This window comes from Pseudonaja textilis, chromosome 13 (genome assembly GCF_049901715.1).
Source record: "Pseudonaja textilis isolate UNSWEBS1 chromosome 13, rPseTex1.2, whole genome shotgun sequence".
In the NCBI taxonomy this organism is placed as follows: Eukaryota; Metazoa; Chordata; class Lepidosauria; order Squamata; family Elapidae; genus Pseudonaja; species Pseudonaja textilis.
Window position 1 is genome coordinate 6,168,929 of NC_142002.1, and position 127,251 is coordinate 6,296,179.

The 127,251-nt window shown below is 41.2% G+C and overlaps 1 protein-coding gene and 1 long non-coding RNA gene across 7 annotated transcripts; both read left to right on the forward strand.

Annotated features, from left to right (window-relative positions):
• The first annotated feature begins 20,252 nt into the window (after nucleotides 1-20,252).
• LOC113441974 (uncharacterized) lies at nucleotides 20,253-33,344 on the forward strand. Its single transcript, XR_003374924.2, has 5 exons — nucleotides 20,253-21,086; nucleotides 23,634-23,700; nucleotides 24,043-24,110; nucleotides 27,491-27,538; nucleotides 32,973-33,344. It is a non-coding gene; the product is annotated as an uncharacterized LOC113441974 (long non-coding RNA).
• A 1,846-nt stretch (nucleotides 33,345-35,190) lies between these two features.
• Nucleotides 35,191-110,456, forward strand: CHD2 (chromodomain helicase DNA binding protein 2). Of its 6 annotated transcripts, none has more exons than XM_026709402.2 (38): nucleotides 35,191-35,755; nucleotides 36,107-36,245; nucleotides 48,635-48,854; nucleotides 49,781-49,867; nucleotides 55,158-55,219; nucleotides 58,636-58,764; nucleotides 60,270-60,419; nucleotides 61,120-61,253; nucleotides 62,501-62,726; nucleotides 64,605-64,705; nucleotides 67,968-68,012; nucleotides 68,217-68,392; nucleotides 69,676-69,800; nucleotides 71,202-71,418; nucleotides 72,520-72,609; nucleotides 73,728-73,918; nucleotides 74,748-74,936; nucleotides 77,504-77,666; nucleotides 78,429-78,581; nucleotides 80,384-80,455; nucleotides 81,514-81,663; nucleotides 82,912-83,060; nucleotides 83,604-83,700; nucleotides 83,880-83,972; nucleotides 84,058-84,231; nucleotides 85,393-85,568; nucleotides 85,952-85,993; nucleotides 86,657-86,796; nucleotides 87,700-87,838; nucleotides 88,378-88,528; nucleotides 88,842-88,964; nucleotides 89,712-89,840; nucleotides 90,931-91,071; nucleotides 92,361-92,539; nucleotides 93,799-93,910; nucleotides 97,221-97,425; nucleotides 106,328-106,571; nucleotides 107,231-110,456. In XM_026709402.2, the coding sequence occupies exons 2-38, from the start codon at nucleotides 36,184-36,186 to the stop codon at nucleotides 107,559-107,561; spliced, it is 5,367 nt and encodes a 1,788-aa protein (XP_026565187.2). In that variant the 5' UTR covers nucleotides 35,191-35,755; nucleotides 36,107-36,183; the 3' UTR covers nucleotides 107,562-110,456. The 6 variants fall into 6 exon arrangements, with proteins under 6 accessions (XP_026565187.2, XP_026565188.2, XP_026565189.2 ...); XM_026709403.2 differs by having other exon boundaries at nucleotides 93,799-93,898; nucleotides 97,218-97,425; XM_026709404.2 differs by having other exon boundaries at nucleotides 93,799-93,898.
• Nucleotides 110,457-127,251: the final 16,795 nt, after the last annotated feature.

Consider the following 127,251-nt stretch of genomic DNA (forward strand, 5'->3'; position numbering starts at 1 on the left):
GAATGTGTTCATTGTAATAAAGACCACACAGTGTTGAAGTTTGGGGAAGTCTCCCCCCTTCCATACACACAGAGATACACAAAGACATTTCTTCACTTACTTAGCGGGTCCAGGGTTTGTGATCTTTTACACAGACTTTGCTCTGCATTCTCAAGGAGCTTTACATTTAAAAATAGGAACAAAGACATAAACAGGAAGAATGTGATTATGACCGCAACTTGTGACTTGGCTGAGAAACGGTTTCAGAAGAGTTTTCTGATTAACTCTGATCTCATTAAAAAGTTCCCCCATTGAAGCCAGTCTGCATCATGGGTTGGGGCCTTTGAAGGTGGGAAAACAGTGAGAACAATGAACGGCGGCTTGCCTTCAGAAGTTGGGGGGTGCTCCATCACTGGAAGCTTTTAAGAAGAGACTAGACCAGGGGTCCCCAACCTTGGCAACTTTAAGACTTGTGAACTTCAACTCCCAGAATTCTCTATGCTAGCTGGAGTTGAAGTCCACAAGTCTTAAAGTTGCCAAGGTTGGAGACCTCTGGACTCGATAGCCACTTGTTTGGAATGGTAGAAGGTCTCTTGCTGGAGGCCCTATATACCATTCCAGACAAAACTAGAAGACCTCCAGCTCTGTTATTCTGCCAAGGTGAACCCCACCCATCTTTGCAATTTCTAACCAGAAGCCAACAACATTCATCCCGCACAGGATGGGCCTGTCATGCATGTCACCAAGATGGTTTTGACATCTTGGCAGGGGAAGGAAATTGCACTCGCTGTCAAGTCCTGCCGTAGAACTCCCAGTTGCATGCCTAAGAAACCTCTTCCCTTATGGTAGCACGTACATCCTCAGGCTCTTCCCTAAATGGAGCAGTATATGCCCCATTTACCAGATGACAGTGTCATCAGGACTTCAGGATTGCAAGATTTCCAGGAATTTGCTCATGCTAGACCTTCGTTGCTGATGCAACGAATTTCTTATTGCCAGCACTGAGTGTCTCTACAAGACGCAGGGATCTGTTGTGAGCTATGTCTCTTGCCTCTCTTTCTCTCCACATAGAGACGGATTCTTGTTGTTTCAAACAAATGTTGTTGTTTTCACTGTCTTTCCTGGTGAGCTCTTCATTCTTCTCACAGCTGGCCTCACTTGGGACACTGTCATGGATTCTCCATTCCAGGCAAGCAGTGGTGGGATTCAAAAAATTTTTTACTACCGGTTTTGTGGGCGTGGCTTGGTGGGCGTGGCAGGGGAAGGATACTGTAAAATCTCCAGTCAGAGGTGGTATTTGCCGGTTCTCAGAACTACTCAAAATTTCCTCTACCGGTTCCCCAGAACTGGTCAGAACCTGCTGAATACGACTGCTGCAAGCAACATAGAGTAGAATAAAACATCTCCATGAATTGGCCAATCTCCTGGGCATGGTCAAATATCTCCCACTGAGCTGCATAATTGGAAAATTGGGTATGTCTAGTTTAATAAAAGGGATGCGGTGGCTCAGTGGCTAAGACGCTGAGCTTGTTGATCGACAGATCAGCAGTTCGGTGGTTCGAATCCTTAGTGTTGTGTAATGGAGTTCTCGTTACTTGTCCCAGCTTCTGCCAACCTAGCAGTTCAAAAGCACGTAAAAAATGCAAGTAGAAAAATAGGGACCACTTTGGTGGGAAGGTAACAGCATTTGTGCGCCTTCGGCATTTAGTCATGCTGGCCACATGACCACGGAGGCATCTTCGGACAGCGCTTGCTCTTTGGCTTTGAAACGGAGATGAGCACTGCCCCCTAGAGCCAGAAATGAGTAGCACGTACATGCAAGGGGAACCTTTACCATTAGTTTAATGAAAAGAAAGACTAGGGTTGACATGATAGCAGACTTCCAATATCTCAGGGGCTGCCCCAAAGAAGAGGGAGTCAAGCTATTCTCCAAAGCACCTGAAGGCAGGAGGAAAAGCAACGGGTGGAAACTAATCAAGGAGAGAAGCAACCTAGAACTAAGGAAAAATTTCCTGATAGTGAGAACAGTTAACCAGTGTCAACAACTTGCCTCCAGAAGTTGTGAATGCTCCAACACTGGAAGTTTTTAAGATGAGATTGTACAACTATTTGTCTGAAATGACATAGGGTTTCCTGCCTGCGCACGGGGTTGGACCAGAAGACCTCCAAAGTCCCTTCCAATTCTGTCATTCTGTTTTATTAGCCCTATCTACGACACTGCAGATTGCAGGTTGGGGGTCCTAAGGGCATAATCCTCTCATTTTTCTCCATATATTCTCTACACAAAGAAAGCTAGCTGTCAAAATAGTTTTCACCAGATATCTACTGCATAGTTTGTTATTGTGAAAGAAGATGTACATGTGAATTTTACCCACACCCCCAAATCGTTTGTCCCATATCAAACCTAAATCTCTGGGCAAAATAAAACACAACTGATGTTTGAGTTAGTATTCCAAAAAACAACAGATTACTTTTTTTCCACTTGAAAACTGGATTAGAAAATCTGGACTTTGTTTGTGCCTGGCAAAACTAGCAAGTTCATTGCTGTAGCTTTGAAAAGAGAATTCGTGCACCACCGTTAGCCATGCAAGTTTTATGAAGGTGCCCTGAATAGCCCATCGAGGCAAGGCAGAATCGGATATCTCTGCTTAGAAAATGTTTCCAACTCTTCCTTAGCTTGATATTAATAGCTCTGGTTGCATTCAGGCCTTATTAGTTTTAAAGAAGAACTCCTTTGCTGTATACCAGTCAAACTTGTCAAGCTGGATTAGGAGCCAAATAAAGATACTGGGAAGATACTCAACCCACAAACTAAATCGGCTGACCTGACTCTGCCTAGGGTGAGTTCTTCCTCAAGGTTACTCTGTAAAATAGAGTACACTTTGGAAGTTGGGTGTAAGAGCTGGGTTTAAACTGTACAGCAGATTGTAAATAGCCCTGGTATCAGTTTATTTTTTAGTTTATACCCATACATACATCAATGCACAGCATGGAAATAAAATACAAGCACAATCAATCCTCAAATTATAACTATTTGTTCAGTGACCATTCAAAAGTTACAATGGCTCTGAAAAAAGTGACATATGACCGTTTTTCACATATAGAACCATGCATCCCCATGGTCACGTGATCAAAATTCAGATGCTTGGCAACTGATTGGTACTTATGATAGTTGCAGTGTCCCGGTATCAAGTGATCCACCTTTTGTGACCTTCTGATGAGCAAAGTCAGATTCAAAACTCACTTAATAGCTGTTTTTGTTTAGCAATGGAAATTTGGGGCTGAATTGTTGAGAACCAGCTGTAGTTTTATCTGGTGCTAAATAAGGATGGGACCACTTGTGCCACACTCCACTATTTTCTATTCTATTTGTGTATTATTTCTATTTCTATTCTATTAACTTCCATTCAGAGGTGGTATTCAGCCGGTTCTGACCGGTTCTGGAGAACCGGTAGGAGAAATTTTGAGTAGTTCAAAGAACCAGCAAATCCCACCTCTGACTGGCCCCGCCCCCACCTATTCTCCACCTCCCAAGTCCCAGCTGATTGGCTGGGCCTTCTTTGGTTGCCCTGCACAGGAGGATGGAGCTGGAAAGCAGGTTAGTGGGGTAGGGAGGGGATTTGGGGGATATTTTGCAGTATATCCTTCCCCTGCCAGGCCCACCAAGCCACGCCACAGAACCGGTAGTAAAAAAAAATTGAATCACACCACTGCTCCAGAAGTTGTGGGTGCTCCATCACTGGAGGTTTTTAAGAAGACATTGGACAACCTTTGCTTGACAACCTTCCAACTCTATTATTATTCTGTACCACCCGGATTTGTGTGAACTGATGCAAATCAAACGATCACCAAGCTTTCTCCTCTGTCTCATGCTCAATCTGCCAAGGTCTTTCCACTTCCTATGAAAGGCTGTGCTTGTCAGTGTGTAGCTGGGTTGTGGGTCCTGCCCATCCATCCTTTGAAGGTATGGTTGAGAAATTGTGCTGTTTTCGAAGCTTTTATTGGCTGGGCCTCCTGAGGGAAGGGCGCAGACTATATTTAGCACTCACAGATGTGGGAGGAAGCTGAAACAACAAGCCTCTTGTCCTTCTGGTTTTCTTTGCTGCTAAATTCCCCCACCCAGAACCTGTGAGGTTTTCTGTCCGCAGAAAAGCAACAAACACGAGGAAGAGAGTTTGATTTCACAGTTCGAGACAAATTTAATTTTTTTTTTTTCTGGCTCTCAAAAATGGATGAGTGCGTGTCCCCACTTCTACCAACAGTGATAAAAGGACAGTACAAACTGGCTTAGTTGCTTTGTAAGAAAATAAACGTTAGAGTCATCCTATTTTGTGGGCACAAATTCAGCCCTTATGCCTAGTTCAGACTATCAAAAAAAGAGATGAATATTTTTTAACAAAGTTTAGAGCTTGAATATAGGCAGAGGCTCAATATAGGAACTGTTGCTATATGCACAATGGACTTCGATATGCAAAATTTATGTCTGGCATGCCAGCTCCTTTCAGAAGGAAGGAAAGACAGTAGCTTAATTATCAATCAGGATACAGAAGACATGAACATCAGGAAATGCCTGATACCACAATTATGTGTAAGCTAACAAGGCTGGGCTGTTCTTCCACTGATCTCATCCTGATCTGATCCATGTGTCCTTAATACATCATAAGTCTGGGTGGTGTTTGCTGCTGTTGTGGTTGCTGCTGTGTCCGGCCATTTTGTGGGCATAAAGTACATGAAATGGCTCCCAGAAGGTTACACACTTAGTGGAGAGTGGAAGGATGGGCAATGCATCAGCGGTAGGATTCGAAAGTTTCCACCACCGGTCTGTGGGTGTGGCTTGGTGGGCATGGCTGCACCAAACGCATGCTTTGTGCACTCATTAAAACAGTAAAAACTAAGCTATTGTACCTCTCAGCTGTTTAGCACAGCAATCTGGTCTACCGTGCCAAGAGCTGAGAGGTTAAATAAGACCTAGAAGCAGAGGCCCAACTGCAGAGCATTGGAGAGGCTTGGAGCAAATGTTCTCTGCCGGCTGATCTTTGGCACTACCAGTACACCAGCGTTGGGCTGAACCGGTAGAATACCACTAATGCAATGCATGTATAATAAAAGAATAAGGTAGTTTGGTCGGGCTAGAAAGCCGGAGGTGGTGAGTTCTAGTTTTGCCTTAGCCATGAAAGCCAACTACATGACCTTGGGCCAGTCACTGCGTGTCGGCCCAACTCACCACACAGGGTTGTTGCTTTGGGGAAAACTGAAGGAGGAAGGTATACTAGATATGTTTGCTACCTTGAGTTATTTGTAAAATAATAATAATAAAGGTGTCAGCCATGGAAGCCATATTTTACTTGGGTGGACTTTGTTTCCAAGCGTTGAATGAAGATGAGGGGTTTCTTTGGAATGCTGACATTAAGTGGGAAAGAAACAAACAAACAAGAAAGCCTTGGAAGCATCTCCAAAGGCCATTTCTGCAGTTGTCTATTCATACAAATCAATATAGTGGTAGACAATCCGTGTTTGAGGCATGAGGGAAGACCTGACTTACTTCAGCAGATTCTTAACAGTGTTTGGGGTTTTTTGAAAGATTCCCGTGTCGAAAGATTCCCGAGATAGAGAAAAAGTGAACATGTTATCCACCATGTGCAGTTGCCTACGGATCATTGTTATATAGAGAGTTGGCAAGCTACATCCCCGTTTTTTTTTTTAACATAGGTGAAAGCTACAGGAAAAAGCTTTGGGATTGTCCTTCTCCTCTCAGTTGGGAAAGTAAGCTATTTTCTGAAGACGTTTGCGGTCTATTCTTGTAAGATTAAGGTAGACTGTTTGTAACGGGGCAAGCTGGCTGCTGGCCGTGGTTATACGTAGTGTGTATTCAAGATATACATTTCAAGGCCACCAGATCACACCAGAAGCCATCAGTTTGTAGTGCAGCAGGTGGTCTACGCCACAGAAACTAGGTCGGGTTTCAACCATCTAGGGCTTTGGCCAACAATGAACAGATGGTGCTGAGTCAGACAGAGGTTAGCAGTTAATACTCTCAAAACAATCCCCGGGTGCCTTTTGTGTAAAACTCAATAGATAAAACATAGGTTGGAAAAGACCTTGGAGGTCTTCTAGTCCAAGCCCCTGCTCAAGCAGGAGACCCTATACCTGTGATGGTGAACCTATGGCACACGTGCCCGAAGTGGCGTGCAGAGGCATGTCTCCTGGCATGTGCGGCATCACCCATTCCACTTCCGGTTTTCTGGCGTGCACGTGCACACCATGATCAGCTGGCCTTCGCGTGTGTGGCAGTGCCGGAAACTGGAAGAGCTGGTCTTTCAGTTTCCAGCGTGTGCATGCGCACTGGCCAGCTGATCGTCCTGGGTGCATGCACGGCAGAAACTGGAAGCTCATTTCCTGGCACGCGCATGTCCCCTGTGCAGCTCCTCTTCCGGGTTGCGGCCCCGATGAGTGTGCATGCTCCCTCTTCGGCACTTGGTGCCAAAAAGTTTCGCCATCATTGCCCTATACCATCCTGGACAAATGGCTGTCCAGTCTCTTCTTGAAAGCCTCAGTGATGGGACACCCACAACTTCTTGAGGCAAGCTGGTCCACTGATTAATTGTTCTGCTAGGAAATTTCTCCTGATATCTAGGTTGGATCTCTCTCTAATGATCTTTCAGTTGTTACTTCTTTATTATTATTATCATCATCATCGTTATTTATTGATTAGCCTATAGGCCATATCAGTGTACAAGGTTCAAACATGTATTGTCGTGCTTCTGTCAGAATCTGACTCAGAGGAGGAAGCTGAACAGCTGACGGGGAGTGGGAGTGTGGCTCCATTGGCTGTGGAAGAAACTGGGGAAGAGCAAATTCCAGCTGGGCAGAGCAGGGGAGAGGTAGAGCAAGGGAGAGGGAATTCAGATGAAGACCCAGGCCCACCCCCTCTTTATCCTAGGGCATGCAGGGAGGAATGAAGAAGGGAGCAATGTGAGTTGAGCAGCCTATGGGGGAGGAAAGGGCCCTGATTCCATTCATTAGCTGCAGCCGGGAACACAGTGTATAAAAAATAAAAACATGAATTTATCTGGTATCATCGTGGCTTATCTGTGTTCCTGGCATTTGTCCAACTGTGTGAGTTTTGCTGTGCTTTCAAGTCTGAAATTCCTTCTCCTGACCTGTCAAGTTAATTACTTCAGCTTGGTTTGTTTGGATTTTTAGTTGTAGTTTGTATGTACCTTGTTTTGGACTGAATTTTCTACAGTTAAAGGCTGTTCCTGGGAGAGTTTTTCTCCAGCTGAAGGTAACCTGGACACTGGGGGCAAAGTTAGAGATGATAAAGGGAATCTTATTGCTTATTTGATTGTGTTGCCTTTGTGCCACGCCCCGGGTCATCACACATATTACCAATAAAATCCTATACACCTGTTACTTCTTATCCTGCCCTTTGGAGAATAGATGAACCCTCTCTTCTCTGTGACAGCCCCTCAAGTACTGGAAGACAGCTATTAGGTTCTTTTGACTTGATGAGGATGGCTCTATTTCTATTTTTATTTAGACACCGAGATACTCTGAGCATAGTTAGGTTATGTGTTCGTGCATCTACAGATCATGCAGAGGACAGTCAGCCAATAAGAAATTTCTGGCCAACAGCTGAGCTGAGAAAATTCTCAGCTGTTCAGTTTCCTGCTCGCCTCACCCTCATCTTTTAGAGAAGTCCAACAGCATCTATCTGTTCTTCCTCTTTACAAAAATAAAGGCGAATATATTTCTGGGCTCATTTTGTCTTTGTCCCTTTTAGAATTCCATATGCTGGAATGCCACCAGTTCTTTCCCTGACCCTGTCAGCACAGTTTATTATGAGATCCTAGGAGCTCATGTTTTTTGAAGTAGCATTCACAATTTGGGGGTGATATTCCTCATTCATGGCACAATGCCACATGCATTGCTAACCACTGCAAGATCCTAATTACATCATATGATTATCAGGGGATTTATCTCACAGGGGGGCCAGGTTTGCATCTTTGCCTGGAAGATTCCTTAGTTAGCATTAACTGAAATTTGAAACTGACACAAATGAACAAACAAACAATGGTTTTGCACACTGGTTACTAGTTCTGAAGCAGCTTGAGGTCTGTGCAAGCCTAAAAGAACTGGTCTGAAGCACTGCCACTTCTTCTTAATTGTGCTGTGAATATTTGAATGAGGAACAAGGTTGGTGTTTCTTCTATAATACTATTGCTCTACTTTATTTATGATGGTCCATTTTCCAATTGGTGAGAATCCTGGCCAACCTTGTCACCTGGACTGCCTGTTGGCTGGTACCCTTTTACCTTTGGCTGTGTTTAAATGCCCCCAAAGTATGCTGGCAACAACAACAACAACAACAATAATAATAATAGGGATGAGAAGAAGAAGAAGAAGGAGAAGGAGAAGGAGAAGGAGAAGGAGAAGAAGAAGAAGAAGAAGAAGAAGAAGAAGAAGAAGAAGAAGAAGAAGAAGAAGAAGAAGAAGAAGAAGAAGAAGAAGAAGAAGAAGAAGAAGAGGAAGAGGAAGAGGAAGAAGCAGCAGCAGCTTTGGTGGAGGTCAACAGTAGGAAGATGATCAAAGTGCAGCAAACCAAGGATCAATATAGGAAAACAGCAATGCAAACTGAGGCTGACAGCTGGTGTAGCAAAGCACTGCCTGGACAGTTCCTTGAAAAGATCCAAGGAAAAGTAGACAAGGAAAAGACCTGGTTATGGCTGACCAACGGAACACTGAAGAAAGAGACAGAAGGCCTGATTCTTGCAGCCCAAGAACAAGACATCAGAACAAATGCAATCAACGCCAGAATAGAACAATCTGCTGATGACCCCAAATTCAGACTCTACAAAGAAGCGGATGAAACCATCACTCACATACTGAGCTGTTGTAAGACAATCGCTCAGATTAACTACAAACAACAGCACAACACAGTCGCTCAGATGGAATTTGTGTCACAGCTACCATCTCCTGTAGCAAAGAACTGGTGGGACCATAAGCCTGAAAAAGTGGTCGAAAATGAGCATACAAAACTACTGTGGGACTTCTGAATATAGATTGACAAAGTTTTGGAACACAACACCCCAGATATCACAATTGTGGAGAAGAAAAAAGTGTGGATTGTCGACATTGCCATACCTGGTGACAACCGGAATCGACGAGAAACAACTTGAAAAAATCACCAGATATCAGAACTTGAGAATCGAACTGCAGAGACTCTGGCATAAACCAGTGCAGGTGGTTCCAGTGGTATTTGGCATACTGGGTGCTGTACCTAAAGATCTAGGCAAGCACTTAAAAACCATTGGCACTGACAAAATCACCATTGGTCAGCTGCAGAAGGCCACTTTACTGGGATCTGCTTGCATAATCCGCCAATATATCATACAGTCCTAAATGCTTGGGAAGTGTTTGACTGGTGATTTGTGATACGAAATCCAGCATAGTTATCTTGTTGGCTGTGTACACTGTTGTTTTTTGTGTAATAATAATAATAATAATAATAATAATAATAATAATAATAATAATAATAACAATAGCCCCTCTCATTGCAAGATCTGTGGGGAAGATGAGTAGTAATTGATTTTACTTCCATTTTGTATGTTGTGAGGATGATGGGATTGACTGAATGAACACCGATTAACTAAAGTGTGTGCTCAGTATTTCAAGGTGGATCAAAATAGGGTTGGCTGTAGGTTGATTTAAAAGGATGTTGGGAGAAACCAGGGGTTGCAAACACCATTATGTAAATATGCTTTAATCAGTAGTTGATGTATGATGAAGAATAAGAAAAAACAATGCATGTTTATTAAAAGGCAATGTGTTTTGGCAGTCTGTATGAACGGCACTGTCTTTCTGTTAATGGTGAAATTGACAGAATCTGTCAATTCTCATCCTCCAGACTTTCTCTCAAAAGTCTCATTATTGTAGCATGCATCTAAGTTTAAGTCAAAGACTAGAAGAATCAAGGAAACAAACCAAAATTCCAGGTGAATTAACTAACAAAGATTTTTACTGCATATAAAAAGGGTTGTTGGAATTCAGTATGTCAAGTTTAATGGAAGAAGGACTAGGGTGTTCCAATATCTCAGGAGTTGCCACAAAGAAGAGGGAGTCAAGCTATTCTCCAAAGCACCTGAAGGCAGGAAAAGAAACAATGGAGGGAAACTAATCAAGGAGAGAAGTAATCTAGAACTAAGGAGAAATTTCCTGATAGTGAGAACAATTAACCAGTGGAACAACTTGCCTCCAGAAGTTGTAAATGCTCCAACACTGAGAGTTTTAAAGAAGAGATTTGTCTGAAATGGTATAGGGCTTCCTGCCTGAGCAGGGGGTTGGACTAGAAGACCTCCAAGGTCCCTTCCAACTCTGTTAGTCTATTCTAATTTCCTTTGCAAAAGAAAGAAAAAATCTGGAGATTCCTTAGAGAACCACATTTCAACTATAGTGCTCTAAAACCAACAGAATCTGTTTATTCTTGGAATTTTTAAGGCTAACTAGGAAGCTCATTTTATCATCAAAAAACCCAATGCCTAGACCTTTAGGCGTTCTCCTTTAATCATATCAAGACATTAAGCATTGCCCTCTCCTAGAGAGCACAGTTAGCAGAACAAGGAATGGTCAAGCAGACAAGCTCGCCTATAAGAGATTAAAGTCTGAATTTTGTATATATAAGGTACTACTAATGAGTAGAACATTCTGAGGAGAACCACTGATATTAACAAGGATTGGGTGAAGCTCCATGAAACTAGTTTTTAAAACCTTCACTTTCAAGGTGGTAGTTGCTAGAACTATCTACCTGGCATCCTTTACAGAATATAATTTATATCTAATCTATGTCAATTTAAAACTAAAGAGAAATTTCCTGACAGAACAATGAATCAATAGAACAGGCTGCCTCCAGAAGTTGTGAAAGCTCCGAAACTGGAGGTTTTTAATAAGAGATTGAATAACCATTTGTCTGAAGTGGTGTAGGGTTTCCTGCCTAAGCAAGGGGTTGGACTAGAAGACCTCCAAGGTCCCTTCCAACTCTGTTATTCTATTCTATGTCCTGAAATCTCTTTTACATATAATGTACTCCACAACTGGTGATATTTAATATGCAACTCAGTTCAGTGTGATGTCCTCTCTGTTCCAAATGAAGGTTAATACCTTAGAACTGGTGTATGATGTGCTAGAAAGGCCATTTATTTTGCCCATCCTGCATTTCCAGGCTCCAGCTCCTCCTCCTCCTCCTCCTCCTCCTCCTCCTCCTCCTCCTCCTCCTCCTCCTCCTCCTCCTCCTCCTCTCTTCTCTTCTCTTCTCTTCTTCTTCTTCTTCTTCTTCTTCTTCTTCTTCTTCTTCTTCTTCTTCTTCTTCTTCTTCTTCTTCTTCTTCTCTATCTTTGAAAGTAAGAGTTCTTCTCTCTGTTGGTGATTTCAATGTTTAACCACGTCTAACTTCCATCTGTCTAACTTAGTGCAATTAGAAAAATCCCTTAGATTGCTTTCTTATCTTATGCAACCATGCACATTTCCCAAGCAGTGTTTTATAAACTGATAATGCCATCACTGTGTTTGAAAGTGTGTAATGGCTACTATTGCTGTAGATCTATTATAAAAGTGGTAATCGAGATGTGGGAGGGGAAGAGATTTTTGGAAAAAAGGGAAGAGAAGATATTTGATCACTGTTTCCATGATATTTACTGTTTTCATATAATATATTCTGTGAATATACCATAACATCCTATTAATGTAATGAAGTCCATTCATTGCATTAATAGAACGTTATAATAGTGTATAGAAACACTATTCCTCTATCTTGCTGCTGGATTACGGGTGTATTTATATTTTATTTGGGCATGTTGCAGTCTGAAGTGAACTTTTGCAAAGCTCTTGCTTCTCTCTGGCTTCATCTGATCCCAAATAACAACTGAGATTAAAAATTATAAAGCTCTGTTCAAAGCAGGTCTGGAGATAAGGTCGCTATTTCAACAGATGGTAACCAAGACTATACAGTGCCAGGATTTTAGGATTTTTCTAGAAGCCTCATCCAGAAATCCATTTCATGGGATTAGACCATGTGATGGGGAGAATAAGGCTGATCTAATTGTCCTCTTTCTCTCTTTTATATCCTGACTGCCCAGCTCCAAATCTTTGTTGTCTCTCAAGTAAAGGCTGCATGGGAAAGCTCTCTCAAGTTGGGTAAACAGCTTGCATTAGCTAGAACCATGATTTTTCACCACGGAATAAGATCATATAAATACACTCTCTGCTGCATTAAGCTTCCTGTGTACAATGGGCAATGTAGATACAATGCAAGCTACAGAGGCAGTGAGCTAAGAAGCTAAGAAGGCAAGGCAAGAAACAATGGATGGAAACTAATCAAGGAGAGAATGAACCTAGAAATAAGGAGAAATTTCCTGACAGTTAATATAATTAACCAGAGGCAGAGTTTGCCTTCAGAAATTGTGGATGTTTTTAATTGTGGAGGCTTTTAAGAATGGACAATCACTTGTCTGAAATGGTATATGGTCTCCTGCATCTTTCCATGCAATTACTATCTAGGCTGTTGCCATTCCTGTATTCCTCCCCACTTTCTTTGGATGTAATTTCTTTTGTTTTCGATTTGGCTGTGATTCAGGTGTGATACAGATCCAAGGGCAGGTTAAAGTCTTGCTGAATGGAAAGCCTAGGAGATGAGATTGCAAAGGAAGATTTGGTTTCCTAGCAGTTCGGGACCTTGTATTTGAATGAAGCATCCTAGCCAGCCTCGCTCCTTGATCAAGGCGCACAGGTGGTGCCAGGGGGAGGAGAAAGATCCTAGAGGGACATAAGAAGGCCTTGGTAGTTGGAAGTACCTCTTCATCAAATGTATTCTCCTGAGAGAAGCAGTTGATGTCAACAAACCTAGTCTTCTTTCAGAGAATGGAAAATCTGGCTTTTTCAGGAGATAATAATAGCTTTGTCACTGGTGGTTTTGATAGTTTGGGTTATTTGTTCCTGGCGATTTGTTTTTATTTTTATTTATCAAGCAATTATAAGATAACAGGTATAAGTATAAACATAGTTATGAATACATGGATACATATAAGAGAAATAAAAAATAAAATAAAAGAAACAATAGGACAGGGACAGTAGGCACATTGGTGTGCTTATGCACGCCCCCTACAGACCTCTTAGGAAAGGGGTGAGGTCAATAGTAGACAGTCTAAGGTTAAAATTTTTGGGGTTTGGGGAAGAAACCACAGAATCAGGTAGAGTATTCCAGACATTGACCACTGTATTGCTGAAGTCATATTTATTGCAATCAAGTTTGGTGCGGTTAACTTTGAGTTTGTATCTATTGTGTACTCTTGTATTGTTGTGGTTGAAGCTGAAGTATTCATTGACAGATAGGACATTGCAATATATAATTTTATGTACTATACTTAGATCGGACCAAAGGCGTCGTAGTTCTAGGTTGTCTAGGTGTAGAATTTCAAGTCTGGTAGCATAAGGTATTCTGCAACAAATAGAGGAGTGGTTTTGCTTGTTTTTTTTTTTCCTTACTGTTGTACCTATTTTTCATTTGTTTCATCCTGTTGCTAGCTATTGTAGGTTTCATATTGACACTTTGATTAAGCTCAAGCTGAGGATATAGATGGCTTGATGGAAAGTCAGGTTTCATCATGCTGGAAAGGGCTTATCTGGCTGTTAAGCTTAGCCAAAACAAAAACAAAACACCAGCCTGTTAGGACTTGCTTTGAAGCTTTTTAGGCCATACACGTCCCTTGTTTCTCTTGGTAAAAGACAATTAGAGGAGGGTGTGGACTTACGTTGAGAAACAGGTCTATAATTGAGAAAAAATGGTCATAATTGCACAGAAATGCTTAATTCGGTAACATATATGGGTGCAGCAAACATTTATAATAATCATTATCTTATTTATAAAATTGGATGGATTGCATATGATTGTTTTCAGTTTGAATTTGCCCAGGATGTAAACATTACTTTGTGATTTCTTAAAAGTTAGTGAAGAAGAAATATAGAATAAAACCACATCTTCTGCTGAACTGCCAATCTGATCTTTCGAGTAGGCTATAGATTAACCATGCTACAATTTCATTTTGTAAAGGATGGAGAAATTCAGTGGTGAAGTCACCATAGGCAATTATCATCTTTGCTTTAGATATTGTGTGCAGAAGTGTATCACTTAATTTAGATGACTGTCTTGGTGTATTTTATTATCATTGTTGTTATTCTGGTGAGTGCCATTTTATCAGAGTAAGATTTTAAGTCAATTATTAGGATTATATTAATTTGAGTTTAAAAAAATTGAGTACAATTTTGAGTACTAATTCCAGTAATATTTTTCTCTTTCTCTCTCTGCCTCCCATTTACACATATACACGTATTAAAAGGATGTGAAAATTTTGCAAAACAGTGTAAAGATTAGATTGGCATTAATGCTGCTGGCTTTTTTAAGGCCTTAGAAATCAGGCTTAGAAGTCCAGAAATGTTGTATTGAGTTATTGCTAATCTTTTTACCTCAATATAGACAACATGTCTGTTGGTATTTATTTAATTTTAATGGTTTTTGTTACCCACAGTCATGAATTTGAGATGGATAGCCATATAAATTGAAATAAGTACATAAATAGGCTAAAATTATTGCATGTTGATGGATTTTTTTTTAATATGATGAGGTTACCTCATCAGGATATGCCCTCTAAAAATAGTGGTGCATCTCTAATTCACAGTTGGTGAATTGTAAAGAAGAGCCTTATAACTCTGTAGCCACCTGATCCCTTTATGGTAAAAATGATTCATTTTCTGAGCTCCAGTGAAGAATATTGAAGTTCATCATCTAAACCTCAACTTTCCATTTATTATGATGGGGAATATTATGCAATCCATAGAAACAGAAGGCAAAAAAATACTCTTACATGTACTGTAGCTGTAGAGTCTGATTGATAACATACAGTAGGCATGAATAATACTGGAAATATTCTGATTAGAGCAAGAATAGATGGTGGTTTCTTAAGGCTGTCAATCCACTGGTACAACTCAGCATCTTCAGAATCAAATCTGAATCCTGAGAAAGGTTAGACTTAAGTCTTTCCAGTATTTCAATCTCTTTCTTATTGTGATTTGCAGCAATCAAATAGTTAAAATATGTAGTCATTTTCCCCCTCAAAGATTCGGTTTCCTGTCAGAGATTATTAACATGAGAATAGCTTCTATTCCACACACACACACACACAGACACACATGCTCCACACTTTTACGAATATATCCTCTGTTGGGAAACTAAATACCACCTAGCGTACTGCAGCTAGAATATTTCCTCTCCAGGGGAAATTCACAAGGCGTTCTCTTGTAGAGGGTAAGGCTAATGTTTCTATATCTGAGAATCCAAGGATAAGAGCATCCCTGTTAGCTACACAACAACTCCACGCACTCTTCTTGACTAGGTTGTTTAAAAAAATTACTGTGTGTTGACAGCTGACACCCAAACCTAGTGCTATATGTAAAAAGAATAATCCATTTTTCAAAATGGAGAAGCCCTGACACACTTTTGTTTCTCACTTCTGCATTCAGCAAGCTGCAGTGTTGAGTTTCCTCTTTGGATTTCAACATACTGTACAGTGAAAAAAAAACATCTTCAGACTGTGGCTAGAATTTATCCAGAAGACTTTGGGGGACTTTGTAAATTAAGAAATCAAATTAAATCAGCAACATATTTGTTGTGCCATAAAACAAACATCTGAAAATGTGTTTTATCATTGTGTAGAGCAAGGGTCATCAACCTTTCGGACCTCAGGGACCACTAAATTCATAACTTTAAATCCTGGGGACCACTGATATGATCTGTCTGAGTGGGCGTGGCTAGATGGTCCTGTGACTGGGTGGGCGTCAAGGGGAGCCTTGCTGGCCCCTACTCACCCCTCCCCAGCCATTCCTGGCATCACTTTGGAAGAACCGGTTGTTAACTTTTTGAGCGGTTTGGTGAACTGGTTGTTGGAAGAAATCATTAGGGCATAGAACCGGTTGTTAAATTATTTGAATCCCACCACTGAATGAGGCCTTCCAGCTCTTCACCACCAGTGGCACTTCCCTCCAGCCTTCACCCAAAACCCCACACCAGGAGGCTGAAGCAGACCTCCCCCCTCCAACCTGCACAAAAAGACCCCGAAGGGGGAGACTCTCTGCAGCAACACAAACGTTCATTGGATGTATCCAGCCCAGGGGCCATAATTTCAGACAAGTGACTTTCCAGTCTCTTCTTAAAATCCTCCGGTGATGGAGCATCCGCAATGTCTGAAGGCAAGCTCTTCAACTTGTTAATTGTCCTTACTGTTAAGAAGTTTCTCCTTCATTCCAGGTTGCTTGAGAATGCAAGGAAGAAAAATGCTTCCCTCTTCCATTACCAAGAAACTATGAATGGGAAACCAGAACAGCCAAATTAAATTCTGTTTTCTAAACTACTGGTCTCTTGTCACAGTTACTAAAATTGTACTGGCGTTTTAAGGCATTTAAATAAATAGCACAATATTGGAAATATATTTTACAGGGATGTAAAACAAGCTGAAACTGCTTCTTTCTCCTAAAGATGAATGTTGAACTTGATCAAAGTCCAAGACCTCTCAGACTCTGGACTGTGGTGTGGAAAATAGCGTGGGTTAATTTTGAACTAATTTTTATTCAGTTGTTGTACTGTTAAATTCTGTGTTATCGTAGAGCTTGCTGTAATAATGTCTGATGCCAGCCGCTGCAGCTTGCTAACTTAGATTTAGAAATAAATTCAGATCCTTGTGAGTTATATCATACTCTGTGAATAAAAGAAAGTATGGTCAATCACAATGGGCTAAATCTATAGCCAAAGATTAGTGGCAACTACAGTAGGAGAAGCTTCCATGGTTAGTTTCCTCCTAGTCTTCTTTCCTACTGTCCTCCTTGGTCCATAAACTATTACTATCAGGTTAAGATGCTCACATATTTGAATTAACCCAAATTTTTTTTGGCTCCTGCATAGAACCCTGACTAACTACACTGCTATTCTGTAAAAGAACTGTGAAAGAACATGGCACACTACTTTGGGTTTCAAATTTATCATGTGAATGTAGCTTTCGTTTTGGAGAATAGCATGGAAAATATTTACTTGGATATTGATATCTTCACAAATCATTAACTTGTCTTTTGCAAATGATGATGATGATGATGATGGTGGGATAGAGATGTGAATCAAGTGTAGCTGAGCCACAGTGGTTTTTCCAAGAACTTTGTGACCATGGGTTCAGGGTTTAACAGTTTTCTTTAATAGGAAATCTCAGCTTGGAAGTTGACCTTGAACTTCTAATGAACGTATTCAGTCTTTTGTAACCCATGATATTGTTGGCAACGTGTTCTTTTTCTTGCTTCCCACTTTTAAATGGGTTAGTTGATTCCATACAAGAATTCTTGGTGCTCCTGCAGAGAGTAGAAGTGCAGCTTCCTTTCTTACTAGAAAGGAAAATGAGGCCTTCTAGAACCTCCTGCTAACATCCAAAGATGGTAAACAAAATAGTTTGTAATAACCATCTTCATTAATTAACAGAGGTCTATTTTGCTGGGACATATAACCTTCTCCGTTGATGGATTCAGACCAAATGTTTGTCCCCTTAGGGACAAATTCCCTTTGCTCTCTCTCTGTCCCCTCATAATTTTTAGGCAACCTTCTAAGGTATTTTTTTTTAATTATTGGCCTTTTAACTTGATTTGAAATTGTAGTCTAGTTCTGCCCAGTCATTGTGCACATTGTAAATAGCTTTAAGTATGCTTTCATGGGATTGAAAAGTATCCTATTGTGTATTTAAATTGTTCTTTTTCACTTTGTAGACCTTATAATATACCTGAAAGCAAAGACATAAGAAAAGATGGCATTGAAGTTAATGGATTACAGTACAATTTTTGTATTGTATGAACACAGTTTGTGTGATGAAGTGTTTTATGAGTTCTGTCACAGGACGGTAAAGAATTGCTAGTTTTCAGTAGATGCTAAATGCTGCACACTTCCACATTGATCTACATTTGTTTAAATGTGGTAAAGAATCTCAACCATTTGTGAAGTGAGGGTCAGGTGTGAATCATCAGTGAGAGTCTTCTGACAGGTCTTATGATAGGGAGGTTACTGATACTGACATCCCCTAAATTCCTAGATGTTATCTAGTCTGGTAACCAACCCACAAGCTCAGAGAATGAACATTCACCTTCATCCTACACCCCAGCTACAGATGTCTGACAATATGTTTTTTCCCCAAGTTGAAGATGAGATCTTCTAAGCAACTTTGCAGTCAAAGCACCATAGCAGAATTTGGGCTGTCTTAACTCTTCAGGATTTCTCACTTCCCTTTAGGCCAAGGTGCAAGAGAGCAAATGAAATGCTTTTGGTAACACTTAGCTTCTGACAAGCAAGGTGGCTGGCTGGGTTTCTCTTTTCTCACCTTCTGTCTCTGTGGCTATGGTCCAAGTAGGTCTGTTTTGCACAGCAGAGAAAAAGAAGTCACCCTGAAGCATGACGAGTGCGGAAGAATTACTTTGATTGTGGAACTGGTGTTCTCTCAAGCCTAGTTGTCCTTTTCAAACACACACAGAACACACATTTATTTATACGATATCAGATGAAGTGATGAATAGCTTCTGCTTTTTAGAATCATCAAGGAAAAACGGAACCAGAAGTCAAGAAATACAATATAGACAGATCTTCTTCTTCCCAGCATATTCCTGCAGGTGCAGGGTCTGCTTTTTAGATCATTGTGTGCCACTTTGCACAGTCAGTTGCATCTCCAGGGTGCAGGCTCATGGCCTGCATATCTTCGTTGATGGTGTTTTGCCATCTGTTTTGAACATCCATGAGGTTGCCGGCCATTGACTTCTAGTTGATAGGGAGTCTTGGCCATGGTGGAAGATGCTGCTCTCTGGATATGTCCATACCAGCGGAGTTGAACTCCTCTCATCTTTTCTATAATTAGTGCCACATACAATACAATACAATACATACAATGCCAAATACAATATAGATAGAAATAAAGGCCTTAGAAAAGATATTTTGATGCTGTGATGAATCAATAAATATCTGAGAAGTTCAAATACTGGTTTTCCTTGTGACACTCTAAGGAAGCAAATTTTGGAATCTGAAGCAGCATAGAAAGGATACTTTTGAATCTCCAGAGTTGATAAAGATTCCTGAGAACACCATGGACAGTCAAGGAAAGAAATAAATGGCTCATTGAATGAATCAAGAGTTCTTATTTAAGACACAAATCATGTTTTGGACAATTTATGCAAAGATCCAACTTTCTTGAGAATTCTATAATGCTGAAAATATAGAAAGTGGATGACCACAAGCAAGATGTGCAGACTCAATTATGATGGTGATGATTGCATTACTGAAAGTTATGAAGGAGCAGGTTGGGGATGGATTTCTTGGAGAAGTCAATTTCTAGTTCATAAGAATCAACACAAAGTTGGTGGCATATAAGTAATCAATGGGAAAAAGAGAATGACCAGCATCAAGGTACATGGACTCAATTACAGTGGCTTTGGAGACATGATTGGAAGATATGAAGGACCAGGTTGGGCACAGATCTTCCTGGAGTTGTATCTCCACAATTGCTCAGTCAGGGATGACTTGATGGTATATAACCATTCAGCCAACCAACGCAAAGACCTAGCTCCCTTGAGAAGTCGATAATATTTGGAAAATTAGAAGAGGATAACCAAAAAAATCAAGGTGGATGGACTCAAGTGATGGAGGCAACATTGAGAGATCTGAAGGACCAGGTTGGGCACAGATCTTCCTAGAGTTCTATTTCTCCAGTTGCTCAGTCAGGAATGACTTGATGGTAAGTAAACAACTATTCAGCCAACCAATGCAAAGACCTAGCTCCCTCGAGAAGTCCATTATACTTGGAAAATTGGAAGAGGAGAGAAGGATGACCAGAGAAACAAGATGGACTCAAGTGATGGAGACAACATTGGAAGACCTCTGAAGGAGGACCAGGTTGGGGACAGGTGTTGCTGGAGAAGGTCGATCTCAAGTCAACGGAGACTTGGTGACCCACAATCCATCAAATATTTGGTTTAAATGCGTAAATACACAACCACCATAGAGAGGAGCATCCACAAACGAGTTTATAGGACGCCCCTAGGCGGAATCTTCGTGGGAGGGCTTTAAGCTCCTCCACCAATCAGTGACACCAGATTGTCCTCCCCCCCCCACTATTCTGAGGGAGGGCTCCACTTCGAAGAGGCATGTCGTCATCTGAGGGGCGGGGCAACAGCTGCGGGGAAGAGAGCGCGAGAACAGTTGCCCGCGGACCAATGGGAGCCCGCTACGCCTTCACGGCAGCCAGCTCAATGCAGTTGGTTTAAAAAAAAAGGGGGGGGAGGGGGGAGTGGAAACGCCGCTGGTGCACAAAATGCATGGGCGGAGGGAGGCAGGCAGGGAGTGGAGTGGGGGAACGCAGCGAGAAGGGGGAAACGAGAGAGAGAGAGGCGAGCCAATAGCGAGCCGTAGCCTGGGGACAGGCGTAGCGCGAGCTCGAGCCAGGAAAGGCGGCCAATGGGTTTCTGGAGGAAGGCGAGCCAATAGGGAGGTGGCCTGGGCGCAGGCGCGGTGGTGGGGAAGCCGAGGCGCGCGCCGGCCCCGCCCCCCCTCTCCCTCCCTGCCGCAGTAGTGGCTGAGGGAGCGAGGGCGGCCATTTTGGGAGTCTGGGCAGGGGCGCGGGGTGGGGGAGGGGAGCTTCGCGGAGAGACGGCAAAGACAGGCAGAGGCTTCCCTCACGCACTCGCTCGCACACGGCGCAAGATGGCCGGGCGGACGGCTGCTTCGCGAGCGGCTGCGGCTTCCCCCACCCCCTGTTCTCGGGGGTGCCTCTCCCGCAACCTTCCCGGGCCGAAAGCGGCCTCAGGGTCGAGGGTCTCCGCCGGCCCGGGGTCCCTGAGCTGGGGTGGTAGTGGAGAGGGTATCCTGTCCCCGTTGAGGCGGACCCGAGAGCAAGCCTCTGCGGCAAGGCAGCCTCGACTCTCCCGCCGCCCGTCCGTCCGCCCTCCGGGATGCCTCCGCTCGACTCGCCTGGCTTCCCTCGCCCCTCAGAACGGTGAGTATTGCCTCAGCTGCCGCCCTGCCATGTCCTTCTCCTCCGTCTCTGCCGCCGCCCTCCGCCATTGTCTCTTTGTCCTTGAGAAGGAAAACAAGATGTCCTTGGAGCCGCCTGAGAGATGGCGGGCGGATGGGGGGCGAGAAAGTCGGCACGAACCCGTCTTCTCTGCCGGAGTCCCGCCGGGGTGTATATGTGAGGAAAAAAGATCCCGACCCGAGCTCCTCGAAAGCGAAAGAGAGAGGGGGGTCCCCCAAAGTAGACTCGGGTCGCCGAGGCTTCCCCGACGTTAGGAATAGGTGACTTCCAAGATGGGCGTCGAAGGGGGGGAAAAGAAAGCCGCCTTTTCTTCCTCGGATTGGAGTTTTTCTGGTAGAAAGCCGGTGAGCCCCCTTCTCCCCTAGTTTCGGGGTGTCCCCCCCCAAATTTAGCGTGTTCGTGATGATGGGGCGGGGGGGGGGAGAGAAGGACTTAGAAGAAAAGAGGGATCGATCCCGGCGACGAGGTGGGATTCCTTATTGGTTTTTATGGGTTTTTTTCCTCTGGATGTGGAAAGTCCACATTTGTGGGTGTGGATGCTCCTAAAATGAATTGGGGGAAGGATTTATAAGGAATGAAAAACGTAATGTGGAATTCAAGGTGGTGATGGGGGCTTTTTCTTCCCTTATTTTTTGTATGGTAAAGAAACACCCTTCAAAAAAAAATAGAGAACCCCCCCACCCCCCAGTTTTGAATTGAGGGTTCCAGGTAAGATTCCTGGTTAGGCGCAAAGCCGTATCCAAGGAGGTTGATGTCAAACCAGAGCCGCCATTGAACTGCAGTTTTCCTCCTTTCTTCCCTCCTCCCTTACCCAGCAGAAATCTAGGGTTTATATCCCTACCCCACCCCCAAATATCAGGGGGGGTCCTTGCAATTCTTCCCCATAGAGATTTGCAAGGTCTGCATGCTGGATTTCTGTAATTTTTTTTTCTTGGAATAAATGACTGAAGGGCAGGTATATGAAGGGTAATTTGCTATGGAGCTACAGGGAGGGGGGGGTCTGCAGCAAATTGGGACAACACCCTCTTAAAATATTTGGAGCAGGGAAATGAAAGGTATATACTGTGATTCCACGTACAGGATGTCTACGACAAAAAGTCTCGAGTTCTTAAAGAGTCGTCCTCCATTATGATTGAAAGAGGAAAGGAGCCCTGTTTAATTTTTTCTTCTTCTTCATGTAAGAACAAAAGACGCCATGGCTGCCTCTTTCTCTCCAAACAAATTTGTTTTTCTGTATTTGGGTGTTGGCATTTAACTCTTTCTCAACTAGGTATGTGGAAACAATTTGCAAACAAGATATTTTTTTTTTGTCAGTGATAACAAAATCGAAAAAAACATTTTTTAGCCAAAATGAAAGATTCTAATGAAAGTTCAAGATGAAATGTATGAGGTTTTTAAAATACATGCATCTTTTAAAACTATGCCAGTTATCTAATTGAGTAAGCTAAAACAAGCAATAGATAATGAAATATACATGAAAACAGTTTTAAAAGTTGGAGAATGTGTTTTTGTGATGTGTCAAATTTGAAGTTTGAATTTTCTAGCAATTTTATGCAAATTTAATCTTTAAACCTCTTCATTGAGTGAAAGTAAAACCTTAAAATGTTTTCTTACTTTTTCATTGGTTTCAGTAATAATGTTTGGAACTTAACTGTTAAAATGAACATTTGGATGACAGGCTGTCCATTTTTAAAATGGTTGTGTTAAATTTGTCTTAGTGTCTATATTTTCCTTCTGGATCAATACGTAATATTTCTTAGGCTGTGTAATGTTTACCGGATAAGAAAGTTCTGGCATGTAGCGACCATTTGTTATATTTTTATAATATTAGCAAGTATTTTACAATCCTTTGGAGATGTGGCTTTAACTGATTAATCAAACAAAAGCTGCTGTGAAGTATGTATTTAAACATTCTATATAGAATAAGTAGTTCTGAGATTTCACTGAAACTTTAAAGTTATTATGGATTTGAAAGATGTATGATTGAAAAATTGCAATTAAGCCAACTGTTAAAAATTGCCAGGTTTTTTTGTTTTTTTACAGAAAATGAGATTAAAGTGGGGGTAAAATTTGGATACTTCTGTGGATTATAAAAAAAACTTCACTCTCAAAACAGCTTTATAAAATTATCTCAGATGAAATCTCAGTTAATACAATGTAACTCCATCGCTTCAAACAGTAGAAGTATTTTAAATGTGTATAACCTTGAGAATAAGAGAAATCTAAACATGTTTGACTTTTCTCATAGTTGGAGTTGCATGAGTATTGGTTTTGAGATGGACTTTGTTATGGCACTTTTGTTGTGTCTTTCTTTTAAGAGAGGGTAAAAAAAGATTGCATTAAGTAGAAAACTTGTACATAAATACTTTTTCATAGTCTGGGAAATTTTAAAAAATAGTGCTTAACTTTATAGATAGCACTGACATAATTTTAAGTATTTTACTTAATAGATATCTACAAATATTAAGAGAAAACATTTTTGATTAATCCAAATATATTTTTCTTTAGGTGTTCCATGAATATTTGCCAGCTCAATAACTGATGGCTTATAAGAGTTGCCCAGAATTTTTTATAGGTAAGAATTAACTCATTTTGTTTCTCAGCTTGGAAGAAATATGTCCCTTATATATAAAACATTTACCCTAAAAAGAACAAAAATAAAACTTCAGTATGATAATGATGAAAATATTTGATTAATGTTGAAAAAATTGGTAATTCCGTAATACTCGCACCAAAAGGATGAGCAACTTACATCCAAAATGTGCATTATAAATACGTAGATATATATATGTACATGCACACACATGTGTTTGAGGACTTTTCTGTAGTTTTTCCGCTTTAAATCTTTTTATGTCTATGTTGAATGCCATTTTTGACACAAATATATGCATATATATATATATTTTCTTATTTAAAGATGTCCTTGACGTCTAATAACTAGGAGGATCCGGATAGAGCTAAAGGAGAACATGTTAGCAGTTTCAGGTATTTTTAAATTTATTCTTATTTGAATAATGCAGATCTTTTACATCTTGGTTTCTTTCTAGCCTTTATGTCTTTAACAGAATCTTTGCTTGGAATTTGGAATACCTTTGTAAAGCTTAAAAATTAAAGTTTTCAATATTACTACAAACTCATTATAATTGTTAAATATTATAACACTATTTCTAGCACCAGAGATGATATTAACAATATTTGGAAATGATTACTTTGCTGTCAAAACAAAAGCTCATTGAGTAGCTCATGTTAAATTTTAAGTTATCTTTAATGTTCATAAGCACGTTGAAATTTTAACTAAACTTCATTTATGCTCCTAAACATTGTCATACTTCCTATTATCCAATTGCTAGTTTCTACAATCCCACCTTTGTATTGCATCAGTTTATTTATTAAATTTAACATTAAAACCTGATGAAGTAAATTTTGTTCAAATAGTCATTTACGTAATACAAAATTTATCCTATAATACATCTAGAGATACATTTTCCTTTGCATAATCCAGGTTTGAACTGTAATTGAATGTTGATACAAGGTATTGTTAAGTATGAACACAGAAAAGAGATTATATAATTCATTCACAGAGTTTTCGCTCTCAGCTTGGTTAACATTTGAAAAATTAAAAAAATAGAGGTTCTTAAAACAAGATGCATGTTTTAATCAGAGATTGATCAAACTTCTATAACTAGTTTAGTTTTTTTTTCTATTTTTACTAAAAACCCAGTACTTTTAAGTTGTTTAAACTGAGAGTACATTTATTAATTTAAGACATTACCTTCAAATGTTGAATCTGACTATCATATTTGCCATATGAGCTACCTGGAAAAGTAATAGTGAAGTAGAAATATAATAAATTATTAAATACAAAATACTGATAAAAATAATGTAATCCTTTATTTTACTAGTAAATAATTAGCCCAAGGAATTAGCCCAAATTAAATTGCATTTCCATTTACATGGTTTTAAGAGTGAACAGAAAACTGGCAAAATATCATCCCTTGTGTCATTTTTAGGACAAATCTTTTAGACCTAGAATAAATGTTGAGAATAGGTAATTCATATGTTTTTACTCCTTTCAGAGTCCTAGAACATGCCCATTGCACATCACCATTCAGGCTAGAACGAAAGAACATTTAAGTTTAAATTTTTCTGCTTCTGCACCAGATATGTTGAAATATTAAGTTTCATCATTTTAATTGATGATGACTTCGGCATATTTTCTTTATTTTTGTCAAAATTCAATAGTAAAACACCTTGTATTTTTTGGTAAATTATAATTTCTATACAACTATAATGAATGTTGTTAAAAGGATACTTCAGGGTCAAGAATAGAAGCTATGTTACTGCATTGATTTAGTTGTTTAGACTGGAGTCTAGATTCAAGGAAATTGGAAAATCTTAGATTTCGCCTATATCGCTTTAGAATTGCGAATCATTATATGATTCTGGGTTAATTCCCTCGGCAAGTATTGTGGCATAAAAAAACATCTAACACTTAAGCATGTTTTCTGTGCTATAATTAAGGATAAGTATCAGTATATGAAATGTTGATGTTTATAGCATCCACTAATTGATAGCATAACAAATTCTGTTTATTGGGAAGGTTATGAATGTGTCAATGCTAAAAAATGAACAGAGTATGAAAATCTGGAATCTGTATTTTTGAAAAACCACGTACCTGTACATTTCTTCTGAAATGTATTATAGTCCACTACATGTTGAGGTCAGACTAATAAAATATTTCAATCTCTAAAGTTAAAATGATGAAATGTAAAGACAACCATCACCACTGTCTCCCAAAACAGGAAACTTTTAGTATATCTGTTAAATTTGCAGTTATACAAAAATGTATCCCAAAATGTTTGGTAGGACTTGCTTCAGAGAAAATATGCCTTGGAAAATGATATTGACTTGTAAGGAAAATCCATCTGTTAATTAATCCAGCATTGACTTTGCTACACTTATGCAAATTAGAATTGTTTCCAAATTGGAAACTTACATATTCTGTAAGAATTCCTAACAATGTTGAGATGTAAATGTGAAGAAATAGAGGTACCTCATTAGAGTATTGCCAGAACATGTCTAGTAATATCTCTCCCCCACCTCCACCTCCAATTATTGAATGAAATCAAATGAAGAAAATTAGGTAAATACTCAAGTAGCTGAGAAATTCAAAAGTTTCAAAATTGTAGATAGAATATTTCATCTTGGAGACTTCTGAAGCTGATACGTTTGCAAATAGTTCATAGAATTATTAGTTACTATGGCACTTTAAGGATTCTCGTAGTTTTTGTCCAATACATATGGCAGTTCCAAGATTCTTCTTGGAATTTAACAATCTTGCTAAGTTCTAAATCTAAATAACAACAGTGATACAGGTTTATTAAATTCATTTTGGATTTTGAAAGATGTCAAATAGTGTTGTATAACTTACAGACTTTGATTAGCTTCCTTGATTTTTTTTCCCTTAAAGAGTATGAGGATATTTAATGTATCAGTGCATGCTATACTATTTATTTCTTTTTGCATATGTTTGTGTTTGTGGTTTTAAATTTTTTTAAATATTAAATTTACAGAATTGGTATAGTGTTGTGATTAAGGTGTTGGACTAGAAATCAGAGATTCTAGCATCCTTGGTCACAAAGCTCATTGGGTGGTTTTGGGCCAATCTCATTCTCAGCCCAACCTACTTCAGAGAGTTGCTGTTGTGGAAACAAATAGGAGTGAATGCTTAAATACTCTCCCTTGCCATATACAAAAGTTGGGATATGCACCTAATAAACTTGATTATCTAAATGTGCATTTAAAATATTTAAACGTTGATTGGTTGTATTTAAAGTCTAGCTGCAATATTAACACTTGCTCTGAAAGACATCTCTATGAAAAAATAGTCCCAATATTTCCACAGCACATGACATTCATAATCTATTCATGTTTGTACTTTGCTATTGTCCAAAGAGCAATTGGATGACACATAAAGATAGTGGGACTTGTCCTAGGGCTGCCCTATGAGTCATCTTTATTGTACTTTTGATTAATTTCTAGAGGTAGGTGGGATTGATGTGTGATAATTTTTTTTCCTGCTGCTAGATAGTGAGATAGGAGAAGGGTAACATAAGGAAGCCCTAAAATGTAATACTCACAGACTTTCACAAAAAAAGCCTATCGTACCATGGATTCATAGTGCATAAAGTAGTCTCTGCTTGAGAAAACAAGCAGCATTTTTATGTTTTAGTCTTGAAAATAGTCTTAGTGTACTAAGAACACTCAGTGAAATCACATTTTTTCTGAATAAATATAGATAGGATTTTATTGGTGATATATTAAATTAATTTATTAAACAAAAGATATTTAATCTTTCTCTCCAGGTACATTGAACTGATTCCACAAAATACCTGATTCTGTATGGTGTACTGGTAAGTTGCTGTCTCAGTATATTACTATGAGTGCTTTTGTAACTGTTTTAGCATGTTTTGTGGAAAAGATCTAAAATTACAAATCTATGAATTAAATGAGCCATGTTTCCAGGATAATTTTAATAAAATCAATCCGTAATATTCTTGGAGAAAATTACTTTGCTATCATTAGGAAAATTGTATGTCTGAACACTTTTTCAGATAGTATAATAAAAATATACCCCTCTGAATCTACTATATTGGTATGAAGGGGTCTGCTTACCCTTCTTATCAATACATTTCTTTTTTATTGATTGCCATTTTTTTCATATATATATATATATATATAGAGAGAGAGAGCCAATTTTTAGTTTAAAGTAGTTTACTCCAAGAAAAGCATTACCTGCTCCTGTTACTTGTACAATCATTTTAACAGGTTAATTTTGAAACTAGATATCTAACTTAAAGTCTATCATTTGTTTAAAATTGTAGAAAGATTTGTTCTAGCATCTCCTGGGTTATCTATAATTATCCTATTGCATGGGCTGAAAATAAATTTTAACATTCATTGAGATACATAGAATCTAAAGCTTCTTTTCAGAATATGGCATATCTGTGATCATATAAAAGTTCTATAATACTATCACTGTAATAACACGGACATGTTTTAAAAATATACTAGCTGGTTTTCTAAAATCTATTCAGTGTTAGAAACAAGACCATATTATTTAATGCAAGGTTTAAAAACATTGTGCTATATTTTCCTTTGGTCAACAGAATCTGTTGTTCAAAAATTGTGCTAAAGTTTTAGGGTATATATTTAATGTGCTATGAGATAGAATTATCATTGATGTATATTTGGATTCTAGGAAAATTCTTTATAAATCAGATCATCTCATTGAAGGATAGCATTTGAGAGCAGTAGCTACTTCAGTTTGTTCTGTTAATAAACATTTTTCTGGAGTGATTAACTGTTCAGAAAGCCAAGTTGGGTAATTCCTCCAGAATCCTGCATCTGAATGAGTATGTTGTGGTGTGATGAAATCATACTCCATGTAAGCAGTTCTCAACCCTTAACAAAATCTCAAGAAGGGTAATGTTCAGTCATTCTGTTGATATATTTATTATTTATGGTAAATTTGAAGACTTAACAGTTTAAGTGATTTACCCCTACTCTTACTTGGAATTTTTCTGCACCTCACAGCAATTGAGAACTACAGTTCTATATATTGCATTGTTCAGATCAGCCTTACTCCACCCATTTGCCATTGGTTGGCTGGCAGTTTAAATACAGTGGTGACTTTGCCTTCAATAATATGAAGAGCACTAACTAGAAAACAATACTTTAGACAAACCAACTCAGTTGATTTATCAGAGTTTTTGTACAGAAAGTTGAGCTTTATTTGCTTAACAACAGGATACTACTATTGAAAAAGTTTAAGACATAGAGGAATACCTAGTCCTAATATTACTAGACTGCAATTTTAGCAGCTTTCACATTGGGCTTTGCTATTTGGCTTGATGGAAATTCTATTTGAACAACACCTTGAAAGCCACAGTATCCCAAACGCTTTATTTCATTACAATAAACATGTTATTTGAAAGTACCATTGAACTTAGGATAAACTCAGACCTGGAATTATAAATGTAAACTATAATTTATAATATCAGCACATCTCCCTTGATTAATTTTGTTGGAGAATCTAGTTCAAGATGATCCGAAGCATGTAATAATTAGATATATGACTTTTATACATTAACATAACATGCTACAAACAAAACAAGAACTAGAAATGTTTGAAAATGTAACAATTTGACTGTATGATCAATTTATGGGACAACACATTAAACAGGACAAGAGAAAACTAGTGACGAAAAATAGGAGGATTTTATATGCACCTTTAACTAAAAGGTGTTTGTTTTCTAAATATCTCTTTCTGTTTAACTGAAATGTTTAAACAATAATTTACCAAGATAATGATAGTTTCATGTTACATGTTCCCTTTGCATTCTAATTAATTTAAATGTTGAGATTCTATCATAAATGCTTTTTATTTGTTGTTCCAGAGTTCTATAAGCAATATTTTACAAACAAACGTTAATATCAATTAAGTCCCACATGGCAGTAGTCTTACTTTTTGGCATGCAGTCCCCAAAACATATTTACCATGAATTTTTAGTCATATTTTAGCTATGGTAAAAAACCAGCAATCATAGAGCACTGGGCCAGATCTTAGGTAGTTTATGTGAGTGAAGTGTATCTGTTAAAATATGTGTCCTCTTTTCCTTTGTAAGCAGTTCATTGAAGGGATTCTTATAAAAAAAGTGAAGGTTAAGATAAGAAACGTTGGTTCCTACCAAAAATTTCATATGATTTGTGTGCATATACAGTAGTGACAATATAATAAAACTAAATAAATAGTAAGACCATGTCTTTCATCCAACAGAACTGTTAAATGGGAATAGATAGTCCTTTAAAACACAAATCAATGTTTATTTTCTTCTCATTTGTTCCATATTTGTTCCTCTTTTTGACTTTAACTAAACAACCCCTGCCCCCATTGGGTTATCATTCCAGATATATTTCTTTACCACATTTCTCAATTCCTTCAAAAATGGCAGAATTCTTAATGTTTCAGAAAAGTTCTTAAAAATTCAGGGAGATATTCCGAGCTGTATCTGCCTTGAAAGTAGCCCATATTGTACTGTATAGCACACACAATAAAAAACAGGAGTTGATCAAAGGAAATATTTCATAAGGTTTTGTATTATGTAATAACATATTTTATCATAATTTTATGTAATATTTTATAAAATTTCTCAAATTTCAATTCTGTGGAATCCATGGGTTCCAGGTTTTGGACTCAATCTGTAAGTTAGCCCATTTGAGGTACTTTGGTTCCAAAATAGTTGCTCCACTTTTTCCCAGTCAAAGGATACAGTCACAAGAGTTTCAGTAATATAGAATCTCTTTGGGAAAACCTTGTTTGCTTGCTGCCTGTTTCTCAGTCTGTTACCTACTGAAGAACATCCTATGGCACCCATAGTTCTTCAGCAGCTACTGGCAAAACCTAAATGAATGTTTATCTCAGTACTTTGCAAAAGTAGCAATAGTTAAAAGTTGAGCTTTAGTTTGTTTTCTAAAAATACTTCTTTGGGCTAATTGAAATTCTGAAATTCTTAAAATTGTCAGATTTTCTAAGCAGCAAATAATTGGGATTTAGATGATCTCATTTTTAGGAAATTGTATATTAAATACAGCTTAGAATACTTGGTCCCCTCCATTTAAATGATTAATTTTGAATCTTTTACTCATAATATCACCCATCGTACTATTGTTCATTTATTGAACAAAAGCTTTAAATATTGACACAGTCCTATATTAACATGTGGAATTAACTCAGTATTGCATTATCACCATACCTAGGGAATTACAAAATTTAAGCATTAAGAATATAATTTATGAAAGAATATTTTACACAATCAAAAACTTGGGAGTTCAATGGAAATGAATATGTATGACGTGTTCTGATGTGTTTATTCTGTTGTTACTTGTTACACAATCTGTTGAACCATTGAGGTTTCTAAAGTAAAAACATATACATTGGTTTTGTAGAAAATGATCACTTTTGACATTTCCTTTTGGATTAATACAACTGAGTTATGGGAAAATGCTAGTTAAATTCACCTTAAAAATGGAAAATAGCAACTATTCAAAATTTTGTAGTTATTTCTCTCTGAGATTTCCAGTTTGTTAATGTATCTCTGATACATTTGAAAGTCCAGTTTGTTAACGTATCTCTTGCTTATGGTGTTTTCATAGAAGTAGAATGGATGCAATGTCATTTGTGGCCCTTCAATTGGATTGTACCCAAATATAGAATATAAGTAATATATTTCTGTTGATAGTTATATTTAAAACAGCTTAACTTGGATGTTTTTGTGGTTGGACTCTATTAAATCATTGGCATGTGCTATATAGTTTTTGGAATAATAACAGAAGCTATGAAGTTTTCTCAACTTTACTTTTTAGATAGGGATTTTTCTTCTTCCCCTTTGATCTGCTTTTGTTGCCATCACACATTTTGCTGAATTTCTCCTCACTGCAAAAATGGTTTTGACTTGGATGAATTTAAATTTAACATATCTATGTTGTCAATATTTCTTTTTATTTGAAGCCATTAAACATAATTTACACATTAGCATGGGATGAGGGGAAAAATTAAGGTAGATGCAAGGAACCCAAGATGCCTTTAAGATACTTGGTTGCAGCAAAATGGTGGCTTGAGTTCATGCTATGCTGCTGCATTTACAGTACAATGAAATAGTGGGTAGTGGTAAGAAAATGGGAGGTTCTTGATATAACCAATCAAGGGATGACATGTTCTTGAACCAATCACTATGGTTTCTCCATCCCTAGCTTCCCATTTTTTATTTGATAGCTACATTTGGAATCCATCATGAATAAATCTTTCCCCAACTTTTCCAGGCATTAAAAGTATCAGTTTTATCCCTCATAGTTTTTAGGGATCAATATGTTTTGCTGGTGCTATGCGAGAAAGAAATTTCTTCATTTCTGAAGCTTTTTTGGAAACACAATTTGAAGAAAATGTTGACTTTGACATTGATTTTGGCAGGTCTGCTGAAATTCTCCAGTAATTGCTAGGTATTCCACAGAAAATCTCCTCCCTTCAAATAAGCATATTTGATGCTGCTTCATCTGTTGGATCCTGCCCCTAGAGTAAAATCAGATGGGGATAATTAAGTTCTGGTTAAGAAGGGACAAGAAAATAATGAGGCTACAATGTCATTTTGATTAAACAAGCCAAGGTACTTGTCCACATAAAATTGAACCTTGCAATAATGTAACTTTCACATGGCAAGGCATACTTTGGGAGAATAAGATAATTTATTATTAGGAATTTTATAAAAGTCTAAATAATTTTTTCAGTTTTTGCTTACATAAACCAGAATAAAATAATCTTATATTAGAAATAAGCTGAGATAACTTTGTATACAATCAATTCTATTTTCTGATAAAATTACTTGTTTAGTACTTTTCCTTAGGCTTTTCTTTTGGACACCTGTTAAATCTATAGCAGAAGATGTATCTATTGTTTTCTCCAGTAGTGCTACATTGCTGGCAAAAGTAATATATTTTCTAACACTGAAGCCTCCATTTTGCTTTTATGTTGCCCATTAAAATTCCAGAAGTCATGCCTGTTTGCTTTGGAGTTTTTTTAAGCTAGATTCTACTTTCAACAGAAAGCTAAAAAAGGGAAATGCATTGCACGTTAATATTGTTAAAATATTATTCAATATATTATTCTTGATATTGATTTAGCTTTTTACAATGTGTTGAAAATGTTTATGCTCAGATATGTTGATTATTTTAAATTTAAGGATAAAATTACCTGCATTCCAATAGCATTTTCTTTTAATTTTTTTTATAAAGAGTCCAGAGAAAGGAAGAAACTCAAAAGGGAGACAACGATTTCCAAATCAAGATGGCAGTTCCACTGCTGAGAGGTTCAGAAAGTGAACTCTAGTGCATGATTGCTGAGTATGCCCTTCCAAGAAAGGGATTCTTTAACATGGACTACGATTGTCTAACCTACAGAAGATTTGAGCTAATTGTAATCTTATATTCTGTTTTTAATTTATTTTTTTAAATCTGTGTTTCCAGACTCTTGGGATTAGCATTCAGTTGGGGATGAAGGGCTGGAAGGGGCTGATCAAATTTTGCAAACAGGAATGTATAAAAATGTCTCTTCCCTATTTAATTGGCACAAGTGCATTGCTATTTAAATAAAGTGTTTTTTCCATATTTATTCTTGTTTGTCATCTTTTGGGCTGAAACATATGATTTGTTTTTGGTATCAATGGGAACTGTTTGATTATTGAATGAGCTCAATACTTTCATCAACTATTTCAAAACTTTGAACGATTCCTTAGTTTGTCCTTTCAGTAAGATTATAAACTTAAGAGAGTTTTTATGTTCTGTATTATGATTGTTATTACTGTTTGTAAAATGTCAGTTACATGTTCTCCTAATATTGGTTAAATGAAGATGAGCATAATTCACACCTATGAATTGGTGCAATTCTTAGAACAGTACAAATCTAATGATGTGTTTTCTGTGGATCTATGGATGAGCATTGTGGTCTGGACCTTCTAAGGCTCCTTTAATATTCATGTACCTAAAAACTGACACCTGCTGTTCTGAATACTTGTATACTTAAATTTCCTTGTTGTTGTATGTGGGTTTGATCATACATAACAATACTACTTGGTTTACTGTTGATACAATGTCCAAAGCTTTCATGGTGTTGCTACATTGATGCTCCATTAAGAGTTGGATAAAGAACTTAGCCAAAATATTTAATTCAGTTGTCTTATGTTCTCCATAAAAAATAATCTTACCATTTTTAGTACATTTACTAAAATCTTTTAAACTTTCCATTCCAATTGCTGCATACAAGATTCATTTTAGTGACATATTGATGAGAATGTATCTAAAATATAAAATTAATGTTTGATGTTGACTTTATTGATGAGTAATCATGCTTTTGATGTAAATGTGGATAGTTCACCATTTATGCCATCTTTAGATGTGTCTGGTTGCTTCATTGGTGGCTTAATTCTAGACTAATGGAATTTCTTGTATATTTAATTTTGTTTTAAAAACTAGTATTAATAATGGTATTAATTGACCACTTCTCAAATATCTGTAATTAGGCAACTTCGTTAAGTACTTTGTTATCAGATTGTTCACTTAGAGTGATTTGGACCTTTTTTGGACCAGAATAATATGGAGAAATGACAAATGATGGCTACTATAAGTTGTAGAATTTGTGATTCATTTTGATTATCTCTGGCTCTAGATCAAGACCTTTGTCCAGATATTAGGGGTCATGATAAAACCCTAAAACTTCAAGTATGGAAATGGTTAAGACAGAAGGCTTATTTTATCTGTGCTCATGAGTTGCAAGTGATTTTGCTAATATTGATGTTTGGTGCTGTGGTTCCGCTTGTGCGGGAAAATTCAGCTACATCCCAAGATCAGTTTATGGTCTTTATGAAGACCAGTTGACATGGGTTTCTTTAACTATCTTGGTACCAGATAGAACCACTAGGGAGGCGCCATTGAGTTTTGAGGGGCTGATATATAAAACTTTTGCTTCTATTTGGAATTCTCCTAAAACCCAATGGCTTAGAACCAACAGATTGCCATAACCAAGTAGAACCTTGGAAGAGATGACTTCTACTGAAATTACCCATTGGGGTGCTTGCCAACCCATGTATCCTACCAAGGCTAATCCAGGAGCCCCAAGTCCCACTTTCCTTCCTCCAAAATGGCCCTTTGTGCCCCAACTTCCTGTCCAGGGAGGAAGTCGTTTTAATCCAAGGACATAAATGTAAGCCAGCCCTTTTTCCAACAAAAGCAACCAATAATTTCTCTTTTGGCTTAGAAAGGGTGTCTGAACCAGATGGAGTTAAGTTGCCCCCTCCACAGATGGGAGTTGGCTGGAGATAGTAGTGATGGGGAGTAAGCTCCCTTTAGATGGAGGCTCCCTTTTTTTTTTTTTTTGGTGGAAATGAAGGGGTGGGTCTATGGTACATCACCTGAGTTGTGGGGTAAATGTAGAGAGTGTCAATCAAAGGCAGAGCTCAGAGCTGGGAAGAAAGCTCTAGATGGCGGCTGTGCCTTGGAGAGCGCGCTGAGCCTCCTGCCTTTTTTCCCCCTCTCTCCTCCGCCACTTTTGCGCAACTTTGTGTAACTTTTGGGCGTCCTCAAGGGGCTCCTACGGCCCCTGGTCTCTTGTGGAGGCCAGTGCAAGGGGGATCGTGCGTTTTTCGGGCAGAAAAGCAGCTTTGGGGGGACTTTTTTTCCCCCTCTCCCTTCGCCTGGTTAGAAAGAAACAGCCCAGGTCGTTGTTTTTCCCAGCTTGGAAGCCATGGCGTACCTCCATTTTTGTGCGCTCTCCTAATGAGCTTTTTCCTCCGGATCTTCTTTTTTTCTCCTTTTTTTTTAAATATTCCTTTACGGCTTTAATGATTGCCGATGGCAACTAAGCAATTGCGGGATCGTGTGGATTAATTTCGAATGTGTTATTTTTTTAAAAGAAGGCGGATTTTGTTTTTTTTCTTGCCTGCGTTGCGTTTGGAACGCTTCGGAAGCGAATGTTTTCCCACGACTAGAAACCGGGTTGGGGCTGGCGTTGGAGCCTGGCTCAGGTAGGTGGGCGATGATTATCATTTTTAAAGGGGATTTTGCCCCTTTTTCAATACTTAAGGCTTTTTCCCCCTTTCGACCGATTTTCAACGATCCTGGAATGACGCAATAAAATACCGAGAATACTTGCTTCCAGGGTTACTTCGGGAAAGTTTTGTAGGATGCTCCCCAGGGCTGTGTTTCCTTCGCGTTTTTTTTAAAAAAAGATAAATATTTTTATTGTTTTTACCGTGCCGATGTCCCCCTTCTGTATTATTGTTCTAAGAAAGCTTCGCAGCGTCGGGACTTTTTTGTTCTTCCTGTGGAAACCTCAAAGCAAAGTGGGAGCTTACCTTTCTTTCAACTTTTGACAGTAAATACCTGGGCACAGGACTTCAGCCCAAATCCAGCCATCCTTCTACCTTTCCCTTAATATTTTAAGAATTGAAAGATGTTGAGAAATACGGACAAAAGCCAAGGAGAGGAGGGTTCAGTGCACAGCCATGCATCGAGGTATGATCTCTCAACTTTTATTTTTTTTAATTATTCTGAGCAACTGTTAACCTTTTGACAGCTTTGACTTACCATCATTGATATTAGAAATAAATATATTTCAGGGCTTTTGATTCTTTTCTTATGAAATGACCTTGAGACTGCTAAAATGCCACACCCTGTTTTTTTTTTTTTTTTTTGATAATTTCTGAAACTTGTGGTGTGACTGAAAAGGCCCCAAGCTCTGCTTAAAAAGTAAAGCACCTTTACACAGATGGAACCCTGTATATTATGCAGTTTCAGCTGCTAAATTTTGCTTTTTGAGGGGTTTTGTGCTGTGAAAAATGACCTTGTTCCCAATGCTGCATTGCACCATTTTATATACAAGGGATTTTTTTCTTTGAGGAATTTGTGGAGTTTAAACTTCAAGTTGAAGGCCTGACAGAAGCCTGGTGGTATTTGTAAATCAGAAACTACAGAAAGTTTTATGAATGAAAAAATGTTTATTTTAAAATAAAAAAAAGAATACATGTATTTGTTTGATCCTCCTTGCTTGTATATTCAGTTCTGGGCAAGGAACTTTGATACTATTTCAGCATTTTAGGATATTTTGATACTGTGTTTCCAAGCTTTCTCATTGATGGGGTTTGCTTATATTTTACAAAAAGCTATTATCTGAAGATATAATTTCTTGGATCTTAAGTTCTGTGCACGTCTATTTAAATGTGTATTTTGATGCTGAATATATGTATGCTGATATTTATAAGGGAAGCAGAAGGACATTTATGTTTTTTTTGTTTTTGTTTTTATATTATATTGACCATACTTTGATGGAAACTAATAGTTACTTTATGAGGTTTCTAATATTTTTGCAATGTGTTTATTGATCTTTTTTTGGCTTGTTATTTGTATCCCTTTTCAGGTTTTGAATATTTTTATAATTCTAAAATACACATGATACTTCATGAGGGCTGTTTCTCAATGTATTATATACATTACCATTTGAAATAATGCCTTTTGTAAGGAAAGCCTTTGACGTAACAAGCACAATGGAAGAGAGCTCTTAAATTTTAAAATCATATGGATTGACCCATGATTTTTGGATGCTGGAGAAGCTGCTTTGATTCTCAGAAAAAGACAAAAAGGAACTTGGTTTTTTTTTTTATTGCATAATTTTCAAATCTTTGAAATTCAACTCCAAAAGACAGTGGTTAATAGTCAAATTGCTGACATTGTTAAAAAGTTGGTTTTGAAATTAGCATGCCAATATCCACATTAAAAGAACATAATTCATTTTTTTTACAAATTCAAAGAGGAAATTCAACACTGATGAGAACAGCTCTCTATTGCAAACAACAGGAGTGAGTTGAATGAAAAGAGATTAGATTAACCAGCCCTTTTAGCTTTCCTCTTCTATTCTCTTGGGTATATTATTTGCATAGCATCCACACTTCAAGTTTTGCTTTCTTGGTAATAAAGGAGTACTACATCAAGCAAAATGTTAAACACCCAACTGAATTAAAATAAGACACTCATATTAGTAGCAGTTCACATGAACTGTGAAAGCATAACTCAGCCTTGTTTGAAACTTTATATAAAGCTTATTTTCGGAATTGCAACTACTCTTCATACTGTGTAAAATGAACTTTTTTGAGGGGTGTGTGTGTGGAGTTAAAGATGTGTTTGTGCAGAAATTGTTTTAGCAAGACATCTTGGAAGTTCTGTGTACATTGCATTTGAAACTTCCTGTCTGGGGGCAGAACAGCACAGCACCTAATCCATTTGTGACATCATTCTTTTGAGATGGGTGTGAAGTTGGGTGGGAGCCAGATATACTTAAAAGATGGGTGTAACAAATGTAAATTTTAGAAAAAACTTTTCTTTGCCCCTCAATGTCAAAAACCACCATTTTAAGTGCCTCCCACTTGCTTATAAATGCAAACATCCATTCTACAAAGAACTCATTCTTCCTGTGAATAGATCAGGTAATTCTTTATTGAAGTAAAAGTTGCATTAAACTCCCCCCACGTCACAGCTTCAAAGGATAAATTTGGCTAATGGTGTCTGGAATACCCCTTAGTATTCAAATACGATAGCACTGATGGAAAAGTTTTTACATTATAGCTTGCTGAGGTGAGCTTCACATCCATGTTCATCTACAACCTGGTACGTTACAAATGGTCAAAATTAACTCTTTTTCTAACCCTGGAAGATTGTTTTAAATAACTGAGCATGACCAAGCTGTTTCACTTAAGTTTAAATATGGCAGAAAAGTACTTTAGATGTTGCAAGCGAAACATCTGAGATAGTCCATGAAGAATGTTGAGTTTTTAAAAGATGTCATTGCTTTTCTTCTAAAACAGAATTCATGCTCAAGATGGAATGTACCAAGTCCTTTAAAAAAATGATGCAAAGCCCACACTCAAAAGGAGCTGCTTTTAGGATGTTTCATTAAAGTCACACAAACACATTTGTACCATTAATTGATTGCATTCCTACATCACTTTCTAGCACTGCTTTTTCTGAAGGGTTTACAGTGTAAAATGCACAATGGAATCATGGTAACTTTGAAGAGCAGAAAGGCAACCCTAAATTAAAATTTTATTTGTGCGGCCTAAGCAAGGGGCGCACTCCAGTGGGTTGGGCTTGTAAACTTGATGCGTCTTGGTGTGTTAATCAAAGTTCTTTTTAAAATGAAGATGTTCACCTGCTCTGAAAAGCAAGGACAAGAATGCCCATATGTATTGGCATAGAAAAGGGGTTCTGTAAATAAGGAGCTTCTGCTATAAATATATAAACCTCAGAATATTGCAAGTAGTGGCCTTTCCTTATTTCTGTAAAAGTTTGAGCTAGAAATTGTACCCAAGTACCCGGGACTGCATTCTCATTCTCGCCCCAAAACTTATTTTTTTTCAGCTCCCAAGTCTGAATTCAGTGTGGATTCACATTTAGAATGGCCTATGCCACGATAACCAGTGTTGGGTCAGATGCCTTGGACTGAGCCAAGCATAAGATGTTAAAGACTCTTCCCTTCAGGTTATAGCAAGGATAAGGTCTTCTGTTTTCCTCTGCTCCTCCACCCATTGTGGAGTGCCTTGAGACAATGCAGGGTCAAACCCTGGCTGCTAAATGCATACTCCTCTCTCAGTTGAGGTCCTTGGAGTAGTCTTGCAAGCACTCTCACATTCATGCAGCCCTGGCTCCCATTAAGTGCTCTGCTAGTGGCAGCCATTTTATGAAGCAACCCTCGCACAAAGGAGGATTATTTAAAGTAGGAGAGGCGAAGACCAAGGCAGGGAGAGGAGGAGGAGGAGGGTGATGTTTAGAGACTTGAGGATTGCTGACATTCTGCCCGATGCCAGCTGTTTCGGGCAGTGGAGAAGGAGAATGGAGGAGAACGAAAAGAAAAAAAGCATTAGGCATTTTCACTGCAGGGCTGGATTGTCACAAAATGGCTGTTCTTTTGTGCCGCAGAGGCTGACAGACACATACTGCATTGCACTGTGTACTCTGGGTTTTTTTTTTGTTTGAAAAAAAAAAAAAAAAAAAGAAGGGGAAAATCCTTCAGCAGGAAGTTGGTGGAGAGTTCAAAGGCCATCTTGGGTTGGACGCAGGCTGTGGTTGGCTGCCGTCTCACTTGCTCACAGGCAGAGTCCGGAGATGCTGCAGTCCTGCCTTCGGGATGACGTCACCTCCCTTTGCACCTCCCCTGCACATCAGCCTCCCTCCACTTGGCTAGCGGTGCCTTTCTGCTTGCTCAGGCAAGCCTGAGAGAGAACAAGCGAACCTTAGCCGAGCCGCTGCCAGTCCTGGGCTTGGAAGAGGGAAAGAAAGCAGCTGATTAGCAACCCGTGCAAATTTATTTGTGCCTTCTTCTGTTTGGGGGGTGGGGGTGGGCTTTGAAATCTTCCCCCATCCTCATCAGCTGCCAAATGATCAAGAGGCGCTAAATCACAGAAGGATTGTGAAAGAGCATATGTATACTTTGAAGAAGTCGAGAAAGCATATATTTTGCCAGGACTCTGCAAAATCTGGAGGAAGCATGCCAACACGTTTATGGACAGTATTTACGCAATGAAGAAATGGATTAGACGACCTCGGCTTCGGAAATGCCCTTTTTCTCTTGAGGCACAGATCATTTCATGCAGGAATGATTAAAAAGTACAGACAGACTTGAAGTCTAAACTAGTTTAGTCCTTAAAAGCTTCGGCTGCAATTCAGCCATACATTTCTGTGCATGATTTCATCCAGTGTTATCTTGTTCTAACACTTTAATGCGGGTGACATCACTGCTTTGCAACTCAACAAGGTTCACACACACACACACACACCCCTTTGCCCATTTAGGAGGTTTACCAAAAGGAAAAAAAAAAACAGAGGGGAATGTCTCACCTTTTAGTATGTGTTGGGGGAGAGAGGAAGAATGGCAATATTCAATGGGTAAATAAATATTTTAGCCTGGATTTCTGAAGGCTGAATGTACATAAGAGGGAGCATAGATTCCATTCTCTGTCATCTTCAGCACAGTTGTATTGAGAGTTCAAATGAAACACAATTTATAGAGAGATGACATTAAAAAGTAGAATACTTTGCAGACAAGGCAATTGGCAAATTGTGCTTTTTATCTTGGAAGCTCATTGTTTTTATCTCAGATGTGCTTGTCACTTGATACTTTGTTATTTTCTTTAACAGATTTCCTGAAAGAAATATTTAGGGGCTGGTATAGTTTCAAACCTCTTGCTAATTCCGAAGTATTCTGCCAAATTGAATCTCAGTGCTCCTACAGAAATGTGGAGTTTCTGCAAATGCTGGTGCTTTCAAAGCCACACATCTCTTCCTGTGTACATCTTAGCAAGAGTCTGCAGAAAAGATATTTCATTTAGCTAAGAGGAATGAGTTCTGGAATGCTGAAAAACGACTTTTATCTTCTTTGCTCTTGTGGTTTCCCTATTGTTATCTTCATGGCCTTTCAGATGTGATTTATGGATGGTTTATTCGTTCTGCTTGCTTGTTCTGGAAGAGAGCTATCTTGCTAATCATAAGAGCAGGTCAGCCCCTGGATTTAATTTCCTAAAGAGAAAAAAATAGTCCGCTCTAGCTAGCTTATATTATTTGAAGTTCTTTGTAAGCTCTTAAATTTTCAAGCCATGTGTTATTCCACAATCTTGTTATTCTGGTTGAAGTTGAAAGAATTTGTAGTTCAGCTTGCACAGAAAGAACTTAGAAGATGGGGAAATCTCTTCTAAAGTGCAGATCTTTTCCCTTTAACTCAGTTTCATCTGCTTTGCGTCTCTTTGAAATGTTTAATCAAAAATGGATTTTTCTGAAAGAGATACATTTACATTTTTGGACATTGATTTTCAAAACTCTATAAAAAGCATCTATATTGCATAAGGTGGTTAGTGCCTTTCAGCCATTTTGGATTATAATTTTCATATTGCCCTGAAAGGATTTCTGGCTATGCCAAAGCTCTCTTACAAAAAGAATGAAAAGGGAACAAAAACCCTTGTGCATTTCAACATCATCTAGATTTGGTTTCAAGTGGCACTGTTTCTTTTCAACCTTTTAAATGTTACTTTAAATGTTACTTAAATGTATTTCTCTGTGCTTTATTTATTTGTTTTAGTGCTGTTTGAAGAAAAGTCTTCCGGAAACTAGCAACTCACATGAATATCCACAGGGAGAGAAAAAAAAATGGTTGAAACAAAACAAATATAAAATAGATTCAGTGTAGCCCATTCTTTTGAAATTGAAATAATCCCTCTTCTTCTAATATCCCTCCTGTGTTTTGAGAAGTTGAATTGAGGTCCCAAGTCTATCGGATTTCTGGGAGATCTTAGTCATGGGATGGGACATTCTTGGTGTCATTCATCCTCATCACACCTCAAACCCAGGCTACTAAATATATTTTTTTTTTGAAGTTTCAAATCAGGATATAATGCATGAAATTGGGCTTGATATTTAAGTGGTGGTGCAGGATTGGAAGTAAAAGCTTTGATGTGTCTGCATAGCTTTCACTGATTGTACAGTTTGAAATATGTATAATGGCCTTCTGGAAGATAGTTTTACTATTGATTAATGAGTGCGATAGAAAGCAAGGATAGATTATCTTAAGGGAAATTTGGGGAAATTTGCTAAATGTTGATTTTTAAAATAAACATCTACACCCTCTTCCCAAAGCTAAGGGATCCACATTGTGCTAAGTCATGGAATGAAGTCATTAAACCATAATTTGTTGGTTTGATACAACATCCCACAATTGGTTGGATTGCCATCACCAATGAAGCCAAACAGGGCATCCATTTGGCAATGATGGATGTGATTTGTTACAAGGAACCAACGGTCCTGTGCTGTGGATAGAGCTAAATCTGATGCTTAGAAGAATAAGATAATAATTTTGATACACAGCTCTGAAGAAGTGAGGAAAGCTCTTTTAAATGGCTTTTTTTCCCCCCACAAATGTGGCTTACCAAACCCTTTTGAGTTTGTGCTGCATCCATGTGCCACTAGGTAACAAATGAAACGGCTTGAGGCCTTGTTGCTACAAAGCCACGGATGTGGGTCTGAAACACTCAGAAATCAGGTTGAAGTCTAGGCACAGATCTCTCCTCTCCGTCTACCTCAGCAGAGTCCAAAGGGAAACTCCCTTCCGGGTGTTTTTAGGGGACTTCCCAAGACCATTTGGGAGTTGGTAGATACAATTCGTTGGGTAGTTGGTTTAGAGTGCCAAGAGCTTCCTCTGTGTCAGGGCTCCAGTAGTCACCTCCATTTAAATCATGAGCCTCTAGCCAGTTCTTCCAGACAGCTTACAGAAGATTTATTAGGAGCGAACATACCAGCACTATTTGGGTGCAATCAACTCTGAGACACATCATTCATTTCACCCTTGACCCTGGTCTTCCCCCATCCCCTGGGTGTATCATAATTTGTATTCTCCAATGGGACACATGCATAGCCAAGAGTCATCGATCATACCCTCCAGTAATAATCTTGTGTTGGTTGCCTAAAAATTATCTATGAAAATATTTAAAGAATCCACTACTTCCACCCCTCCCTTTCTGCTGGCAACTCTAAAAGACCAGAGAAATATTTTTGAGTTGACATTCTGCAGGAAGGAAGCAAGCAAGCAAGCAAGCTATTTTGTGTGCCACCTTCCTGTGAAGCTTGGCTTGGCCTTGTGCCTGGCAAACCTGGGATAAATTCATCAGCCAGGTAGTCCTCAATTTAGAACGGCTCATTTAGTGACCATTCAAAGTCACAACAGCACTGAAAAAAGTGACCTATGACCATTTTTTACATTTCTGATTGTTGTAACCGCCCCACAGTCATGCAAATAAAATTTGGATGCTTGGCAACCGACTCATATTTATGACGGGTGCCGGGGTCACATGATTGTCCCTTTGCGACCTTCTGACAAACAAAGTCAGTGGGGAAGCCAGATTCACTTAACAATGGTGTTACTAATTGAACAATTGCAGCAATTCACTTAGCGGTGAATTCAGCCGGTTCTGACCAGTTCTGGAGAACCAGTAGCGGAAATTTTGAGTAGTTTGGAGAACTGGTAAATCCCACCTCTGACTGGCCCCACCAACCCCATCTCTTCTCTGCCTCCCATTGAGTCCCAGCTGATCGGCTGGGTCTCCTTTTGTTGCTCTGCGCAGGAGAACGGAGCTGGAAAGCAGGTTAGTGGGGTGGGAAGGGAAGGGAATAGAGATTTTGCAGTATCCTTCCCCTTCACACCCACCAAGCCACAGCCACAGAACCAGTAGTGAAATTTTTTGAATCCCACCACTGAAATGTGTGGCAAGAAAAGTTGTGAAATAGGCCAAAGCGCACACATTTCTCACTTGACAACATAAGTTTCTTTCCAAGGAAAAATTTAAAGAAGACCCTTAGTGACAAAAAATTGATATGTAGATGTTAAATGAGCCACGTTCTTCTGTGTTTAGAGTTTGCGCCTGGAATCAAATAGACAGCTAGCTTTTGTGTCTACTTGTTTCATAAAGCCCACTAATCCATAGTTAAACTACAGTTCATGGAATAAGTCCAATTATTTAGATTGACAAATACTTTGAACCCTAAGCTCAGAACATTGACTTGGACAATATGAAGAACTGGGCAGCATCCAAATCGAATAAAATAATTTCAATAAATAGTCCCAGATATGCCACTTTAGCATGTTGTGTGAAGCCTTCCTCTCTCTTATCCTTGGGTATAATTCCATATATCAGGGGTGTCAAAACGTGATTTCATTGAGGGCCATATCAGAGATGTGTTTGACCTCGGGGGAGGGGCGGTGGGCATGGCCACAGATGGGCTCAAGGTGCATTTTCCTCCTTTGCATTCAAAACAGCTATTCCAGGCAAAGGGAGATGTACTTCCTGGCACAAATAGTCTCAATTCCATAATGTACAGATTAAAGACATGTAGACCCAGCAGCTGCTATGGGGCTTGACTCTTTGTATAGGAGAAGAACATAAAGGAACTGACAATTTCTCCAGATGTCTCTTAAAAACTCTCTAACAGTCTATCCATCTTTTGTTACAACCTCTTGACACAGCCCTAGAGGAGGACTCAATATTATCGTACTGATAATTTACAAAATTGATATACCACCCAATTATCAATGGGTGGCTCACAACAATAAAAAAAGACAATTAAATCAATCACAAGTTAAGATAAAAGACGAGAAATTCAGTGATACACGGGGGCTCACGCTCTCTCTCGTCAAAGACCTGGGTGGAGAGCCAGATGTTTTTGCCTCTTCTGAACACCCAGATCTTGGAGGATACCTAGTTTTAGTTGGCAGATGCTGCTAAAGAGAAGATGAAGAAGGTGCTGCCTCCTGCAGCACTACGCCGGCCAATAAATGAATCCTAAAAATAATTTTGGCAGCAGAGTGCTGCAGGAGGAAGCCAAAAGCAAGTGTCCCCCCACCCCCCCGGCCTGTTTTGGCCAGCAGAGGCACCATGGGCAGTCCTTTGATATTTCCAGGCCGGCCCCGCTGACCAGATCTAAGCAGCCCATGGGTCGCATCCAACCCTGCAGCCTTGAGTTTGACATCGCTGCCATGTATGATCTGAGAGAAAGCATGAACAGCCGGGCTTACGTGAAGCTTGACGGTGCCGAGGGATAGAATTCCCTAAGGACTCAAACCTGCCTCCATTAGGAAAATGTTTTAAGTGGGTTCAGCAAGACCAACCTTCTGCTCCTAACTACTAATTTCCTCTTTTCCAGTCCGTTCTGCTGCTTTGTTCTGTTCTGCCTTGAATTAGCACAGAAAATCTCCTAAAAGTAAAGAACTAAGCTTGTCATTTTTGCCTTCGGACATTTTAGGTGCTTCATCACTGGAGGTTTTTAAGAGACTAGACACTTGTCTCAAATAAAATTGTTTATAGGATCTCCTCCCTGAGCAGGGGGGAGCGTTGGAATAAAAGACCTCCAAGCTCCCTTCCAATTCTATTCTGACACCACTTAAAATACCTAGAGGCAGAACAGGTAAACTTTATTCAGCTCGATTTAGTTATAATTTAATTTCCCCTCAAGAAAGTTTAAAACCTGGGTGGATTTTTGTTTTGATTTGCTTTGTTTTGTTTTATTGTTCATTCGAGTGTCTGAATCCTAAATAGATGCTTTTTTTCTTTTTCCCAGAACAAGGAAAAGAAAGGTTAGACCTTCGCTCTGTTTGTGTAACCCTTTTATTTTTAAGCCCCAGCATTTTTCAAACTACTTCTTCATCACGGTGCTTTTAGCAATGACTTTATTCTTCTATTTGGAATTGCTCAAGAGAGAGCAATGCAGGGAGAGGCGTAAAATGGTGGCTTAGTCACAGATCATGTTTTCAAAATGGCTTCCGACTGCATGCCCAAAGCTTGCTCTTTCCTGCTTTCTTGCTGCCCTCTGCCAGTTTCCTAAAGAAATGCATTTTAATTTCACCCTGTTGCTTTTTCCATGTTTTGCTTTTCACATCTTTTAAAGTAAAATAAAGGCTCTAACGCACTGCAAGAGATGCCAAATGATTGTGTCATGTGCTCGGCTCAGGGATCTGCTTCTGGAATTATTGACTTTTTACCACAAAATAAAACCTGGAAGAGTTTCTTTTTTTAAAAAAAAAAATCTTCAGCTCAGTTCCTACCACTGAATTAATTGACTCATCCTATATATATATATATATATTTTTAAAGGGATTTTATGAGATTCTTTTCCTGGTGACCTCTACTTGAGGCAAGAGAAAAATGGCTTTTAATAGCTGTAAGAAACGGCCTGGCTTAATCCATACCTATAAATTTGGCCCTTCCTATACATTGGTATTGCTGATGTATCTCCAGTGGCTTAGCCTTTGAGCTTTTATTTGAGCCTTTGAGCTTTTATTGCTATTGTTTTGCATCGAGTAACATTTAGACCAGGCTCTTTTATAATGCACTTTAAATGTGGTTTTAAAATTGGAGGAAGAAGCATCACTCTCTGCTATGTGGTTGACAGCAGCACCTTGTTTGCTAAAAATGTAAATGATCCATGAGCTCTAGTGATGAATGGCAAGGAGCACTATGGGAAAAAATGGACTAAAACTGAATAAAACCAGACTATTGTGAAACGGTCCAGCAGCCAGCCTTAGAATTGACAATGAAGTTAGTGAAATGATGCACATCATCTGAGGTGGAGTGGCAAAGGCAATTGCTATGGTTGGATGGTCCTTTTTAGTAAACCCTGCAATCTTATGGGCTTTTCATTGCAGAAGCTGCAGGATCTTCTCACAACACATGAAACCCAGCTTAACAAAACTTAATTGCTGTATAATAAAGAGGATATTTATTTAATAATATATGTGATAACAGCAGCAAGGTTAGCCTTTGCTTAAAAGTAGAAAGATAGAGGAATCCCCAATGAAAGTGAAGTAATAAAAAAGATATGGACATGTGCTGAGATGGATAAATTAACTTTGGAAATGAAAGACAAAGATGAGAAAGAATACTATAAAGTTTGGGATAAATTCTATCAATGGTGGGAAAAAAGGAAGGACCTAGAATCAAAAGAGAATAGGTATGGCAGAACAGATGATTAGAAATAGAAAATATTGTATAAATGTATATAAAACATGTATTCTATGCCATAATATGTATGACAAACAGGATTTTCAGGATGATCACACCATGTCCAATATTTTAATAATTTACTCAATAAAACTTTGGGGTGAAAAAACTTAATTGCTGCATTCACTTGACTTGAAGTGTCCAAAGAAATAAATTATATAATAGTAACGTGATTTGATTCACGCAACAGACTTATGACAATATTGCTGAATCTCTAGTACATTGTATGGACCCAGTTTCTGTCTTTTACACTGAGATGACTCTATGGATGGCAGATCTTCCAGGAACTTGGCCTCTTCCTACAAAACCTTATGACTACAGAGATCCTGGAATATCAAAAACTCTGACTTCTGCTTCCCTAGATTCTGTGGTTATTAGACTTGACCAGACAGGTTCTTCCAGAAAAATCAACTGCTTATATCATAATTCATCCAAGAAGTGGATCTATGGGTGTGTTTCTGCACATCTCTGTGTGTTAACATATAGTGTAAACATAGCACATTGGTCAAATTCCGAAAGACCACCTGTATGGAGAATTAGTGCAGGGAAAGTGCCGTAGAGGGAGACCACAGCTACGACATAAGGATATCTGCAAGAGGGATCTAAAGGCCTTGGGAACATTAGCAGCTGGGAAACCTTGACCTCTGACCATTCAGCTTGGAGGCTAAAGACACAGCGTGGCCTTCTTCAGTTTGAAGAGACACTCGTTCAGCAGGTTGAGACAAAGAGGCAGTCCCAGAACCAGCAAAATCTGGGGACTGGACAGGAGACAGACTGTATCTGTCCTCAGTGTGGAAGGGATTCCCACTCTCGTATTGGCCTTTTTAGCCACACTAGATGCTGTTTTAGGACCTCTTTTCAAAGCACGATAACATTGTCTCTTGAGACTGAAGGATGTCAATGAATGAGCACGTTTGAAAGCTCTAAAATGGCTCAGCCTATAGATAGATGAGCTTTCCTGAGTCTCCTCCTCTTCTCCAATCCCCCCCAAAAAGATAAGCTGTAATTTTCAGGACAATTAACTTCCTCTGAATCAGGGAAAGCTTGAAGCAGATCCCTCAAAGCTAGATGGATGTGTCCGGTAAGCCAGCTTGAGTTGCCATGTGCAGGTAGGCGGCAATATAAATTTTCTACATAAATAAAACAAATTAATAATAAATGTCATGATGGAAGCATGTTGACCAAGATAATGAAGTCCACATAGTTGTGCAGATGTATTGCTAGAGAGAAATAATAAGATCATACCATATTTTCGGGGGAGTTCAAAAGATAACCTGCTATATTTGAGGGTAAAGAAAATCTCGCTATTGTTCTCTACAGTCACTCAGCGTCTGAAGAGGGCTCGGGTTCCGACTCAGGGAGCCAGTCAGACAGCGAGCAAGGCAGTGATCATGGAAGTGAAACCAACAGCAGCTCCGAGTCTTCGGGAAGTCAATCCGAATCAGAGAGCGGGTCCACAGCATCCAAGTCTCGGCAGACCCCTCCGGAAGCTAAGGAGAAACCAGCATCCAAGAAAGAAAGGATAGCTGATGTCAAAAAAGTACGGCAATGCCTTGCTAAAAGTGGGGATAACGTGGGAGATTGGAAAGTTTGAGGGGTGAAAGGGGTGATAATTTTGCTCGATTGGGACTTGTGTGTCTTCCAAAAATAATGTTTTGAGTGTTGGTTTAAAGCATTATGACTTCTATCTCAATGTCCCAAGAAAGGTATAATTTAGGAGAAGAGCAGGCAGAACTATGGGATGCAGTTAAGCACGTCATCAGATTAGAATCATCACATTCCCACAAATGGTCCAAGTTCAACCCCTCCTGAATTCTATTGATCTGTCGCCAATTTAGTGTTGAACAATTTAGTCTAGATCCTTGTTTACAGGCTTAAATAAATCATCTGTGCTGCAACTTAACAGGTGGTCCCCATCCTTTGCACCTGACATCCAACTTGTTCAATCAAGTAGTCCAACCTATATCACTGGAGTCTTCCAGGAGAATATAATAGATGGTTTTCTTCTGAGTGCCCTTCGTATCTCTTATTGGAACACAAATGCCAGTCTCAACCCCGAAGCTGGCCTGACTGAAGCCATTTTGAGACTTTAGTGCTGACACACTGGAGAAGAGGGATGGGGAGCGGGGAATATAGATAGTTGGAGTGCTGTAGTCAAAACAAAATACTTTCTCTTGGGAACCAAGGCCATTTCTCCAGGTGCTCGGAAAGAAGGAACTGGAGTCATGTAGCAACTGAACAGCATCCTGATTGGACCATGTGACTGATTGTTTTGAGAAAGTGGAAAAAAAAACACTTTTAATTAGGTGAAAACCACAGGAATATTCAGGGTCGGTTTTCACCAGCCTGGGCCAATATGATATATCCAATAAACTTATTCTTTGAGGAATATACTTGCCTCAAGAGTTTTGCTTGGTATGGGTATGTTACTTGGATCCCTGACAGACAGCTTGATTTATTTTGCAGATGTGGGAAGAGTATCCCGATGTTTATGGGGTGAGACGATCCAACCGTAGCAGACAGGAGCCTTCGCGTTTTACTATAAATGACGAGGTAAGGGTTGAGGAAGCCCATAAAGAGCAAAAGCCATCCTTGGAATGAAAGAGCCCAGTTATTCGGTGGTTATTTGATGTTCCCATTTCGCAGTCCTGAAGCGCTGTTCCTGCGACTGAAGCCAGGTCAAAAGGTGCCCATCGGACCTTCCATGTGTCCAAATGGGAAATGATATGATCCCCATTGAAGTCTTAGGACAATCAGACCCTGGCGAGATAACAAGGAGATGTTGCAGAAACAGCCCTGCTTTGAGACTCTGGAAAGATGGCATGATTAAAAAGCGTGCATGATAAAACTGTGCGTGTTTATAGATATATTGTGTTGTTCCTTTGTATTAAACCTTTTTGCCTCCTTTTTTATATTATAGATGTGATCCTTTCTTGAAATCCATGCATGAGATGAGTTCAGGGGGTTAATTTTTGTTTTCATCTGATGGCTGAGACATCAAAACCCATTTCTTTTCTTCACTTCCATCCAAAACCGTATTACGGGCAGTGTGGTTATGGAACTGGCCACCTTTTCTTTGCCGTTTTTGTGAGTGACTGATTCTCCTGCATTTTTTTCTTCTTTCTTTCTTTCTTTTTTTTCCCATTTGTGTGCATATTTCCCACCTCCGACCGATGTCCAAAGCAAGTAAGCAAGTTTTCCCTTCTGTTTTTTACAGATGGAGAAAATGAGGCTCAGGAAAGTTCAGAATCAGACTGAAAATGTCAAAGTTGGAAGTCCAAAGGTAGGCACCTAAATTTATATTCGAGCACCTGCAAAATAAGCGGCACCCTCTCCTCCCATTAAGGAGTCCTCTAAAAATGGGTCCATTTATGCTTGGGTGCCTATATATGGATTTAGGTGCCTAGCAGAAGGCACCCAGATTTGAACATTTTGCATCAGAAATAATGATTCTCTTGGCCCTTCCCATCTTGTCTTCAAATTAAACTCTTCGGTCAGGTTGGATTCACCACGCTGAAAAAAATTACAAAGCAGAAATCTTCAGAGGTTTTTAAATCCTTGTTGTCATTATTATAGTTATTACTATTCTGTTTTTTTCCTTTGGGAAACCGGCGCTTAAGGGACGGTTATGTTTTTTTAACAAACACTTCTGGATCCCAGGCCTGTGTGGGTGCCACTGTATGGATACTGAAGTAATCGAAGGAAAGTTCTTGTGAGGTTATCTGAGATACTACAGAAACAGAGACTTGTCTTAGTTTAGGGCAGCCTTTAATCTACTTCTTTATTCTCAAAGCAACCTGGCGTAAGGGACGTGCCTGCCAGCTGTGTTACTCAGGCCAGCTCTGCCTTCCATTCTCTCTCTGGTTATTCTCTTCTCCCCCACGATCCTGTGCGATCTTCCATCTTGAACAGTGGTATTGCCCGTGGTCTCTTTCATCTTCCAATCTTCCCAGAGATGGAAAAGAAAAAGTGGAGCCAACTCTCTCCTCCATGTCTACTATTTGGTCAGAGCTCCATCTGGGCTACCTTGTCCCTATTCTTTCCCCCTCCCAACCAAAACTCCCCTGAAGACTCAGATCCAAGGGGCCATGAATTCTTTTCTCATTATACAACAGGGTTTTGTTTTCCTTTTTCCAAGCTCTGCAAAATCTCAATGGCCCTCTTTTCTCTGTCACAATGGCCCAGCATGCACTGGGCTGGTGATGTCACACCCACCCACCCCGATCTCCGCTGAAGACAAGAGCCCCCATTAGGGGCTCAGATAAATCCTTTCCAATTTTTTTGTTTTACAATATTATGTGGTTTTTGCAAACATTGGATTTGCTGCCTGCTAGATGTTTCTGTTGGCAATGCAACAGGCGTGGGGCTTTATATGTACCTTATGTGAAAGAAAACAATTTGTATGGTTCACAGCATACATTGCAATACCACACAATAATGTAAAAATAAAAAAAATATTTCCCCCTGAAAAGAAAAGGATTGATTACTCTGATGGAAAAAGGAACAGTGCACAACCTTCACTTCAGCAGTGAGGTCTGCTTTAATTAATGGGATCTTACTCATGCAAATTGTAGTCTGTAGATGCTGCTTTGGCTATTTAAGGAATCTAATGAGGGTGCTTCTAGGAATCCTCAACAATTGTTTAATAGTGGACTACTGGGCAATATTTTTCCACTGGTGGATGTATTTTCAAATATATATAACTGCAGCACCTCACACAGGTATTCTAGGAAAAAAGAAGAGGTCCCTTAAATTCCCTCCAGATGAGTATCCAAAATTACTCCTTTCTATTTACTTTTCCACCTTATGATTCCACCTTGCAAAGAAGCTCCTGCTATCTTGTCTGATGTGGCTTTGAGGATAAAAAACGTTGTGGCAGGATTGTGCAAAAAAGTGCTACATAAATTTAAAAAAAACTATGAAGTATATCTCTGTTCCACTGTGACGAGGTTGAGAGTACAAAGAGACCATTTCCTCAACTTCACTGCAGACAATGTGATGTTAAAAGGGCAAAGAAGTCAACATCTTAAACCACAGTTTAAGATTGAACTCTTTGTTGAGGTTTGTCTTTGGATTGTTGGCTTATGCTGGTGTGAATGTTTGGATAAGCGAAGCCTAGCAAAGATTGTCTAGAAGGGCCTGAAGGCTCTCCAGAAAACTTCATCAAGTGCACTAAAACTGCCATGGTGCTTCTTCCACTATCAGTGATCACACAATATCTATATTCTGGTTTGTGTGTTTGGGGTTATTGCAGGGTAGGGAACTGGACTGGGGAACCAGACAATATCAAAAAGTGAGAATTGAAGGAGGATCAATCACCACAAGAGCTTTTCTGCTCCTAAGTTTGAGTTGCTTCAGGGTTCTTCTCACTGCATCAAGAGACATACATAATTCTCAATCCAAGAACAAGGTTGTAGCTTCCCAGTTGGAGAAGATGTATGCAAGCTTCTGGAAAATTTTATTTTGATGGGATTTCTCCAGTAAGGGACAGAATAGGAAGCTGAACTTGCAGTTAAAAAACAAAAACAGGAAGAAGCCCACCAGTCCAAGAAAATTGGATTCATTCTTTGGATGCTTTCCTTGGTGGAGGAAAATGTGCAGAAGATGACCTCCATGGTAGGATGAAGGAAGGTTTGGGGGCAAATTCCTCAGTCCTGGAATAGCATGATGTGCAAACGTTACACATAACATGATTTCTTTCTTGTTATGGATTTGTATTTCCCCAAGCTGATAAATAACAAACCACATTATGGCTACGCTTGGTGTATGAGTGCCTTGCACTGTGTTTTTCTACCCCTGAAGGACAAGAGAGGCTGATGGCCAGGAGGACAGAATGAGGTCCTCTTCAAAGCTTGTGGGCACCAGAGAGGCAAAGCTTTTGTATAGCTACAGAAGGGGTACCATGAGCCCCCATAATTCCATGCCAGCATCTGGCTCCTCTAATGAAGCTCTCATCTGGATCTGTGGAAGGTGTGACATCTAGATTGGTGGAGGATGGGCCAGTGAAATGCAGAGGCTTTGTGACAGGGAGTCTTGTAACAATTTAGGAAAGGATCAGAAGAAGAGTGCTTGAGTGAGCTCTTCAGATATGGAGAGCCAATTACTGTTCTAGAGTTTGGATGCACATTAAGAATTGGGGATGATTTTCGAAATTTGCAAGAGACACACTTTAATCTTCAAAGTTTCATAAAGATCCTGGAAAGAGACAGGTGTGTCCAGCTGCTGACTGCAAAGATCTTCTTATCCTCTTCACCTGTTTCTAATATATTTGGATTCCTGCATCTAACACAGCAGCTCATTTTCTTAATTCTCTTGTCAACTATAATTTAAATAATGTTGCCCTGTTCTCACAAGGAAAGAAAACTGCTGATGATTCCATTTCCAAGTGTGTTTTTGTCAGTCTCAAGCAGATTTTGTGGCGGATTTTTCTTTGTCTAGCACCAGTAGTCTATCTTTGGAATCTGTTTTACCCTGTTACCTGTGAGAATGGTTACGTTCATGTTGTTATGCAAATCCCACTCTTGACATTCAGGCCTCTGAGCACCCGTTTTTTGCACTAAACAAGCTGTCTTATCAATAGGGCAATTTATTACTTAGAGACAAGGTTATCCAGATTTATGGGCATTTAGCTGTTGTGTATAGTTTGTCTTTTTCCTAACTATTGAGTGAACAGAAAGATGTGTTAATAGTTTAATTGTTTAAGAAGATTTAATGAATCTATGTAAGCATAAGAGTCATTTTGTATAAAAATTAGGAGATGTCTTTTAAGGGCTTCCTTCCCCTTCTCCTCTTTCTCTTTTTTTCCTTTTTGCACCCACTGCAATTGAGAGACTCAGTGGCTTACCAATTACATTCAATCAAAAAACAAACAAAGCAAAAAATATTTTAAAAGTATGAAATTGAAATTGCATGATATGAAATTGAAATGAAATTTTAAAAGGGTTCATTCAGCCCTTCCCCATTTTTTTTGTTGTTGTTCCTGATCTTTCATAATTTTTGGAATATGTCTCATGATGTGCCTTTGAAAGCCAGGTATGGAAGTCACCTGAACTGACAGAAGAGAATATTTGTAGCTCAGGGTTGAACCGTGGGGTCCTTGGTGCTCTCTGAGCTTGGTTGTTTTCTTGCAGACGTTTCATTACCAAACTAGGTAACATCACCAGTGCACCAAGGACCCCACATTACTGATCCTCCCCTTAAGAGGGAGCCTTGGGTGTGTGGCTGCTGGCGGTGGTGACTTCTGGTCCTCTTCCTTCTTTTTGGGGCAGTTCTTTGATACTCTTGGCCTTCAGTTTGGATTTCTTTTTCAAGTACCTTTGCCCACTTGTGTTCACGATGTAACAAGAGTTCTTTAAAAAAAAAAACAACCAAGCAAAACAAAACGCAGCACCACAGAACTGCTGGGATTGTGGGGCAAAAAGGGTGTTGCCTGTTTATTTACTGTGTGGTAGCAAATGTTTCCCTATGGATTGTGTTGGTTTTAAGTCTGGGGCACACCCAATACCCTTTATGGATGCCAAGTATCATCATCTTTTAATGAACTTCCTTGTGGGGTGGAGTCTCGATGGAGCTGATTGTTTATTGGCTGGATGCCCTTCCTATCACCAATGAGGAGTTTTGTTCATCAGATATATTCTCATTGCGCCCAGAGAGAGAAATGCCTTCCTCTACCTAGGATCGAACTCACAGTCTCCTGATTGTGAGGCAAGAGCTCCACCTCTAGGCCACTACACCTCTCATATGGATATCAAGAATATTTGCGAGCAAAATATGTAGCCATCAACCAGCAGCCTCTCTTATTGCTCCTTCCCTCTCTCTCCCTCCTTCTCTGTTTCCGTTCAAGGGGCATAGCGAGTCTGAAAGTGAGAGTCCCAAACGAAGAAGCTCAAGGCAAGTGAGAAAAATGTAAGTTACGAGGACGCTGCCTTGTTTCTGCAACAAATTTAGTTTTCCATTGTTTGAAAGGATTCTCACGTCTGTACGGGTAACCCTCAACTTACAACATTTCCGTTGCTCAGCGAGGCAGCCGTTCAGTGAGCTTCGCCCCCCCTTTATGACCACGGCGATACAGTGAATCACCTCAAGAGTTAAGTTAGTGAAAATGGTTGTTAAGGGAATCTGGCTTCCCCCGTTGACTTCGCTTGTGAGAAGGCCGCAAAAGGGGATCGCGTGACCCCGGGGAGACGCGGCAACTTGTCATAAATATGGACCAGTTAAGTGGTGGGATTCGAATATTTTTGCCACCAGTTTGGGGGGGGGCGTGGCTTGGTGGGGACACTTTGCACACGTGCACACACTTGGTGTGCACACGTGCGCCAAACATGCACTTTGTGCAGGCACAGAGGCGTTCTAACTCGCTTCCTGCATGATCCCGGTCACTTCAGCAGCTGCCGCGTCGCACTCTTCTGTGCCGTGCAAAGCAGCTGCGCTTCAAATTTGGTAGATAAAGGTGAGTCTGGGAGCCCAGGCGGGTGGGTGGGCCCAACAGCACAACGGTGGAGATAACCGGTTCGGTCTCTGCTGCTCATCGCTGCTACCTGCTCGCCAGAACCGGGCCGAACCAGTAGAATACCACCACTGGTGCCGGGTGTCTAAATTTTGATCACTTGAGCGAGGGGAGACTGTAACACGCGTGTAGGGGGAAAAAAACCTAGTCACTTTTTTTCAGTGCCGTGGTAACTTCAAGCAGTCACTAAATGAACGGTTGTAAGTTGAGGACTATCTGTAGTTGATGCTTGGAATGTTAGCTCCATCCTGGATTCCGCACGTTGTATTTTCAAAGTGTTAGAATAGCTTTCCTCAACCCACCAGGTGAATTTCTACATCCCGTAATCTCAGAGCCTGATCAGTGGTCATACTGGCTGTGAGAGGGTTGCCGGATTTCAAACGAAGATCCTGGAAAAGATTGCTGTTCTGTTTATAAAAATAAAAAAGGTCAATTTTGTGTACACTGTTAATCTGGAAGCCACCCTAAAGGAGTTAGATGCAAAAAAAAATCATTGTAAATCAGACGAATAAAGAAATAACAGAGGATAGAAGGACCCCAAGGTGCTCTTTTTAAAAAAAAAAAAAGGCAACTGGACTTTCTGGGTTTTTGTTTTTTTTAAGATATTTTGCTTCTCATCCAAGAAGCTTCTTCAGTGAATAGAATTCTTATAAAATAGAATAGAATTCTTTATTAGCCAAGTGTGATTGGACACACAAGGAATTTCTCTTGGTGCAAATTTTCTCAATGTACATAAAAGAAACGACACATTCAACAAGAGTCAAGAATCATAAGGTACAACACTTAATGATAGTCATAGGGTACAATACCACTGCAGCCCTTAAGCTAATAACACAGTCATTAAGTGAGTCTAGCTTCCCCATTGACTTTGCTTGTCATAAGGTCCCAAAAAGGGATCACATGACCCATGACAATGCAACTGTTACAAATGTGAACCAGTTGCCAAGTGCCTGAATTTTGGTGACATGGCCTTGGGGATGACTCAACGGTCAAGTGAAAAATGATCAGAAGTTGCTTGTTTCAGTGCCATTGTAACCTTGGAAGGGTCAGTAAATGGACTGTTGTGAGTCGAGGACTACACTGTATGGTCTGCCCTTCCTCTTCCAGGAGGGGGCAACATTAGCAGAACTTGACTGACCTTGTGTCCTTAGAAGGGAAACCAACGCGAAACGCCGAAGTTATTATGCATTTGCCTGGGATATTAAAACTAGAAACAAGGGAGGCAGGGAGCTACTTCTGTGACACTGCCTAGAAAATTACTTGGAGGCCTCTGTGAAGTCTTCGTTGAGTTTGACTTGAAGAATTCTTGTCCTTCTCCCAATGCGCATTTGTACAATTTACCCTATTATAGAACAGAATAGAATAGAATTCTTTATTGGTCAAGTGTGATTGGACATACAAGGAATTTCTCTTTGGTGCAGAAGCTCTCAGTGTACATAAAGAAAAAATACATTCATCAAGAATCATAAGATACAATACTTATTGTTAGTCATAGGTTACTAATAAGCAATCAAATCATACTAGGGAACGAATAAAGCAATATAAATTGTAAAGATACAAGCAACATGGTTATAGTCATAAGTGGGAAGAGATAGGTAATAGGAAGGATGAGAAGAATAATAGCAATACAGTCTTACTAAGTAGTTTGACAGTGTTGTGGGAGTTAGTTGTTTAGCAGAGTGATGGCATTCAGGGGAAAAACTGTCCTTGTGTCTAGTTGTTCTGGTGTGCAGTGCCCTATAGCGTCGTTTTGAGGGTAGGAGTTGAAACAATTTATGTCCAGGATGTGAGGGGTCTGTAGATATTTTCACAGTCCTCTTTTTGACTTGTGCAGTATACAGGTCCTGAATCATGAAAGGCAGGTTAGTAGTAAAATTTCACACACACAGAGAGAGAAACCTGCATAAAACACACCACACTTGCATGCACACATATATACTGATGTTTGTCCTCTTGTCTTCTGGCAAGATGCTTGATAGATTGGTACAAGAAAGGGACATATTCCTTCCTTTTCTGGAACTCTTCCATGGAGAGGGAAGAGTGGATATTTGCCCAGCCCCCTGCATTTCCTTTCCTAGGAAGAAAACAAAACTCTTCCATCTGCTAAAGGCTACTTCCCCATCACCAGGCTACTTTAGACCAACATTTCTCAACCTTGGTAGCTTCAGGACACAAGGATTTCAGCTTCCAGAAAACTCCCAGCCAGCCTGTGAAGTCCACACTCCTTCAAGGTGCCAAAGTTGAGAAGTTCCTCGGATGACTGATGTGGCTTATGGACTCTCCTCTCCTAATAGCCTCAGTCTTAGTGGAAACTACAATGGTACCCTAGCTATGAGACCTCATGGTTCTTTTTTGTACTTAAAAGAACATTCCATTGCCAGGAGTATTAATTAGGGGGCCTTTTGAGTAACTCAGATTGTGGGTATGTAGTTGAACTTGTTGCTTTTGTTACTGTTAGTTGAACAGATGTCATTGATAATAACAGAGCTAAGTGGGGGCTTTCTGAATGGTGCTTTGGAGCTCTTTAAAGCAGCCTTGTCCTTCCTTGAAATCGCAGGTTGCCACAAAGGGCAGCCGCATCATCTCGAAGAAAGATGCAGCTACTTTAAGGAGGTTGGACATTCTTTATGAATGTATTTCTGCACAGCCCTAGTTAATAACTTAATTGTCTTAACATTAGATGAATATTCTGCATACCTAGAGCTTCCTTATGGTTTTTTTGGGAGGTGGGTGGGATTAGTTGGCATGTAAAAGCAACCATAATCGTGGAGCATAATAATGATGGTCATGACACGTTCCTTATCAACTTTTATAGACACAGAGGTAAATGGAAAAGGGAGGGATCTAGGGATGATGACGAAGATGATGTTGAAGATCAAGGCTCCAGTGGAGAGAGTGAACAAGAAGTGAAGCAAGTGAGGTCCAGAAGACTTAGTTCAAGAAGGTGAGAAAACGGGCGCTGCCTTCCTTGCAGTTCCTCTTATTTTTCCCCACTCTAGACCTTGTCCTTCCATCCTTTCATTGTGAGTCAGTATTCTGAGTGCAAAGTTGGAAGCTTTGCCTAGTGGGAAGACAGAAGAATGGCAAAAGTTTCTAGGACAGAGAGCAAGAGTTAAAGAAGATGACCTTAATTGAAATATGCAGGAATCCTTGCTTAGCAAAAAGGGTGGAAACTTTTTTTTTTTTAAAGTACAAAACGGGGAGATAGAATTTGGAAGTGGCTGAGGTGTAGACTTCCTGAATTCACTGGAGTATGAGGAGGAGGAGAGGGTCCAGCACCATCAGACCTGTAATATTCTGTTATTAGAGCCAGTCTCAATAACCGGCTCAGCAGTTAAAGATGCTGTGATTGGAAAGTTGGAAAGCTGACAGCCCAGGTTTGAGACCCCAGCACTGCACCATCAGGGTGAGTTCCCCTTATTTGCCCAGCTCCTGCTAACCTAGCAGTTTGAAAGCAAGCAAATGCACGTAGATTAATAGGTACCACTTCGGTGGGAAAGTGACAGCATTCTGTGCGCCTTTGGCATATAGCCATGCTGGCTACGTGATGATGGAAATGTGGACAATGCTGGCTCCCTCAGCTAAGAAATGGAGATGAGCACCACCCCCTAGAGCAGGCTTGTCCAACCTTTCACCTTCCCTGGGCCACATTAGAAGATGAAAATTTGGTTTGGGCTGCACATAAAATAAAATAACAGTAACGATCCCTGATCATCCATAGGAAAAACCATAGGAAACATTTTTTTCATAAGATATCATAAAAAATAGTCAACCAGGGAGAAAGGAACGCAGGGGGGGGGGGGGAAAGCTCGCCCGCCTCGCGCTACCTCTCCTCCTGCAAATGGCCTGGCTGGATGCAGCAGGACTGGAAGGCGAGGACCAGGAGGCTCGGTGCAGCAGCAGCGGCGGCAGCAGCAGAAGCCGCTACAACAGCTCCGCCGCCTCTTCTCCTCCTCCTCACTGGCTCGTCCTCTTGCACGAAGGTTGGGGTGGGCACTGGGCCGCATTATGAGCCGACCTGGGCCGCATGCGGCCCACGGACCGCCCGTTAGACAAGCCTGCCCTAGAGTCAGACATGACTGAACAGAAGAAGCCTAATAATAATAAGTAGCCTTCTATGGTGTTGATTTTCTTCTTTGGTGGTGCTGATTTCCTGGTCTGGTGTTGAAGAATGCTCAACTGCTATTACAACCATTGAGGTGTGGTGGTGTAGAGGTTAGAATGCAGTATTGCAGGCTAATTCTGCTGACTGCCAGCAGTTTGACGCTGACTGGCTCAAGCCTCCATCTTTCCGAGGTTGATAAAATGAGGACCCAGATTGGTGGGGGCAAGATGCTGACTCTGTAAACCGCTTAGAGAGGGCTGTAAAGCACTAGAAAGCGGCATCTAAGTCTTAAGTGCTATTGCTACTTCCACTATTACTACTATTGTATCGTTGTTTCATTTCAGAGCAGTGACCAAATCCATCCCAAAAAGGAGCAGCAAACCGCAACGGCCGAAGAGGCGGAGGAAAACCGAATCATCAGAGGAAGAGGAGGAGGAGGAGGAGGATGAGACTCCCAAAAGGCAAACTAAGCGCCGAGCAGCCAAAAATGTCAGGTAGTGGCAGAAAAACCTAGAAGCTGGGTTCACACACCCTCAGCCAACATTGGGGTGGTTTGTTTGTCAGAACCCAGCCATCATACATCACATGAACTAACCTGATTATGCCTTAAATTAATATGTGAGCCTATGTCATTATGGTTTATTTACCAAGCCATCAATGAGCAAACCATAGCTTATCTTAGTATGTCCACCCAGATTATGCAATGTCCTGGAGCTGGCTGGAGAATTCTGAGAATCGAAGTCCATTCATCTTTAAATTGCCAAGGTTGAAAAATACTGATCTAATCCAATCCTCTACAGTGGGCAGGAAAGCCAATTAAACCATCCATGAGAAGTTGTTGTTGACTTTCAGTTGAATCCACAACTTCGCTAGACTATTCCACCGTTATGCCATCTTACCATCAAGAATTTTGCCTTTGAGCAAAGAGAGGCTTGGAGATGTTAAAGTCTCTTTTCTATCTTGTGAATAACATTGCTTTGGCTTATTGTTTCCCAGTCTTAGCCATTTCCAGATGGGTGGACTTCAAACCCCAGAACTCCAGTGTTAGAATAGCTATTGGTGACACATCTTGAAGTCCACCTATCTGGAGGTTGTAACGGTTGGGGGGGGGAAAAACCCGCTCGTATTTACATGGTGAACCCATTCGGCAGAAGGATAACCCTGAACTGTCCTTGTGCACGGTCTTGTACACAGTTACAAGGAAGACGATGACTTTGAGACCGATTCAGACGACTTGATTGAGATGACAGGTGAAGGGGCGGAGGAGCAGCAAAATAACAGCGAAACCATTGAGAAAGTGCTGGAGAGGAGAATAGGCAGGAAAGGAGGTGAGTGCAAGAAGATATTCCTCGGATTCAGTTATTCCTAGCCATGGTCCTAGGCACCCAGTTAAAAGCAGCTTTCTCCAAGTTGGGTCCTTCCAGCGATAACACCTTTGCTTCTAGAATGCTTGACTCTGCAAACACAGCTTGCAAACGGGTCTTTGGTGCTCTCTGAGCTTGGTTCTTTTCTTGTAGACGTTTCATTACTCAAACTAGTAATGAGTGTTTCTCAATTGGGGTAAGGAAACGTCTGCAAGGAAACCGCCAAGCTCAGAGGGAACCAAGGACCTCACAGTCATTGTCCTCCTCCTCCACTACAAGCCTCCCTCCCAGCACTGATGATGTTAATGAAATGTCTGCAAGAAAAACCACCAAGCTCAGATAGCACCAAGGACCCCTCATTTCAGCTCTGAACTACAAATATTCGCCTTTATTGGTACAGCTTATAAAATTTGTGAGTTAGGGGCATATTATATTTGGAGATTTCGTCTTAGGGATGACTGCTTTATCATAGCACGCAAGGCTTTGTAAAGCTAGCTTTGTATTGCAAAAGGGAAGGTTCCCTTGAACAAGGCAAACTGATTTATTTATTTTTTACTTTATAAAGACCTCTGAGTGCAGACTAAATCGAGGGTAGAGTGGGAGAGCTTTGCCAGTATAATAATGCCATTAGGTCTGTAGACTTTACCATGACACCCAATTGATCATTTAAGCCAATTCTTTGAAAAGGACTTTTAAGGGTTGAAAAGGACCTGGATTTTTAGTTCTGGGATAGGCCTATTTGGAAAAGCTCCCAGCGCCTTGGAGAAGTGCAACAAAAACTGAGAGCAAAAGCAATAGCAGGTAGCACTTAGACTTATAAACCGCTTCACAGTGCTTTCCAGGCCTCTCTAAGCAGTTTACAGAATCAGCAAATTGCCCCCCAACAGTCTGGCTTCTCATTTTATAGCCCTAGGAAAGATGGAAGGCTGAGTCAACCTTGAACCGGTGAGAATCAAACTGCTGGCAGTCTGCAGTCAGCAGAAATAGCCTGCAGTTCCACATTCTAACCACTGTGCCACCACGACTCTCACCGTCAAAAGTAGAACATTTTCAAGAAGTGCTAAGTGCTGGCCCACTTTTTAGTAGGGGGAAATGAAATAGAGTTGTTTAGAAGTGAGTGCAGCTAAACTTATTGAAACCCTCCATAGGGGCAAAGGGCCCAAGACCATTTGGCAAAATTTGACCTACTTTCACTTCTGTTCTTTCGGCAGCCACTGGGGCCTCCACCACTGTCTACTCAATGGAAGCCAACGGTGATCCCTGTGCCGATTTTGATCCAGAAAAGGAGGAAGGGGAAGTGCAGTACTTGGTTAAATGGAAAGGTTGGTCATACATCCACAGCACATGGGAAAGTGAGGACTCCTTGCAGCAGCAGAAAGTGAAAGGCATTAAGAAGCTGGAGAACTTCAAGAAGAAAGAAGAAGACATCAACAGTTGGTAGGCTTTTCTTTCTTCTAGCCTGCTAAGAATGTGGATTAAAATTCTGGGCTTCCTATATGGAAAATGAGAATTCCTAGATTGTGATGACCCAAAGGGGCATGGCACAAAGGCAGCACAGTTACATAAGTAAGAAAAGTCCCTTTAATACCTCCAACTTTGCCCCCAATGTCCAGTTACCTTCAGCTGGGGAAAAAAACTCTCCCAAGAACAGTCTTTAAATGGAGGAAATTCAGCCCGAAAACAAAGTACATACTAATTGTAAATAAAAATCCATACAAACCATGCTGCATCAATTAACTGGACAGGGCAGGATAAGGAATTGCAGACTTCAAAGGCCAACAAAACACACAAGTGTTTGAAAGATGCTAGGAACCCAGATAAGCCTCGACAATAACAGATAACTCACAATTGGCTCCCAACAGCTCACTGCGTGCAGCTTCCTTTTTTAAACACTGTGTTCCCAACTGCAGCTAATGAAGGGGATCAAGGCTCTTTCTTCCCCCGTAAGCCACTCAATTCACATTGCTCCCTTCTCCGTTCCTCCCTGCGTGCCCTAGGATGAAGAGAGGGTGTAGGTCTGGGTCTTCCTCTGAATTCCCTCTCCCTTGCTCTACCTCTCCCTTGCTCTGCCCAGCCGGCCTTTGCCCTTCCCCAATTTCTTCCATAGCCAACGGAGCCACATTCCCACTCTCTGTCAGCTGCTCAGCCTCCCCCTCCGAATCAGATTCCGACAGGGGCATGACATAGATTGATCTGTGTTTCCCGAGCTTTTTTTTTTTATTGTGGCTCAAGAAGCATTTTGAACCCATCTGATTACGAGTAGTCTTCAACGTACGACCACAATTGAGCCCAAAATGTATGTTGCCAAGTGAGCCCTTTGTTAAGTGAGTTTTGCCCCCCCCCCTCTTTTTTGACCTTTCTTGCCACAGTTGTTAAGTGAATCATGGCAGGAGTTGTTAGCTTCATGTTTGTTAAGTGAATGGTTTACCCATTGGCTTTGCTGGTCAGAAAGTCACAAAACGGGATCACATAATCCTAGGACACTGGGACCATCCTAAATCTGAGCCAGTTGCCCAACTGTGTGAATTTTGATTGATGTGACTGGCCATGAGGATGATACAAACAGTCGTAAGTGTGAAAAATGGTTGTAGGTCACTTTTTTTAGTGATGTTGTAACTTTGAATGGTCATTACATGAACAGTTGTAAGTTGTGGGCTACCTGCACTAAAAACTGATGGATCCCCATCAGATTAGATAGAAACACTCCAATGAGATGGATTTAAAACAAAAAGACCCCTCAAGCTTGTTGCAAAAAATACCGCCTGCAGACCCTGAACACCCCAAGATAAGTAAATGGTGTCTTTCCCATATTGTTAGAAATTGGCTAAACCTGTTGCACAGTTTCATGTCTGAAAGGGGTTAAGTTAAGTCTTTGTGTCTCTGTAGTACTCAGGATCCTGATTTCTGCTCCTAAAGTGGACATTTGGAAACTAGATTTTTCTAGGTTGCCCAGTATAGAGAAATCTTTCCTATGTGGAGTCAAGTGGCTTTGAAACTGGCTGCAGCCACTTGTTCAGATAACATCCACAAAGTTTTATATGGCTATTCCACCTGGCCTCAATTCCAGAAAATTCCAGTCATTTTTACTTTTCTAAAAACTAGTGTTTGGACTTTTTTTTTAAAGTCCTATCTTTTCAGTGAACATCAAGACACTCATATTTTGTAAACAATTTAAGAAAGCTGAATTTTCCTAAGAGGTTTCATGAGCCCCACTTCCAAAAGTTTGGTGCAATAGTAAAAGAGCAGAATAGTCTTTAACACGCTGGTTGCAAAAAAAAACCCCACCTGATTTGTTCTTTTTATTTTTATACCCAGGTTGGAAAAGGTCACCCCAGAAGACGTAGAGTATTTCAACTGCCAACAGGAACTGGCAGCTGAGTTGAACAAACAGTACCAGATTGTGGAAAGAGTGATTGGTGAGTTTGGGGTCAAAAAAGAATCGGGCCATCGGGGCTGAAGCAGAAACACATCCCACATGTTTCTGGCTGAACCCTTCTGTCAACCTTCCCAACTTGGTCAATGGAAAAGAAAGACTCCTGGCCCCCGATTAGCCAAAATATACTTGACTAAAAAGCCGTAAGTGGTTACGGAAGAGGCAAAGCTGGATCTGAGATTTCCATGCGCAAAAAAATATAGTTAACTTTCCCTGGTTCCTGGCCAACCCCCTGCTTAAGAGCCTTGGTGGCGCAGTGGTTAGAGTGCAGTACCGCAAGCTACCTCTGCTGTAGCCGGCTACCTGCCATTTGGCAGATCGAATCTCACCAGGCTCAAGGTTGACTCAGCTTTCCATCCTTCTGAGGTGGGTAAAATGAGGACCCAGAGTGTTGGGGGCAATAGGCTGACTCTGTAAACCGCTTAGAGAGGGATGTAAAGCCCTGTAAAGCAGTATATAAGTGCTATCGCTATTATCAGTCATTGTCCAATTAAGTATTAACAGATTGTTTGGGAAATGGAGCCTGTCCGCATTCTTTTAGTGCAACCTTAAGATGGCTGGTGCTTCCCACAGGAAGGCTTGGTTTTGATTCCTCCTGATTCCCTTCCTGATTCTCTTCCTGCACTGCCCCCTCCCCCCATTATTAAAGTCAGGCTGTCAGCTTGCGATGCGTAGCTTAGCAGAACGACAGCCACGGCCCCTTCATCTATATTTTGGGAAGGCATGTCTTGTATGGCTGAAAACAAAGGGCGTTTAAGGCTTCTGAAGCTGATGGGATTTTCTTTTAGAATAGAATAACAGAGTTGGAAGGGACCTTGGAGGTCTTCTAGTCCAACCCCCTGCCTAGGCAGGAGACCCTACACCACTTCAGACAAATGGTTATCCAACATCTTTTAAAAAACTTTCAGTGTTGGAGCATTCACAGCCTCTGGAGGCAAGTTGTTCCACTGATTAATTGTTCTAACTGTCAGGAAATTTCTCCTTAGTTCTTTTCTCCTTGATTAGTTTCCATCCATTGCTTCTTGTCCTGACCTCTGGTGCTTTGGAGAATAGCTTGACTCCCTCTTCTTTGTGGCAGCCCCTGAGATATTGGAACACTGCTATCCTGTCTCCTCTAGTCTTTCTTTTCATCAGACTGGACATATCCAGTTCCTGCAACCTTTCTTCATATGTTTTAGTCTTCAGTCCTCTAATCATCCTTGCTGCTCTTCTCTGCACTCTATCCAGAATCTCAACATCTTTTTTACATTGTGGTGGCCAAAACTTTTGAAAGATTTTTTTTTTTTCGAGAATTAATGAAAGCAGGAGAAAAAAACCCCCAGAAAGGGAGTCCTTGACTTACAACCTTTCACTGAGTCATATTTATCATGCTTGCAGCGTCCCAGGGTCACGTGGCACTTTGTGACCTTCTGACCAGCAAAGTCAACGGGGAAGCCAGATTCACTTAACGGCTATATTCTGCAGTGATTCACTTTACACCTATGGCAAGAAAGCTTGTAAAATGAATTCAATTAACACCTGTCTTGCTTATCAATGTAAATTTGAAGCTCAGTTGTGGTCAGAAGTCAAGAACTGCCTGTAGGCAATCTTGTTGGCATTGTGGGCATATTGAGGATTATAAAAAAGGGGCCACCCTGGAAGTTTGGTAGACTAATTGTAATGTGGCACTTACAATGTGTGGTTCCAGCCCTGGCCATTCACCTGGAGAGATGGGCACCCAGAACAAACCACCACAACAAGCAACCAATGCAGTTGTGTGCTTGTATCATGACATCTGAGCATTGTTTGCATAATAACAGGATGCATCCACCTTGCCCGATGGCATCTGCCACTTGTGCTGGTTTTCCTGCTGCTATTTTTGGGTTTCCTGGGCAGCTGACTGCACTTTTAAGAAAAGACCAGCCACCGCTTGTAATTTTCTAAGAACACCTCGGGGCCCAGAGCCATTCTTGAAAACACATTAAAACTTGTAATTTGCTCTGCAGCACATTCCCTTCTCTCTTAAAAAACTGGCTTAACAAGATTAGCTCCAGGGATGCAGAGAGCTTGCTAGGTATTGGCAACTCCCAAATATTGTGAGAGTTGTAGTCTTCCACGTCAGGATATGTGGTCAAAACTTTACAAGTTCTGAGAAGAAACAGTTTTGACTGTCTACTGAGATCCGTTAGGACTACAATTCCCATAAACCCAGGCCAGCAGCTTAATAAGACACCTGGCAATGAGAGTATCCAGTGCTAAAGATTAACCCAAGGCAGTTTATCTAATTTAGGCAAAAGGCCTAAATTTGTTCCAGAGATAGCTAAGATTTAGTTACATTTAAAAAGATATGCTTAATGCATGCTTCCTGAAAACACCTTTCCTTATTCATATCTTTACAAAAAGCACTCACGAATTGTCATGTCTTTTTTGTGTTCCTTTTACAACCAATTGCATCGAAACTTTTGAGTTTTGTTTTGAGAACGCTGAAATGTTTTAGGGTAAATCCCATTCTTTCTCGGGGTACACGGCCTTGGGTGCTGGCACCAACTGGTTCCGAGCTCTCCTGCTCTTCATGGAGCTCTCATTCCCATTTCCCAATTCCCCATCACGTACACCTGTTGGTTGATTGTGTCTGAATTCCAAGCAATGCACCCATAGAAAGCAGGGCTCTCAGGCAGGCAAAGTCCTCAGAGAGCAATTTTATTGGATACATCATATTGGCACAACTGGTGAAAGCAAAGTTCCTGCGGCTTTCACTTAATTAAAAGTTTCCCCTTTCCCCCAAGTCACTGGTCGTTGGTGCTGGCTGGTTGCTTGGTTACTTCCCTATTTCTCTGGCCATCCACCTGTGAGAATGTCCTTGGTTCCCACAGGAAGGCTTTATTGCGTGGCTACATAACCCCATCTAACTATTTCTCCCCTCACTCTGTTGTGTGGCAACCCTGAAGCCTCCAAGATGGCCTCAGCCAGATCCACTTCAGGGTTGACAGACTGCCCCTTTGTTCCCCCTCCCATGTCCCTCACCTCCCCCCTAGCCTTTAATGGCAGGATGCCAGCAAGGTGCCAAGCTGAAGATGGCAGACCTGACCCAGTCGATCTCCCCTTTCAGGGTTATTTTCGTGGGGAAAATAGGATGGAAGAAGAAGCACTAGATAGGTTTGCCGCCTTGAATTGTTATACAAAAAATATGATAAAAGCAACATATTGATTAAATAATTAATTTAATCATTACAGTTATGGGTGTTGTTTTCTCGTTTCATGCGCAGCGGTGAAAACAAACAAATCGCCAAATCCTGGAACCGAATTTCTAGGTAAGGTGACTCGTTTTATTGATTTACATGGTTTGTTTAATTATATGGATTGATAGAGATGTCTGATTGCAATACTCAGTCAAGTATTTTACTCAAGTATCCATGGGTAGGATATTTCCGTCATGCCCATTAAGGATATGGCTGGGCTCTTATCATGTACTTCTTCATCCCTCCCCACTCTTCCCCCTGCCCCAATATTTGCAGTTCACAACCGCAAGTCCTCCTCTAATGAGCCAGAGTACCTTTGCAAGTGGATGGGACTTCCCTACGCAGAATGTAGCTGGGAAGATGAAGCTCTGATCAGCAAAAAATTCCAGTACTGTATTGATAGCTTCAACAATAGGAACAACTCCAAAGCCATGCCTACTCGGGACTGCAAGGTTAGTCTAATGGAAAAACAGAGTTGGAAGGGACCTTGGAGGTCTTCTAGTCCAACCCCCCACTTAGGCAGGAAGCCCTATAGCATTTCAGACAAATGGTTATCCAATTTCTTCTTTAAAACCTCCAGTCTTGGAGCATTGACAACTTCTGGAGGCAGGCTGTTCCACTGATTAATTATTGTAACTGCTAAGGATATTTCTACTTACTTCTAAGTTGGTTCTCTCCCTGCTTAGTTTCCACCCATCGTTTCTTGTCTTGCTTTCAGGTGGTTTGGAGAATAAGTTGACTCCCTCTTCTTGATGGCAACCCCTTAGATTGCTCTTCTCATTTTGGCCTCTATGTAAAGTGAATTGAATTGTTTATTTAGCCAAGTGTGATTAGACACACGAGGAATTTGTCTCCGTTGCAGAAACACTTGGTGTACATTCAAAGCAACAGAATCATCAACATCATAATAACTGGAAAGCATAAGAAGATATTAAGAAGGATAAATAATAATACTACCGCCATACTACTTGAATAAATCCATTAGACCACCCTGTGAGAATTAGGTGTTTAGCAGAGTCAGGGCACAAGGGAAAAGAACTAGTTTTCCCATTACTTATATTCTCCTCTTGGTCAGGGGGTGGCGCTGCTTCCCCAAAATACAAAGTTCACAGCAATTGAGGCATATAGCAGCTGCATGATTGAAAAAACAACAACAAAGCTGTACTGAATGCAAATTAAGGGTTTTTTCTCCCTCCTAGATGATTTATCTTTGAAATAGTGTTCTGACATCAAGTCATGAAGGCAGATCAGTGTTTTTGTGCCCTATTTTCCATGCTGGAGAGAGATTCTTTTAAATTCAGGACCTTACTCCATTAAAATAAATATTGTGCGTTTTAGAAGGAAAATTAGCTTCCATTTGCAGATTTTCCCTCCCTTCCTCCATATCATAAAGTTCTATGTTCTTGCAAATTAAAGATGGGGTAGTTTGGCCATGTGTTGTATATTTACAAGGTTTACAATACTGTGCAAAAGTCCTGGGCCACTTTTAGACTTCTTATTGTAGCAATCATATAGTGACCGTATAGAAGCATGTCTCAGTCTCCTTAAAAGAATGCAATCAGATAATACAGGTCGGTTGCATGCAGCTGTTGATTTACAACACTTCACTTAGTGACTGTTTGAAGTTACAATGGCACTGTGGCTCAAAATTGTGATCATAAATTGAGGGCCAGCTGTAATTCTCCAGAGCAGCAGGCCTGTGAAGCTGGGAGACTGACGGATGTCTTCCTCTTAGGTGCTGAAGCAAAGGCCTCGTTTTGTGGCCTTGAAGAACCAACCTTCTTACATTGGTGGGGAGAATCTGGAACTCCGCGACTATCAGCTGGAGGGCTTGAATTGGTTGGCTCATTCTTGGTGCAAGTAAGTTGAGGGCAGGTGCTTCTTATCCCTGATTCAAAAAACATAGTCCTGAAAGAGATTTTTGATGATCTGAAGCAGTGTCTCTTACCGATGGGCTCAGATGGTTATTTCTATATTTATCATATGGCATATCATCCATGGATTTGCAACATATATGAACATTTCACCTAGTTGGAAGGGACCTTGAAGGTCTTCTAGTCCATCCCTTTTCTCAGGCAGGAAAACCCTGTACCATTTCAGACAAATGGTTGTTCAATCTATTCTTGTAAAACCTTTAATACTGGAGTGCCTGCAACTTTTGGGGGGCAACTAGGTTAATAAAACACAATATAATATAAATACTAAAAATGTCTATATTCGGATATCAATGTCTTCTCTACGCCATCTAACCATTGAAGTGCAGCATCATTTATATGAAAACAAATCAGATACTGGAATGATATATGCCCTCAGTTTACCGCTGATCATGATGCAACCTACAGTTTGGTGTGGGACTCCCCAGTCACACTAAGGGGAGGATACAGAGCCCCATCTATGCAATGAGTCCTGGCAGGCACTGTGTGAGGTGCAAATCCTTTTCAGAATTGTGTGAATGTAGTTTACCTCCTCATGGTGCACCCTGGATGACGTGACAGCATGAACTAAATGAACTAGCAATGGTTGGCAGCCAGACTTCTTCGTAGACTTTCCTGGCTCTCAAAATAAATGGACACAGAAACAAAAACAAAAAATGACTTTTTTAGGTCCAAATGACAAGAAAGACTGAGGGTAGAGTAGAGTAGAGTAGAGTAGAGTAGAATTAGAATAGGATAGAAATAAGAATAGGAAATGGAATAGGATGGGATAGAGTAGAATAGTTTTTTTTACTGGCCAAATGTGATTGCACACACAAGGAATTTGTCTCTGGTGCATTAGTTCACTGTGTTCATATAAACAGCAAATAATAGGTCCTAGGTTATAAATCATAATTACAATCATTAATCACAAATTACAAACAACAATTGATAAATCATAAGAAACCAATAGGAGAAGATAGTAGGAAAGATAAGAAGATGAGAAAAGATGAGAAGTGAGACAGTGTTGAGGGGAATTTTCAGGAGAGTGATGGCACAAGAAGGGGAAAAAAACCTATCTTTATGTCTGGTTGTTTTGGCATGCAATGCTCTACAGCGGTGTCCTGAGGGGAGAAGTTGAAATAGTTTATGTCCAGGATGTCAAGGGGTCTGTAAATATTTTCTCAACCCTCTTTCTGGTTCACGCAGCAAACAGATCCTCAATGGAAGGCATTGGGGAATATCTGTCTGCCTCCAGATGTTCTCCAGAATTGAAAGGGAGAAGGAAAAAGGGAGCTCATTGACATGACTATGCTGGCTTGACCCCTTTCCTTGTCTGCTTCCTCAGGAACAACAGTGTCATCCTGGCGGACGAGATGGGCTTGGGGAAGACCATCCAGACCATTTCTTTCCTCTGCTACCTCTTCTATCAGCACCAGCTCTATGGCCCCTTTCTGATTGTGGTGCCTTTGTCAACCCTAACCTCATGGCAGAGGGAGTTTGAGATCTGGGCCCCTGAGGTCAACGTGGTTGTGTACATTGGAGATCAGCTGAGCAGGAATGCTGTGCGTAAACTAGCGTCGAGGAAGGGGTTGAATGGGACTAAGACAACACATTTCTCTTTTTCTACAGCTCTGTGGGGTGAGCTACAGGGTGTACGACACAGAAATGAAAGTGCCATTATTGGGAGACAGTGATAGTAAGAAAAGCAAGGCATGATCTGAAATTCCCGCTCAAAACTGTTAGGTTAAAAGTTGTAGAAACCCCTCCTTTGTCCAGTCCAGAGGCGAGCCAATCCAGAGGTGCAATGTTGTTATGAGAACCTCAAGCTGAGAAGGTGATAAGCTGTTCTCAGACGCCATTTGCTCGGTTCCTCGCAGCTGAGACAAGATGGCCACAGGCTATTCCCTCCCCCCTCACATTCCCAGGAAGGTACCTCAAAGTAAAGGAAGGACCGGAAATAGGAAAAAGTTGTAAACTGGCATTCAGGCCTTCCCTACCAGAATGGCAGCATCCCGTTGGGGATCTATGGGGACCTGACATGCTGCCCCCCTAGAAGAAAGAGAACACCTGGAAGATAAAAGAGAAGAGAAATATAAACAATTAGTTAGGTTTATCTGAGCATTGGGCATGGAAATGCTTCAGCAGCCTAGAGGCCATCTTCTCATGTGTTGGGTAGCTGGCATGCAGAACCGTGCCCAAATTTGCCTGGATGCTTAGATCCATTATTTGTTTAACCCTGTTGAATAGATTATAGCTGACAGCTTTCCCAGGACAGGATAAGAGCCATTGTGGCGCGGTGTTAGGATGCAGTATTGCAGGCTAATTCTGCCGACTGCCAGGAGTTCGATCCTGACGGGCTCAAAGTTGACTTCCATCCTTCCGAGGTCGGTAAAATGAGGACCCAGATTGTTGGGGGCAAAAGGCTGACTCTGTAACCCGCTTAGAGAGGGCTGTAAAAGCACTATGGAGCGGCATATAAGTCTAAGCGCTATTGCTGAACTAAAATCAAATTTCACTTTGGCCTAGAGACAGGCTTTTGCATAAAAAAAGAGCTGTTGGATGAGTAGGTGGCATCATCTGCTGGCTGGGGAAATTTGGGGGGATGGAATCCACATATCTTCAAATTGCCAAACCAACCCATTTATTTATTCATTTTACTTCAGATCCGTGAGTATGAGTGGGTCCATTCTCAGACCAAACGGTTGAAGTTCAACGTGCTGATTACAACCTATGAGATCCTCCTGAAAGACAAGGTGAGTGATGGGCCCTTTGCCATCTTCTTTCCTTTGTCTGCCCCTAGCTATTTTGCCCCTGAAAGGATGGCTACTATTGGAGGTGAAGATTTGGGAAAGTCCTTCCTTTCCCTTCAGAAAGTCCTAAGATTCTCATATTGGATGAGCTGCTTCTGGAGAACTCATCCATTCCTTTGTGGGACTTTCTTCTTCCAGTATTCTGCTACCCAGGAATGTTTTTGGGAGCGTTAAGGTGCGAAAGGACTGTGATCAAAATACCATGAATTCAAAGAACTAATATGAGCAATGTCTGCATCGTATTTGCTCTTAAGGTGTTTGACCACCTTTTGCTTTCTAAGCTATCTTCAACCTGCTTTAATTCTGCCCCACACTTTAGTGTGTTGTCCAACTGTACTTCATGGGAAGACGTGGGTCTGTCTTCAACACTTATTCCAAGGACTGTTATGTAGACAGAGTGGTAGTGGAGATTGGGAACCACAGACCTTTAGGGGGAGGCGGCTGAATTTTCTATATCCTTGATATAGGAAGGAATATTTCCGCATAACTTCTTCACTAAAAACTTTGTGAAGCAGTAAGCGGCCATGTTGGGTTCACATTTGGGATGCTCCTCCTTCTATGCCACTTCTTGATGGGAAATATCTGGAGGTAGGGTATTCTTGTCTAGTTTAGTGAAAAGAAGGAGTAGGGGAGAGATGATAGCAGTGTTTGAGGGGTTGCCACAAAGAAGAGCGGGATCAACCTATTTTCCAAAGTACCAGAAGGCAGGACCAGAAGCAACAGATGGAAATAAACCGAGGAGAGAAACAGCCTAGAACTAAGCAGAAACTTCCTGACAGTGTGAACAATTAACCAGTGGAATGGCTTGCTTCCAGAAGTTGTGGGTGCTCCAACCCTGGAGGTTTTTAAAAAGAGGCTGGACAGCCATGTGTCCCCAGTGGTATAGAATCTCTTGCTTGAGCTGGAAGGCCCCCAAGACCCCTCCCAACTCTGTTATTCTGTATGTGGCAACCTGTCACGCATGGGACACAGGTGTAAGTTTTCCAGAGCAGATGTAAAAGGACTTCCCTAAAATGGTTCTGTGTTATTGCTGTGTGCCCCATCTAGTTTTTCTTCTGTAGGCCGTTTTGGGAAGCATCAACTGGGCCTTCCTAGGAGTGGATGAAGCCCACCGCTTGAAGAATGACGATTCTTTGCTCTACAAGACACTGATCGACTTCAAGTCCAACCACCGCCTGCTCATCACTGGGACACCCCTTCAGAATTCCCTGAAGGAACTGTGGTCCCTGCTGCAATTCATCATGCCAGAGAAGTAAGTTGAGTTGGGAAGTAGCTCTTTAGCCACAACAGGGGGCGATTGCGAAAGTAAATGAAAGTCAAAACTTAAAGTGGCCTTTAGAGCAAGATGTATTTAGAAGCCCAAGTTATTGTACAAAATTATCAATGCAAGCCTAATACAAACTTATTTCTTAAAAAAGTTCTGTATCTGTTAATCTATTGTGGCAAAAAAAAAAAAAAAAAGAGCCAGGAATCTGAGAGCACTTTTTTCAATAATAAATTTGATTAGATAACAGAAGCATTCACAGAAGCATTATGCAGTTGGTGAAAGCTTTTAATAAAATGTGTAGGATTCCCTTGTAGAATTTTGTTAGTTTTATTGTCTTTCTTTTGAAAATACAATGTTTTTTCTTGTTTTATTTTTTTTATAATTATATTTTTTTTATAATTTTCCTCTTTTTAATGTCCAAATGCTTCCCGGAGTCTCTTAAGGAACTGGGCTGCCACCTATGTGAAAATTAAACAGGGATATGCATGAGGCCCCAAAGGTGCTTTTTCAAAAGGTAATAAAGTCCAGTTGCCTTTTGAAAAAAACACTTTTGGGACAGCCCTGACCTGGATGACTGAGAAACTCCATAGAAATAAAAGAGGCTGCCTGTATGCTTGTGCCTACCTTGCCAGTAGAAAGGAAGAATGGACTAGATAATGCCCTTAGATAAGGCCCTTTTTGAATCTGCAAAATTGGCTTTGGAGGTGGGCCTGAGTGTTTCTCATTCTTTCTCTCTCTCTCTCTCTCTCCCTTCCTCTCTCTTTCTTCCTCCCCCTCTCTCTCCCCACCTCCTTGTCTTGGCTGTGTCTGTCAGGTTCGAATCCTGGGAAGACTTTGAAGAGGACCATGGCAAAGGACGAGAGAACGGGTACCAGAGCCTGCATAAGGTCCTGGAGCCCTTTCTCCTGCGCAGGGTGAAGAAGGATGTGGAAAAATCCCTCCCAGCCAAAGTAGAGCAGATCCTGAGGGTGGAGATGTCCGCCCTCCAGAAGCAGTATTACAAGTAAGGGTTCTTCTGGCGGTGGGGCAGAAATACTCAGCATGGGTACCACAAGATAACTTTTCTCAGGAAGGAAGTCAAACTAGAATGGTGCTTGGATTTCCTGCACACAGGAAGAGGTTGCCCAACATCCGTCTACTGGTCTCCAGTCAATCAGATTCCAAGTGATCCTCTTCCCTGGTCTAAATGCAACCTTGGAGACTTTGGGAAGTCCCCTGTAGCAACCCCGCATGCGCCTGCCATTCTGAGCTGGATTTCGTTTGGTTGGCCATCACGAGTCACACAACAAGGCCCCTTGTGGGGTGATAATTGAAGTTCTCCCCTCGCCTCCCCATAAACATACATAAATTAAAAACGAAGGCTGATTTGATTGAGCGAGTACAGTCAATGAACACGATGTCTTAAAATGGACAGCATTCAGATTTGAATAATTAACAAGGATGCAGTCTGGCCTCGGTTCAGAAGCAAAGCGTTCATTGTATGGTAGAAAAGCACTCCAGGCGAAACAAATGTAGGAGGCAATGGTTCAAGGTGAGGTAGATGGTGACAGAGTCCCTCTTGTTTTGTCTCAACAAGAACCCTGCAAGGTGTCTGGGCTAAGAGACGAGGACTAACTGAGAATGACTCTGACTTCAAGCAGGGTGTTGGCTGCAGCGCCCCCAGTTGCATTTCCAAGCTTAATAGCAATAGCACGTAGACTTATAGCACTTTATAGTGCTTTCCAGCCCTCTCTAAGAGATTTACAGAGTCAGCCTCTTGCCCCCAACAATCTGGGTCCTCATTTTACTCACCTTGGAAGGATGGAAGGCTGAGTCAACCTTCAACCTGGTGAGATTCGAACTGGTGGCAGTTGGCAGAATTAGTCTGCAATGCTGCATTCTAAACACTGAGCCACCAGGAAAGAGAATGAGAAATGGAATTGAGGGAGGGAGGGAGGGAGGGAGGGAGGGAGGAAGGAAGGAAGGAAGGAAGGAAGGAAGGAAGGAAGGAAGGAAGGAAGGAAGGAAGGAAGGAAGGAAGGAAGGAAGAAAGAAAGAAAGAGCAATAGCACTTAGACTTAAAAACCATTTCACAGTGCTTTACAGCTCTCTCTAAGAGGTTTACAGAGTCAACCTCTTGTCCCCAACAATCTGGGTCCTCATTTTACCCACCATGGAAGGATGAGTCAATCTTGAGCCTGGTGCGATTCGAACTGCCCAATTTGCAGGCAGCTGGCAGGCAGCAGAAGTAGCCTGCAGTACTGCACTCTAACCACTGCACCACCACGGCTCGTAGGCATCTAGGATACTTGTCTCCAGAAGTTCAGGGTGCTCCTTCAGTGGAGGTTTTTAAGAAGAGATTGGACAGCTGTTTTTCCAGAATGGTACAGGTAGTCCTGGACTTAGGACCACAATGGAGCCCAACATTTCAGTTGCTAAGCGAAACAGGTGTTAAATGAATTTTGCCCCCATTTTACTACCTTTATTGCCTCAAGTTATTAAGTGAATCACTGCAGTCGATTACTTAGTAACCCAATTGTTAAGTGAATCTCCATTGACTTCGCTTGTCAGAAGGTCACAAAAGGTAACTACATGACCTAGGGACACCGCAACCATCATAAATACAGGCCAGTTACCAAACATCTGAATTTTAACCACAGGGATACTGTAACGATCATAAGTGTGAAAAACAGTCATAAATTACTTTTTTTAGTATCGTCGTAACTTCAAACGGTCACTAAATGAACTGTTGTAACTTGAGGACTACCTGTATAGGGTCCCCTGTTTGAGCAGGAGGTTGGCCAACCTTTTGGACCTCAGGGGCCATCAAACTTATAATTTTAAATCCCGTGGACCAGAGACCCTGGGAAAATCCCCCAAATCTGTAGGAAAATTCTCCACCCCGTTTTCCTACCAACCGATCATTCTTTATTTGGGACCGCAGGATACCGCCTCCAGCTCCGTTCTCGGGGGGTGGGGGAGATATTTTTGGCTTCATGCAAGGAAAGGAGAAGCAGCAGAAGTCTGTCTTTCTCTCCCCCAAATTCCTCCAGCAATGAATCTTTGTGAGACTTGTCATGCCAGCGCAGCCGCTTGGAGCAGGAGGCCTCGCAGGGTCCCAAAGACTCATTTCTCGCAGAGTTTGGGGGGGGGGGGAGAAAGAAAGACTTTGGCTGCTTTCCATGCATGCAGCCAAGAAAGAAGGAGAAGAAGCGGAAAGAAGCAGCCCAGTGGCCAGGCCAGGCGCGTGGGGCAAGTTCCCCCCCTCACTACCTTGTGTTGTTCACAAGGCAAGCGACACAAGCCTTGTGTTCCTGCAAGCCATGTGAGCAGCAGCAGCCTTGTGTTCCCTCGCAGCCTGAATTGATTGCTTTGGGAGGTGCTTTGAGGGTGACATTTCTCTGCAGACCACCAAAATTTTCTCGCGGACCGCCAGTAGTCCCTGGCCCACTGATTGGCGACCAACTGGACTAGAAGACCTCCAAGGTCACTCCCAGCTCTGTTATTCTGTTTTCTGTATGTGCTGGCTTGCTTTCTTGAAGCCACTAAAGGGGCTGAAAAACTGATGCTTGTCACCTGCTAACCCTTCAGATGGATTTTAACAAGGAATTACAAAGCCCTGTCCAAGGGAACACGTGGCAGCACTTCTGGCTTCCTGAACATCGTGATGGAGCTGAAGAAATGTTGCAATCACTGTTACCTGATCAAACCTCCAGAAGAGAATGAGAGGGAAAACAGCCAGGAGAGGCTGCAGGTGGGTAGACCTTGCGGGAAGACTTCTGGTAACGTCAGCCCTTCCCAGATAAATCAGACAGGAAACTCAACTAGATGAGCTAATTCTACTTTATTGTAAAGCTACACTTGCAACACCCTGGCAGGTCTGAATCTTGCAAACTTCCTGCTGCTATTTTGAGACCGTTTTGTGGATCTTTTCTCACGTATGGCTAAAGACTGAATCTTAATGAAGAAATTAAGGATTTAGTCAGAGATGGAACCCATAATATTGTTAGTTGGTTGTACGGCTAAGCATGATGCTCTGGAGAAGAATTGTAAAATTGAGGAATAGATTAAAAAGCTCTGATGCTTAACGTTGTATAAGGCTCCCAAATATATCAAAGGCTTCAGGTGATCTCACAGGAACTTGAGATCTAGCCTGAAAGTCAACTTTTTCTTACCTGAACATATCGAATATATTGAAGTAGGACTTCTGGTCTCTCCAACCAACAGAACTACTCATTTGGAGGGCAGAGGGGTAGATTGTGGAAGATGGTCTATAAAAATTTGTTACTGCCAGGAAACAGATATAAGTTGCCTAAGTTAATCTACCGAGCTCATGGGCAAGGAGAATTAGAACAAGGAATTAGAATTAGAACAACAAGAATTAGAACCTCTTTGTATTCATTTTCATTGTTACTTCTGTTAATTCGACTAAGACCATCGTGATGCTGAGTTGCTCGGTCAACTTTGCTCCATCAGATTTGGAACTACCACTTCATGCTCAATCTTGTCTTCTTAGTCTTTAATCAGGAGCAGTGGGAAACTCATCCTTCTGGACAAACTGCTCAGCAGGCTCCGTGCGAGGGGCAACCGAGTCCTCATCTTCTCCCAGATGGTGAGAATGTTGGACATCTTGGCGGAATATCTGACCATCAAGCACTACCCTTTCCAGGTGAAGCCCAGGAATTGGATGATAGAAAAATGGGTGGATGGATGGAGATAGATAGATAGAGAGAGACAGAGAGAGAGAGGGAAGGAGGGAGGGAGGGAGTGAGAGAGAGGCAGTAGTAGTAGGCAGACAGACAGACTGGATGGATGGATGCATGGATGGACAGACACATGAATGGAGGGATGGAGAGAGAGAGAGAGAGAGAGAGAGAGATGATACATAGATATATAGGTAGACTGGATGGATGGGAGGATGGATGGATGGACAGACATATGAATGGATAGATAGACAGACAGACAGCTAGATATGGTGGTGGGGCAGCAAGAGACTCTCAAGTGTATTTTGCCTTATGGTGGACGAAGAAGAAAGACCAACTTTAAAGGGGATGTTTGCAGATAGTTGAATCTTGCAGCCTTTCTGGAGGAACTTGGCAATAATGGGCAAGGGTTCTACTTTCTATTCTCCCTTGCCAGGCGTTGGAAGATACCAGATGGGAAAGTTTTTATTTTCTGCCTAACAAGAAAGGTTGTTTTAGTTGTTTTTATTGCTTTTAATTTTAGTGATCGTTGCCCCAGCTCCTGCCAGCCTAGCAGTTCTAAAGCATGCAAATGCAAGTAGATAAATAGGTACCATTTCAGTGGGAAGTAGCACTCTGTGACATCATGCTGGCCACATGACTGCGGGAATGTCTTCGGACAGCGCTGGCTCAAGGGCCTTGAAACGGAGATGAGTACAGGTCCCTTTAGTTGGTAACAACTAGCGAAATAAAATCCACAGGGACTCCTTTTTTTATTATTGCTTTTAATTAATTAGAAGAAAAGCAGAACACAAAAACAGGAATAGTTTTTAGAAAAAGGAGGAAAAGCCAAAAATAATATCAGTACCACTTAGACTTATATACCACTACACAGTGCTTTACTAATAGTGAGATTTAACAAAGATCAAAATGATGCAACAGTGATAAAACAATACATTCAAAGGAACTGTAACTTCAAATAAAAAGCTTCAAATAATACAGGAGGTCCTCGACTTACAGCAATTCATTTAGTGACCGAAGTTGCATCACTGAAAAAAAGTGACTTACAACCATTTTTCACACTTATGGGCCTTGTAGGATCCCCGTGGTCACATAATTAAAATTCAGAGGCTTGGCAACAGTCTCATAGTTATGACAGTTGCCGAGTGTCCCGGGATCATGTGATCCCCTTTTTACAACCTTCTGACAAGCAAAGTCAACAGGGAAGCCAGATTCATTTTAAAAAAAAAACTTGCTGCCAACAGCAGTGATTCGTTTAACAACTCTGGCAAGAGAGGTCGTAAAATGGGGCAGAACTCACGTAGCAAATGTAAAACTCACTTCAACCAGAGAAATGCTGGGCTCAGATGTGACTGTAAGTCAACGACTCCCTGTATTAACCTACATATCGTTCAGCCCTTAAATCGTAGGATGTAATCCGTTTTAAGACTCCGTTTAATCCAGACCCTGGGGAAGCAGACTTCTTGGAGTGGCTCACTTTCCCCTGATCTCTGTTTGTCTCCTTTCTTTTTTTCCTCCCCTCCATAAACCCTCTTAGCTGCAGGACCTTGAGGTCTTTCTGCCTCCTGGCCCCCATTCCCAGCAGCAGGAACAGCCCGAGTTATTTTTAATCGTGGTTATTTTTAGACTGTTGTCTTGCTCTAAGCCGAAGGGGAAAACCATCGGAGGAGACTGGAGTTTCTGCAGGAGACCTGGGGGCAGCTGGAGCGGGTTGGAGGGGAGGTTTGCTCTGGAAATCCCCTGACCTCTTCACTGTTGTTTTCTGCAGCGCCTGGACGGTTCTATCAAAGGAGAAATCCGGAAGCAGGCTCTGGATCATTTCAACGCCGAAGGCTCGGAGGTAAGGCTGGAGCCAGGTATGGGTACACAGGTGGGGAGGAGGGGCAGGGGCTGCCTGGGACGGGGGTTACAAGGCGTAGCGATGGGTGCTTCCTTGGTGGGAGTGAAGGAAGATGCCGGTTGTGTTTCTGTTGGCAAAGGCCTGGAGATAGGAAGAGTCTTGGAGGAGGCTGGCAGAACCGGACAGAGGAAGGAAAAGTTTAGTTTGCACTCAAGAGTTGCTGAAGGACCAGCTGTAGGTCACAGGAGTGGACTCTCCGCTTCTCGCCGCAATGGAAACATGGTTTGCTTAGCCAGCATATCTTGGCCATGTTTTGAGCTTTGTTGACACTTCTTCTGGCTACCCTATTAGGGAGAGTAAAAACTCCTCCCCGATTGTGGTTTTAAGTTGAGGATTATCTTTAGAGGCGTTGCATAACAGCGACATGTTTCTGAGGAAGCCTCTTCTTACCAACTCTTTTAATGTAATGTTTGGGATAGGACCAAGAGAACAGGCTCCCCTGCTCTGTGCTCTGTCAGTAAACTACTACAGGTAGTTCTCAACTCGTGACCACAACTGAGCCCGAAATTTACGAGGCTGTTAAGTGAGGTTTGCCCCCATTTTGCCACCTTTCTTGCTATGTTTGCTAAGTGAATCACTTCCGTTGTTAAATTAGTAACTCGTGAATCTGGCTTTGCTTGTCAGACGATCACAAAAAGGGTTCAAATGACCTTGCGGCACAGCAACCGTCATAAATATGAAGCAGTTGCCAAGCATCCAAATGTAAATCACATGACCGAGCGGATGCTGCAATGGTCATAAGTGTGAAAAAGGGTCATGAGCCACCTTTTTTTTCAGTGCAGTTGTAACTTTGAATGGTCAATAAGTGGATGTTTGTAAGTTGAGGACGACCTGTAACTGGTGTAGAAGAACTTTGGTATTACCCTACACGTCTCCATCTGCTTGTGATGCCCTGCTGCCATTATGCCCCCAACCTGGCTGGTCCTTTGCTGACTCTCCTCCTGGGCCTATTCAAACACAGACCTAAATGTGTGTTTCCCTTCATTGCACGTCCTTAGGACTTCTGCTTTCTACTCTCCACGCGTGCTGGCGGCCTGGGGATCAACTTGGCGTCGGCTGACACAGTGGTGATCTTCGATTCGGACTGGAACCCCCAGAATGACCTACAGGCTCAGGCTCGGGCTCATCGGATTGGCCAAAAGAAACAAGTTAGTGAGAAACAATTCTCCTCCTTTAGGTATTCTGCAGATCATGGTGTGGACTTCAGTTCCTAGCAAGGGCGATGCGGGATTCTGGGAGCCAACACTCAGCGCATCTGAAAGGAGGCAGAAATAGGGAAATTTAGTCAACAGCCAGAGGGTAGCAGTCTGTAAATTGATTCCTTCCCAGTTGCTTTGTCTTCTCTGGCTACAAGAAAACAAGGGGAGAAATTTATTTCCAGGCAGGTACTGTCTGGCTGTTAACTAGATTACCCTATTCTTTCAGGTCCCCTGAATGCGACAAGGGCTAAGTAATATGATTATTTATTCCATTTTTATTCTGCCTTTATTGCTTTTATAATTAGCTCCAGGCAGTCAACATACTTAATACTCCTCCTGTTTTTCCCACAACAACCCCATGAGGTTGGTTGGGCAGAGAAGGAGTGACTGGTCCCAAGTCATCCAGCTGGCTTTCATGCCTAAGGCGGGACTAGAAATCCAATCTGCGGGTCTCGAGACCAACATCTGGAGCATAGACCAGATTGGTTGTCTGCCATGTCAGTTGACTCTTACCTCACTGAGCAATGGGATTTAGAACCTGTAACCCAGTGATGAAGGCCATTAGGGGAGGGGGGGCTTCCTATTGGTCTGCTTGAGTAGCCCCTGCCAGTTGAGGTTCACTTATTACTAAGGATTGTGGGAATTGAGCAGTTTGAATTTGGCCAAATTGTGGAGCAGGCACATTTTATTTGTGGCTCTTCCTCAGTTGGCCCAGATCAGCATTTCTGATTTTCAGAGTCTGCCTTTTTATATTAGATAGGCTGGCTAAGAAAATTCTGGTTATTTGTTTTGTTGTTTTTTGAAATAGTGGGCAGCAAAGTTAAATAATATAGGTAGAGGGGATTTGGGGTTGGGTGGCAGTGGTGGGGTCGGGTGGGGTTGGTCTTAGATATTTGGAAGTGCACCTAAAGGGGCTGCCTTGGTAGACATGGGTGAAAACAAGACATCTACCTTCAGAAAGGTAAATAATCCTGGTGGGATAATTTCTACTTTTGTTGTAAGGTATTAGAAGCCGGTAGCTTATGGTTTGCAGCATGTTGGTCCTTGATACCTGTCCCTTCCCGATCCTTTAAAAAGGTCAGGATGAATCATTGAACTAGGGACAGATTCAAGAGAGATTTTTGCACTTCACCTTGGCTGCACCAGGGATAAAAAGCTACCTTTAAAGCTATTTCACGCATCCCCTGGATTCTGCAGGTAAATATCTATCGCTTGGTTACAAAGGGAACAGTGGAAGAGGAGATTATAGAAAGAGCAAAGAAGAAAATGGTGCTGGACCATCTTGTGATACAGCGAATGGACACCACAGGCCGGACAGTTTTGGACAACAGCTCTGATAGATCCAAGTAAGGCGATGGGACTTCTGGTCCGCTGATCAAAAATGGCTGTTATGTGGCACCATTTGAATGTTAATCTGAGAAGGCGATAAGATTTAGGCTTAATTGGGCTGAACTGTTCAGTGGGAAGAGATCCTCTCTGCCAGTGGATTCTGGAATTTGCTTCAGCTTAGCAGGCAGTACACACCAAGTGATTTAGCATCGAGTCCTGTTTTGAGATAAAATGAGCCAGACATAGTCATTCATACCTAAATGCATGCTTTATGCTAATGTTGCTAACTGTCTTTTTTTTTAAAAGAAAAACATTTTATTTGTAACATTGACTGTTTGATTTTACAAAGACAAAAAGAATAATTATAGCTACTCAGAACGGCAAATTGTCTGGTTTCTTCAGCTCAAAAGAGATTGGGAGTTGGACGGGACTTCTTATCAAAGGATAGGTACAAGGATCTAGATTATTTGAGATCCTGGAAAAGTGAGCTAAGATATGGTCCAAGTACCTGCAAATTGGAAACCTTTGTTTAAGCCAGTGGCTTCATGTTTTTTTTCTAGGACAAACCCCTTCAACAAGGAGGAACTGACCGCCATTTTGAAATTTGGAGCCGAAGAACTTTTTAAAGAACCCGAAGGGGAAGAATCTGAACCACAAGTGAGTTTTTTGATCCATATGTCTGGGTAGAGATGACCTTGATTCTCCTTGGGACGTCATTTGAAATTGGCAGAGATTTAACTCGATTTCAATTCATTTCCATATCAGGATTGTAGAAAGGCAATATTAAATATTTCATATTGGTGTGTGTCTGACTGCACTCTTGCCCCTGCTTCTAGGAAATGGACATTGAGGAAATCTTACGCCTGGCTGAGACACGAGAGAATGAACCATCCACAAGTGCAACAGACGAACTGCTTTCACAATTTAAAGTACGGGCCCAGAAAAGGAGCATCAAAGGTTTCAGAATTTGTGGCATTATCAGCGCTTTAAAGGGAGTAATGTTTCTCCTCTTAGGTAGCAAACTTTGCTACAACAGAAGAGGAAGAAGCCGAGGCGGAAGAGAAATCTCAGAAGGAGTGGGAAAGCATCATTCCTGAGGAACAAAGGAAGAAAGTGGAAGAAGAGGAGCGGCAGAAAGAACTTGAGGAGATATACATGCTGCCCAGGATTCGCAGCTCAGCCAAAAAGGTAATTTTTCTAGTGTAAGATTCATAACAGGAGCACCTCACACATGAATCTCACACCTCATCCTGCATGGGAAAAAAAAAACCTTTCAAAACAATAGCAATGGAGGGCTTTCAGGTGTAGATGGTTCTGCTGGAGATACAATAGATGCTTAATTTTGCAGAAGGGTAATGTGGTATCCTGGGATGTGGCACAAAGGCAACACAGTCAAATAAACAAGAAGGGTTCCTTTATTATCTCCAACTTTGCCACCAGTGTCCAGGTTACCTTCGGCTGGAGAAAAACTCTCCTAGGAACAGTCTTTAAGTGGAGGAAATTCAGTTCAAAAACAAAGTACATATAAACTGTAACTAAAAATCCAAGCAAACCATGCTGCAGTAATTAACTTGACAGGGCAGAAGAAGGAATTGCAGACTTGAAAGCACAGCCAAAACACACAAAGTTGGGAAGATGCCAGGAACACAGATAAGCCTCCACAATACCTGATAATTCACGATTTGCTCCCAACAACTTGCTGTGCACAGCTTCCCTTTTTAAACACTGTGTTCCCACTGCAGCTAATGAAGGGAATCGGGGCCCTTTCCTCCCCCGTAAGCTACGCAACTTGCATTGCTCCCTTCTCCATTCCTCCCTGTGTGCCCTCGAATGAAGAGGGGGTGGGCCTGGATCTTCCTCCGAATTCCCTCTCCCTTGCTCTACCTCTCCCCTGCTCTGCTAAGCCAGACTTTGCCCTTCCCCAGTTTCCTTCGCAGCCAACAGAGCCACACTCCCACTCCCTGTCAACTGTTCGGCCTTCCGCTCCGAATCTGATTCTGACAGGGGCGTGACAGGTAAATTCACACTTTGACTGGTGCTGAGAAACACACAGCATGTTCCTAGGGACCCTGGAGGCTTTCTCATTGACTCTGTTTGTCAGAAGGTCACAAAAGGGGAATCACATGACCCCGGGACACTGCGACCGTCAGTTGCCAACCATCAGAAGATAAATCATATGGCCAAGAGGATGATGCAATGGTCATAAGGATGAAAAACGGTCATAAGTGCCTTTCCAGTGGTCTTGTAACTTTGGTCAACAAACAAACTATAAGTCGAGGACCATTTGGAGATTATGGCCTCTGTCAAAGAGGATCTCTCTTAAGCCTGGTCTTTTTCTGGCCCCAACAGGCTCAGGCCAATGACAGCGAATCAGATGTTGAAATAAAGAGGAAGCTCCAGAGGTCTTCGGGCTCAGATACCGAGACAGAGGACTCTGATGATGACAAAAGGCCCAAACGCAGAGGACGCCCTCGCAGTGTTCGGAAGGACACAGTGGAAGGCTTTACAGACCCTGAAATCAGAAGGTTGGTATCCAGGGAAACATCCTGGGAATTCCGGACTGGTTTTTCATCTTTTGCCTGAGCTAAGATGAACTGGAAAGGGTGGGAGGGATGCCCAGCCTACCTCACAGAGAGGTGTGGTGGGATGAAAGGAGGGGAGATTACTCCAGTCGTCTTGAGTGTCCAGAGCAAAGAAAATATTGTAAGAAAGCTTCTGCAGCCTTCCGTGGCTTAACCTGACTTTGTAAATATTGGGCAACTTGAGAGTTGTACACGGGGCACATCTGGAGGGGGTTAAATCTGGGAGGAGGGAGACCAGAACCACAAGCAGCGGGGGATGTGTGTGAAACTCAGGCCTTGAGCAAACCTCTCTAACGGTTGTAACTCTTCCTGTTTAAATTCCACAGATTTATCAAGGCATACAAGAAGTTTGCTGTTCCTTTGGAACGGTGAGTGACCAAATAGACCATGCAGTCCACCAAATTATAACTGTAATGACATCAGAGCATTGGTGGGATGATCAAACCTCAGGCGCCTTTGGTTTCACGCTGTGATTTTTGTTTTAATCGTTGCACCCCGCGCAGAATCGCTTCCAGGGGATGGACGGCCCTATCGATTATTTAAATAAGTAAAATGACACCACTGCACATAGAATGCAATCGGTTATAGACGATGTCATCATATGTTCAGTTTCATGCTTTTTAGTGGCACCACCACCTGCCAGGAGGCCTCCTGCAGCCCCTAGGAGGTTCGGGGGCAGGGTTGCCTCTCCTGATCCCTCAGTATTGTTCATCCTTGCATATAAGTTAGGTCTTCAATTGCATAAGCAGGACCTACACCCGGTGGGTTTGCACATCATATGTGGGATGCATAGTTAACTGTTTGGGAGTGATTTCCCATCAAGGTCCTATGACTTGTGCTGTCCACCAAATTACAACTGTAATTTGTTTCGCTCTGTGATTTTTGTTTTAATCGTTTCCTGGTAGCTATTCTTAGTCCATCCAAGTTCTGGAAGTGCTTTAAAATAATATCTGATTTGTGGGTGCGTTGAGGGAGGCAGAGTCAAAAATTTGCTATGGAGCACCTTTATTACGTTCCATCTCCCTTTTTAGACTGGAATGCCTCGCTCGGGATGCTGAACTGGTAGAGAAATCGGTAGCTGATCTGAAACGTTTGGGAGAACTTCTCCATAACAGTTGTGCTTCAGCCATGCAGGAGTACGAAGAGCATCTGAAGGAGAACCCAACTGAAAGTGAGGAAAGGGGCTTTCTGTAATGGGAAAAGGGGGGTGGTCAACCCAAGGGACCTGGCTCAGAATCCAGGGTTATGAGCCTGGGCCTCTCCATAAAGAAAGTTGGCACCGTATGAAGAATTCATGTTTAAGAAGAACTGAACTCTGCAACTATGATGTTTATGCTCATATAATTGTTTCAGTATCTGCTCAACTGCTCTTCTTCCCCAGTGATTTCTCAGTTTCAAGTTTTCACTTCCCTTCAAACTAACCTAGGAAAACGTCTATTGGAGATTCTCAGTCATCCAGGTCATGGTTGTCCTAAGGGTGCTTTTTCAAGAGGCAACTGGACTTTCTGGAAGTCCAGTTGCTGCTTGAAAAAGCACTTTGGGATAATCCAAGAAAGAGGATGCTAAATCATTTAGAGACAGTGAGAGATTACATCTTAAGATAGAATCACAGCGAAGCCTTCAAATTGGGTACAGTGACCTTTTTAAAAAAAAATACACAAATTTTGTCAACTTTGGGGAGGGGTGAGAAAGAAAATGATGCCAAACCTACTCCTTCTTTTCCAAAATCTTTGTCAGGTGCAAAGGATCCGGCCCATAGGTTAAGTTGCAGCACGTAAGATTTATTGAAGTCAATATGCAAACATCTAGTCAAATAAAGTTTATTACTAAATTGTCATTTGATAAGGGTCAACAGAATTCAAGAGAGGTTGATTTCTGGCCACGCAAGGACTCTAAACTGATAACACATTTAACTCCAACCCTCCCCAATTCTGCCTGCTCTTCTCCTACAACAACAGGCTGGTACTTCAGCACCCAAACAGGAACATATTAAAATCTCAGGTGCTGAATGCACTTTAAATGTGATTCCCAATCCGCCCCACCTGATTGTGACTGTGCGGCTCCTTTTATCCAGGTAAAGGACCAGGGAAGAGAAAGGGGCCCACAATTAAGATCTCTGGAGTCCAGGTGAATGTGAAAGCAATTATTCAACATGAGGAGGAGTTTGCGATGCTCCATCAGACCATTCCCAGTGACCCAGTGGAGAGGGCAAGGTAAGCATAACCATTAAGAGAGGCACAAGTATGCCAGCCATGAGGGAGAAGATAACTTAGAGAGAGAGAAGACTCCCTACAAGGCCAACTCTGTGTTGCCTTTTCTTCAGCTAGGTCTCGATAGCTGGTTCTCACATGAATTTGGTCCCTTCTTAAAGCAATTAAGAAACAGTCCTTTGCTCAGTTGAGGTGAAACTTATGTTAGCTAAAGTGTTTCCCCAAAATAACACCCAACCAGAAAAATAAGTCCTAGCATGATTTTTCAGGATGCTTGTAATGTAAGCCTTAGCCCTAAAATAAGCCCCAGTTAAGATCATCAGCCAGCCGGACACATTTCGTACTGTTATTTCCTCCAAAATAAGATCTAACTGGAAAATAAGCACTAGTGCGTCTTTTGGAGCAAAAATGAATATAAGACCTGGTCTTATTTTGGGGGAATCATGGTAGTGAGAAGAGGTTTAAGAGAGAGAATTTCACCTCTGTGCCTCACGTGGGATCCCTTGTCACCTTTCGCCTTGTCCCCTCCTCCAATTTTGTAGGTTTCGTCTGAACTCCCGTGTCAAATCTGCCCATTTTGATGTAGACTGGGGAGTGGAAGAGGATTCTTCCTTGCTGCGGGGGATTTATGAGCATGGATGTGGGAACTGGGAGCTCATCAAGTCAGACCCAGAACTGAACCTCACTGAAAAGGTACAAGGAACCTCACACGTGGGGTCAGTGTTTTACAGATGCAAAGCCAAATTATAATGCTTGAAAAAAAGGACGTTTTTCAAGGAATCAGTGGCATTGGACGCAGGGAGTTCTGGTTCTGCCATTTGACATGCAATGTTTTTTGTGCTGACTTCATGTTTCAAACACAGAGCTGGTTTGGTCTCCTGCTTAAGGCACCAAGCTAGAAACCAGGAGACTGTGAGTTCTAATCCTATCTTGGGCACAAAGCCAGCTGGATCTTTCTAAATAAGTCTCTTTTATGTTTCTTCCTTCTTCACCACCCCTTCCCCAGATTTTACCAGCTGAGACAGATAAAAAGCCACAGGGGAAGCAGCTCCAGGCGCGAGTAGATTATCTGATGAAGCTTATCAAAAGAGACATGAAGAGGAAAGAGAACCCGAACAAGACAGAGGAGGTCAGTTCCGTAACCAAGCTAAATTTGCTCAAGTGGGCTTCATTAATGCTACGTATTATTTGGGAAGTTAGCCCATGGAAAACTCAGGCTTCCAGTCAGTGTGGCAGAAATCATGGACACAGGAAGGAAGGGGCTAAAGTAAAGAAATGGAAGGGGCCCTTTATCAGCCTTCCCCGATCTTGGTACACAAACACACATACACACACAGACAGCAGGGTGATAAGCAACAACGTGAATTGCACCCCAGAAAGACACGCGAACCTAGTGCAACATTGGTATAGCATGCATGACCCATGGAGTGCCCAGCGCTGTGGATGTTGCTTCTTCCTGGATCATTTGAAGTTTCTGCTTGCCTTCAAGGGCAACCCACTGTGGAGCACATTGCAGTAGTCCAAATGGGAAGCAACTAGGGCTTGAGTGACCATGAAGGGGGCTTCCCTGTCCATAAATGGGCACAATTGGTACATAAATCCATGCAAAGGCCCCAATTGTCACAGATGCCCACTGCTTCCTGGGAAGAAGCTACCAGTCCAGGAGGGCCAATTGGTGTATCATCTCTGTCCAGGATAAAACTACCCCATTGAGGTATAAAGATGGTCACTCTCCAAAGCCCCAGAAATACTGCAGGGAGGTGGGTGACTCTATACAGGAAAGGGTTTGCACAAATCAAGGTAGGGTCCACCAAATGGGCCAGCAAGGAGGGTTTTCTGATCATCTTTGCCCTCGTGGGCTGTTCTTCTGTCCTAGGACAGGGCCAAAGTTGTAAAGCCCCGAATCCGGAAAGAAAACAAACCCCCCAAAATCAAGGAGGAGCCAGGAAACGAATCCTCTTCTCCGCAGCCTCCAGACAACCAGTCAGTAGAAGGACAGAAGAAGGTAAGCATGAGCACTGAGGACCCGGGACTTCCTGGTAGAGAAAATGGCGCACTAAAATTTAAGGTCTGCCATTTCCTCTCTACCATTTTGGGAGTGCCACCTTAGACAGGGGCTATAGTTCAGAAAAGTCCCAGACTGATGGAGCCATTTTGTTGAGAGCTGCTGGAATCTTTGCTATAGTCTGTGACAAAAGGATCTTGCTGTTACCAAGAATTGTATTAATTACTAATAGGGTGGGGTTTTTTTAATTTTAATTTTTAAATAGAGCCACATGTATAGGTAATCCCCAACTTACATTTAATTCGCTTAGCAACTTAGCAAGGTATAACAACACTGAAAAAAAGGAACTTATGGCTGTTTTTCGCACTCTATGACCATTACAGCATCCCCATGTTCATATGATTTACACTTGACTGATTCACAACTGACTCCCGTTTATGACGTTTGCAGTGTCTCGGAGTTGCGATTCCCCCATTTTGTGACCTTCTGAAAGCCCAAGTCAATGGGGAAGCCGGATTCACTTAACTACACTCATTTAAAAACTGCAGCGATTCACTTAACAAATGCTGTGGCAAGAAAAGTCATAAAATGAGGCAAAGCTCATTTAAGAAATTCGAGGCCCGAGTTCCACGTAATGGGTGAGCTCCCGTTATTTGCCTCAGCTCTTCTATCCACCTAGCAGTTCGAAAGCATGCAAATGTGAGTGGATGAACAAGTACCCCTTTGGTGGGAAAGTAACAGCATTCCATGTGCCTTTGGCGTATAGCCAGGCTGGCCATAGGACTACGGAAATTGTTTTCGGACAATGCTGCCTCTAAGCCAAAAAGTGGGGTATGAGCACCATCCCCCAGAGTCAGCCACGACTGGACAGAGTAAATCTTTAGCTTTACTTTATTACCAGAAACTTGGAGACCCCTGTTTGAAGGGGCACCTGGAATCACCTAGAAATTCCAGGCAGCAGAATGCAAGTTTCTCACTACCCTTGGTTGTTGTTTTTTTTACCTGCCTTCCATTTTCTTACTGGCACGTCCGTGACTTTCCATTCTGGGCTTTTTAATGAGGGATGCTTTCTCCTCTTCTCTTTTCACAGCCCAAAGGCGCCGAGGCCAAACCCGGAAACCAAGGGAAGAAACTGCTGGGTCAGGGTCCCGTCCACATTACGGCAGGAAGTGACCCTGTCCCCATTGAAGAAGAGGAAGAGGATGAGTTAGACCATGCAACCTTCACCATTGTGAGTCTTCTCTAGGAACAGAATGGAGAAAAGTCAACGAGGGCTAGTCACTGACCCTAGAAAATCTCCCTTCGACTCAGAGAGCAGCAGCTGTTTAGTTCCCAAATCAGCATACCTCTTCCTTGTGAAGTTTCAAGGAAAGATGAAAGATACCTTTAACCAATCCCCAAAGATTTAAAAAATAGGGAATGGGTGGGGGGTGTCAAAGAAGGCAAAATTGAAAAAGCACAAGAAGAAAGGGGGCAGGGAAGGATACAAGAAAAGACTTCAGACTTTCTTCAGGTCAGAAACAAAAAACAGGTAGACTTACGACCACAATTGAGCTCAGAATTTATGTTTGGTAAGTGGGAAATTAGCTAAGTGAATTTTGCTCCCATTTTACGACCTTTCTTGCTATAGTTGTTAAGTGAATCACTGCAGTTGTTAAATTAGTAACATGGTTGTTAAGTGAATCTGGCTTCCCCTCAGACGGTCGCTAAAGGGGATTGCATGACCACAGGACACGGCTACCATCATAAATAGGAACTGGCTGCTAAGCATCCGAACCTAAATCACATGTCCATGGGGATGCTGCAGAGGTCATAAGGGTGAAAAGAATGGTCACTTTGTTCAGTGCTGTTGTAACTTCGAATGGTCTCTAAATGAACTGTTGTAAGTTAAAGGCTACCTATATAATAAAATAGCCTGTTATTCTGGTTCGAAGAAAAAGTATCATTGCTTCATCTTAGTGAATTATCCTAAAGAAAGATGGGAAATCTCTCGCATAGTCTCCAAGATTTTATGGCTTCCCCAGACAAGCATTAAATCCCATCCTGAAATTTGGGGTAGCTTTCGCTTCCTTGGGGGCTGGATATCGTGTGGGCTCCAGATGTTTCTTTTGGTGCACTTCAGATTCCTTCACTTTCTTGCTTGCTTCCTCTTCTGAGTTAAGACAACTGACGTGCTACCAAGCCAAACACTGGTCCCTGGCATATTTATCTCAATAGAAAATCATTTTTTCCCCAAACCAGTTTATCTCTAAAACAGGAGAATCATAGATTTGCTGATCGAAAAGGGAGATTCTGTTTTGCAAGAAGGCTGAACCTTCCACTCAAAAGTTATCCTCTCTGTAGCATGGTGACTTGTCTTGTGAACAGGGAAGGCCTGTGGCCGGAGCCACAACAGATCCCCTCCCCAAAATTCAAATGGGCCCCTACCCTCAAACGGTTGCCTCAATCAGGGTCTCTCTGTCCTCCTCCTTCCTTCTTATGTGTGATTAATGTAGAGCTTTGCTTTTTCTGTCTCTCTAGTGCAAAGAGCTGATGAGGCCAGTTAAGAAGTCCCTGAAGCAGCTGGATAAGCCAGAAAGAGGACTTACAGACCACGACCAGCTGGAGCAAACACGGAGTTGCCTACTCAAGATCGGAGACCACATTGCTGAATGTTTGAAAATCCACACTGAACAGGAAGTCTTTAACGTATGGAGAAGGTGATTTGTCTGCCCACCAAATCGTCAATCTGTCCCTCTCCCCCCCTCCCCCCTCTCTCTCCAATTTATTTATATTTTTATAATTTTATTTATGGGGTGTTTTTCTTTAACATACATGTATTGTCTGGTTCAATCTACTTTATACACAATACTAATAATCAAACTGTTTAGGTATGCATAATAATAATCCTTCAACTTTTAACATCTACATGTACATTGTAATTATAATTATTCTATTATATAGCAGTATGCATAATAATATTTTCCCTATTTCTACTTTCTATGTCTTTTTTCTAACCCCTAATAAAGCAATTCCTATATTAAGAGGAATTTTGTATCTATCCATCATCTCTTGTTCTTTTTAGTATTTCATTTCTTATTAACTTTTTGACACATCTCCCATGCTCCTCCCTTGGGATCTTGTATCCCTCTTACATAACTCATAATTAGTCTAATTCTTTCATTTGCCTCCACAACTGTCTCTTGCTGTTAAATCTCTAGAGCACCTGTCAGTAACTCTTTCATTACTTCTGGGAGATCTTTCTCTCTATCCTTTTCTATATTTTGACTTCTTGATGAATAATCTTCCTATTCAATTTCAAGCATCTTTACTGTCTCTTCCGCATCTTTATCTACTTGTGTCATTTGATGATTTATCTCCTCTATTCTTTACTCTGCTCCTTCTAATTTCTCTATTTTCTGAATGTTTTGTTCATTACCATTTGCTTAGGGTTTTCTACTCTCACCTCTGGATCATGTATCAGGTCCATCATCTCCCTGTGGTTCCTTATCATAATCTCTCTCTCTCTCTTGTCCTGATGTTGCAGTCAGACTTGCAGGTCAGGACTCTTTTTGAGTTTGGAGGTATAGGGAAAGAAGAGACAGAACCTGGGGATGGAGTTAAAAGAGGAATCACCCTAGAATCTCTACATAGCCACAAGCAAGCTAAGCCCAACTTCCCTCGAATTCCTACTGAAATGTTACAAATGAGATGCAGTCTCCAATTGTTGAATTGCGTTGAATTCCCCTATATGGAAATACGTCCGAGTGTTAAAAACAAAATCCACATTTTAGTCCAAACTCCTAGAAAACCACGATACAAGCATTTGCAGTAGTCTGCAGTGAGAGAAGTAGCAGAATAAAACATCTCTCCGTCACTGTTTGTTTGGGGCAACTCTTTCCTGTGGCATGAAAAGTTTGAACTTTTGGCCCAGGTCATAAAAAGAGAAAATTAAAATTATCTGTTCATCTCCTTTCAGGAATCTATGGGTATTTGTCTCCAAGTTTACTGAATTTAATGCCAAGAAATTACATAAGATATATAAGATGGCTAACAAAAAGCGATCCCGGGAACAGGAGGTAAGAACAGAGGTGTGTGTGTTTGTGTTGTGCAGTAGAATGCAAGGAAGGAGAGAGAGGGAAGGAATGGGAACATCTTGGGCAAAAGAAAACCTCGGGAACTAGAGGAATTCTGCTTGAGACTTTTCTGTGAACCTCCAACTCCTTTTGGCTGGACTTGGCCCTTTATTAATCAGAGGAGAGCTGGAAGGGACCCTGGAGGTCTTCTAAACCAACCCCCTGCTCAAGCAGGAGACCCTATCCCATCTTGGACAAGTGGCTCTCCAGTCTCCATTGGTGGACTTGCATTGCTTTTTCTTCAAGTTGTCTGCCAAATGCAACTGTGTGTGTGTGTGTGGGGGTCCCCTAGGGTGCAAAAAGGGGCTGACCTAGCAAACCTTGATGATGAAGACATCTTTGGTCACAAATGAGGTGTGGGGTAGAAAGACTTTCCCTTTTTTTCTCTCTTCGAAAATTTTATTGATTTTTAAAAACAAACATAAACAAACAAAACATAGAACATAAAATCATAAAACATCTTTTTGGAAAGCAGCCTGATCCTGGGTTACATCTCTTCGTGCAGACTTCTGGTTTGCAGGGCTTCGGCGGCAGGCAGGAATCCGCGATCGTGCGCGGTTTCTGCCTGGGCTCGCCGCTGGAGTGTCCTGAGCCATCTGGCTTCGGGGCTAAGCCACCCCATAGAGGTGATGAAGACGGGGGAGACCCAGCAGGGTCGAGGGGTGTTAGGGATACACCCTAGCAGAATTTGCACGGCAGTCAGGCAAGCAGGCAAAATATGTGAGATAAACGTTTTTGTAGGTTACACTCAGTAAAACAGATACACTGTGCTAGTTAAATAATTTATTCCAGTAAGAGTTTTAGCATAATCAAACAGTCCATATATCACTCACTAATTCAGTCCATCTGGGGATTATTCAGTTGCAAAAGTCCAGTGTCGAAAAAGAGGTCAGTAAACTTACAAATATCAGTCCAGTAATATATCTGCTCGCAGTAGAGATATGAAGAAGTCAAACCTCCTTTCTTCCTTCGACATTCAATAACTCAGCAGCAGGGAACACGCAAAGTCAGCAAACCATCAATCCAGCAAAGTCAGCAATCGTCAGCAATCCAGCAGGTTCTCTTGCTCCCTCTTGTGGCGGTTTCACAACTGTACCCAAAATTACATGCTTTGCAGTTTGAAGTGACACACACTTAAACTTACTATCATAGTTTATATATATTATTTTACCCAAACTACGTTAGGTAACCTTGTTATTCCTAACAAGGGGAGCCACACCTCTCCTCCCCAGCTGGCTAAACTTCCTTTCCCGAAGGTGGTAAGAGCGGCGGTCAGAAATGGCCGCCTCAAAGAAGCACTCAGTCGGAAAAGAAAGTGCAGGAGGAAGTTAAGAAGTGAAAGTTTTTGGCTGACCAGGACAAAAAGTAACAACCAAGGTACCCTGGAATTTAAATTTTGCAAAAGATACATCGCTCCCAAAGAAGAGTCGGAAGCAGCGAACAAAAGTGAAAAGGGAAAGGGTTTTTTTTTTCACTCTCCTTCCTCACGCTGATAACGAGAAGATCTGAATAAAGAAATCAGAAAAATCTGCTTTGGCACTAACAGGTAATTAAACTGGAAATATAATTAAATGCCAAAGGGACAATAAAGATTTCTGAACACTAAAAAATCCTTTTTTTGCTAAAAGTGGGAAGGGAGAGGAAAAGAATAAGGGCAGGACTTGGAAGGAGGAGACTGCTTGGAATTCAAAAGAATTTAAAGTTAAATCTTAACAAGACTTCTAAAGGATACATTTTAACTGGAACTTTGCAACTAAATAGTAACCCCAAGAAGAGAGTGAAAAAAGAAGAAAGTGTTAAAAGAAATAGCTTGTGTGTATTTGGGTTGCTTGGTGATTTGGAAACTTTTGGAAATCATATTTGAATGATTAAAAACAATTGGGTGGTTGTTTTAAAAAAACAACAACTCTACAATGGCATCACCTCTGGATGAACTGAATGAACTGGATGAACTGAAAATCGAATTTAAAAAATATAAAGAAGAGGAACAAGAAGGGAAGGGCTTCTTTGGCTCCATTTTTCAATTCTTAGAAATGTCAATTGGTGTCTACAAGAAACAGCAAGAAAAGACTGTGCAACAAGAAGATTGGGACAAAGAAAAAGCCATTTTTAATGAACAAGTAATTCTATCTGGGGAAGAAAAGGAAAGAGAATGGAGAATTTAAGACATAAAAATACAGCCAAAAAAGGAAAAATAATGTGAAAAGGGGATATAATGTTGGAAAGCAACAGAAAGGGGAATACAGAAGAGGGAAATGGAGGTGGAGAGACAGGGGGGTAAAAGGGGAGAGAGAAGAAAAGGAAAAAGGAAGGGAAGAGAAGTTATAAAGGTTTGGAGCAAGATGTAAAGAACCAGGATTTATTCAGAGACAATGGGTGAAAATTTAACTGAAAAAGGGATTCTGTAAAGGTACATAAGATTGTATTGTTATATTTGTAATAGAAATAATGTTAGAAAATTGGAAATAACGTATGATTAAAAAGTGGAATAAAATAGTGTAATTTAGTGAAACTTTTGTAAACAAAATAAATGAAATGAAATAAATGAGAGATTTGAAGTAGGAAGGAATGGGAACATTTTAACTACTCAACATTTTATAAAATATAAGTGAAGTGGGAGGGAAGTAATTATGGAAAGTTTATAAGTGTTTCTATAGGAGTATGATACTTATTTGAAAAGTAATGTGTAAAATGTTTAAGATTTAAATGAATATTAATATTAATGATAGAATCGAATTGGTATGGATTGTTGTTTTAATTATGTTATATATTTATAATTTTTAAAAAAAAATACATTGTGTAGTTTTAGAATGTACTAAGCAGAATCCGAATGGAAGTTATGTATTATATTAAGTGTTATAATTTTAGGGGAAAGATATAAAGGCGTCATACTCCAATCAGTGATCACAGGAGAAATTTTGCTTAATGAGAAAAGATAATGGACAGCTGAAACAGAACAGACAAAGAATATAAGTATGATGATTTGAATTGAGATGAAATAAATAAAATTAAGAAAGTTGAAAGAGGGGAGAAGTTACATAGAAAATGTAGAATGGTAATAAGATATGGAATGGAATATAAAAATGAGCATGAATTTGACTTTCCCTTTTCTTTCTGTTTGTTTGTTTAATCCTTTCCTCTAGAAGAGGCCCTACAATATTCTCCAGCGACCTCCCTCCTCCCCAGACCCTGGTTAATAAGACCCAAATCATTATTACTGTTGGTCTTTTGAGTTCTCCGATGATGTTGTCTTTCTGCTCAGCAGGAACAAAAAAAGAAGGAAGAGGCAACGAGTGGCAAGCGGCTTCGTCCAGAAGCTCCTGGGACCAGTCGAGATATTCCGATGTCTCCTGTCCCCCATAGCCCTCATGGTCAAAAACTGCAGCAGCCATCTCCTCACCCTTCCCAGATGCATGGACATCCACGAGAGAACTACCACCAGCCAAATAGAAGGCATTTCAGCCACCCAGGTGAGAGATTACCAGGCCTGTCCCAGCTTGGGCATTTAGGAAGGAAAGACTCTCGTCTCCATTTGCAGTCGAGTTGCATTTAATAAAAGGTGTGCTTTTACTGGAGCCAAGTGGTTAGAGTGTAAGCAAAGCTAGATCTGAGGATTCCTGCATAAGCCTGATAATTTTCCCTTTCTTCTCCCTGGTCATTTTTTTTTTTTGTCCAATGTAGGTTAAATTAGTTGTTTTGGTAACAATTCCCAATGTTTGGTGGGCATTCGCATTCCTTTCTCATGTCGTGTCCTTGGATCGTTCAACCGTTGTCTCTGGTCAGCACTTCTGGTTCCTGTGATCCCCTTCTTATAAAAATAGAATAGAATTCTTTATTGGCCAAGTGTGGTTGGACACACAAGGAATTCGTCTTGGTGCAAATACTCTCTGTATACATAAAAGAAAAGATACATTCATCAAGAGTCAAGAATCATAACGTACAACACTAAATAATAGTCATAGGGTACAGTAAACAATCAAACCATACTAGGAAACAGTCAATATAAATCATAAGGATACAAGCGACAAAGTTACAGTCATACAGTCATAAGTGGGAGGAGATGGGTGAAAGGAAGGATAGAAGGATTAATAGTAATAGTAGTGCAGACTTTGTAATAGTTGAACAGTGTTGAGGGAATTGTTTGTTTAGCAGAGTGATGGCATTCAGGAAAAAAAAAAACTATTCTTGTGTCTAGTTGTTCTGGTGTGCAATGCTCTATAGCGTCGTTTTGAGGGTAGGAGTTGAAACAGTTTATGTCTGGGTTGTGAGGGGCCTGTAAATATTTTCACAGCCCTCTTTGACTCATGCAGTATACAGGTCCTTGATTGAAGGCAGGTTGGTAGTAATTGTTTTTTCTGCAGTCCTAATTACTCTCTGGAGTCTGTGTCTGTCCTGTTGGGTTGCAAAACCAAACCAGACAATTATAGAGGTGCAGATGACAGACTCAATAATTCCTCTCTAGAACTGTATCAGCAACTTCTTGGGCAGTTTGAGCTTTCTGAGTTGGCACAGAAAGAACATTCTTTGTTGTGCTTTCTTGATGATGTTTTTGATGTTAAGTGTCCATTTTAGGTCTCGTGATATGATAGAACCTAGAAATTTGAAGGTCTCTACTGTTGATACTGTGTTGTCTAGTATTGTAAGAGGTAGTAGTATGGGAGGGTTTCTTCTGAAGTCTACCACCATTTCTACGGTTTCGAGTGTGTTCAGTTCCAGATTGTTCCAGTTACACCACAAGGCAAGTTGTATAACCTCCTGTCTGTATGCAGATTCATCGTTGTCTCGAATGAGACCAATCACTGTTGTGTCATCAACAAACTTCAGTATTTTGACAGATGGATTGTTTGAGATGCAGTCATTGGTATATAGGGAGAAGAGAAGTGGAGATAGGACACAGCCTTGGGGGGGCCCTGTGCTGATTGTACAGGTATCGGAGGTGATTCCGCCTAGCTTCACCTGCTGCTTCCTGTCTGTTAGGAAGCTTATGATCTACTTACAAGTATGTTCAGGTATCACTAGTTGGTTTAATTTACTTAGAAGAATGTCTGGAATGATGGCATTGAATGCTGAACTGAAGTCTACAAAGAGGACCCTTGCTTAGGTATTTGGAGATTCAAGGTGTTGTAGGATGTAATGCAGAGCCATGTTAACAGTATCATCTGTCGATCTGTTTGCTCGGTATGCAAACTGCATGGGTTCTAACAGCGGATCTGTGATGGTTTTCAAATGGGACAGCACAAGCCTTTCAAAGATTTTCATAACTACAGATGTTAGAGCAACTGGTCTGTAGTCATTCAGTTCCTTGATGAAGGGCTTCTTTGGCACTGGGATGATAGTAGAGCATTTGAGGCAAGAAAGAACATAGTATATTTCTTATGATCTATTGAAGATTCGGGTGATGATGGGGGCCAATTGGTCAGCACAGACTTTTAAGCAAGAAGGAATTCTCTTATCTGGCCCTGGTGCTTTTCCTGGCATTTGTCTGTGAAATAGATATTGCAATTCTTTTTCTATGATCACCAGAGGTTGTGAACCCAATGGGTTGGGGCCAGTTGTAGGAAGCTTGACTGTTGTTTGTGTGTTTGAGATGGGGGTTGTGGAGATAGGTGGCTCTAGTTTCCTTTCAAACCTGCAGTAAAACACATTCAGGTCATCTGCTAGTTGTTGATTTCCTTCTGTGTGGGAAGAAGGTTTGCTGTAGCCAATGATGTTTTTACGAGTTTTCCACATGTTCGCTGGTTCATTTGTTGAGAACTGATTCCTTAACTTTTTGGAGTAGCTTCTTTTTGCTGCTCTGATCTCTCTTGTTAATATGTTTCTGGCCTGATTGTATAGCATTCTGTCACCTTTTCTGTAGGCTTCCTCTTTGGAATGACATAGCTGCTTAAGTTTAGCTGTGAACCAAGGTTTATTGTTACTATGTATTTGCAGGTTCCTTGTTGGTACACATAAGTCTTTGCAGAAGCTGACGTATGATGTTACAGTATCTGTGAGCTCATCTAGGTCTGCAAAGGTATCTGCAAAAACATTCCAATCAGTGCAATCAAGGCAACCTGGAGCTTCAGCTTTGCCTCATCAGACCAACTTCTCACTGATTTAACTGTTGGTTTCATAGTTTTAAGTCTTTGTAGGCAGGTACAAGGTAAATCATCCAGTGATCAGAGTTTCCTGCAGCTGCTCATGGTAAAGACCTATAAGCATCTTTTACTGTTGTGTAGCAGTGGTCTAAAGTATTTCTGCCTCTGGTGGGACAATTTATATACTGGAAATATTTTGGAAGTTCTTTCCTTAAATTTGCTTGATTGAAATCTCCTAAAATGATGGGAAGGGAATCTGGGTGTTTGGCTTCAGCCTCCTAATTTGATCAGCAAGAGTTTGTAATGTCTTGTTTACACAAGCTTGTGGAGGAACATATACAGCTATTAGGAGAAATGAGGAGAACTCACGTGGAGAATAAAATGGCTTGCAGTTGATATGCAAAGACTCTAAATTTTCATCACAGAATTTATATATTATAGTTATATCCTGAGACCAGCTGTTGTTGATATATAAACATAATCCTCCCCCCTTTGTTTTACCTGATATCTCTTCAATTCTGTCTGATCTAAATGTCTGAAATCCTGGGATGTAAATGGTGTTGTCCCCATGAATTTGTGGATTAAGCCAGGTTTCAGTAAAACAAAGAACAGTTGAAATGTGGAAATCAGGATTCCATCTATTTAAGAGATGTATTTCATCCATTTTGTTAGCAAGTGAGCATAAATTAGAAAGATTGAAGGGAGAGGAGTTTTTTTCCCCCATTCCTTTTTTTAAAAAGTTTTTTTTTAATTTTCTACACAAACATAAACAAAACCATCTTTCAATTACATACCGTATGTCGGTTGGTACAAGTCTTTTGTGCACAATCTCTGTAGTCTTTCCCTTCTAATTTAAATTAATCCTCATACTGTAAATCCACTATATATATTTATATTATCATTGTTAATAACTTGCTAGACTGTTACTAATATTCCATTATTTTATGTGAGCAAATCACCATTTTTACTTGGCCTACTTTATAACATTTATTTCATCATCACCAATCTATTCAATAATAATATCCTTACATTACTTTATCTCTTCAATTCTATTATACTTATATTTATAGAGTGTTATAAAATATTTCATTTCCCTGTTTTTTAATCTAACCATTGATAAAATAGATCCCATACCTTATAAAATTGTTTATCTTCTTGCTCTCTAATTTCAAATGTCAATTTACTCATTTCTACGCACTCCATTATTTTCTTAATAACTTCTTCTTCCATTGGAATTTTCTCATTTTTCCAGTTTTTAGCAAATACAATTCTAGCTGCTGTTAATACATTTACAATCAAATATATCAACTCTCTACTGCATATTTCAGGTATGATGCCCAATAAAAATATCTCTGGTTTTAAATCTATGTGCTTTTTTGTCATTTTTTCCAACCATGTGTGGATTTTAGTCCAATATCTTTTAGTCTCTGCACAGGTCCACCACATATGGTAGTATGATCCAGGTATCTGATGACACTTCCAACATTTCTCCGACTTGTTCTTGAACATTCTTGCTGGGGGTAAATGCCACCTTTAAAACATCCTATAGAAATTCTCTTTATATGCTGATGACATTGTCATTTTATAATTTTGTGACCATAATTTCTGCCATCTTTCTAGATCTATCCCATATCCAAAATTCTTTCCCCATGCAATCATTGTTTCTTTACTTGTTCTTCTTCTAGCTTAACCTCTAATAAATATCCATATATTTTTAATCACCTTTTCATCAGTACCTGTCAAGATTTTATCTAACTCAGTTAATTTATCATAAAAACCTTCTGTTTTAGAGTTTATCATATCCAGAATGTATTTGCACATATGAAAACCAATTCATCCTTATTTTTTGTTCCTCTAGTTCTTGCATAGATTTAAGTTCACCCTTTTTATTCAAAATTTTGCCATATCTAACTGTTCCATTTTATAGATTACTGGATATGCAAATGCTTCAATAGTTGACAACCAGACTGGTATTTTAAATAATGTTATCTTTTAATTTTCTCCCATATTAATAGTGAAGCCTCTCGTATATAGTGCCTCCTAAAATACCATGTGTTTTAGTCCCCTTGTACCATAAGAAGGCATGCCATCCCAGCAACAAGTCATGACCTTCCAACATCAATAATCTAATATTTCTTAATGTTATCCATTCCTTAACCCACATCAGTTTTGTTGCCTGATAGTATAGCTCCCAATTGGGTAGGCCAAAGCCTCCTCTTGTTCTAGAATCTAATTTTAATTTAATTCTCGACTTCTTTCCCTGCCAAATATATTTCAATACTATTTTATTTAAGTCTTCAAAATAGTATTTCCCTAATATAATTGGAATTTTCTGGAACAAATATAGAATCCTTGGTAATATATTCATTTTAATTGTGGATATTCTCCCTATTAAAAATAATTGCAAAATTTTCCATTTTGCCAATCTGTTGCTTGCGTTTGTGGTAATTATCCTCTTTCAGTGTACCACATCTAGCTTTTAAATATATTCCTAGGTATTTAACTTTATTTGTGACCTGGATCGTCAAAGTCTCTGCCAACTCTTTCTTTCGTTTTTCAACTATGTTCTTCGTCAATATCTTCATTTTGTCTTTAATTTTCAAGCCTGCCACATATCCATATTTCTCAATCTTTTCTATCAATTTAGGCTCTGTTTCTAATGGATCCTCCAAAATAAACACCAGGTCATCTGCAAATGCTTGTAGTTTATATCCTTCCCTCTTAATTTTCATCCCCTTTATTTCCCTATCTTCTCTAATATTTCCGTTTAGTACCTCCAATGTCAGCACAAACAACAGAGGTGATAGCGGGCAACCTTGACTAGTTCCTTTCTTAATATCAATATTTTCTGTTAACTCTCAATTTATCATTACCTTTGCTGATTGTCTATGATATATTGCTTCAATGGCTTGAATAAATTTCACACCAAAGCCCATCTGCTCCAATTGTAATAACAAAAACCACCAATTCACATTATCAAAGGCTTTTTGTGCATCTAAAAATATCAGAGCCATTAGCTTCTCCAAATGTGCCTCATAGTATTCCAAAGTGTCCAAAATTATTCTCATGTTATCTTTAATTTGTCTCTTTGCAGAAATCCATTTTGATCAGAGTGTATAAAATTGCTCAGGTATCTTTTGAGTCTTTCTGCCATTATTGAAGCGAAGATTTTGTAATCTGAGTTTAGCAAAGAAATAAGTCTATAATTCTTGATTTGTCAGCGTCCTCCTTTGGTACAAGAGCCTCTGACCATGAATTAGGTATTTTCTTCTTTGACATGACCTCATTCATCACTTCAAATAACGGGAGACTTAAAGATTCCTGTAAAGTCTTATAAAATTCAGCTGGTAATCCATCTGGGCCTGGTGCCATTCCGTTATTTTGTTTTTTTTAATGCTTCAGTTAATTCCATCGTTATGTTTCCTTCTAACATCATTTCAATGTCATTAGGTATTTGGGGTAACATCCCCTTTTGCAGTTATTGTTTAATATTTTCCTCTTCAACATTCTCTTGCTCATATAATTTTCCATAATAGTCCTGTATGATTTTTTTCTTTTCATTTCCATAGCAGATCTTTCCTTGATCATCTATCAGTTGCATTTTCAAGTCTCTCTCTCTCTTTAATTTATATGCTAACCATCTACCTGGTTTATTTGCGTCTTTGAAATAATTCTGTTTAGCACTTCTAATTTTCTGTGCTAATTCTTCTTTTTCCATTAACCCCATTTATGTTTAATTGTGTCCATTTGAATTTAAATGTCCTTTTTGTGGATATTTCTGTAACTCCTTCTCAAGTCTCCTATGGTCTTCCTCTAATATATGCAACATTTGTCTTTTCTTTATGTTTCTTTTTCTGTGATTTATAATCTAATTTCACATCCACTATTCCATTAAATTCTCCCATAATGCATATATTCTCATAGTCCAGTTCGATTATTTTCTTATGTAATTTTCTGTAAAATTCTTCTTGACTTCCGTTGGGAGCATATATTGCTATTAAAAGTATTTTAACATTGTTATCAATTATTTCCACTGTCAAGATTCTTCCATCCTCATCTGTAAAAATTTGTTTAGCTGTAATAGTATCCCTGACATATAGAACCACTCCCCTTTTCTTGTGGTGTGTCAACGAAGTATATATTTTCCCAAGTTTTGGTTGTATCAATATTTGTTCATGTTGCTTTTTGATGTGTACTTCTTGTAGACAGATTATGTCTAATTTTAGTTTCTCTAATTTATGAAATATTTTTCTTCTTTTAATAGCCGAATTAAGTCCATTTATATTGATTGTAATCAATTTTTCTCTTCCATATTTATACTTTATAAGAAGGATTTACTGCTCTAGTGGATCTCTGTTCTCTTGCTGCTCTGGGTTCTACTGTGCCTCCTATAGCACCTTCTTCTTTATCTCTTACATCTAAGCATTCTTCTTGAATTCTGATTATTGTCTCTTCTCGTCTAGTTTCTTCTTTTTCCCTCTGAAGTATTCTGCATAAAATAATTCCGCTTTTTCAGTTGACTCTATTCTGGGTCTTTGTTCTTGCCATGTAAATATAAGACCATCGATAGTTCACACCTTTCTTAATTAACATTTTTGTCAAGAATTGATACTCTCTTCTCATCTCTCTGACTCTCCTCGGTACTTGTTTCACCACACAATCTCCTTATCTTTATATTTCAATGTTTTCTCTCTTACACACTGTAATATTTAAGTTTTGATTGCTTTCTTCGTGAATCTTACATGGACTTCTCTAGGTAGATTTTTCTCATTGCATATCTTGTAAAGACTCAGAACATCTCATCTATTCCATTCATCATTTTTTTCTTTAGTTATCTCCAAAGCATCTGCTAATATATCTGGCATCCATAATAAAATCCAGCAAAAAAAAAACCCACTTAGTTTGACTTCAAGCTTGTTTTCGCTGCCTATCCTCTTCTGTCTTCACTTTTCAAATTTTCCTTTACCCCCTTCGGGTGTTCTTTCCCCCAAAATAGTACTTTAAAATATCTCACCAAAGTGACACACTTTCTGTTGTGTCCCTGTCAGTTTCCGTTATGTCTTTGGAACTGGTTGGGGTCCCCAACCAGGTCCGCTGTTTGAGCGGGAACACCAGCCGTTCCCATTGGTTGGCTCCGTTTGACAGTCGGCTATAAAAGCCGGCTGTCGAGCAGAGCCAGCCAAGCGGAGAGCGGACCAACGGAGCAGCGCTCGCAAGAGCTCTCGCCCTCCGGGCTGCCTGCCCAGCCAGGGCAGCCGCGGCAACTTGTTATGCTTCAATAAATCGATGTTAGCCTTCAGCTCCGTGTCTGCCTCCTGTGTCCTCCCGACTACACAACACTTTCTTTCCTTCTTTCTTCCGTTCTGGAGTTGTCCCAACTTTCAGCAGCTTCAATTCTCCACTGCCGGAAAAGAGAGCTTCTCCTGGATCAACCAGGGACTATTCCCCTATTCCTTAGTCTGTTTACAATTCCTGCTCATTTGCCTCGTCTCCTTTCTCGGTGCTGCCGCTTCTTTGCTTTCTTTGTTGTAATCCATAGCACTGGGGAGTTAGTTAGAATTTCCTCCGTGTTTGCAAAGAGGAGGGGTGGGTAAGGAATCAGAAAGCTGCTCCTTAAGAAAACATTGCCTAATTCTTAGCAGATGATCTCATAAGTACGAAATTCATAGTGAATTGCAGATAATAATAAAGAATCCATTAGAGAGCATTTCACTGAGGCACCTGTCATCGGTGCCATCTTGGAAACATATGTGCATTCCCCCATCCCCATATTAGAATAGAATAACAGAGTTGGAAGGGACCTTGGAGGTCTTCTAGTCCACCCCCCCTGCTTAGGCAGGAAACCCTACATCACTTCAGATAAATAGTTATCCAACATATTTTTAAAAACTTTAAAAACTATTTTATGTCAGGCTGCCGTCAAAGTAAAGCAGGGGTGAAGCGGTGTGATGGCAGATCTTCTTGAAGACCATAGAAGCTCTGCCCTTCTTCCTGATGTCCCATCTAGCTTCCTGGGATGGGGGAAGGGGGCAATGCATGACTGTCCTTGGCCCCCTTACTGGAACCACATGGGCTACACAGTTCAGGCCTCCCAGTTTAACTCTGGATGGGCTGTTCCTGTAATGGATGCTTTGATTATTGTGTTATTGTTCCTCCTCCTCATTTTTCTTATTCTGTTAAAAAGGAGATGATAAAAATCAAATGAATAGTCGACAAAGGCAGAAGTACAGATAGTGAATACCACTTGGGCTTCTTGTGAAAGAGTGCTACCTTCTTCCCCTTCCTTGTCATGCAGAACGAAGCGAATGGCAGAGGGATCGCAAATTTAACTACAGTGGCAATTCCAATACGAATTGGGGCAGAAACCGTTATCACCCATATGAGCCGCGCTGGCACAAGGATCACCATTATGCGGATCGCCAGGCGCGCAGAGAACAGTATCGGAGCTCAGGAAACTACCAGCCCAGCAACCTGTCTCGTAAACGCCCCTACGATCAGTACAACAGTGAACGCAATTACCGCGGACAACCGGACTACAGGTGAGGTGCTAAGCAGGCCATTCAGCTAGTCTGTGGTGTTTCTGCAGGAGTCAGCATGCCAAAAACAGTGGATGGTGTTTGTCAGCCAGATCATGGAATGGAGTTTGCAAGGACTACTTGAACTGTAGGGTTGGTAGGATTTAAACAGCAAAAGCAATTAAGCGGCCAGATAGCTTATCTGCTGGGGTTGTGGGTGCTCCATTGGTAGAGGATTTCAAAAATAGGCTGGACAACCATTTGATTGGGACAGTATGAGGCTTCTGCCTTGACCAGGGGTTGGACTAGAAGACCTCCAAGGTTGCTTCCAACCCTATGATTTCTCACAGCCTTTCCTTCTCCAGGACACAGTTGCTGCATTCCTTCATTGGAGGTATCTCTGCACCCCTCAACCACGTTCTAGATTTGCATTGTGAGCTCTGTCCATTTTTCGAAGTATATGTAATATGACGCACAATATAAAGCATGTAGGCTTTTGTCCTGCTGTTGTCCATCTCCTTTCCTTCCCCTAGTGTCTAGATACTGGGGAACTGGGCTGACATTCCTGTTCTCTTCTTCCATGCCTTTGCCACCAGAGGGACTTAAGCATCCCAAGACCTAGATAGGGTCATCTTTGCCTCTTTTGTTGAGTTGAATGTTTTGTGTTCTTCTTTCCCCTCCAGATACTGTCATGAAGCCAAGAGACGAAGATTAGATGGATTCCGGCCCCAGAATTACCAACAAGATTATCGGAGGATGTCTGACTATAGACCTCCCTTGAGTTATCACGGGCAAGGGCCATCCGACCATTACAGGCCTTTCCACCAAGATAAATCAGCCGATTATAAGCAACTCCTTCCCCCTCCTCACTCCCAGGTCCCTGACCCTCGCTCTCCAGCTTCTCAGAAATCTCCACTTGGTGCCAAGTCTCCCATTCAGCATCGCTCACCTCTGGATAGGCCCTTAGATCAGAAGAACAATCCAGATTATAACTGGAGTGGTCGGAAAACCTAGAGGCCCAGAATCAGAGGCCAACGGAAAGAGCTAGTCCGGCCCAAGGAAACACCAGTTATAGGGCCATCAATGCTGGAACCAGAAAGCCTGAATACAGTGCTGTAGAGCTTGGGGCTGTAAGAATTGGAAGGGGGTCAGAAAAACTGGATCCACCGGGGAGCCTGAACTTTAGCCCCAAATTTGCCTTCCATCGGGATACTGGCTGGATGTTGGGAAGGGTCTTCCCTGCACCAAGAGATCTGTAGAGAACAAGGTCAGGTCTACCACCTACGTTTTGGAACGAAGATTTTGGGTTTGTATCCATAATGCCAACTTGAATTCTGGACATTTCACAGAATGGACAGACAGGCTGCAAAGGGTACAGACGGAGGCAAAAGCTATATGGTTTTGGAGTTCAGGTTCAATTTGCTGCCGGAAGGGGATGATAAGGAAGACCACGATAGCTACAGCTGTTGAATAAAACATTGGCGTCAGGGAGGGCAGGAGTGAGACGGATTTACAGAATGGTGAAACCAACTTTTGATGAAAATGCTTGGAACTCTTTACTGAAGAGATTTGGAAGTCTGTGGACTTAAGAGGCCAGAAAACGAAACAAAAGAAGGAGGAATGGTTTATGGTCCCTCTTTTTCGCTTCTCCATGCTTTTCTTTGCCTTAACAATTTTGGGACTTTGAGCAGCACTATGTGAACCAAGTAGAGCTGTGGACAAAGAACAGGTTTTAAATGGTGGCAGAACTTTCATTTCCATGGTTGCGAAGGAGCGAGAAGGACAGTATGTCCACGACCTTGGGAGACTTCAGTATTCAAAAATGGACTGTAGAGCTCCTGTTTTTCTTCTCCTTCTCCTCCTCATGATCCACGGGAACACCAGGGATTCAGCTTGGAGAAAGGAGCTGAGAGGAGGGTCCACCTCAGACAGGATTCCATGAACCTTTCAAGATGGTCAACTTCGCACTTCTGGTTAGAAAGTTTCAAAAACCCCAATGGTTGTCATCCATAGGAAAAAGACACCAATGAACTAAGCAAGATGAAGGAAGCTTCGCGTTGAGTGAAGAGAAACATGGAGTTTTGTCCCACAGGGAATTTTTATGCACAGGTGGCAAAGATCTGAGTCATAATTATACTTCCATGATCTGTCTCAGCAGCATCTTCTAAAAAAAAAAAGAAAAAAAGTAACCCCAACAGATATTTCTCTCTGTCTCCCCCCACCCCCGCCCAAAATATATATGTGTGGGCAGTTGTGAGCACTTAGCCCCAAATCCATTGCTTTGGGTTAAATTATTGCTTTTAAAAATGAAATGGCCAAATACATGCAGAAAATAGCCTCCCTGTGTTTATCACCTTTCAAATGAATTTTGTGCCCCTGGCAACAATCCTGAGCCATAATTTTTGATATTTCACTGCCAAGTCATTTTGGTAAGTGTTAAAACTTGATCGGTGAAATAAGAAGGAAAAAATCAGACCAAGTGTTTATCTAAGTTTCTAGAGGGGCCTTTTTTTATGTTTGTCCATGAGTGTGTCATATACTTTTTCTATTACATCTCACCTGTTAATTGTAATTGCAGAAGAGACACCATAGAGTTTTTTTCCAAGGTCCTTTTATTTTTTACCCAGGGTGGTTGACTAAATGTGAATTCCAAATATATCCAACAGGAAAGGGAAGCCAAGAATCCTATCTTGTTAATTAATTAGAACAATTCTTTCACTCCTTAGCTCTGACAGGTTCTTTAATTGTTTCTTAATTAGAATAGAATTAATTAGAATGGTTACTATTTGATTCCTAAATTTTCCCATGAGGGCAAAATATTTCTTAAATAAATTTAAATTTTCCTATGAGGGCAAAATATTTTTGGACTGGTTTTCAAGTAGTTGCTTTCAAACTTAATTTCTTGTAGTTTCCTTAATTGCTAATTAATGATAACACAATTAATTAGAATACTTACTATTTCACTTAAAACTTCTGACATTCCCCTCCCTATAAGGGCAAAATATTTTTGGACCGATAGTTTTCAAATTGGATACATTCAGTCTTAATTTCTGATAATTTTCTTAATGGTTACTTAATTGCAATGTAATTAATTAGAATAGTTACTATTTTATCCATAATTTCTGACATGTTCCCATAAAGGTAAAATATATTTGGCCCAATAGTTTTCCGGTGGGATACTTTCACTCTTCTCATATGTTCCTTAATTGTTACTTAATTAGAATAGCTACTCTTTCACCCCTAAGTTCTGATATCTTTGTAATTGTTACTTAATTAGAATAGTTGCTATTTGGCCCCTAAGTTCTAATATGTTTTTGATTGTTACTGAATTAGAATAGCTACTGTTTGACTCCTAAGTTCTGCCTTTTTCCTGTAAGGTTGAAATGCATTTGGGCCCCATAATTTTAGGAGGGGATATTTTTGCAATGGAATTGTGACCATTAGATGAAATAATAACTCCAGAATGTTTCTATGTTCTCTTCTTGCCCGGGTTAAGAATTACAAAATACTGGTAGGAGGGTGAATTCTGGGTTTGTGCCTAATTTGAGGCAATTATGAAGGTTTATTGGAAGATTGAAGAAGTTTCTGGCTGTTTGGTTTCTACCAGTCATCCAGCTACAATAACCCTACTTGATGCAATTTTGCATTTCCCCCCCCCCGCCCCCCCAAGATCTGGGGTAAAAGAAATTTGGTGCATAAAGCCATGGACTTAAAGGGAAAATGAAATCCCTATGATTAAGTACAGTAATTAATATTAATTTATATTTGTGACAAAGGAATTTGTCACTGTCGAAGTGATTTCCGATGTAAATATGTGGTTTATAAAGTATGTATTAATTTTTTTCTATGGTTAAGCTCCTGTACTTTGGATTGTTGTACACTAAAAGTTGAGTTTTTCAGAAATTGGAATTTCCGTCTCTCTCTCTCTCTTTTTTATTTAACTGATGGTTTTCTTGTTTTGAAAATACTGAAGAGTTTTATTACTTCAGCTTAAAAGCCTGATTCTAGATAGTGAAGACAAAATCTTCCTCAGACATTTCGTCTTCTTCACCTCCTTTTTTCATATTGCTTGACATTTTTTGGATTTATCTTTTCTTTTTGCTTCTGATATCAAATTGATCTCTTCTCTGAAAAGTATCCAGTACTTTGGAAAAAATCTCAGTGCAGGAATTGGAAAATAGACCAAAAGTTATACATGGCCTAGGTATCTTCTCCATGACAAATCTATTCTAAATGAAAGCTGATGGCACATTTTTTAATTTTTTTATTGATCTTTGGTTTTCTGAAGTTGGTAATTATTTTGGCAGCAAGGTGAGCTGGGTTATACAGTGAACTAGCCAATTCAACAAACACAACAAATGTGATCTGGTTCATGCTATTTTTTTTGTCCTGAAGATTGCATCAACAGAAATTCAGGACTGTGTTATTGGGAAGAAAAAGAAATTTATTTGCGGTTTTTTTAAATCAATAAATAATTTACAATATTTACATCACAACATCCCATACAATTTCCACACATATGCAATAAGCTAGAAAGGGAGGCAGTGTGTTTGTTATACACTTTCCATGTCTTTATTCAGATATTCATTCGGAGCCTCTTGGGTCTTCATAGGCTGAATTCACTCAGAAGCAGGGGTGGGATTCTACCAGTTCGCACCTATTCGCTAGAACTGGTTGTTAACATTCTAAGCCGGTTGTTAGAAGAAATTCCTGGCCTAATCCTGTAAGAAAGGCAGGAAGGAAACATTCTGCTGTTGCTTACAGAAACTGCCTCTCCGTTAACCCTTATTACATTCTTGGCAGGACTAGATTTCCTGTCTCAGGAACGTCTCTGGAGTTATTTTCCCCTCCTTTGCTGGTACTTTGCTTGTGTGGAGTGACCATTCAAAGTTACAATGGCACTGAAAAAAGTGACTTATGACCGTTTTTCACACTTACGACTGTTGCAGCATCCCCACAGTCATGAGAGGCCAGGAGAGGAGATGTGTGCCTCGATGTGAGTGATATTGAGTTGGCCACACCCAGCCAATAACATGACCACCAAGCCAAGTCCACCCGGTCACATGACCACCAAGCCACGCCCACCACCTAAGCCACACCCACAGAACCAGTTCTTTAAAAATTTGAATCCCATCCCTGTGCAGGGCCCACACAGAGGCTTGGGGAGGTCGAAAAACAGGCCTCTCACAGGCTCCGGAAGACCGGAAATGGGCCTGTTTCCAGCTTCCAGAGAGCCTCCGGAGGCCAGGGAGGTGGTTTTCGCCTTCCTGAGGGCTTGAGGAAAGCCTCCAGAGCCCGGGGAGGGCAAAAACATCCCCCCACTGCCGTGGTTAAGGAGGCCGACTAGGCCATGCCCACCCAGCAACCAGGCAGAGAACCGGTTGCTAATTTTTTTGAAGCCCACCCCTGCTCAGAAGCCAAAATATGACTGAAGATCATACCAATTAAAGTGCTTTGTTAATAATTAGAGGGTTAAGAAACAATATTGCAACATCTGGGAAATGGTTGTAGTCAGAGAAATAAGGTTTTTTTAAAAAATCAAGTTGTTTTTATAATCTACACATACATAAACAATGTATCAATACATCATACATTTTAATGTAAACAAAATTAATAACAATCATATCTCTTAATACACATATTTGCATTAAATCATAATCCTTTATTGCTTATTTTCAGCATTGCAATACTCCTTGTGCCAACCACCATATCATTTAAACATTTCTAGTAATTTCATTATTCAATTTCCTCTCCTATTTTTTATTTTTTAAATAAAAATTCTAAGAGAAATAAGTTGAGAATGAAAAATGACAATTGGTTAAGAAAAAACTTCCAATTTGTTACATTTTACTGTTCAATAATTTGATTTATGAAATGCTAAAATGAAATACCATTTTGATAATAGCGAGTTAATTTGCATTAAAAAAAACCCTCCTCTTGTAGTGACGTCATTGGTTGGGGGTTCTAGGAGTTGTAGTTAGCATGGGTTGTGAGGTAAACCATTTTTGAGGAGAATTTCGTGCGAAGGGCGAATTCTCACCTTCATTGCAAACAGGGTGATAACTGAGGTTTCCATTGCTGAACTTTTATATAGGGTTTATCCAGTTTATCCTAAATCCTTGTCAGCCGGATCTCCAGCATGGTGTTTCCCTTTGATGCTTGCTTGCTATCAGCTGCCATAGTAATGAGGGGTGGGGGCATGGCATTGCCGTTTGGGAAGTGAGCTGGTGTGATGAAGGACCATGTGAACTAAAAGGGAGGTTTGCTGTCAAGAATTACTATGCTGCTGAATGGAGTTATTTACACCCAGTCAAGGCCAACCGTCCTAGAACTCCACATGGACAAAAACACCTGAAGATATGCTCCACACGGCACTATCCGGGACATGGATTGGACATTCAGCTGGGTCCCTGGGGGAAGGGATGTGGGAAACTTTCAGTATGTAACTTTTGTGCCTTTGGCTCAGTTCTTGCTTTCCTTTCGCCACGATCGTTTCAAACTCTGTAAATGTACCTCTTCTCTACTTACTTCAATGCAATCGGGTGTTGAGGTTCGCCCGCAGTCGGTGCAGATGACAGCGGAATCAGGAAGAAAGGGAACCAGTCAGGGAGTCTGGAGAGGACTTGGACGCGGGTCCTGCGTCTGATGCAGGGATGGGGCCAGGACCATCTAGGAGCGGGGTGCTGCCTTCGGAGCCTTCGGAGTCTGGCAGCAGCAAGGCAGAGGACCCAGGGGACCATGTTCCCAGTGCACGTGTGTGCAGAGCTGCTAGAAGGTGAGAGCAGCTGAAACAGAAGAGGCAACTCAGGAGTGAGGCTGGGAGGTGATTGCCCCTCCCATGAGGGATAAAAGTCAGACCTCAATGATGAAATGTTTGCAGGAAGTAAAGTAGTCCGATAGATTCCGGGTCCTCTTTGAAGCTCTGTGTACTGGTTAGTTTTTTCTGGTACTTGATTTTTGTTACGCTTCTGGTTTTGGCAACATTCCACAGCACTGAAAGGAGAGTGCTTATCTTGGGGAACTGTTTAGAATTAGTTCTGGCTGGGAATGCACATATTTCCCAGCATTGCAATAAAATAGGTTTTGCTTTTAAAACAAGTTTAGTATTAATTCCGTTTGACAAAGCAGGGTCAGAATATCAGGATTTTTTTCTTTCTTCGGTTATGAATGGAGGCAGGCCTGACATTCCAACTTTGGCAACAATATATATTAAAAAAAAAATCACATTGTATTTCTTCTATTACAGCTTGGAAGAAGCTGCAAGAGATAATTGATGGACATTTGGAAAACATGTCTTGGACTTTTGTGTTAATGGATTGTGTTTCAGAATTGAATGGAAATGGGTGCCATAGGTTTATCCAAGCATGCATGAATTATGGAAGGCAAGCTGACCTTCACTCTTCAGAGTCATTCATCCCTGGGATCTACCTACCATCTAGGATTTTTACTCTAAGCCAACTTGCCTGAAATGCCACCTAAATACAATCAATAGTGATAAAACCTGGCAACTAGGCACTGTGTGGAGAGAATTCACCCCCTCCCACACAATACCACTAAGCTCTGTAATGAAATGAAAATTATGGCAGCCAACCTGGGACATCTATTGAACTAGTACCGAGTCAGATTTCCTATCTACTCCAAATATATTGGGATGTCACCCCTCTGATCAAAAAGGTAACGATAGAACTCACCTGTTTTTCACAGAATCTCACCTGTCTTGTGATTTCATTACAGATGCAATTATAAAGTGATGTTTGTGGTATCATTTAAGCTTCTTTTGAACACCTACAAGGAATTGGAAAATCAGTCTAGATTACAAGTTTGCAATAACTTTCAGAGCAATTAGAGTTACAACTTTATACAATGGAAGAATGTAAGCATCTTGGTGGAGACAATACAGAAAGTCCTGAACTTACAACCATTCATTTAGTGACCTAAAGGAAGTGAGCTAAATGTGGGCAGAGAGAGATATCCATCTGAACTTTCTAGACATCTTAAAATGTGGGAAGAGAGCACCCTGTCTTCCCTACATCCCTCTCTAAGTAGCCCCAATTCGGTTTCCTCAAGCTGACACAAAGCAATGGAGAAGACAATCATGTCCACTGATGAACCAACCATGAAGAGAAATAATAAAAGTATTCCTTTAAATATTTTAGGAAGGTAGCAGGTGAATCCCATCGCTTTGCTCACTCACGCTGGACCAACACAACACTCTATGTAGCATAACAAGCAAATATCTGCATCCAGTGGCTACACTCTTGTGTCTCTTTGCTGAATGCGTATTATTGCCCACGATGAAACTGGGGTGAAAGGGGAAGTGAGACAATGACTTCAGGTTTCCCTAAAACTTGCATGTTATCAATATACACAGCAAACACACCCACCTGATATGTCCCCAAGAATGGGAATACACCCACTATGGTGTATTCAAAATAGACAGGGATCAGGATCAGTTTTAGGATGGGAGACTTCTCATCTGGCACCTTGACCTAAACCCAACATAATAGTTCAGAGATTCCTTAGCTCAGGTTTTGCCAAAGAAAAACACGGACCTAAAGAAGCTGCATTTTGTAAAACGGTATTTCCAGAATACTGAGGCAGACCTTCCACCTCCACCTTCATCCCTCGAATAAAACAATGGCATTGTTTATGAGGCCTACCCACCTGTGGGAAATGCAAACAAATTCCTTGTGTGTTCAATCACACTTTGCTAATAAAGAATTCTAATAAATATTATATTCTAATAAAGAATATAAGACCTGAATGATACAGTAATGCCATCAAATCAGCAGGCAGCCTTCTGCAGAAGAAGGAAGGGACAAGTCATTGGGGAAGAAGGTGTAATTGCGGTCTGAAAACCAACACTACTGAAAAAGATGTTCCAGCTCTCCTATGGATTGGCATGGTTTGTTTTCCAAAAATGAAAGACTTGAGGATTATGCAATCCAGAAGATTTGCACCTAGAGGTGGCATGGACATATACTGACATCGTTCCCTGGCTTATTTCCTAAGAACCAGAACAGGAGTGGACATCCTGCCTTTATTACTTTTATAATTAGCTCCATGCAGTGAACTCCTCCTGTTTTTCCCACAACAATCCTGTGAGGTTGGTTGGGCTGAGAAGGAGTGACTGGTCCCAAGTCATCCAGCTGGCTTTCATGCCTAAAACAGGACTAGAAATCCAGTCTACTATTCTCTAGGCCAACACCTGAAGCATAGACCAGATTGGCTGTGTGACAGTTGGGAGTTAGAACTTGGAACCCAGGGATGAAGGCAGTTAGGGGAGGGGGCTTCCTATTGGTCCTACTATGAGTAGCCCCCACCACTCGGGTTTCAGTTATTACTAAAGATTGTGGGAACTGAGCAGTTTGAATTTGGCCAAGCTGTGGAACAGGCACACTTTCTGTGTGGCTCTTTGTCAGTTGGCCCAGTTCAGCATTTCAGGTTTTCAAATCTTGCCTTTCCATTTGGACAGGCTGGCAAATAAAATTCGGGTTATTTGTTTGATTGATTTTTTCAAATAGTAGACAGTTAAATAATATAGGTAGAGGGGTTTGGGTTTGGGTGGTGGTCGGGGGGTGGGGTGAGGTTGGTAGTTTGGTATTCAGAAGTTCTCCTAAAGGAGCTGCCTTGGTAGTCATGGCTGAACAGGAGACATCTACTTCCCCAAAGGTAAATAATCCTGGTGGGATAACTTCTACTTTTGTTGTAAGGTATTAGATGTCAGTAGCTTTTAGTTTGCAGCATGTTCGTCCTTGATACCTGTTCCTTCCGGATCCTTTTAAAAGGTCAGATGAGTCTTTGAACCAGGGACAGATCGAAGAAAGATTTCTGTACCTCATCTTGGCTGCACCAGGGATAAAAAGCTACTTTGATTCTCCTTGGGATGTCATTTGAAATTGGCAGAGATTTAACTCAGTCCAAGTCATTTCCATATCAGAAGTTCAGAAGGACACAATTAAAAATTTCATATTGGTGTGTGTCTGACTGCACTCTTGCCCCTGCTTCTAGGGAATGGACATTGAGGAAATCTTATGCCTGGCTGAGACGCGAGAGAATGAACCATCCACAAGTGCAACCAGTTATCTGCCTTCACAGTTTAAGGTACACAATCTTGGCAAAACACACACACACACACACACACACAGAGCGAGCGAGCAGGGTGATAAGAAGCAACTTGAACTGCACCCCAGAAAGACACGTGAAACTAGTGCAACACTGGGATAGCACGAATGAACCATGGTGTGCTCAACACTGTGGATGATGTTTCTCATTTGGCATGGTTATCCAACATCTTTTTAAAAACTTCCAGTGTTGAAGCACCCACAACTTCTGGAGGCAACTTGTTCCACTGATTAATTGTTCTAACTGTCAGGAAATTTCTCCTTAGTTCCAAATTGCTTCTCTCCTTGATTAGTTTCCCCCCATTGCTTCTTGTCCTGCCCTCAGGGGCTTTGGGAGATAGCTTGACCCCATCTTCTTTGTGGCAGCCCTTCTTTCTGGGTCATTTAAAGTTTCTGCTTGCCTTCAAAGGGCAGCCCACTGTGGAGCACATTGCAGTAGTCCAAATGGGAAGCAACGAGGACTTGAGTGACCATGAAGGGGGCTTCCCTGTCCATAAATGGGCACAATTGTTACATAAATTGAATCCATGCAAAGGCCCCAATTGTCACAACTGCCCTCTGCTGCCTGGGAAGAAGCTACCAGTCCAGGAGGGCCAAATGGTGGACTATCTCTGTCCAGGAGAAAACTACCCCATTGAGGTATAAAGATGGTCCAAAGCCCCAGAAATACTGCAGGGAGGTGGGTGACTCTATACAGGAAAGGGTTTGCACAAATCAAGGTAAGGTCCACCAAATGGGCCAGCAAGGAAGGTTTTCTGATCATCTTTGCCCTTGTGGGCTGTTCTTCTGTGCTAGGACAAGGCCAAAAGTGTGAAGCCTCAAATCTGGGAAGAAAACAAACCCCCCAAAATCAAGGAGGAGCCAGGAAACGAATCCTCTTCTCTGCAGCCTCCAGACAACCAGTCAGTAGAAGGACAGAAGAAGGTAAGCATAAGCACTGAGGACCCGGGACTTCCTGGTGGAGAAAATGGCGGACTAAAATTTAAGGTCTGCCATTTCCTCTCTACCATTTTGGGAGTGCCACCTTAGACAGGGGCTATAGTTCAGAAAAATCCCAGACCAATGGAGCCATTTTGTTGAGAGCTGCTGGAATCTTTGCTATAGTCTCTCTCTGTGAAAAGGATCCTTCCGCTGCCAAGAATTGTATTGATTGCTATTAGGGTGGGGTTTTTAATTTTAATTTTGTAAATAGTACCACATGTACAGGTAGTCCTCGGCTTACATTTAACTCACTTAGCAACTGTTTGAAGTTATAATAGCACTGAAGTTATAACAGCACTGAAAAAAGGAACTTATGGCTGTTTTTCACAGTCTATGGCCACTACAGCAGCCCCATATGTTTATCAACATATAAACATACAAGTATAAATGGGTGTAAGTATACATAATAAGTACAACTAAATGGGAACAGTAGGACAGGGACGGTAGGCACACTGGTGCGCTTATGCATGCCCCCTTGAAGGACCTCTTAGGAATGGGGTTAGGTCCATGGAAGACAGTTTAAGGTTAAAGTTTTGGTAGTGAGGTAGTGACCACTCAGTTGCTGAAGTCGTATTTTCTGCAATCGAGTTTGGAGCAGTTTACTTTGAGTTTGTATCCATTGTTTGCCCCTATGTTATTGTGGTTGAAGCTGAAATAGTCATTGACAGGTAGGACATTGTAGCAGACAATTTTGTGCACTAAGCTTAGGTCAGGCCATAGGCGACGTAGTTCTAATTTGTCTAGGTCCAAAATTTCAAGGCTGGTGGCATAAGGTATTCTATTGCGAGCAGAGGAGTGGAGGACTCTTCTCGTGAAATACCTCTGGACTTGCTTAATTGTATTAATATCCATTATACAGTGTGGACTCCAGGCAGATGAGCTGTATTCAAGAATTGGTCTGGTGAAGGTTTTGTATGCCCTGGTTTGCTGTTCAATGTTACTGGAGAAGAAGCTTCGCAAAATTAGGTTAACAACTCTTAATGCCTTTGGGGCAATGCTGTTATAGTGAGCTCTGGGTCTTAGATCTTTTGAAATGAGTATTCTTAGGTCCTTGACAGAGTGAGGGTCATCTATGAGGTCGTATCCGCCCAGTTTGTATTTAGTGTTCTGATTTTTGTTGCTAATGTGTAAGACAGAGCATTTGTTGGTTGAGATTTGAAGTTGCCAATTGTTTGACCATTCTGACACAAAGTCAAGGTAGCTTTGTAGGGCAGCAGTATTGTCAGTGGTGTTAAATAGTTTTCCGTCAACAGCAAAGAGGACGCAGCTGCTTTTAATATGATCGCAAAGGTCATTTATGTAAATTAGAAAGACAGTGGGTCCTAGAACGCTGCTGTGATGACACGGGGCATGGCACAAAGGCAACATAGTCAGATAAATAAGAAGAGTCTCTTTAGTACCTCCAACTTTGCCCCCAATGTCCAGGTTACCTTTGGCCGGAGAAAAAACTCTCCCAAGAACGGTCTTTAAAGTGTAGGAAATTCAGCCCGAAAACAAAGTACATATAAACTGTAAATAAAAATCCACACAAACCACGCTGCAGTAATTAACTTGACAGGACAGGAGAAGGATTTGCAGACTTGAAAGCACAGCCAAAACACACACAGTTTGGAAGATGCCAAGAACCCAGATAAGCCTTGATAATAACAGACAACTAACAATTTGCTTCCAACAAGTTGTTGTGTGCAACCTCCCTTTTAAAACACTGTTTCCAGCTTCAGCTAATGAAGGGAATCAGGGCCCTTTCCTCCCCCATAAGCCATGCAACTCACGTTGCTCCCTCCTGCGTTCCTCCCTGTGTGTCCTAGGATAAAGAGGGTATGGGCCTAGGTCTTCCTCTGAATTCCCTCTGCCTTGCTTTACCTCTTTTCTGCTCTGCCCACCCGGACTTTGCCCTTCCCCAGTTTCTTCCACAGCCAATGAAGCCACACTCCCACTCCCTGACAGTTGCTCGACCTCCCCTTCAGAATCAGATTCCGACAGGGGCATGACAGCTGCCTTGGGGGGGCTTATAACCATTCATTTAGCATCCATTTTAGGTTATAACAGTGTGAGAAAAATCAGAAAACTCATCTAGAGACAGTGAACAATATGAAAGAGCTTTATTATTAAGCTTTTACAAAAGGGAATTCTTCTCATAACAGAAGACACCTTCCCCAGGAAGGCTGAGGAATATATACAGGTTCAAATATAGAGCCTCTGCCCCTTTCCTGGGTTCACAATCTATCCAACTACGGCACACCCATAGTCTACCACCTGTTTCCTTATCTTTGGCCAGTACCCTTGTTCTCACGGCATCTTCCTGTTATGTTCTTCTGAACGCAATGGATCATTAATCAGTTCCGTTCAGGTCAGAATGACCCTAGCATCTCTTACATTATTCTCAAGCCAAAATACAAACCCGCATGTTCCAACCAAAAACCCAATATTTTCACTTTACAGAATAACAAGTTACAAAACATGATCTGTTTGTTAGATACTGTTATATAACCAGTAATCATTCTAAAAAGGTCACATTATGAACAAAGATGGAGTCCCTTTTGCTCTATACTTCTCAGGTGTAACTTGCAATACATAACATATGTATCGCAAGTTTCCATATATAACAAACAGCAAATGAAAAAAGTGACATCCGTCCTTGCACTTATGGCCATGGCAGCATCCCCAAAGTCACATGATCAACATTTTGGTTCTTAGCAACCAGCATGTATTTGTGACTGTCACAGCATCCTAGGGATGCAAGAGAGCCATTTGCCTCACTACCGGGCTTCCAACAAGTGAAGTCGGTGAGGGAAGCCAGATTTGCTTATGTATTTTGCATGAATCACTTAACAACTGCAGTGATTTTGCTTATCAGTCCAAAAAAAAGGCCATTAAATCAGGCATGACTCATTTAACGGCTGCCTTGCTTGGCATCAGAAATATCTGGTCCCCGTTATAGTTGTAAGTCGAGGGCTGCCTGTATATATCTCCCCCGCTTATTAAGAGTAAGGTCCTCTTATGCTTCCATTTTTTTTTGCCCCCCACAAGGAGGATGGAGTAAATAAGAATGCCCCGAAAATGAAGGAGAAGAAGCAGCCAGGCCAAAGTCATGGAAATAAGCATAAGCCAGGCCAAAGCCATGAAAAAAAGGTTAAGAAGTCAGACAGACGCCCAGAAATCAAAGCTCAGCACCTACCCAAAACCCAAGAAGGCAAAGCTCAGCAATTAACCAAAAGCCCAGCAATTGAAGTTCAGCCCTTAGCCAAAATCCAAGAAAGCAAACGTCAGCAGTTAACCAAAAGCCCAGAAATCAAAGTTGAGCGCTTAGCCAAAACCCAAGAAATCAAAGCTCACTGCTTAACCCAAAGCCAAGAAAAGAAGGCTAATCAGCCAGTCAAAATCCAAGAAAGCAAAGCTCAGCAGTTAAACAAAAGCTCAGAAATCAAAGCTCAGCCTTTAGCCAAAATCCAAGAGAGCAAACCCCAGCAGTTAATGAAAAGCCAAGAAAGCAAACCCCAGCAGTTAATGAAAAGCCAAGAAATCAAAGCTCAACACATAGCCCAAACCAGAGAAATCAAAACTCAATGCTTAGCTCAAAACCAAGAAAAGAAGGCTAATCTGCCAGTCAAAATCCAAGAAAGCAAATCTCAGCAGTTAACCAAAATCCCAGAATGCAAAGCTCAATCCTTAGCCAAAATCCAAGAAAGCAAAGCTAAGCAGCCACCCAAAATCAAAGAAAGCAAACCTCGACTGTTTACCAAAATCCAAGAAAGCAAAGCTAAGCAGCCAGTCAAAATCCAAGAAAGCAAAGCTCAGCCCTTAAAAATCCAAGAAAGCAAAGCTAAGCAGCCAGTCAAAATCCAAGAAAGCAAAGCTCAGCAGTTAACCAAAAGCCCAGAAAACAAAGCTCAGAACATAGCCAAAATTCAAAAACTCAAAGCTCAGCAGTTAACCAAAAGCCAAGAAATCAAAGCTGAGCAGTTAGCCCAAAGCCAGAAAAATAAGGCTAAGCAATTAGCCCAAAGCCTCAAAAAGAAGGATAAGCAATTAGCCCAAAGCCACGAGAACAAAGCTGAGCAATTAATCAAAGGCCAAGAAATGAAAGCTCAGCGCTCAGCCAAAACCCAAGAAAACAAAGCTCAGCAATTAACCCAAATCCAAGAAATTAAAGATCGGCGCTTAGCCAAAATCCAAGAAAGCAAAGTTCAGCACTTAGCCCAAAGCAAAGAAAACAAAGCTCAGCAGTCAGCCAAAAACCAAGAACAGGAAGAAAGACAGGATGAAATGGAACAGGTACCAACTGATATTAACCAGTCTTGGTGGCCGTGCCATTGTTGATTTTAACCAAGGTTCACATATGTGTGTTAGTAACTTGGCTGTGTGCTTATGTGAATAATTTAATCTTGGTTAAAATCAGCTTCATATTATGGATAGAACTTTCTTTTACTTCATTATTTAGGCATTTGGGACAGGGTGAATACTTTGGCTGACCTTGTTGGAACTGGGAAGCTAAGCAGGATTGGATAGGGTTAACTGAGTGGAAGAACACCAGGAACTCCCCAGATTGTGGTCTTGGCTGAGGAATCTAAGACACATCTCGGAAGAAGACAAACCAAATCATAGCTGATTGTGAGACTTTGCAGCTATCTTGCTTGCACACAATTTGCAATTAGCTATCATTGAGCATTTATTGAACAGTGCTTTATTTGGCTACCTAAACTCTTCAAATTACTCAGTTCTCCCCAACAGTGTCTCAAAAACTATGTATTTCCTGACTTTGGATAAGGTTATTTTGATCTTGCCTGGAAATTCCAGGCAGCAGAATGCAACTTTCTCATCACCCTTGGGCTTTTTTGTTTTGTTTTGTTTTTCTTCCATTTCTTTATTGGCACATCTGTGACTTTCCATCCTGTGCCTTTTAATGAGGAAAGCTATCTCCTCTTGTCTTTTCACAGAACAAAGGTATTGAGGCCACACTGGTCCCCCTCGAAGAAGTGAGAGAGGATGAATTGGACCAGGCAACTGTCAAAATTGTGAGCCTTCTCTTAGAAGCAGAATGGAGAAAAGTCAATGAGGGATGGTTATTGCCCCTAGAAAATTTCCCTTTGACTCAGGAGGCCAGCAGCTATTTAGTTACTAAATCAGCTTACCTCTTCTTTATGAAGTTTCAAGGAAAGATAAAATACAAGCTTAACTAACTCTAAAAGATTTAATAACAGGGAATGGGAAGTGAAAGGGGGGAAAGTTAAAAAATGACCAGAAGAAAGGGGCCAGGGAAGGATACAAGAAAGTCCTACCTGTCAATGAATACTTCAGCTTCACCCATAACAATACAAGAGCACTCAATAGATACAAACTCAAGGTAAACTGCACCAAACTTGATTGCAGGAAATACAACTTGAGCAACAGAGTGGTCGATGTCTGGAGCACTCTACCTGACTCTGTGGTTTCTTCCCCAAACCCCAAAAACTTTAACCTTAGGCTGTCTACTATTGACCTCACCCCTTTCCTAAGAGGTCTGTAGGGGGTGTGCATAAGCGCACCAACGTGCCTACCATCCCTGTCTTATTTGTCCTGTCTCATGCAGAGGTGGATTTGTAGCTGTGCAGATGCAGATAGATAATTCCACAAGACATCCATAACAAAGTACATTTATTGGTACATCAGGTATCCTCATAACTCACATTTGTGATGAAATTCTTCTATAATGTCCAATCCTTTGTATATCAGCCTTGCAGGTAAAGGATGGTTATTTTCCTAACCCATCTCCTAGCGGTAAGCTGCTTATCAGTTCATGAGTCCAGGCAAGAATGGAGGGAAACCTCCCCCAACCCCTCAAGGGTCAATTTGGTGACCAATCAGGATTACAGATGTGGCCACGTGACATGAACTACATTTCCCAGGACACCTTTAACTACATTTACCATGATGCATTCCCTTAAGGGGACAGCTCACAATTCCTAAGTAACTAACCAATTCCCATAGACTGGCTGGGACAGCACACTATTGTTTTTTTCTTTTCTTATATGCATCCATGTATTCATAACTATGTTTATACTTATACCTATTATCTTGTAATCAATTGACAAATCAAAATAAAAAATAAAAAATAAAATAAAAGGACTTCAGACTTTCTTCAAGTCAGAAACGAATAAACAGGAAGATTTACAACTGCAAGTGAGCCCAGAATTTATGTTTGTTAAGTGGGAAATTAGCTAAGTGAGTTTTGCCCCCATTTTACCACCATTCTTACTACAGCTGTTAAGTGAATCACTGCAGTTGTTAAATTAGTAACACGGTCTTTAAGTGAATCTGGCTTCCCCTTTGATAGACTGTCGCAAAAGGGAATCGCATGACCACAGGACACGGCTACCGTCATAAATAGGAACCGGTTGCCAAGATCATGCCCAGCAAGCGGGCTTGATACCCTGTGGTTCCAGGTGTTTCTCTGAAGACTCCCGTAGCTGTCATTTTCCAGCTGATCCCCTCCCCCCAAATTCCCCCCAGGCCCCCCCCGGCCTTCAAAGGTTGCCTCAGTCGGGGTCTCTCTTTCCTCCTCCTCCCTTCTAAGGTGAGACTAATGCGGAGCTTTGCTTTTTTCCGTCTCCCTAGTGCAAAAAGCTGATGAAGCCTGTGAAAAAGTCACTGAAGCAGCTGGACAAGCCAGAAAGGGGACTTTCAGACCAAGAACTGCTGGAGCAAACTCGGAGTTGCCTCCTCCGTATAGGAGATCACATTGTGCATTGTTTGAAAATCCACAGTGAACCCGATGTTCTTGACATATGGAGAAGGTGATTATCTTGCCCACCAAATCTTCAAAATCTCTCTCTCTTCCTTCCTTCCTTTTCAGTCAGACCTCGGGGTCAGGAGCAGTGGTGGGATTCATTTTTTTTTTACTACCGGTTCTGTGGGCGTGGCTTGGTGGGCATGGTGTAGCTTGGTGGGCGTGGCTTGGTGGGTGTGGCTTGGTGGGCATGGCAGGAGAAGGATACTGCAAAATCTCCATTCCCTTCCCACCCCACTAACCTGCTTTCCAGCTCTGTTCTCCTGTGCAGGGCAACCAAAGAAGACCCAGCCGATCAGCTGGGACTCAAAGGGAGGCAGAGAAGAGATGGGGGCGGGTCCAGTCAGAGGTGGGATTGGCCGGTTCTTCGAACTACTCAAACTTTCTGCTACGGGTTCTCCAGAACTGGTCAGAACCCGCTGAATACCACCTCTGGTCAGGAGTCTTTTTCCGTTTCCATCACTTCTTATGTGGGGCATCTCTTTCCTCTGGCATGAAAAGTTCAGGCTTTTGGCCCAGTTCCTAAAAGAGAAAATTAAAATGATCTGTTCACCTCCTTTCAGGAATCTATGGGTCTATGTCTCCAACTTCATCGAATTTAACACCAGTAAATTGCATAAGTTATACAAGACGGCTAGCAAAAAAAGAGCCAAGGAACAGGAGGTAAGAACAGAGGGGTGTCTGTGTGTGTTTGTGTAGTGAGGTAGAAAGGAAGGGATACAAATATAAATAAAGAGAAGGAAGGAAAGGGAACATCTTGTGCAGAAGAAAAGCCCAGGAATTCTGGTTGAGGCTTTTAGGTGGGACTGTGTTCTTTCTTTTCCTTTCCCTTTTTCTTCTTCATCCAACCATGAGGATGAAGACATATTTGGTCTCAAATGAAGAGGTGGGGGGGGTGGAAACCCTTAAGGCTTTCCCTTTAGTTTCTGTTTGCTCGCTTAATCCTTTCCTCTAGAAGAGGCCCTCCGATATTCTCCAGCGACCTCCCTCCTCCCCAGACCCTGGTTAATAAGACCCTAATCATTGTTACTGCGGGCCTTTTGAGTCCTCCGACGATGCTGTCTTTCTGTTCGGCAGGAACAGAAGAAGAAGGAAGAGGCAAGGAGGGGCAAGCGGCTTCGTCCAGAAGCTCCTGGGACCGGTCCAGATATTCCGATGGCTCCTGTCCCTCAGAACCTCCACGCACAGCATCTGCAGCAGCCCTCCCTGCAACCTTCCCAGGTCCATGGACATGATCCACGAGAGAACCATCACCAGCCAAATAGAAGGCATTTCAGCCACCCAGGTGAGAGATTACCAGGCCTGTCCCAGCTTGGGCATTTAGGAAGGAAAGACTCTCATCTCCATTCGCAGTCGAGTTTCAGTTAGCAAAAGGTGTGCTTTTACTGGCGCCAAGTGGTTAGAGTGTAAGCAAAGCTAGGTTCGAGTACAGATAACAAAGTTCGCTTGCGCTTCTTCCCCTCCCTCGTCACGCAGGACGGAGTGAATGGCAACAGGACCCCCAAGTCCATGACAGAGGGAAGGCCTATGGAAATTGGGGCAGATACCGCTACCGTCCATACGAGCTGCACTGGCAGAGGGATCATCACTATGCGCCTCGTCAGGCACTCAGAGAAGAATATCCACGCCCAGGATGCTCAGGGAACCACCAGCAGCCCATCAACCTCTCCTATAAACGCCCCTACGATCAATTCAACACAGAACGCAGTTACCACGGACAACCAGACTACAGGTGAGGTGCTAAGAAGACCGTTCGGCTAGGCCATGGGGCTTTTGCAGGAGTCAGCATGGCAAAAGCAACGCCTCCTCCAGAAGTTGTAAATGTTCCAAACACTGGAAGTGTTTCAGAAGAGATAGGTGTTTGTCAGCCACATCATGGAATGGAGATTGCAAGGTTTCTCCTTGAGCAGGGGTTGGACTAGAAGATCTCCAAGGTCCCTTCCAACACTGTGATTTCTCACAGCCTCTTTTTCTCTGGGACAGAGTTGCTGTTCATTTTTTCTTAGCAATCTTGCATTCCTTCACCGGAGGTATGTCTGCACCCCTCAACTGCATTCTAGATTTGCATTGTGTGGTCTGGACCTTTTTGTAAGTGTATGTGATATCATGACACACAGTGCAAAGCGTGTAGGCTTGGGCTCCAACCCTGCTGTTGTCCACTTTTCCTTCCCCTAGGTACTGCAGAACTGGGATGGCATTCCTGGGATGGCATTCTCTTCCATCAGTGGTGGGATTCAGTCAGTTTTCACCACTTCGGGAGAACTCGTTGTTAAGTTTCTGAGCAGTTTGGTGAACTGTTGTTGGAAGAAATCATTAGGGCAGAGACCGGATGTTAAATTATTTGAATCCCACTACTGTCTTTCATGCCTTTGCCAACAGAGGGACTTAAGCATCCCAAGATCTAGATAGGGTCATCTGTGCCTCTTCTGTTGAGTTGGGAGTTTTGTGTTCTTCTTTCCCGTCTAGGAGCTGTCATGAGGTCAAGAGGCGAAGGTTGGATCAATTCCGGCCCCGAAATTACCAACAAGATTATCGGAGGATATCTGATTATCGACCTCCCTTGAGTTATCACGGGCAAGGGCCATCTGACCATTACAGGCCTTTCCACCAAGATAAATCAGCCGATTATAAGCAACTCCTTCCCCCTCCTCACTCCCAGGTCCCTGACCCTCATTCTCCAGCTACACAGAAATCTCCACTTGGTGTCAAGTCTTCCATCCAGCATCACTCATCTCTGGATAGGTCCTTAGAGCCAAAGAGCAAGTGGAGTGGCTGGAAAACCTAGAGGCCCAGAAACAGAGGCCAACAGAAAGAGCTAGTCCAGCCCAAGGAA

Bases quoted from the DNA above. Each gene is read 5' to 3' on its own strand.
- CHD2 (XM_026709402.2), top strand. From the start codon at position 36,184: ATGTTGAGAAATACGGACAAAAGCCAAGGAGAGGAGGGTTCAGTGCAC. The intron at 83,701-83,879 runs GTGAGTTTTTTG...CCCTGCTTCTAG, and splicing joins GGGAAGAATCTGAACCACAA to GAAATGGACATTGAGGAAAT. The intron at 85,569-85,951 runs GTTGGTATCCAG...TAAATTCCACAG, and splicing joins ACAGACCCTGAAATCAGAAG to ATTTATCAAGGCATACAAGA.